This window comes from Xenia sp. Carnegie-2017, unplaced genomic scaffold, assembly GCF_021976095.1.
Source record: "Xenia sp. Carnegie-2017 unplaced genomic scaffold, XeniaSp_v1 HiC_scaffold_3, whole genome shotgun sequence".
Taxonomy (NCBI): Eukaryota; Metazoa; Cnidaria; class Anthozoa; order Malacalcyonacea; family Xeniidae; genus Xenia; species Xenia sp. Carnegie-2017.
The window spans coordinates 1,138,148-1,267,073 of record NW_025813493.1 but is presented as its reverse complement, the minus strand read 5'-3'; the positions used below and the strand labels follow the sequence as shown (position 1 = coordinate 1,267,073).

The 128,926-nt window shown below is 33.3% G+C and overlaps 7 protein-coding genes and 5 long non-coding RNA genes across 12 annotated transcripts in view; 7 read left to right on the top strand and 5 right to left on the bottom strand.

Moving 5' to 3' along the window:
- LOC124454069 (techylectin-5B-like) overlaps nucleotides 1–32,036 on the top strand; it is a 34,135-nt gene extending 2,099 nt beyond the window's left edge. The window contains exons 2-5 of the mRNA XM_047004873.1: nucleotides 19,717–20,105; nucleotides 20,997–21,116; nucleotides 22,763–23,140; nucleotides 31,408–32,036. Coding sequence (XP_046860829.1) covers nucleotides 19,717–20,105; nucleotides 20,997–21,116; nucleotides 22,763–23,140; nucleotides 31,408–31,616 — 1,096 coding nt within the window. The 3' untranslated portion in view covers nucleotides 31,617–32,036. The remainder of the gene's footprint in view (nucleotides 1–19,716; nucleotides 20,106–20,996; nucleotides 21,117–22,762; nucleotides 23,141–31,407) is intronic.
- On the bottom strand, nucleotides 15,767–18,153 carry LOC124454075. Its single transcript, XR_006951332.1, has 2 exons — nucleotides 18,076–18,153; nucleotides 15,767–16,049 (listed from the first exon to the last, which is right to left on the bottom strand). It is a non-coding gene; the product is annotated as an uncharacterized LOC124454075 (long non-coding RNA).
- Nucleotides 32,037–42,991: 10,955 nt separating the features above from the next.
- LOC124454074 lies at nucleotides 42,992–43,697 on the bottom strand. The gene is made up of 2 exons (XR_006951331.1): nucleotides 43,615–43,697; nucleotides 42,992–43,068 (listed from the first exon to the last, which is right to left on the bottom strand). It is a non-coding gene; the product is annotated as an uncharacterized LOC124454074 (long non-coding RNA).
- A 17,582-nt stretch (nucleotides 43,698–61,279) lies between these two features.
- Nucleotides 61,280–63,847, top strand: LOC124454796. The gene is made up of 8 exons (XM_047005547.1): nucleotides 61,280–61,903; nucleotides 61,990–62,135; nucleotides 62,215–62,265; nucleotides 62,350–62,458; nucleotides 62,548–62,878; nucleotides 62,953–63,213; nucleotides 63,289–63,502; nucleotides 63,582–63,847. The coding sequence occupies exons 1-8, from the start codon at nucleotides 61,866–61,868 to the stop codon at nucleotides 63,845–63,847; spliced, it is 1,416 nt and encodes a 471-aa protein (XP_046861503.1). The 5' UTR covers nucleotides 61,280–61,865.
- An 88-nt stretch (nucleotides 63,848–63,935) lies between these two features.
- LOC124454072 lies at nucleotides 63,936–64,814 on the top strand. Its single transcript, XM_047004877.1, has 3 exons — nucleotides 63,936–64,122; nucleotides 64,208–64,356; nucleotides 64,443–64,814. Exons 1-3 carry the CDS (start codon nucleotides 64,088–64,090, stop codon nucleotides 64,757–64,759), a joined length of 501 nt encoding a protein of 166 aa, XP_046860833.1. The 5' UTR covers nucleotides 63,936–64,087; the 3' UTR covers nucleotides 64,760–64,814.
- A 13-nt stretch (nucleotides 64,815–64,827) lies between these two features.
- On the bottom strand, nucleotides 64,828–65,951 carry LOC124454071. Its single transcript, XM_047004876.1, has 3 exons — nucleotides 65,429–65,951; nucleotides 65,079–65,333; nucleotides 64,828–64,999 (listed from the first exon to the last, which is right to left on the bottom strand). Exons 1-3 carry the CDS (start codon nucleotides 65,677–65,679, stop codon nucleotides 64,831–64,833), a joined length of 675 nt encoding a protein of 224 aa, XP_046860832.1. The 5' UTR covers nucleotides 65,680–65,951; the 3' UTR covers nucleotides 64,828–64,830.
- A 1,270-nt stretch (nucleotides 65,952–67,221) lies between these two features.
- LOC124454076 lies at nucleotides 67,222–67,579 on the top strand. Its single transcript, XR_006951333.1, has 2 exons — nucleotides 67,222–67,319; nucleotides 67,438–67,579. It is a non-coding gene; the product is annotated as an uncharacterized LOC124454076 (long non-coding RNA).
- A 12,181-nt stretch (nucleotides 67,580–79,760) lies between these two features.
- On the top strand, nucleotides 79,761–81,183 carry LOC124454077. Its single transcript, XR_006951334.1, has 2 exons — nucleotides 79,761–79,937; nucleotides 80,298–81,183. It is a non-coding gene; the product is annotated as an uncharacterized LOC124454077 (long non-coding RNA).
- Nucleotides 81,184–82,107: 924 nt separating this feature from the next.
- LOC124454070 (angiopoietin-related protein 7-like) lies at nucleotides 82,108–87,995 on the top strand. The gene is made up of 5 exons (XM_047004874.1): nucleotides 82,108–82,126; nucleotides 83,075–83,145; nucleotides 83,304–83,728; nucleotides 83,855–84,232; nucleotides 87,561–87,995. Exons 2-5 carry the CDS (start codon nucleotides 83,087–83,089, stop codon nucleotides 87,812–87,814), a joined length of 1,116 nt encoding a protein of 371 aa, XP_046860830.1. The 5' UTR covers nucleotides 82,108–82,126; nucleotides 83,075–83,086; the 3' UTR covers nucleotides 87,815–87,995.
- Nucleotides 87,996–88,245: 250 nt separating this feature from the next.
- LOC124454795 (choline kinase alpha-like) lies at nucleotides 88,246–107,680 on the bottom strand. The gene is made up of 9 exons (XM_047005546.1): nucleotides 107,429–107,680; nucleotides 106,967–107,131; nucleotides 106,659–106,766; nucleotides 105,512–105,570; nucleotides 105,351–105,435; nucleotides 104,675–104,783; nucleotides 103,871–103,962; nucleotides 103,419–103,500; nucleotides 88,246–88,641 (listed from the first exon to the last, which is right to left on the bottom strand). The coding sequence occupies exons 1-9, from the start codon at nucleotides 107,662–107,664 to the stop codon at nucleotides 88,531–88,533; spliced, it is 1,047 nt and encodes a 348-aa protein (XP_046861502.1). The 5' UTR covers nucleotides 107,665–107,680; the 3' UTR covers nucleotides 88,246–88,530.
- LOC124454073 lies at nucleotides 89,166–91,763 on the bottom strand. Its single transcript, XR_006951330.1, has 4 exons — nucleotides 91,570–91,763; nucleotides 90,472–90,563; nucleotides 89,981–90,062; nucleotides 89,166–89,191 (listed from the first exon to the last, which is right to left on the bottom strand). It is a non-coding gene; the product is annotated as an uncharacterized LOC124454073 (long non-coding RNA).
- A 9,138-nt stretch (nucleotides 107,681–116,818) lies between the features above and the next one.
- Nucleotides 116,819–120,832, top strand: LOC124454794. Its single transcript, XM_047005545.1, has 4 exons — nucleotides 116,819–117,081; nucleotides 117,331–117,736; nucleotides 120,639–120,728; nucleotides 120,772–120,832. The coding sequence occupies exons 1-4, from the start codon at nucleotides 116,829–116,831 to the stop codon at nucleotides 120,830–120,832; spliced, it is 810 nt and encodes a 269-aa protein (XP_046861501.1). The 5' UTR covers nucleotides 116,819–116,828.
- Nucleotides 120,833–128,926: the final 8,094 nt, after the last annotated feature.

The following is a 128,926-nucleotide window of genomic DNA, read 5'->3' as shown; positions in this document are numbered from 1 at the left end:
TATGAAGGTGGTGATGTATGGATGAAATAGTGATGTACATATGAAGATAGTGATGTACATATGAACAGAAAGTGATGTGTTGCATGTTGACTACTTTTAACGGTGTGACGAACTTAATTGACTTTGCATGGTATTGTAGTGATTCAAAATGAAAATACATGATCTTTATTATGTAAGATGCAGTACCATGTACATATAATGCTGATTGCTCTCACTCATTTAATCTAATTAAGATGATGATGCACGACACCTGCGATGCACGTGACACCTGCGATAAGAGTAAAAGCTAAAGTGAACAAGATTCATGACAATGATGTCGAAAGTGATTCCATGAAGAGAAAAATTGTGAACCTGGAATAATGACAAGAAAATGTCTGGTGGGAGTCATATGTTTCCGTAGGCTTTATTTCTGTATTTATAAAATTGTCATTGATTTCAAGTGTCCTATTTTGCATATAATGAAATAACCAAAATGCAGTTGGCATGATTATACAATCAAAATATCAAAACAGTTTGATACATACGTAATTGCATTTGCTCGCAGCTTCTCTTTCGTGTTATTCTTATTAGTTTTCTTCTGACGAGTGCTTATAATAACAAATTTTGATACACATTTGTTTTAAAAAGAGTCATCCGACTACAAAACCCCTGTTGATGGTACAAAGGAGAAAAAGTCATCACCTATAAATCTTCCAAAGAGAAATTTGACATTTGAAAATGAAGGGAAAATTCATACATTTTCTTGCGTTGGTACAAAGGGGAAAAAGTCATCACCTATAAATTCTTCTAAAGAGAGCGTTAAGCATATGAAAAATGAGGGGACAATCTCAACATTTTCTTCACCTAAACTGTTTTACAAACAAAACCAAAGGTTCTTTTTTTCTGGCGGTGTTAAAATTAAGAATCCAGGTCCGCCATTACGTGTAGGACTATCAAGAAACCATAAGGTAAACCACTTCACAATAACGTTACGCTTTCTCAATAACAACTTACTTACACCAAAATATTTTAATAAAATATGTGAAATGAGTTGTAGGTGATTTGTAAATATTTCAATGTATAATAAACATTGTAATTGTACACTAAAAAAAACCTCAAAACATGTCGTTATGGCCAATTGTTGGAGAGTGTAAAGTCAATCTATGAAAACCACCAACTAAATAGTATTTGGTAAGCCTTCCTCCAGCCATGCTATATACCTATGAAGGATTTTAGGCTGTCACGTGATAATTTCCCAAGCAATGTGGGTACTTCCCACCGTTCATTCTTGGGATTTTAGTTTTGGACCATAGTTTCCACAGTTCTTACTCTTACATAGTCACTGACATTTTTTAGCTAACCCACTTCACTAGCTAGTTCGCTTTTGGAGTAGCATTGATCTTTCGACCTACCAATACCATTCCACGACATTCAACATTGATTCGTGGCTTTGGACGTATAATTCAGTAATTTGTCTAGATTCTTCTTATCCACTAAATAATTTTTCTTTCACTAAGTGCTGTTGGAATGAAGTTCGACCATATGTCTTAAAGTGAATGGTTTGAACCTGAACTCTGAAGATGACTACCGCTAAGGTTGTCGAAACGTCAGTCAACATCAACACGAACAGTCCTTCTTAGGACTTTATTGTCATGGGTCATCTACAAACATATATATATACGTCAAATGTCATTTGTGACTGTTTAGACATCTAACCGTGGTTAAATATGATTAACAACAGAATGTAAATTTGTATTATAGGCTATAACGTCTTCCCAAATAAAATAAGAAAATTGAGCAGTTCTTTTTGACAGTTGAATGGTGAAATTATACGGTCTATTACAAATTGTAAGGGAGAGAAAGTCGTTTGAAACGTAGTTTTTGGCTTGCGCTTGTAGCCAACCATTGCATCATTTGCATATTATTTAAATTATTGGTCTCTTGCACATTAAGTATATAATTTTCACGTGCAAATGCCCTCAAGAGCGTTAACTGTACCTCATAAAAAGCTACCTTTTCAAACTTATTTGATTCATTTTAGATACAATACGTGCAATACACCATATGTCTTTCAATACTGGCTCCTTAAACTTATCCATACTAAATTCCATCACTATTGTCTATAAAATGATTTAAAAGTGGCAGGATTGCATGTCTATCCTACGACTTAAAACTTTTGCCATTAACCTTTAAATGATGCCCGAGTATTGACATGCAAAACTGGTATTTATATGTAGATTTCAATTGTCTCGGCTAGTTTGTTTTGACCAAACCCCCAGTGATCTCAAATATATATGTATGTTCTACTTTTACACCCTAACAACATTCATTTCAATTGAATTCATGATCCACGTTTAGATATACTAAAAGCATAGAAAACCTACATTGTCTTTGTATAAGCTTTGTAAGTTACAAGAAAAATATGCATGTGTATATGTTTTCAAAGTTCCTTTGTCGACGCATCCTTGTAAAAATCTCACTTTTGAAATATGTTTTTCCATATCTGTACATTATCATACATTAGGGCATTGTCAATCGCTTAAAAATGTTTTGGGATAAAGAAACAACAGTCTCAACCTCAAGGCCAAAATATGTCAAATGTCATTATACGAAGTTTGCATTCTGTACAGTTCTTGCTCTGGGTTAGATTGTCCATCTCCTAAATGTGTTTTCTCGGATATGACTCTAGCCAGTCACGTGCTGCTTTCATTGATGAATTCATTGGTCCCTGTCCGCCCACGTATGCGACTTTACCTTCTTGTAGAGTCTCTCAGGCAACGCCCATAGGCCACATTTGCATTGTCGTCCATTGTATCTACCATTATTTGACATGGAAGATTGAGTTCTTGTAGCTTTGCGCGGCTTTGCATCTTTCATATTGATTTCGATGCTTCGTACTTTGATAAAGTTATTCTAAATGAAGTGAAATTAGCTTCCTTCATGACTTTATCAAGAAATCTTAAGACATGTTTTCTCTACACAAAAGATTGTCAAACAATGAAACGGACGATTCTTTTCAAACAACATCTTTGTTTTGCCTAATGAAAGTATAGTTCAACAGAAGTTCACTATTTCTGCCTTTGAAAGGTCCTTTTTATCAGTAAGATAAAAAGCTATTATTATGTCAGCAGAACATATTGTCTGGCTATATAGCCTACTAAAATGTTATGAGTGTTTGCAAAGATTTTACCTGATGAAATTTATATGCTTCTGTTATTATTATTATGGTTATACAAAGAATGTTTTATAAATCACGAAATTGCTGTAGCCGTTTAATTTCTTTCATGTTATACTGAAAACTATTCTTCATAATGAATAACGTAGCTATAATATAACTCTACGATTTTCATCAATTCAAAATTATGTTGAAGAAATAAAAGAATTTATTTCTTTGAAAGACCATCCATCAATTGGATGAGCTTCTTCAATATATACAAGATTTCTAGCTTGAAGTAAATCAAGTAAACACACACATCTCTTTCCATCGGCAAGCCACCAAGGGAACATTTTTGCCTCCAGTCCGTTTCTGCATTTCCTTTGTAATATCGACAACTCTTGATTTCCAAACTGACTTAAACATACCCTAAACCTAGTTATTCATGAAAAATCATAAACATTAATCATGATCATTTTGACAGAAAAGAAGAGATGCCATATATTGGTGTGAGAGTTAGTGCACCATTATAAGGCTTTTTGTTGTGTGAAAGGACGTACTTGTTTATCAAGACAATATGTATGTGATTAGAAAAAGTTTTATGGTTGATTGGACAAGCAGCACAAAGCCCACATTTGAATTTAAGAACAGTCCAAATGCACACAAAATTTTATGTTGCCCAAAATACGTATGAACTAGCTGTCTAACATAAGATTGTATTACATTTATATCTATATACGAGTATCTAATGTATATGCCATTTTAAACTACGAATTCCGAAATTTTATGTGAACTTGTAAAAAGCAATTTGATCCACCGTTACTAGCTTGACCATTGTTCTAATGAGGTCTAAATTTTAGGCCCCTTTACAGAGCTTACAAGCTTTTTACTTGCTATCTGTATATTTAGTTTATAAATTTTACATCTGTAAGGTTTGTAAATTTTAGCTTGAGCTTATTTGCCTGTACATATAAAAACACCGAAGAAACGAATGATTGTTAGGTTAAGGCGTGACATATAAACAACGTAGGTTTCTCACCTGGAATATAATAAAATATGCTACAAATAGCAAAAATGACTGTTACTTCAACGGTAACCCAACATTTAACTGCGATCCTGTACATGCTTTCACCTTTCATGTCTGTCTTGCGAAGTCTATGTGACTGGAAAGATTTCAATTCATTCATTTAGTGTATTTGAAAGTTCTTAATTTGCATTTTTATTCTTTAAAAAGCGTAAAATCACTTATAATATTTCTGTTCTGTTTTCATGGGACATTTCAAATGCCAGGAATAACTGAATACACATGAATAACGGATCAACAACCAGAAATTTTCCTCACAAAAATTTCATGCCTAACTTTGAAAGAAGTAAAATGTATGCGAGACATGTTTTGAAAATTTCGTGCAAAGAAATCATGTCATAGCAAATAACATAATAAACTTTAATAAACTTGTGTTTGATAGTTTCATCCGTGCCAGCAAATGTTTGTAACGATGGAAAACATCAGGAAGAAAAATTCAGAACATTCTTTACTCTATATAGGCATAGACGTTTTAAAGCATTTTTAAATTCAATGAATGCAATCGAACTTACCGTAAAAAAAGACACCCTGAGACCATGACTGGTGTTCTGTTGTCGGAGGTGTCCGCTTATGAGATGTTTGTTAATTTTGCATAATTATAAAAATTTTAAATATGACTGTTTTTACAATGTTTTGAAAATATGATTATATGCTTGATAACGATGAAAAGTCCAACATCTGTACAGTGAAACGTTTGAGTCCATAGACTTTATCAAACAAAATTCACATGTATATTGTCATTGTAATATGACACAATGCTAAAAGTTCACATGACATGAAAAAATTTTTCTTTTGAGGAACATAAACGCAAACCTGGAAAAGAAACTATAGTGGTTCATGAAGAAAAATGAAGGAGACGAAGGAATTTACATGCATTAAAACGCACTATTTATATACTGTAATATGTCAATTAGTTGGGATAATTACTAATTTGACTGAAAATAGATCAGTGCAACCGCTTACAGTTTATAATGTTGTTTGTGAAAGTTGTTTTGTTATTCACCTCCGCTAACGAAAGGTCGTAAATGTGTCTTCATACAAGAGGTCTTGGCTTTGAGAAGTGTCTAAGTTTCTTGACTGTATACGATTTTTTTCATACTGTATCAACCCTAAATATGGTTTTCAATTATTATTTGGTATATTTATGAATATATAAAAAATTTTTATTCAAGTTGTGTGCTTTAGTCAAATTTTCGACAGATGAGAGTAGAAATATGACATTAAAGATCAGCCGGTATAAAGACGGTGGAGGTATTAGGAAAAGAAGCAACATTAGTGAACAGCATAAAGCTAGGACCATAGAGGTAGGAGAATAGAAGAAACATTAGTGATCGAACAGTATAAAGTTAGGACCATGGACGCTATTTCACCCTGTTCTCATTTCCTCTGTTTTTTCAAACAAATAGTTCATTTTCATTCAGTTAAATTCACTTTATCTCCTCGATAAAAGCAACTTTTAAATTATTATGTATAGTGATTATGAATATGTTAATTAAGGATTGTGCTTGACTCTCAATTAGAATAATATCAATAGGTAAATTGGAGACTTGTTAATAGTATTTTGTCTTTTTAAAATTAAATCCATATGTACGCTTTACGTACCTTTTTCCTTAATCTGCCCGTACTCGCACGGTCAGCGGCTAATCACTATGTGAAATGTGGTTGTATCTAAAATCTTTAGTAACATCGGCATCGCACATAAGGCCTGTTTCAAGCGTTGAATTTTGCATTTTCTCGAATATTTGGCGCTCGCGTTTTGCTCACAACAAAGTCTGGAACGCGATAAAGGAAAGGCGCCGTAGTATTATTGAAAAGAATAACAATCAACGTTGAATAAGGGTTGCTGCATTTTTTCAAAACAAAGTAGAAGTGCTTTACAACAGAGATTTTAAAATACGTTGCCTCAGACTAGTTAAAATATACAAAGCATGTCAATTTTATCTCTTTAGCTTGCGATATAACATGACAATGCAAGTCTGTAATTGTTTACCGTGTTTAAATTTGAGCTTTATGCCATATTAAAATATCTATTTTACCATAGATGTAGTAGTCATAGGTACGTACATATTATATGTGTGCGCGTTGGGCCATCATGATTATTCAATATGGCGGCGTCAACAGGGCAAAAGATATGATTGTATTACAAAAATGAGGTTTTTCGCAGTCTTTGCCATTGTATTGTATCGAAATTTATCCAATCAAAGTTTATTTGAAAAAGGAACATACGGCGATTATTTTAAGCATGTATTTGAGTGAATTCATTAAAAACTCGCGAACTTATCCACCGATTACAGTTTGTGTAAAATGGTCACTTGGTCAATTCTGCGTTTATTGCCGAATATTGTAACTTTGTTGACATTCAGATTTTCAACTTGAGTAGTGTATCATGCTCTTAAAACAGAACATTCAGACAATTTTATTGGTTCATTTGTCTGCATCGATTTAACATGAACCATTTGCTAATCAGTTCAGTAAAGTTACAATCAATAAATTGTGAATACTAGGAAACTGATTTTCATATGAAATTGGTCGTACAGCTGCCGTAAAATGCAATGGATAAAAGTCATATAACAAAGCGCAGTTTAAATAACAGATTGCCTTTAAAGTACTTTTCACTGACTTTTCCTTTGCATGCATATTTAATCAGTTTGTATCAGCTTCTTTCGATGAAATAACAGCAACACAGACCTCTCAATAACGTCCATAGATTGTTTTGTGATGTTTTTCTGACGATGTAATTGTTTGTCTAATAACGTTAAGGATGAATTAATTTCAGGCATCCAATGCAGTTTTCTTTGTCGCACCTCAAAAATAAGACACTGTGTCACACTCAGTTAATGGATGGAATAATAGCTGGCTTAAAGATCTATAAACTAGGAAAGCTATATGTGTATATGGGACATTTTTAAATTTTCTTTTCCGAGCCATAAATTATTCAAAGTTTTTAAATCGATAACATTCTCCAGTGAATCTATATTAAATACAAGATAAGATATTCCGTAGAATATCAACTTTATTTGTTACAAAACAACATCTATTTATATATCGTAATATGTCAATTAGTCGGGATAATTACTAATTTGACTGAAAATAGATCAAGTGCAACCGCTACAACAGCTTATAATGTTGTTTTGTGAAGGCTATATTCACTCGCTAAGGAAAGGTCGTAAATGTGTCTTCACACAAGAGGTCTTGGCTTTTGAGAAATGTCTAAGTTTCTTGACTGTATACGCCTTTTTCATACTGTATCAACCCTAAATATGGTTTCAATTATTATATGGTATATTTATGAATATATAAAAAATTTTTATTCAAGTTGCGTTTGTTAGTCAAATGATTTTCAACAGATGAGAGTAGAAATATACATTAAAGCATCAGCATATAAAGACGGTGGAGGTATTAGGACAATAGAAGTAAAACATTAGTGATCGAACAGTATAAAGCTAGGACCATAGAGGTAGGAGAATACAAGTAAAACATTAGTGATCGAACAGTATAAAGTTAGGACCATGGACGTTAGGCTCATCTTTGCCCTCATTTCTGTTTTACGATTATCGTAAATTTTCAAACTAATAGTTCATTTTCATTCAGTTAAATTCACTTTATTCCTCGATAAAAGCAACTTTTAAATTTATGTATAGTGATTATGAATATTTATTAAGGATTGTGCTTGACTCTCAATTAGAATAATATCAATAGGTAAATTGAAGACTTGTTAATAGTATTTGTCTTTTAAAATTAAATCCATATGTATGCCATACGTACCTTTTTCTTCATCTGCCCGTACTCGCACGGTCATGGCTAATCACTACGTGAAATGTGGTTGTATCTAACATCTTTTAGTAACATCGGGCATCGCATAATAAGGACTGTTTCAAACGCATTTTGCATGTATCGACTACAATTTGGCGCTCGCGTTTTGTCACAACAAAGTCTGGAACGCGATAGGGAAGTGTCGTGTAATATTATTGAAGAATAACAATCAACGTTGAATATGGTTGCTGCATTTTTTCAAAACAGTAGAAGTGCTTTTACAACAGAGACTTTTGAAATACGTTGCCCAGACCAGTTAAAATATACAAAGCATATTCACTTTATCTTCTTAGCTTGCGATATAAACATGACAATGCTCTGTAATTGTTTAATGTTTAAATTTGAGCTTTGCGCCAAATTAAAATATCTATTTTACCATAGATTTAGTAGTCATAGGTACGTACATATTATATGTGCGCGTTGGGCAATCATGATTATTCAATATGGCGGCGTCAACAGGCAAAAGATATCTAGATTGTATTACAAAATGAGGTTTTTCGCAGTTCTTGCCATTGTATTGTATCGAAATTTATCCAATCAAAAGTTTATTTGAAAGGAACATACAGCGATTATTTTAAGCATGTATTTGAGTGAAATCAATAAAACTCATGAAGTTATCCACCGATAACGGTTTGTAAATGGTCACTTACCAATTCCTGCGTTTATTGCCAGAAATATTGTACTTTGTTGACATCTAGCTTTTCAACTTGAGTAGTGTATCATGCTCTTAAAACAGAACATTCGGACAATTTTACAGGTTCATTTGTTTGTATCGATTTAGCATGAACTATTTGCTAATCAGTTCAGTAAAATTCCAATCAGTAAATTATGAATACGAGGCAACCGATTTTTCATACGAAATTGGTCGTACAGCTGTCGTAAAAATGCAATGGAAAAAAGTCATATTACAAAGCGCAGTTTAAATAAAGATTGCCTTTAAAGTACTTGCACTGACTTTTCCTTTTGCATACATATTTAATCAGTTTGTATCAATTTCCTTTTCTTTCGATGAAACAACAGCAACACACACCTCTCAATAACGTCCATAGATTGCTTTGTGATGTTTTCTTCTGACGATGTAATTGTTGTTCAATAGTCCGTTGAGGATGAATTAATTTCCAGACATCCACGTTTCTTTGTCGCACCCTCCAAAATAAGACACTGTGTCACACTCAGTTAATGGATGGAATAATAGCTGGCTTAAAGATCTTTTAAAGTTAGAAAGCTTATGTCCATACTGGGACATTTTTAAGTTTTCTTTCCGAGCCATAAATTATTCAAAGTTTTCAAAATCGATAACATTCCAGTGAATCTATATTGAATGTAAGATAAGATATTCCGTAGAATATCAACTTTATTTGTTGTCTCATTGCTCTGGGAAGTAGAAGAGTCGGGGGTAATTTATTCTTTAAATGTTCATAAAGGTATTGGCGGAAGCATTTTTTCCATAGCAGCACTATAAACCACCTTGTGACATGCAGTACAAAGTATATAATTAATCCATCTGTTTTAAATGACGTGTCATGCTCTATGATATTGTCGTGTTGAACAAGCACTTTGATTAGTCTGCTGTTGAATGTTCATAGCTGCTCGATAAAGATAGTTGCATAGGTTGGTTTTTGTAGTAAGTCACTCTTTTGAAGTATTCTACTTTGCTGGCAAAGTATGAACGCGAAACCAAAAACAGTCAATCTTTAACAAAGGAGTTTTGGCCTTATTTTCAAATAGAGTTCTTAGTGTGTTTGTTGTTCAGTTATTTTTCTACATCAGATCTGTGATTGCATGGTTTGAAGAGAAGTCAATAGATTGAGTGACATTTAAATGTCCACAGAAAAGGACATTAGCAACGAATTCTTTGTAACAAATAGTTTACATTGCTACATGACAGCATATTTTAGTAAAATGACCTCTGTCAACTAGTGAAAGTTTAACTCTGTAATATATCAAAACTATTCGGTTGAACAATAGCAAAATTATAATGAAATTTCTTACTTTGCAGAGATCCATACATTGTAAATATAGTCAATTGAAATTTACAAAACAGCTTTTCAGCCTAGAAGAAAAAACTAATTTATTCTCCCACACAAACAATTTTAAAATTTAAATATTAAAGCAGCAGGTGCGTTTCTATTATGCTGCGTAAATGCAAAAAAATATTATGAGGCATCATGCATAGAGAATTTTCTAAAGTATTTTGGATAAAGCATAAAAGATGAATAAATTGGGTTCATTGATACCTGACGAAGCAAAATTTATTAGAAACATGATGAATAAAGTACAATCTCTAAAAGGCGTGTTGAGCCACATCTACGTCCAATGACTTCTCTAACTGGCTTCTCAAACCTAAAAATTCACAACTCTTGTTGACGTTGTGTGACTCAAAGAAGAGAATGAACAACTTAACTGCAATATTATATGCGTGTCTTCGTGAGAATTTCAATGCAAATTTAAAGCACGCTAATAAAATTACGTCAATGGAATTAAGCTGTTGAATAATTTAAACATTAAAAAGAATTTTTTTAAGAGGTGTTTTTATTTTTTTGCAATCAGTATTAAATATTCCCTGTCACACAATCTGACTCAAAAGCAACGTAACAAAAGAGACATTTCTTTGCAGATTTTTTTCAGAAAGCGTTTTTTTTTTGTAGAAACAGAATAAATTTGAGAGAACGTTTTTGCATTCAATGACAATGTAATATTTTTAAAAACGAATTGTAGAAAAATTATTATTATTTTCAGAAAAATTGTTCAAAAGTATAATCTAATGATGTACATTTATACATATTGCACAAGTAATTGGCCCAAACAACTTAAACTTGACATTATGTTAATAATGTTGGACTATTGCAACTCACTCTACTATAGTCTCCCGAAATATCTTTTGAAAAGACTTCAGTGTATTCAGAACAGTGCGGCAAGATTAGTAGTGCAAGCGAGGAAATTTGATCATGTCACTCCAGTTTTGATAAAATTGCACTGGCTTCCCGTCCGTTTCCGAATTATGTTTAAGATATTGCTCATGGTGTACAAGTGCTTGCATGATATGGCTCCCATACTTAGCTAACGTCATAAAACCGAGAAAACGTCACGTTCCCTCAGATCTACAACCATGGAGTATCTAGAAGAACAAAGATCTTGTCTGTGACCTACTGACAGATCTTTCAGTGTTGTTGACCCAAACTGTGAATAATCTTCCACTCAAATTAGAAAAGTTCTTCAAATCAACTCTTTCAAGAAAGAACTGAAAAGCCATTTATTTAAAAACTTTGTTTCATTTGGTTTTACGATCTTTAATGAAAATGACATTTATTACTGCTTTTATATAAGTTTGATATTTATTTTATTTTATTGTGAAGCGTCATGAATTTTTGATATGAGCGCTATACAAGTTCAATTATTATTATTATAAGACACAAACATACGTAGTACGCCAAAATTTATGATAGAAAAATAAAAAAGTATGTGCAGAAACTTTGCTTTTATACATTCGGTGAAAACGAAAAAACACTTACCTGTATGAGGATTGCAACTTATGAAAATGTAAGTCCTAAATATTCTCTGAAGATGTTTAGGAGAGAGGTTGCAACCATTAATTTGTCGTTTTTTGTCCTTAATTTCCGAATCTTAAGAGAGGAAAGAGAAGTAATACGTTGAAATGAACTAAATTTGTTAATAACATTAGAAATTAAAATCATGTGAAATGTGATGTATAGAGATAATTACCTAAGAAACTAGCCTTGTTTGAATTTGATGTACTTTGGAAAGTTTTATGTTAGGTTAAGTAAAAAGTGGGGTAAATCATATTATAATGAGCTATAAAAATTAAACAAAAGTTGCTTATAGACAATACTCCTTTTTTGGCTTTATAGTATCTTATCTATGAGCGGAAACTAACATCTGCAGTGCACATTTTTCTTTTAGTTTATAGAGACACTTGAAATAGTTGACCAATTTGAATAACGTCAAAATAAACATATTTTTTCCCGGGGTGTTGTTATAAGGAATTAAAATAATTTGGTCTGTTATTTTCAATGTAAATGGCATTTCTTGGAATTGTTGAAACAATATTTTTGTTGCATATTTTTTCTTGCACTAAATTTCTGCAATTACGGCTCTCTATCCAAAATATAATTAAGAATCGTCAAAATTTGTGTCCCCGTCCACAGAAAAGTACTTGTCTTGTGTTGATATCAAAATTCAAAAAGCCAATATTACTAGCACTTTAGGACAAGACAGTTTCTACTTCAGTTACATTTTTTGTAAGCTGCTGTTTGAGAAGAATAGAAAACAACTCGTCAGAACTCAAAAGAGAAATTTCATTGATAGCCAAATTGCCTCTTCAATGGAGAGCAAAGAAAACATAAAGAAAACCTAAAATTCAGAGCCTATCACATAATGCAAAAATAATGGCTCTAATGGATTTAACTTCCTCATCAAGACCATACATTTCATTTATCATAGTCATGCTTATACGTAATTCAACAGATAATCTAACATAATCTTTATCGTATAAAATACTTAAAGCATTATGAAACATTTTTGTAAGTTTTTTTTAAACATTTTCTGTAGTTTAGAGTAGGGCAGCTAATCATCATATATACATAGCTACCATTTGGTAATTTGACTAGTCTAAAAATATTTAAAAATCTTTTATCGTTTCGCAAATCTTTTTATCATTTTATGTCTATCCTTATGATGGAAACAAAAAGCCAATTGATTGATCACAACTAAAGATAAAGTTCTACTTATTTATATTTATGAATGTCTGGAAATATATTATATCATATTTCCAATGATACGGTAGAGAAAATAGTAGCTACATCAAAAATATTTGAAGCAACCATCATTCGTATTTTTGTTCTGAATAGAGATAACAAAAAATGTGTTTAACTATCATAGACATTTAAGAATAATAAAATATTTGCAAACTGTGTTACGTTTTTACGTGAGAATGATAGTAAACTAAAACTTGAATGCATGTGTGATAAAGAATATTTGATTGACATTAAAACTAAGCTTTAGGATTGAGGGAAATGATAAAGAAAGAGAGGTACATAATTCAACAAATTGAAATGGGGCAAAATCATCAAACATCAATACAGAAGTCATTTTAAAAGCAAGGAATGCATGCAAAATAAATGATACATTTTTCGTCTCTTGTTTCTTCTGTTACAATTATTCAATATTGCAAGAATATTTTTGGCAGATGGTAAATGCCTTTAATTGTCTGAAACAAAATATTTGAAGAATTAAAACTTTTGATACTTCAAAGTTGAATTCCTCTATTTAGTTATTTAAAGTTTTTTTACTCTAGCAATTCTATCGAAATGCTCATAAATTTCATTGAATTCAAAACTTATATCATTATGAGAGTCCAACTTCTCTATACGGCTGACAGATGTTGTAAAAAGAATATCATGTATATCATGTAAAATGTAAGTCGAAAATTTTGCTCTGAAAATGTTTAGGGGGATGGGGTCAGCAACCATTAATGTGTCTTTTTTGTCCTTATTTTCTGCTTTTTTGAGAGGGAAAGAGAATGAATAAATTGAAATAAACTAAATTCATTAAAAACATGAGAAATTAAAATCACGTGAAATGGGATGTATAAAGATAATTACCTAAGAAACTAGCCTTGTTTGAATTTGATATACTTTAGAAAGTTTCATGTTAGGTTAAGTAAAAAAGGGTAAAAGATCTTATGATGAAAGATAAAAATTGAACAAAAGTTGCTTATAGACAATACTCCTTTTTTGGCTTTATAATATCTTATCTATGAGCGGAAACTAACATCTGCAGTGCACATTTTTCTTTTAGTTTATAGAGACACTTGAAATAGTTGACCAATTTGAATAACGTCAAAATAAACATATTTTTTCCCGGGGTGTTGTTATAAGGAATTAAAATAATTTGGTCTGTTATTTTCAATGTAAATGGCATTTCTTGGAATTGTTGAAACAATATTTTTGTTGCATATTTTTTCTTGCACTAAATTTCTGCAATTACGGCTCTCTATCCAAAATATAATTAAGAATCGTCAAAATTTGTGTCCCCGTCCACAGAAAAGTACTTGTCTTGTGTTGATATCAAAATTCAAAAAGCCAATATTACTAGCACTTTAGGAGAAGACAGTTTCTACTTCAGTTACATTTTTTCTAAGCTGCTGTTTGAGAAGAATAGAAAACAACTCGTCAGAATTCAAATGAGAAATTTCATTGATAGCCAAATTGCCTCTTCAATGGAGAGCAAAGAAAACATAAAGAAAACCTAAAATTCAGAGCCTATCACATAATGCAAAAATAATGGCTCTAATGGATTTAACTTCCTCATCAAGACCATACATTTCATTTATCATAGTCATGCTTATACGTAATTCAACAGATAATCTAACATAATCTTTATCGTATAAAATACTTAAAGCATTATGAAACATTTTTGTAAGTTTTTTTTAAACATTTTCTGTAGTTTAGAGTAGGGCAGCTAATCATCATATATACATAGCTACCATTTGGTAATTTGACTATTCTAAAATTATTTAAAAATCTTTTACCATTTTGCAAATCTTGTTATCATTTTATGTCTATCCTTATGATGGAAACAAAAACGAATTGAGTGATCACAACTAAAGATAAATTTCTACTTATTTATATTTATGAATGTCTGGAAATATATTATATCATATTTCCAATGATACGGTAGAGAAAATAGTAGCTACATCAAAAATATTTGAAGCAACCATCATTCGTATTTTTGTTCTGAATAGAGATAACAAAAAATGTGTTTAACTATCATAGACATTTAAGAATAATAAAATATTTGCAAACTGTGTTACGTTTTTACGTGAGAATGATAGTAAACTAAAACTTGAATGCATGTGTGATAAAGAATATTTGATTGGACATTAAAACTAAGCTTTAGGATTGAGGGAAATGATAAAGAAAGAGAGGTACATAATTCAACAAATTGAAATGGGGCAAATCATCATCAAACATCAATACAGAAGTCATTTTAAAAAGCAAGGAATGCATGCAAAATAAATGATACATTTTGAGTCTCTTGTTTCTTCTGTTACAATTATTCAATATTGCAAGAATATTTTTGACAGATAGTAAATGCCTTTTAATTGTTTGAAACAAAATATTTGAAGAATTTAAACTTTTTTAGCTTTTTAGATTTTCTTTATTTTAGCAGTTCTGTCAAAATACTCATAAATTTCATTCAATTCAGAATTTATATAATTATGAGAGTCGAACTTCTCTATACGACTGACAGATGTTGTAAAGCAGAATATCATGTATTGTTTAACGGCCTTCATTTCTGTAACTAGACGACATGTAGTTACAGAGAGGCCTGCTAGTCTGTTAAACACTGCGGAACAGATTATTTGGCATTTAATTTTGCTGGCTTAGTTAAGCAATACGTCTTTCCCATTCATCTGGTAAACTGAGTTAACATGAGCAAATTTGAAATCAACCCATTTTAAATTTTTTCTAAACCGCTCTTGGTGAATTTCATATATTGCGTCATTTCCTTATAGTGGACATTGAAATGTTTTATTTCTTTCTATGCTTTCGTTTGCTAGAAACCTTACATCTATTTATTCACAACACGTTCTAGGCGGATGAACTCTACTTATATGAATTGTTGTAAACATGACTTTGTAATGAACAATTTGTCTAATCTATTGCAACAATATCCAATCATCATAAATTATCTGAAAGCAAACGTGAACATACTTTTGGAGAAGGAAGTTAAAATGTTACATAATTATAGAAATCAATACTTGATTTATATACCAAAAAGTTTAAGAACAAATGATTATATGATTATATTGATGATAAGCCTTTCATAAATAAAGTAAATGTTTTACTACAAAAGCTTTAAAGAAATTAGTAATCGTCCACCTTCTAATAAATAGAAAATAAAGATGATATCAAGCTCAACAAAAGCGTTTCTTGGGACTCTCATAATCCTGTCTATTAGTGGCCAAATAGTAAATGGTAATGACGACATATCAATCTGCAAGAAAAGCTTAGAGACATTAAAAGACAACGTGAAAGAATGGATGGAAACTTGCGTTGATAAAAATGGCAATGACGATAACACAACTCCATGCAAGGAAGTAAAACAATACAACAAAGAAATGATGCAAATGCAAACAGAAATGTGTTTTTACAAAGGTATAATCTTTAGATTTGACAAATATTCATAGTTTCTTGTTCATAGCACCAAAAACAATATTCAACAAAAATAGGTAGAAGTTGTGCAGCCAATCTAATTTCAGTTATTAGTAATATTTCTACAGTTAATAATTCTTTCTAAAAATACTTATTCTGGTCTTTCACAAAATATTATGATCGTAAAGTCTATAAAAATTTGCATTTTTAAATCCACTTTCATCGTTGTTATTTATAGTTTTTTTATTATTTATTTAGATGTTTATCCAAAGCCATATTTGATTATTATGAGCTTTGATAAAATATACTCTGTTGATTCTATTACTGGAGATATTCATGTCAGCACTATTAATGGTTCCAGTAAGAATAAATCTGACCATGCATCAAGATATAATGACATAGAAATTGATGTAGTTGAGAACGTGCTTTACTACATTGATGACAAAGACATAAAACGGGGAAATCTAGACTTGACTAGAAACGAAATTTTTGCGGAAAATGTTTCTGTTCATGATATTACAGTTGACTGGATTGGTCGTCGTATCTTTTACATTGACTCCACGAACATTATCTACCAAATTTATTTGAAAAATAAAACTACAAGTGTTATGAGGCTTCAACCAGGCTTACAATTTTCCAGCATTGCATTTGATTCAAAACATGGGTAAGACGATATTGAAATTCTTTTTATTTACTTGTAAGCGTAAAATTAATAAACTATGTCAATATATTGGAGGGTTTTCTTACGTAAGGTAAGAGTTTTTGTTTTTAGAGACGGTGTTTTAATTTAATAGAAAAGTTGAATTTTATAAGTCCGTATTATGGTTTGTTATTTAAAGGTTTAATAATAGGAAAAAATATCGATTTTCCGGGGAAATCAAAACTCGCTTTTTCCCAAGGGAGCGAATGTTAAGTATTTTGTTGGCTATAAAGAAACAAACGTCATATAGTTCGACAGATTTTCATTAAAATCAACGTCTTTCGGAGAGATTTGGCCAGCAAAATTTTGTTGCGTGATTATAAGGCATTTCAAACCAACTGCAATAATGAACACGTTTCGTGTGATTATTCAGCACGCATGCAGTAGAAAATAAAATCCAGATCCTGAAATTTCAAAAATCGACAGCGATATTTAAGTTGAGCAACCAATGAGCTTTTAAAAAAAGGTAACAACGGAGGGATCAATGTTTATATATGATGAAGTCATTAAATGAAATAAAACAGAGCGTTAGAAACTGAAATAAAATATGAAATAATTACTTTGCACATAAAACTTTAGTCAAATACTCACAGAACCTTGGCTTTCCACAACCTACAAAAAAGTAGTACAACTTCACTGTGCAACTTAGTGTTGTACATTTAATTCCATTAATTGTTTAGGCTGGCCACCTAAGAGCGCTTTTCTATGACAGAAAATGCAATTTGCTTGACGCCTCCATGGTAATCATATGCTTAATAAGATATGCCCTACATAAGAATTTCAACAGATTGGGAGCATTGTTTGTTGCTATACTGTGCTCTTTTGTATACTTTTGAGGCAGTGTAAGGATGTGCAACAATCTCAATACGGAATGGCAATAAAGTTTTAAAATATTCACGAATGTGGTGAACGTAAAAACTTCAACTTTTCGTTTTGTAATGAAGATAAAAGAACTACACACATTCCAACGTAGTTACATGAAAAATATAAAATGGATTTTAGTTTTCAAAATGTGGCAATTTAGAAAAACATAAAATATATCAAGTTTATAGTTTTCAAGCCTTTTAACTTGCATTGAATGGCAGAGTATATTGAAAAGTCAAGAGCTGCAAATTAAGTGGCTGCACACTTCCTTTAATAAATTCAATCACACATCCAATCAAATCACCTGAATGGAAAATCATTTCACGACCTTTAGTTCATGCAGTGTTTCTTAGTGTAGCTTAGGCAAACGTTAGGTCTGTAGCTGCTCCACTGATGATGAATCTGAAGATAATAATCATGTGATTAAAAAGAAATTGGCTTAAAAGCCTTGTGGAGCGAGAACTTTCTGAATATGTTATAAATAATTTACGACTTAAAAATAATTTCCTCTTCTAACGATTCCTATGAACTCTCCATTCATGAGAGCCTTGTAATCAATAAATACAAGCCTTCACTCTTCAGGCAAGGAGGTTCCATTCCACTTAACCTCTCTTAACTTCACTAAATTTTACTTCCCAACTTCTTTATCATGTAATCCATTTAACACCGCCTCCTTTAGTCGTAATTCAACACCTTTTGTAAATACAATATCTTGTCTTAAAATCTCATTATAAATTATTACTTGCCTGAATATGTCTTGAATAAGAACGAAATGTCAGTATAAATTCAATTTTACACCTTTTGGTCTATTTCTATAGCTCTAATTAAAATTTTATGTTAGGCATTAATTGTTATCATATTACAAGAAAAAAAATTAGTTTCACGAACACAAAAAGCCAAAAGAACGGTAATATATACGAGAAAGTTTTTAAAGAGTTCGGGGCAAGTAGCAATGAACGACAAGAACACATGGACTTGTAAGAAATGTATTGGAGAATGCAAATATGCTGCGATGATAATCAAAACTACCAGTTGCATCAAACATTTTCGATAAAGTAAAGGCCATAGTGTTCAAGCAGTTTTTGCAGCTTGTCCAATCCAAAGATTATAAAAAACACGAACATGACATGGCGATAGAGTCATCATTTTTAAATGATAATATTATAGCAATCCAGTGTCAATCTTCTTCTGATTGACAATGAAAAAAAAATATTGGTAAAAAGAGAAGGTTAAGATAGTTATAAAAATCGTTTGTCCAAACAAACAGAAAAAAGTATCAACAAAAGACAATGTTTTTGAAGCTATAGCTCTTTAAAACATTTGTGGATGATGATCCATCCAAGGAGCTGCTAATTTTCATGCAAGATGAAACTGAAAAATTAAGAAAGCTTAAAATTGAAATGACAAAGCTTTAATTTTTATATCTACATGAAATGGTGCATATCATTTACCAACACCAAATTTTCAATTCGAACAAAAATTCCACGCATCAGCTAATTTTCAGCATCAATTACCACACCATTCAGCAGCCACTCCAAACTACAGCATTACTCATTCCGGCAATAATCTCAAACAATACCAATCATTATAGAAGTTATGTGAATAAAAATAACATATTACATTTATTATTATGCTCTGAATCACATGAAATGCTTAATTACTTCATATATTTTAGTTCGGTTTTTAAAAGAGAGATTTCAAATGATAAAGATGATCTTTTCCTGTTAGTTACAATAGCTTTATGTTGCTATCTTATCAAATTTTATGAATATATTCCATTAAACCGTCTATAGATGAAAGTAGTTCTGAATACTTTGACAACATCTTTGTCTAAACTAAAAAAGTATTCTATCTTTCCTTTCTTGCATATATTAGCCTGCCAATTGTTTATGTATTTCAGTACGTATAGAGAAAACTAATGTACAAAACAAATATTTTTATTAAGGTATCTATTCTTGGCAGAAAGTACAGAACTTTTCTTATGGTTATGGAGCGTGAGTGCAAATAAACATCATATTCTTTCAGTTTCACTTCAGTCAATAGCACATGATCTAACGCTTGACATGGCTAAAGAGATGATTTATTGGCGAAGTTCAAACGGAAATATTTTTTCCTATGTTTACAACTCCCAAAATGTTACTGATTTTGGAACATCACGAGGTCCCATGGCAGTATTTGGGGATTTCATTTATATCATAACTAGTGTTGGACGAAGTGTCGTTAGTGTCCATAACACAACAGATCTACGTACGAGACGTAAATATTTTCTTCCTGCAAACAACGCTTATCTTGATTTGGCTGTAGCAATACACAGTATCACTCCTGACTCAAACGGTAGGTATATATTTACTTATTTGACATAATAATCTAAGAATTGCAAAAACTCCCACGCTAATGTTCATAAAATAGAAAGACGTTAAAAAGTTCAAAGTTACATTGCCTTAGTAAACGGTTGTTCTTCCTTCCAAAATTATAAAAAATTTGATGAACATTAAGTTCAAAGTGCAAAGTGTCTAATTTGGACATTTTTGCCGTTTGTCTATTCTTATCAAACTTCTTGGGTATTAAATTTAAGTCTTTATAGTTTCTTACATCATTTAAACAATTACTTGGGCTGGAAATCAGTCTTAAATAACAAAAATCATAAAAATAGATTGAAAAACGTCCAAAGTGAGCATGTTTTGCAGTGAGCTTAATATTTATCAAATTTTTTAAAATTTCAGTATATTGCAAAACAGAGTTTAAATTTTACATCTTTGGATTAAACTAGATTTGAAACTTTTCATTTTCTTTGTGCATGTTTCAAATTGAGGCGATTACGAAGTACTCACATGGTTTTGAGATTAATTTTTTCATTCATTTTACTTTAAATAAACAAGGCAAAGCCATGCCAAAATATATGAGCTTTGAACACATTTTGTGAGAACTACTGATGAATTGATAATTTTCTGAACATTTTTCAATTATCTAACTTCTTTAGTATATCCCTTATAGTGTCCCAAACAGCCAGCAAATTTGTTCATACTCTGTAAATTTTCAACATTTATTTGATTGTTTTGTTTTTACGAAATGCGCGAACACCAAAATTACCAACATTGCATAACAAACTTGCTTGCTGGGTACGTCAACGTGGATACTGAGTGACAAATTGCGTTCTTTGAGGAAGAATATGTTTCGTTTAAAATCCATGGTTAATTTTATTTTTAATTTTATTGATCGATATAGCGACAAGCACTTTTCACTTTCCTTTGTGTGGACCCAACACACACTATCGTAAAATTAATGGAACATTGAACTGCACGTGTATGGAAGGATACTCAGGAGAATGTAACTCGTGCAGGAGAGGTATGGATTTATTACTGTCTTTATCAAGATTTTTTATCACCGATCATGAATAAAGAGCATCTCTGTGCAGTTTTAAAACTTTGTTCTTTGTTGAGAATCCTGAGCTGTTCTCTGTGCTGTTGCTTCTGTGCAAGGAGTTTGCTGCATCTACATTTTACATGTAACCACAAAAATAAGGCTCACAGCCACACATACAAGTTCATTATTACCAATACAATCAAGCAGGAAATCAGTAATAAATTTATGAAAAGCTTCAATACACTTAAAACTTCCTCAGCACACAACATTGAAAGTGTATGGTTCTCTAAATGACAATAGCATATGTTAGCATTAACACATTTTGATTTTCTCTATATTAAGGAGGGGGTAGGGTAGGGTTAGGGTAAGGGTTAAGGTTAAGTTTAACACTCCTCCTGAAGTTAGTAATCTAGCCATGGCCCTGCTAGTCTAGATACACCATATTAGACAGTCTTGAATTTATTATTAGTTGGCTTTCCTAAACTAAGAATTCTGTAAATACAAACTTTAAAAGCATTTTGACAGACATGCTCCAGTTCCAGACCTCCTAGAATGAGTGCACCTCAATAATATTACATCAAATGTCTTCAACCAATGGATTGTAGCTTTATGAACTTATTCCAAGAACAGACAAATATGGCCGTTGTCCGATTACTCAGTAGGCTATGTAGGCTGAAGCTTACATCCCAAGGTTTTAAAAGACCTGTTCTTTTAAACATAGTTTTACTCTTCCCATTCTAGATGAGATAAACGATCAAAATTTCAATAATATATCCTGTTAGAAACTGTACGATATACTATTATAATGCTCTATGTATAGAACTCATAAAGTAGTGAGTTTATCTCGTTCGAAATTTAAATTTATTCTATAATGTTTACACTATGAGTAACAAAACTGAAGCAAAGGCAATGGAGCATAAGAAACGGAAACGTCGTCAAAAGACTGAAATTTTTGGGAGAAAGTTATATCACTTAAAGTCCCATAAATTTTTCTAAGCTTACAGGCTGCGCAATTAGTCATACGCCGCTTAGTATGGATGGTATGCACTGATAATGTTCATTCATAAATACCTTGTTAACTTTCGATGTAAGAAAATTAGGTTTTACTATTAAGAATTCACTTCCTTTAAAAACCTAAATAAGCAATATTTTTAAGAGGTACAATAAATAAGGTCAAAAAATGTATAAAAATAATGTGTAATAACGTTTTTCAGTAGATGGCATTAAATTTGTACTGGGTTTAATAAAATTTCAAATGACTTTCTTACTATTCAATTTAACGCTATTAGAGTTAGACTGGAATTTTCTATTCAGACAGAAAAAAATTTCATGTAAGCACACATTACAATGAAATTGACTTTATATTCTGAAATTGAGTGCATTAAAAACAGCATCCCCACTTCAAATGTAATTCACAGTAGTCAATAATATCGATATCTTACATGCAATGCTTGTGTTCTGTAGGTTTCCAGCCTGTGAAACATGAAACAAGCAATTTTTTACAAATAATAATAATACCTAGTAATGATTTCATTTGCTTAAAAACACTTTTTCACAAAATTCAGTCGTTTATCCTATCATAACATAACCTTGAGAAACTGAATTTTTAACATTTTCAATTTAAATAGCCAAAGATTGCAGTGAGGTACAAAATAATGGCAATAACGAAAGTGGAGTTTATCAAATTAATCCTGATGGTCAGGGTTACTTTAAGGTTTTCTGTGATATGAAGTCATCTGGTGGAGGTTGGACTGTGTTTCAAAGATGCCTAGATCGAAGTGTTGATTTCTATCGTGGCTGGAATGACTATAAAGAAGGTTTTGGTAATCTTACTTCTGAATTTTGGCTTGGATTGGATAAAATATACCGACTAACATCTGCAAGGAGAAATAAACTTCGTGTAGACCTGGGAGACTGGTCAGGAAAGAAAGCATATGCTGAATATGATTATTTTGCTGTAAAGAATGAAAATAAAAAATATCAACTAAGTCTTGGTAAATATTCTGGTAAGTTAATACGTAAATATAAACGTTTGAGGAAAAAACATTTTGATATATACAATATTTTTGAATGATATGAATGATTGCAGTTTGCGATGGGGGATTCTCCAAGTTTTGATAAAAACGGATAGTAACGGTTGGTTTCGAACTAAAGCCTTGTTTGTCAATAAAAGTATAATTAATTTTGAACTTAAAAACTTACCGAAAAAATACAACAAACAAACATAAAAAGTCGTTCCAATTTGCGAACGATTCTGTTGCAACGATTGATTGCGACATGTAATGATTGTGATTAGCTTATCATCAACATTAAATGCAAATTCAACTGCAGCTTTGTAAATTAGGTAATGATAACCTAGCACATGAACAACATGTAGCAAATAAACACGATTAAATTATTTGGTACATAAGAGAGAATCTATACTGTGAATATCATTGTCTAATGATCATTGACTGAAATCTTTGTTACACAATGCAAGCATTCAAGTAAGCCCCTAGTAATTAATTGTAAATGCAAGTTTCAATGCCTAAATGATATTTACATTATAACTTGTTCTTACATTTAAATGTTTTTTATGAACTTATAACAGCAACCTAAAACATAACAGAAATTTATTTAAGTTTACATGGCCAATTCACATTTATAAGCATGAAACACAAAAATATATCAATTGAGCCTCGGAAAATACCCAGGTACGCCATCAAGTAAGGTCTGTTTCATACGTAAAACTTTACATACACCGAACAGAGCCCTCTATTTGTAAGAGTTGGGACATGTATTGTTCTCTGGTTTGCGAACGTTTACTGGACAATATCGATCACATGATTAATTTCCGCCATTTTTGTTCCTAATTTTAAAATTTCAACTAGTGTTTATATGGCGATTACTACAAGTTTGTTTGTGTTTTGAGAAAATATTTTGATTTTTTGGAGGTATGGCTACAATAATTGATTATTTGATAGCTAAAACATGTAACTGCATACCGCCATAATTATGGATCAAGAAAAAGAAAGAAATGGCTTACGATAGACTGGATTGTGTAGCATATTGTGTCTAACTGATCTTTATCTAAAGGTTTATTTACGAAGATTGTTTTCGAGTGAAAATCATTGGAAATATTTCTCTAATGCTAACGATTAAATAGTTTTCTTACATACAAAGCCTGTTCTTATAGAAAGATTATGACTTATCATTATGTTCGGAAATTACTCTAATTTACAAGTTCTTAACCATTTCAAGAGATAATTATTGCTAACCATATAAATAATATAACTTTCGAATATTGTATTTTGCATCTTTAGGAATCCTTTGAAAGTATAGTATCAGTAATCATAATAAAAATATTTACTGAAACAGCTGGGTAAAATACATTAATGGTAATGAAATACATTCTGACTGTATCAAACCAGAGCATGTTCAATTTATCAATGATTTGTTCTGGTCTTTACATAATTAATGATTTGGTGTGGTCTTTGGTCTTTATAATTTGGAAAACATGCAGAAGTGTTGTCATTACTGAACTTATTATTTTTTTAAGATAGATTAAAACTTGGATCAGATTCATATACAATGTGAAAGTCTGTACAAACAGTGACATTTGTAGCAAATAAGACTGTTCTTCAACAGCAGAATTGTTTTATAATACCCAAATGCTTCACCAAATAAAAGCCTATACCGTTCTGCATTGCAAGCAATAAAGAAATCAACAACTTCACATTAAATTAATAGAATATTAAAGAGCCACTGCATCTAACAAATATTTTAAATTCATAATTTTCCAGGAAAAAACCTTTGTAATTTGTCTGCATTAAATTTTTATACCTGGATCTCATTGCAATATATATACTACCTAAGCAAAGTTCCGTGACTACAGTTCTTCAAAACAAAACTTTGTCCAACTATGGATAAGACTAATTCAATGGTAGGCACAGTTTAAGTCAAAATAAATTAAAGCAGCTCTATTGTAAATTCAAAATACTTTTAATTTTAGAATAAGATTATTAGTAATGACTTTCTAAAGAATATATTTTTACCAGTTAAGTCGCCTCTACGGTTTCTAAATGTAAATATAACCACAAATGAGCAGCAGTGATTTATTTTGACATACCTTATACCTGCCAAAGCATTGATTCAGATCTGGATGTATGTGTAGTAACGTGTTTTCCCGGCCGAGAATATGCAACCAAAATGTCGAGTATTTTCTTTATCGCTGGTAAATTATAAGAAATGATAACAAATATCTTGGTGCTGTAGTTGAAAACTGCGAGAATATACGTTCACATACGTAAAAACGTCTAGCAGTGGGTCACGATTAGTTTCAAAGCACGAACTAGTCAATATCGAATATAGCTAAAATCTGCAAAATTGAGTTTGGTTTGCAGTAATTATTCACAATAACGCCAAAAGCTATATTGTGGTTTCCGATATATTTAAAATTTCCATTAAACAAGGCTGAATTGCTTTATTCTTATGCTCATTAACCAATTTCACACAGTTTTATTACAAGTTTAACTTGCAAGTAGTCACGAAAATGGCGGCTCCGCGCTCGCCCCAGACCCGTTGCCCTCAGAGCCCTCTATAAGAAAGAGTTGGGACATCTATTGTTACCATTGAGTTCTATAAGACTTGGAGGGGAAACGTCATCAAAATTAATATAAATTATCAGCGCGCGGCTGCGTGGTCAAAAACATGGCGGATTTTGGTTGTCAAAGTCAGCGGAAAGACGCGGGCTCATTAAATAAATTTTTTTTCGCCCACCCGGATTTGACAACCACAATTATGATTATATAAAATTTCAATGCAAAGCACAAAAACTTTTTAGAAATTTTATTTTTAAAACATGTTGCAAACTTGTTTGGTATACGGATGCTGAAGAAATGCCTGAAAAGGAAACATTTCACGACACCGGTAAGCAACGTAAGATTGTTTACTATTTAAAGTGTTCAGTGTTATGTTTTAAGTCAATACTTGAAGTGTGATGGAATATATTTTGTCAATGTTTTTACTCCTAAGTTGTAATTTAAGTTATGTTTATTCAGTCTTATTTGTTCTTTACTTAATCGCTTGCTAGAGGAGGCAAAGCAACCAATTCTTATCGAGATATTCGTATCTTAAAACCTCTTGTTTCAACTGAGTTTACCTCCAAGAAATGAAGGATTTTTTCATATTTTTCCGAAAATATGAAGCAAATATTAAGAACAGAGCTGTATTGAAATCAAATGCAGTGCAGGATTAATTAATTAACTCTTTGGTACATGTCGTACAATAAAAAATACCTGTACAATTTGACAGATTATGGACTATCATGATGATGGTGTGTAAAAGTTTGCTTTATGCTAACAGTTTTAAATGCCATCTGGTGTTTCTGTAAATGAATTGTTTGTTATAAAGTGTAGTAAACAGGTTAGTACATCAAAATCAAGATAAAAACTACTTTGTTCAATAATGTGCCAAATTATGCTCCTACCTTGAAATTTTGCTCAAGAAAAGCTTATAATGACACATGCATGGAACATTAAATATAGTATTGCATCATCTGACAAAATCCATACGTTTTTCAATTCCAGGTGATTAAAAATTCACATAAGATGCATTGGTTGTAATGAAGTTGAATGAGGAAGAAGCAAAAATTGATGGCAAAGAACTTTTTATGTCTTATGAAGAATTACGATATTATTTAAAAGAATAAGAATAGCAATCTAGTAAAAGAAGTGCCATTTGTCTTCAACATGAGACTTTTCCAATTATGTATAGTTTCTTTATACAAAATTTACTTCATTCTCTTAGAAAACTTGATTTTAAGTCATTCAATGGATATTTTTTACCTAAAAGACAAAAAGAAAAATTCAAGCATAATGTAAAAATTCAAAGTTTGTCAAGTTGTTTGAACCTAGAAAAATGAAAAGAGGCACTAATACCTAAGGACACAAGATAAAAAGTAGTGCAAAAAGGTTAACGCATTTTGAGTATTAATATGTTGTTCTTGACATACATTACACAAGGCCATAATATTATAAATAATGACTGTACCTAACAATTATACAACATAAATATCTTCACCTACATTATAATTATTTAAACAAGTTTGCCTTCATGCAGCAATAAGAAAAGTGCTATGTCAGAGAAACCAATGCACTTTAATTTAAGAAATCGTATTTTCAATGGGAATGAAGTTCTGTTCAGTAGTAGATCCATGGTTGTCAATGACAATCCAGTTTCTAATATCTTCGCTCAAACAGAACCAACAACATGATTATAGAATTTCTGAATTTCGTTCTTTTGCTCTTCTAGTTCAAGATATTTTCTTCATAAGTTCTCAATAGATTTATCAGAATATCATAATACCTTATAAGACACCCAGAATCAATCCTACCAAAAAAAATAAAAAAAGTGACATACCTACTTATAATATATTTCCAGTCGACTTAAGTCGTAAGGGTAAGCTAAATTTTTCTAACTCCTTTTTGGACGTTTTACCTAAGATTTACCCATCAAGAAAAGACAGTTGCACCAAGCTGTTAACAAACAGTCGAAAAACAGAAGCAATGCGCATGGGATTATGCATTAAAGCTTAACGACAGATTGACAGTGTAAAGAATGCCGTTAGATATTTATTTCTAATATAGCTAAAGCATTACTTGGCAAAATATACGTTATTTTACAGTAGATTTACCTTATTTAAATGTGTGCGTCTTTTTCACAAAAACCTGAAGCATTATTTTCAATATTTTATGCTTACGGTATCGGGGTTGTTTTCGCTGGTTGTCATTAATACAAGCAGGAATAAAGATCCGGATTCAGGAGGGAGCGAATGTTAAAAATTTTTCTCAAAGTGGAAGTTTTGACAACCAAAATCCGCCATTACCGCCATGTTTTTGACCACGGGGTCCAGGCCCCTTATCCCCTCCAGTAATTATAGAGCTCAATGATTGTTACCCGTTTAGCTTACGTTGATTGGGCAATATTGATCACCTGATCAATGTCCGCCATGTTGGTTCCTAGTTTGAAAATTTGAGCTAGTGTTTATATTGCAATTGCTGCTAGTAATACAGTATTTCGAGATAATATTGCGTTTTTTAATTGATAAGTACGTAATAACTGATTGTTGAAGGCTACTAAATGTCATTACATATAGCAAGAATGGAGGATTACGAAAAAAATGAAAGAAATGCCTTTACGTTGAACTTACGAAATTTGATTGCGTATGGTGATTGTTGTGCTGAACTGCTTTTGATATAAGGCTCAATTAACTTGACTCCAAGTAGAGGCTCATTTTTGGGCCAAATAACATTGCAAAGTTCGTGCTGATGCAGTTTCAATAGTTTTATTACTCCAAAGCTTGTTTTATAATCGAAGATGATTTCATTTATTCTGAAAGGTCAATTCCACAAACCTCCTCAATTCTCAGCCACTTCCACACTAAAACAACTACACCAAATCACAGAAACCTACGATTTTCTTTCCATGTTGTATTTTGTATTTTAGTTCATCATTTAAAACGAAGTATTATAATTAGGATATTCACTGAAACAGCTTATACAATATATTTTGGTAATGAATTGTACAAATGTACCCTACTTCTGTAGCTCAAAGTAGAACATTACTTCTCTTCTAGACTTTTCAATGATATTTTAATTGTACGTTTTGGTTTATAAGATCACAGAGGCATATCTCCATAATTTCAACGAAGAACATACCCGCCGCCATCAACAAACGTCTATCATCCCTATCATCCGACAAAGCATCATTTGACCAAATAACTGCACCATACCAAAAAGCACTCGACGAAAACGGATACCGATACACACTAAAATTCGACTCAGACGCTACTACCAAACGGAGAAACAGACTCCGACAAAATATACATTGTTACATTCCTCCATTTAGCAAAAACGTCTACAGGAACATTGGCCACAAATTCCTTTCATTAATCGACAAACACTTCCCATAGACCATAAACTCAGGAAAATATTCAACCGTAACACCATCAAACTCAGCTACAGCTGCATGAACAATATCGAACAAATAATCAACAATCATAACAAACATGTACTGAGAACATCACACAAAACTATTGACAATACCGTGAACAAAAAGACACATACAAAAACATGCAACTGCCGACAAAAACAAAACTGCTCACTTAACGGAAACTGCCTACAGTCATCCGTCGTCCACCAAGCTACTGTGAAACGCAAGGACAATAACACAACTGAGACGTACATTGGACTTACAGAAAACGAATTTAAGACTAGACATAGAAATCACACTGCCTCTTTCCGCCACAAAAAACTACGAAATTCGACCGAACTCAGTAAGCACATTTGGACACTTAAAGACAGCAACATTGACCACGACATCTCATGGAATATCATCACACCCAGCAAACCATACGACAGCACTAGTAAAAGATGCAACCTTTGCCTCAAAGAAAAATTCTTCATCTTCTACCAACCATCCAAATCATCCCTCAATAAAAGCAATGAACTTGTTTCCTCTTGTCGCCATAGATCCAAAACACTCCTATGTAATTTGTAACTATACACCTTAATTAATACGCTAACTTCCGTCATCCAACTTGTAACTATACACCTTGATTCATACACTAACTTCCATCATCTTGTATATATATTTTAAGCATTTAAGTATTTTATTCATTAAATCCCCTGAAGAGTGAGCAATCACGAAACAGGCTTGTCAGGATGAATCTGTAGTTTTGTACTTTTTCTCAACACCACTAAACATATAATATATTTATACATATATAAACGTAACTGAAATTCATTCAAACATAAATATAAATTAAGTCTCGGACAACACTACAGGTATATCATCAAGTCAATAAAGAATTTTAAAGGTCTAATATAATAAAAATTAAATACCATTCATTACTTAATATAGGAGTAAGAGCAATGATATAAGGCTAGATGTAGAAATAATGTTCTGGAAAATGAGAGTAGGGTCAAAGTAAAAGTCTTAACAAATTTTACCTTTGCAATTTATTTATTCCATTTTGAAACAGGATTTACAGCAAGTTGTTAAATAAGTCAGCTACAACAACTTTATGACAAACGGTAACAATATTATAATGTGATTGTGATTGGATCTCCCACATGCACTACAATATGTAAAATGAAAACTCAGTGTTGTATAATATATTTTAATACTTACATCAGTAATTCCTGTTGAATGTATGAGTCTAAACACAATTTAATTTTCCCACAAAATACAATATTTGTTGGCAGAAATTAAATACAACATTTCAGCTTGGCTAGCCCACCTCACATGAATGCGAATACAAATTGGCCCGGCAAACTAGCTAGTACGGCTTGAGCGGGCTGGCCAATCTCATATGAACAATTCCTAATGTTAAAGAAATGTATCGTCTGAAATGTCAACCGCAAGAAAGATAATTTACAATGCATTCGACTTTACATTCAGACAATATACAATGCATTAGCAAGATCATTTTGAAGAGCAGGATATTCAGTAACTTTAAAGACAATATTTATTCCTCAGAAAGATAATAATTATCTGAATATTATCTACAAGCATAGCTCGTATTTCTTTAGCCCGTCTAAAACGTTGCATTTTACATGGGTCGAACGCATTTAAAACAAAAGAGAATGCGACAAAATTAGTCATCTATGTTTGTTTTGAATGCATTCGGCTCATGTAAATGCGACATTTGAAACAGGCCTATGACTCGTTTGCCTTTGTTCGAGCTTTTTCCGCAGGTGCAATCCGGTGAAAGAGTATAGCGCAAAAGAGCAGATTTGTAAATTTAATGATATGAAGAGGTTTTCTGCAAAAAGCATGCAAAATGTAAGCCTTTAGCAAGAAATTTATAAAATAACAAATGTATAATGCGTAATTTTGAATGGTCAATGGGAGGCTTGAACTGGCAATATAAAGACGGAATTTTAAATTGCTGTGCGTTAATTTTAAACATGTCTGAGAATGAAGATGATTTATTGTTACTCATGACAACTTCTTTGAAGGTTGGATCGCCATATCTAAAGACTTGAATGTTCTTTGCAAAAAGGGTAAATAACTCATGTTTTAACTTTCTTTTTATTCCTGTGTGTTTGAATCACAAACACGAAAAAAAAATGATTAGTAAATACTCTAACATAATATAAATGCATCATTAAATGCATGGAATGCTGCGTATAAAGTTTATTGTGAATAATGACAGAATGATTCCAACAGCCTTGTAATCAGTTTTAAATACAAATCACCAGAAAACTGTAGAACTATTTCTACTTTTCAGGAACTGCTTGGGATGCATTATCCGGGCACAAGAACATGAAGTTTTCAACCAAAGATTCAGATAATGATATATATAGTGGAAATTGCGCTACTTCCAATAAAGGTGCTTGGTGGTATAATGATTGTTATTTCTCCAACCTAAATGGTGAATTTATGCAATGGAGTGGTTTTTATGACTTGAAAACCAGTGAAATGAAAATTAAACCATGAAGACTTTTCATAAATATTTATAATTTCATGACAATATTCAGTATATCTTTCAACACATCATGTAAATATATGTTTGTTTATGAGGAAATATGCAAAAAAATTGTGTTAATTTCATGAAGTAATAAAAAATATTGTTTCAATCAATGAAATGGAGAAAATGTGAGTTTATCTAAATGAAGCTGATGTCATAAAATCATACTCAAAATAACTGCAGTTTTTTTAGTTTTACCATGTTGTTAGCTGCCTTCTTTAAAGAGATATTTTGTAACTATTATACTTTATTCTTCATGGCATGATATGGTTTCTACATTTAATAGAACTTACACGTTTATATAGCACGTCGTGTTTTTTCAAAATAAACAAATTATAAAAACTAAGGATTGATATCTGCTTCCACTTAAATTAAAAATTTGCAAAGAGGATCGTCATGAATTAGTTGTATTTGCTTTATTAGCTTCTTTGTACTGTTAGATGCAAGACATAGTGAATAAAATTCGTATATCTTGCACAATAAACTTTATTCTTTATTTAGCATCCTTCCTTAGTTAAGTTCCTTTTCTTTACAAAACCTTTTTCCTTACTTAACCTTCTTCTCTTTACAAAATCTCCGGCCTTACTTAACCTTCTTTTTTTTGCTAAAGTTTCTACTTCACTAAACTTTATACTTTACAAAACCTATTTCTTTACTAAATATCAATTTTACTAAAATTCCGAGAATTATTGCTCTAATTGACCTTCAAATCTGACCATGAATTAAGCACCATGTAGTTTCACCTGATTGAAAGCTGTTCTAATTATCTAATTTTCACATATATTGCTTACCTATCTATCTTTAAGCCCAATGCAGCCAAGTTTCTTAATATCTGCAGACCTTTTAAAAAAAACTTGATGTTTCTTCAAGTACACCAAAGAAGCTGATAAATAAAACAAACTTGGTAGTAAGGCAAATAGTAAGAAAAATTCGCAATGATAGTTTCACCTTCCTAATTGAAAGCTGTTCTAATTATCTAATTTTCCAGAGATATTGGCTTACCTATATATCTTTAAGCCTAATGCAGTTCATGTTTTTTTAATATCTGCAGACCTGTTAAGAAAAAACTAGATGTTTCTACAAGTACACCAAAGAAGCTGATAACTAAAACATTAGACTCGGTAATATCATTATCATTGCTGATTTTTAAAGGCAAATAGTAAGTAAAATTCGCAATGATAGTATATGTAACGCATTTAAATGCCTGTAAAGAAAAATCCTTTAATTTGTTTTCGTCCTTAGATTTAATCAAAAAAGTAAACCGGACGACACAAAATTTAATGACTGTAATCTTTGGAAAATCTTTTCATTTCAATATCGTCAATTAAACAGAAACACATTGCGCGCTACCTAAATGATTTTCGTGATTTAAAATTAACACAAAACTTCATCCTTATGTTAGAGATATAAAAAACGCTTCTTTTCGCTCACATCACATCCAAAATTTTATTTCACGATTTTTCAATTTTTTTCCTTTATGGATAGTGGCGTAGCCATCCCTCGATTTATTCATGATACGTAATTTTTATCATCAGCATCATTCGTTTTATTAAAAATTCATAGTATTATGAACAACAAAATGTTTACATAGCAAGAAGAAACTTGCGGGTTTGCTACGTCACTGATCATGTGATAGTTTCATGTACGTATATCTTTCCTCAATTTCTTATGGGTCAAATTAAACACTATTCCTGTTAATCCTATCATGTAATTTAATGCAATGTAATTTTTTAATTAGATTTTTCATTTAGCTAGTTGTATCTAAGACTGTTGAAGATGTCTTATGTGTCTCGACAAAAAAACGTCTTCAATAAAAAAACCTTCATGCTACAAATTTATTTTAAAAATGCACGCTTTAAAATATATAATTATTGGGCTTACCTCTTAATGATGGTCCATTATATTTTTATAGAAGATAAAAGAATGGAATATGCCTTATTTTTCTTAGTATAACTTACAACTTAGCGAATGTAAGCTACCCATAAGAAACTGAGCATGACAATTAAGGCTTCCTTTGTGCAAAAGGGAAAACGTTTTTTCTTGTTGAGTCAACACAAAGACAAGTGTTTCTCAAAATACATGAAAAAGTCGATGCTTCTTTAAAGAACTACAAAAAACTTTCTTACTGTTATTAAAAACATCATGAAAAATAGCAAAAATATACCACCTAATGTGGAAAAGAATATTTAAAGGCATTTGACTTCACTGCAGCCTTTAATGTATAAAATATTGGAGCAAATTCGCTTATTTGACAATAAGCCAGCTAGGGTACAGATACAGTGCTTAGACCATCTATGACAAATAATCTATACTATAAATTACTGATTTAATACCATTTGATTTGGATATGGGTTAAGACGAAATATCTTAATTGCAACCTATATATAGCTACTCACTTCCAAGGTATAGAGATAAGTGGTCAATCAAGGTGAAGCTCAGATCACCTTTCAAAAAATGTTCATTTTACTTGAAAGGAGCTCCAGTTAACAAAAAAGTTACATTAAATATATAAAATTCATAAAATAATCTTTAATGTATAAAAAATGTTGTTTTTTTCTTATTTTGTGTAAAAATATTACGTTATTTACTAATCATAAACCTTTATTGATACTACTCTCATTCAGTTGTGCTATTTCAATCTTTAAGTTCAGGAACAAAACTACAGTGTTTATGAAATTATATATTTAACCATTGAAAGATTTAATTAATAAATGCAGAGGGATGTATAACAAATGCAAATCCCTTTTTACTCCTATCTCTTAAATATGTTAGATAATTTAAACTAGGCTCGTAAATTAGATTGGAATATGATTAACGGAACAATCAGAGGCGTAGCTAGAACGTTAATTCGGGGGATGAAATTCAAATTACTTTCAAAAGAAATCAGTAGGGCAAAACGGAATATATGAGTATGCACCACCCCACCACCCCACAATTAACGTTCTAGTTACGCCACTGGGAACAATACGATAAATATATTTTGTAGATATTAAAAGACTAACTTTATCAATTACTTTGAGCAGAATAGCAATGTTCAGAAAAGCAGTTTTTGTTCAAACCTCTTTTATTAGAAATGTTGAGTCTATAGTAAAATTTTATACTAGCAATTGTTGATGTATAACTGCCACTTATTAATTAAGATTTTTTTGACAATATTTTTTCCATTCATGCCCTGACTTGCTGTCTGCAAGTCTGTGAAAATTTGCACAACAGTTTTTTTCGAAATAACTACATTATAGGTGGTTTTTGTGTTACGTCATGGCCGCCATGTTGGTTGTCAAATACAAAAGAATATTTCATTCATACTGTTTTGGGCACCAGTCGTCGTGGGCAAGCTACGTTGTTTGATAATTCCCTAGAGGTTAGTTTATCCCTAACATTTTTAACTATATAGTCTATACAAAAAGCAAGGCTGCCATAGCGATGGTTTTTAGTATTCAACTTTATTAAAAATTCATATTTTTTGCTCGGTAATTTCATGGTAACTTGGATTTAGTTCAAGCTTACTGAGTTTTGCTCTGTTGTATGGTCGTCCAGATTTTACAGTGAAATGAAAGGCTAACAGAGAAAGATATAGATTGAAATGTGAGGCAATCTAAACTATTCACCGTAAGATGAGGAAGATAAACTCTAGAGTTTAAGTTTCTTGATATCATTTTCTGCATGTGCGGCGTTTCAAATACGTTGCTGTTTCTATGAGGCAAAAACTTGGCTTTTTGGAGTGATCGAGAGGGCAGAAGTCTATATGACATTAGTCAGTAGTCATGACGCTGAATGTAGCTAACGAGCAGCTTGACAAGATTGTGGAGCTTGTGAATTTTTTCTTGTCCTTGAACTCGGAATATGATTATACTTCTAACGTGAGTGATAAATGAGTGTTTACTAAATACAGGTTTTATGCGTGATCTCCAAGAAAAACAATCATTATGAGTCTACGTACGAGATGTATCCAAATACTTCCCATCAATACCAAGCGTATAGAGCTGTTTCTAAATAATTATAGCCAGCGAATTCTTGAAGTTATGCTAAACACATCTTGCAAACTACTAAAAGAACACCAACTCAGTCAGTAAATTTTCTTTGGCGAGCCATTTAAGAACATGTCTATTTGGGAAAATGTCTATTTGGTCATAACTAAAATATAAAGCATGTGTTGGAGCCTAACTCACTCATTAAATCGTGGTATGTTAGATAATCTTGTCTGGCTTGAATAAGTAAGATATAAAGCATGTGTTGGAGCCTAACTTACTCATTAAATCGTGATATGTTAGATAATCTTGTCTGGCTTAAGTAAGATATAAAGCATGTGTTGGAGCCTAACTTACTCATTAAATCGTGATATGTTAGTGTTAAGAATATTTAGGTAAAGAATGAAAACATCCATTGATTGATTTGGATATATTTATTATAGTTAACAACAACAGCGTGTGCGCAAAAAAAGCAGTACGAACAGAACAGAATATATAATCATCACATGACATACTTGATCATTATAGCATGACTTATATGAAGTTCTTCAACACTCCCACTTAATGATCATACTATAAAAAGTTTTTTTTTTTTTTTTGATTGATGTCTCTAACTTGGGAATTACTTAATTTTCTTGACTCCCAACATATCTCGAAAGTTCTCAAAAGTTTTTCTTGGTAGAGCTTTTGTCATAATATCTGCTAACATATTATCTGTCGAACAGTATACCACAGACATCACATCACGATTGACTTGTTCACGGACAAAATGAAAAGCTATGTCCACATGTTTGGTTCGATTATGGAATTTAGGATTTTTTGTAAGTTCTATTGCTCCCTGATTGTCTTCGAAAACTATAGATGGTTCATCTTGCTGTGTTCCAATGTTTGAAAGCAATCTTCTCAACCAAACAATTTCTTGGCTTGCTAAACTTAAGGCTATGTACTCGGCTTCAGTGGTTGATCTGGATACTGAGGTCTGTCTCTTAGTTCTCCAACTGACAGTATTATTTTGGATTTGAAACACATATCCGGAAGTTGATCGTCTGGTCTCAATATCACCTCCCCAGTCTGCATCAGAATATCCGGATAACACAGGATCTGAACTAGTAGCCGTGAATAACAAACCATAATCCAACGTTCCCTTTAAATACCGGAGGATTCTCTTTACACTTTGCCAATGTACTACGCTCGGTCGAGACATAAACTTCGACAAAATTCCGACTGCCGATGAAATATCGGCACGAGTAGCAGTAGCTGCATAGGTCAGACAACCAATTGCCATTTGATATCTTTGAGTCTCCACTGGTGTCTCATCTTTTGACAATGACTCAAATTTCATTCCAGTCTCCATCGGTGTTGTGACAGGTTTGCATTGGTCCATCCCAAATCTCTTAAGTATCCTTCCAGATATTTTGGCTGACTAATGGATAGTGTTCTTGTCTTGCGGTTTCGTTCAATCACCATTCCAAGAACATATTTCACTTCTCCTAAGTCGTCCACTTTAATATCTTTCAGCAATCATATCTTTTCCTTTTTAGCATCTCTGAATTATTTGAAACCATAGCATGTCGTCAACATAAATAGCCATTATCACGAAGTTAATCTTTTCCTTTTTTTGTTTTACTGACTTAACATAGACGCATGGATCTGCAGTTGATTTCTTGTATCCGTTTGATGTAAGATAGGTGTCAATAGAGGTATTCCAGCACCTAGCTGCCTGCTTGAGGCCATAAATACTTTCCTGCTTACATACGAACTCAGGTTTATCTTTGTCAACGTAACCATTAGGTTGTTTCATGTATATTTCATCTTGCAATTCTCCTTGCAAGAACGCTGTATGGACATCCATTTGATGAATCTCCCAATTATAGATATTAGCGACAGCCAACAGTGATCTTATAGTTGTGTTACGAACTACAGGTGAGAATACTTGGTAGTCTATCCCTTCGATTGAGAATATCCCTGAGCAACCAAACGAGCTTTAAATCTGTTGACAGTTCCATCAGAATTGTGCTTCACCTTGAACACCCAACGACTTCCCACAATATTCTTGTTGTTTGGTGGAGGAACGAGTTCCCATGTTCCATTATTGATTAAAGAGTCATACTCAGAATCAGTTGCCTTTTTCCACTGATTTGCATGTTCTCCTCTCCACGCTTCTTTTATGTTTAAAGGCTCATCAACATCTTCCGTGAGGTTATCAGCAATATAACACTCGTCGTCAAATTGTCGTGGAGGTCTGCGTATCCTTTTTGCATTCAAGTTTTCAGTCTCTCGCAAGAAACGTTCTTCATAACTTTCTCCCACTTGTTGACCAGGCACCGCATTTTCATTGACATTCATTTCATCAACAATTTGGTCACCTTCATCATTTTCAGGTTGTTTTTCTTGAATTTCGATTGATTTATCTTCTTCGGGATAGTAGAAAGATTTGGGTTGTGCAGAAGAATCCTTACTAAATTCGTAAAATTTCTTTTCAGCGAACATAACATCTCTTCCACGGATAAATCTTTTTGATAATGGATCATAGAGTTTATAACCTTTGGTTCCAGCAGGATAACCAACAAAAATAACTCGTCGGCTCTTTTCAAATTTTCTACGATTCTCGGTTGGAATATGGAGAAATGCTAAGCAGCCAAATACTTTCAAGTGCGACACATTAGGCTTCTGATTAAAAAGGACTTCATAAGGCGTGATTCCTTTAAGTGAGCTATTGGGACTTCGGTTTCGAAGATAGGCGGCAGTGCTGACAGATTCAGCCCAAAATTCTCTTGGTAGACTTGCATGATGCATCATACACGTGGCAGATTCCACAAGTGTCCTATTCATCCTTTCTGAGACACCGTTTTGTGCAGGACTATAAGGAGCTGTCAACTGATGACTAATTCCTTTTTGTTTCAAATATGATTCGAATTCCTTTGAACAATATTCACCGCCATTGTCGGTAAGAAGCACTTTAACTGGTTTGCCAGTGAGGTTGGTGACATGATTAACGAACTCTTGGAATTTTTCTAAAACTTCACTTTTTCTCTTGATAAAATAGACGTACGTGTAACGAGAAAAGTCATCAATGAAAGTTACGAAATACCGTGAGTCACCAAATGAGTTAACCAATATTGGTCCACAGACATCACTATGTACCAATTCCATGAGATTAGTTGCACGCTTTCCACCTCCTTTAGGATATTCAGTTCTATGTTGCTTTCCCATAATGCAACTTTCACAAATTGAACGTTCCTTACTTTTGTCTTCATTACTTATTCCATAAACCATTTCCCTTTCATCAATTCTTTATATTGTCAATACCTAAATGACCATATCGATAATGCCATAGTTCAAGGATAGAATGTTTTTGTGAAATGTATACATGATGATCTTCTTCTTTTGTTTGTAGCAAATAAAGTTTACTTAGAAGATTTCCAACAGCTAGCAACTTCCCATTTCTAGCAATTTCACATCTCTTGCCTTTGAATTCCACTGTTGCACCTAATTTGATCATTGCTCGAACAGAGAGTAAGTTTTTATCAAGATCAGGTAGATATAGAACATCATGTAGAGCTATTGCTTGATTACGATTTCCAGATCACACACAATATGATAAGTACCTTGACCAAATGCCAATATTGACCGATTATCTCCTAGATGAACAATACTTGGTTTGTCAAATGCTATGTATTCTGTTAAGCGATCCTTCTCACTGGTCATGTGTTGTGTTGCTCCCGGGTCAATATCCATACTGATTTATTCAGCAGATCAGTAGCTACCAATGCTTTCATTAGTCAAAGCATCTTCTTTCTGTGCATACCAAGCTGAATTCTTTTCCTTTTGATGGAAGGTGTTCCCACCATTTTTCATATTCCGCTTTGACAATCACGGGCGAAGTGCCCAACTTCTTTGCAATTATGACATTTTCCACGAAATACCATACCATTTTTCTCATTATTGTTGCTTTTGCCTTTATATATTTCTCCTGTACTGTATATGCATTCTCTTTAGCTTTTTGTATTCACACCCTTTCAACATCGTTCAATAACATATTTTTCACCTTATCATATGATAGATTCTCATCACCCACTGCATCTAGTGCCGTAATCAGGGGTTTAAACTCTTCCGGCAAGCTGGCAAGCAATGTCATGGCCAGTTCCTTATCATCGATCGACACATTCATTTCTTTCAGTTGATCGTGCAAAGATTTTAACTGACTTACATGTTCCATCATATCATTACCTGGATGAAAACGATGCGAGTAGTATTGTTGTCTTGAGCCTACTTTTTGCATCAATGATTCACGAGCAAACTGCCTTTTCAGGGCATCCCAAGCTTCCTTGGCTGTGTTTGTATCTCTAACATGAATCTGGTATTCGGGTTCTATGGCTAAACATATATATGTCCAGGCTTTCTTCGCACTTGAAACGAATTTTCGTCGCACTTCTGCATCAGCATCTTTCCGTTGGAGTTTCAGCCGTTCCATCTGTATGCTCAAACAAATCATGACTCTCCAAATATAAGCACATGTTGAAGGACCAAGAGCGGTAATTCGACCCATTCAGTTTCGCGAATTTCAACGTGTTTACATCAGCCATGTTTAACACAAAAATTTCATTAAATATATTTCATACACATTCATTCGGTTTACCTAATCGTACTTAGGCGTTCTGGGCCCATAACCTGTTAAGAATATTTAGGTAAAGAATGAAAATATCCATTGATTGATTTGGATATATTTATTATAGTTAACAACAACAGCGTGTGCGCAAAAAAAGCAGTACGAACAGAACAGAATATATAATCATCACATGACATAGTTGATCATTATAGCATGACTTATATGAAGTTCTTCAACAGTTAGATAATCTTGTTGGAGCCTAACTCACTCATTAAATCGTGATATGTTAGATAAACTTGTCTGGCTTGAATACGTAAGCCTGCCTTTCCCAATATGTTATTAAAGCTTCAACAAAATATGTAAATTTTCCTCGTGGATGTACACATTACATATTTGCAGGACCACGCATTTCCATGTCATTATGTTTGCTATTTCTGGCTGAATTCCAACTTGTGTAAACACAATTAAGGATGCTATTTTCCGTTTTTGATTTCGATACTATTGTCGGAACAAGTGTTCAAAAAGGTACGTTGAAAAATTCAAAATGAAATGATTTAGCAATGCCTTCTTCAATATTTTGTTTGTGTAATAGCACAAACATACAATTAAAACTTTAATTAATTTCAAGTGCTGTAGCAAGTTGATAAAATAATTATGAATAGTCAACATGAAATCAAATTTTATAACAAGTTGTTATTGAACCACAATTAACACAAATATATAAATAGAGCTTTGCTTTTTTCTACACACACGCTTCAAAGCTGTACAAGTGAGACTTATCACAAGATGGCGAACTTTACTTATGCGATGATTGTAATAGCTTGTCTTTTTGCTATTATTCATGGGTAAGTTGTAATCTTTTTAAAACTAAAACGTGCGAGGTGTGAAACCTTTTGTATTTTTGACACGAGCATAATTTAATAGGACAGTGCTTTATAGCGAAAAGGTTGAAAGCTGCTAAAACAGTAGCAATGGGCAGTTTTAGTATTTTGCATTAAATATGCCATTATTAAATGTTTTTATGTTATAAAATATGTCCTCTATGGATCAAAAAAGATGAATTGAATTTCATGGTTGTTTTATTGTTCGTACTCTGCTTCTTCGTAGCTATAATTTTAAAAATTGTCTCCTGCTATGTCGTAGCAATCTCTGTAACTGCATGAGAGGACACTTATTCATATCGTGTTCTAAGATCATTTGAAATCATGTTTTACGGATTATAGTATGCTTATATGAATATGAGCTCCCAAACTTTTGTACTACGCCACTTTTGAAAGTTGAAATTTACAAAAAGGTTTATTTTCGTACTATTTTGAGTCTTTTAGAATTTTGAAATTATGATTGACAATTTCTTAATCACCATAAGCATTTTCCAAACCAATTCAAATAGAATTTTTTTATTAACCGGAATTTAAAAGGTGGAAGATTATGAATCGGCACAATTTCTAAGAATTTGACCTCTTTGTTACGTTACGTATTATTATTAGAAATTGTTTAAAAATATTGAAACTTCTGGCTGTGTTTAAAGATCACAAGAATATCATTCTGGATAATGGTCAGTAAGCAAGTGGCACAGTGTAATTAGTGTTATCGTCAGTGGCGGATTACTAATTACGGAGCATGCCGGCTAATACAAATTTGTTGAACTTTAAGTCAGATATGTACTCCTCCCACTAAGTTCAATCTCATGATGACATTTGCGTTCCTTACGCTCCTATAGCCCTTACCCTTTGTATTTCCCAGCCTGTCTTTGCAACTCATAGTATCAACAATAATGAATGAATTTAAATTTCAAAGTGGGAAAACGTAATACTTCATGATTTCTGAGCATCGTGAATTTCAACAGTAGATTGTACGGTTTTCAACAGCATAAATGGTCTAAATTAGGAGCATTTAACTCTAGTCCGGAATAGCAGAAGCTAAAAACTATTTATGTCTAGAAACTATGGACCTCTCAAATGCCCGGGCCTGTAAACTTCAGCCTACAAAGCCTACCCTTACGAAAATTATCAATAGGAATTCCTATTAAAACTTTCTTCAGGATCCTATTGGAAATTGGCCAATGAGCCTATAGGAACAACGTGTAGCATGCTGTAGGAACCTATAGGAATTCATATAAGAATTCTTACAAGAATTCCTATACGAATTCTTACAAAGGAATCCTATTGGAATTCCTACAAGCATTCCTATACAAATTCCTACAACAACTGCAATAAGACATCCCTCAAGAATTCCTATAAGAATTCGTACCAGATCTCCGGCGAAAATTCCCACAAAACTCTTAAAAGAATTTGTAAAGAGGCTAAGCTATTGCTTAAAGATTACAACAGAATCTAATCGGATTTTTTATAAAATCTCACGTGAATTGCTACATAATCTAATTGTCATGGGGAGTTCTTAAAACATACATAGGGAATTCTACATGATTTTAAATGACATAGTTTTGCCCCACAAGTTTCTATTAGACTCTCTAAAAGACTATAAATTCTTACAGGATCATAGGATTGACAAGTCATAAAAAAAAACAGACACATTACTGTAGATGCCCGTTAAATATAATACAGAAAACTCAAATAATTTAATAGAACTTAAAAATTTTAAAACTTGCATACGTTAATAAAATTGCAAAAAGTACCAACAATACAAATAACGTATATGTATGTATAACTAGAAAAAAACATGAAAATTAACTATTAAAAATAAAATTATAAAAAAGAATCAGTTATCTGGTACGTTGTCACTTATTTTGAATTTTTTTACATCTTTCGCTGTTGTTTAGCTTTGCCTTTATGAATCCTTTCACCATTTTTTTGTCAGGTAATCGAAATTTTTTTACAACCACATCTAAAATAGACAGAAATCTGCTTTAAAAAATTAGAAATCATAGAGTATACCAGGTGGAATGTCAAATGAAAATTATAGCTACTGAGCGGGACCGTATAACACTGTTTTGAGCGCTCATGTGGTAGCTACTTGGTACCTGGGGATTTCTAAATGTAGTAACTACTTTAGTGACCTTTATTGAACTGTCAGCTCTGTAAGCAGACGCGTTCATCTTTCCGCCCCAAACTAAGTTTTTGTTGTTTTGAAACTGTCGGGTGATATCATGTACATAGTCTCTAGTTTTTTGACTACACTATAAAACAATTTAAAGTTTCATATAGTTTTTATTGGTTTTTTGGTATATGTCTTGAAACATGCTGCAATTCATCTCAAATTTACTTGTAACTACATCAAATATTCTATTAAATGTTGTAGTTTTCTAAAGGACCTATATTAATTTCCAATTTGCATAAAGCCATCCCACAAAAAATCCTCAAGGCTGATCGTATTAACAAACTGTATTATACATTTTAAAAAAACAGAATAATGGTTAAAAGCGTTACTTACAAAACAGTGCAGCAACTTTTGAAGCATCTAATGAAGGCTTTGGTGTTTTATCTTTGTGAGAATTGGACGTTTTTCCTGTTAGGGAGTGTGTTGCTAACACATCTCTGGACCACATCATGTCCATTAACGCATACGTGTAGTTCTTTGGATTTCCTTGTAAAGTCAAAAAATCCCTCTGCGAAGGAAAAATCTCAATACCAGGAGCCAGTGCTACCTAATAAAAAATTTAGAAGGCTTAAATTTCAAATGCATAGTGTTGAAAAAAGTTATATTACCCTTCAATTACGATTGCCATAAAGTGTTTTACTAAAACACGAAACAATTGACACTCCGTATAAAGTAAAGAATATTTATTCTAAACGTTTTGACAAGTGTTACATGTTACAAGGTATCATCATCAGTAGAAAATGCGGACATTTCGAAGATTACAAATTTAAAAAAATTAAATAGAAATGAATAACCTTTGGAATAAATATTGATTATTTTATAAGGAGTGTCATTTCTTTTTCCATTTAAATTTAATGCTTTTACCATTTGCTATAGCTATGATTTTTTCTTCACATGCACGAGTTACGTTTTAAGTTCCGAAAAAAAGAGAAAATTTAGCAAGAACAAGATAATGTCTACAACGTACTACGAGTCTATAATTCATCAGTTTTCAACATGATAACATGGTTTCCTGAAACGTATCAGGTCGAATTTTAAGCTGCAATGCCGCTAGCAAAAAGAAATTGAAAGACAGCAACCAAGTTGCTCGCCTAGTTGGCTTCTCCACCTGTTGATCCAAAATAAATTTGTGAGATCCAGTTGAAGTTAAGAAGCATCTTCTGGATTGTTTTGGAATGCCTATCTTAAACAAAAGGCACTTTAATTGTGCTGTTAGTTGGCGTCTCTGACTACGCAGAAAAATACCGATATGTTGAGTGCTATACCGGTGTAGCTACCAAAAAAACTGAACAGTTAGGAAATTGTCGCTTAAGTAATCATATCCGCAAGATCAAAAAAGCTTTGGTAACACAATTTTTATTCTAAAAAGTCTGTTATTTACCAAAACTTTACCTTCAGATATAAAGTCTTATTTACTATTTTAACCAAGTGCTTTTGCCAATTTTTCACACTTACAACTTTAGCAGCGTTTTCATAACTGTTCCGTTTCTTTATACACCCTGTAGCTATATTCATATTCTTAAATTTCCAATATTGCATATAATGATATTTGCTTGACATTATATATATATATATACACCTTTTTTTACGGAGCTGTGCTGAGGCATTGCGCATATAGACGAGTTTTATTTTAACTAAGAAGGGAACTATTCTTCCATCTCTTCCACTCCGTTGCCAGCATTATCATTTTCCTCAATCGTAGGTGCATCGCAAGAGCTTTTACGGCATAAAGGGGACAGGTGTTTTGGTAAATCAGTGTTCACAGGTGGCGAGACTGAATGAGTACTGCTTGACTGGAGTTCATTAATTATAGTTTCCAGGCTTTTGACAATAATGGGTAATTCTGAAAATGAAAGAACTTACATTTCAATTGTTGAAAACATTGCTATTTCTTGTCACTATTCCAACATTTACCTTTCACAGAATTCATCAACGCAGCTAAATTTATCGTCTGTATCTTTAAGTTTCTACATTCTTCGGAAAGTTCTTTTAAACGATTTTCGTTTTTTTTAGCTGTAAAAAGGATGTATGTCCTGTAAACAAAGAATAGTAGAAACAATAATTTAGGGCATTTATAATGACAATACCCTTTTACCAGGCAAATCTCGAATACGTTAAATAAGAAAGCAAAACTTACTCTATCTGGGCAACGTCAACTGCTAAGAACTGCAAAAAGTTTGTATACTTAAAGAACGATTCTCGTTTAAGTTGTCTTCTTCATTTTGCACTGTTTCAAACTTTTAAAAAATCAGTAAAACATTTGTATTAATCATAATGCTTAAGATTCCCGAGAAGATTGTCCTGCGCTGTGAAACTAGTAGCGACAACATATACTTTTGTTTAACTTATTTTATTTCAATGTTTAAATATATATTCTCACTCAGCGTATAAATTTATCCAAAAAAGTGCATTACGAGTACTCATACAATGCTCGCCTAACTAAAATAACATATTTGAACATGAGAAGAACGCACATTAGCTGTAATTAATTGACAAAAGCTTATGAAACACGAAAATATTTCAAAACTCATTACTTCTAACTATCGTTGGCTGTAAATAGACGTAAGAATCACATCCAAAAATGGCCATCCTCCATTATCGAGAAAGTACTTAATGGATAAAAAAAGGAAAAACAACTTTTTTGCCAGCTGGCTTCTCGTCTGTGATTGGTTGATTTGATTGAACACATTGTTAATTGATCTTTTTGGAGTCGCGCGCTTTTTAACTCAAGGTTAAATGTCTTAACTCAGAGTTAGTTATACCAGTGCTTGAACTCTACTTTAAAAAAAAAATTTTAACACAGGATTAGCTAACAATATGTTAACAAATCAAACCTTAGTTAGTTTTTAACATTAAACTATGTCCCTTTAAAAAACAACCCGTCAATGATCTTTTACTCCTCGGGCAAATTAATACTAATGAAGCATCAAGTAATTAATACAATATGAATACCTCTGTTTGTTTATATTTTTCTTTAACCATGGAATTTAAGGAGTTTTTCTTTGAACTATCTTTCTGGATTTTTCTTTTCTTTGAAGGAGGCTAAATAAAAACAATCATATAGACAGTAACGCCTTTTTAGTACAATATTTAGCAGTTTCTACAAAAGCTGGAATCCAAAAGTGATACCAAAAAGATTGTAATCTCCAATCACGATAAAAAGCATACTTTTTTACTTATATGTGAACCAAACTGGACTTCATAATCCTCCTTATGGGAGTCGGAATAGTAATTATAATTCTTTTGTGAGATTCTTTGACCTTTTCCTCTTTTAGGAGTTGAAGTTTTTCCACTTTTCAGATACATGTCTAAGCATGAATCCATGGAGTCAAAGTCATCTAATAATAAAATGTAGAATACTTTTATAGTTTTACGATTTTATAGTTTTTATAATCCGAAACTTGTAGAGAAAGTATAGATACTCATTCTCATGACAAAAAATGGTATATATCCAGCAATGCTTTTTTGAAAAAGTAAGTGTCCGCCATATTGTCACTTTCATTTTTTATAAATTTAGTTTATACAGAAACGATTATTCGAAATATTTATACGTTTTAAATTTATATTTTTGCAGTGGCATTTCAAAAATCAAAATCAAACGCCAACCTCCAAATTTTAAAATTCGTGCTGGATATCTTTCGCTTTCCGTTTTGATTGTATCTACATCAATTTTTTTCGCATTTTTCGTTTCGCTGCATTGAAGTCTATGGGCCACTTGACAATTATTTCGTGGGTAAAGAGCCAGGATTCGTTGTCAAATGTTGTAGAATTTCCATCTTGTATCCATGATGTTTGGCCAATATCAAAAGTATTGTCTCCAAAATCGAAAATTGCAAACTTCATTCTTAACTTTCACACTTGGTCACCTTTTCACAAAAGCGAGCTGCAAAACGCTGACAACAACTTGAACTTGATTACTTGAGTGGCAAGGAAAATAGCTTTGTCACCTTGGTGATGTGAGATCAGCATTGATGTTACTGTGGTAATGGCGGTAAGTATCAATTGTAGTAATTTCACCGCTGACTTGAACAAACGCTTGCTGCTTTCGTCGTGAGCAGTTTGTTATGAATATTCTTCAAAATTTGTCAAAATTTAGCGTTTTGATAAAACTTGTATTCGCGGTTTTGTAATTTAAGCTTTTCTTATGCGCTCAAGAGCGCAATACAAACGATATGCAGTTGATTCCACTGTTGATCTTCCAAGAAGAACAAAATATAGACGACGAAAGCAGTTGCGTGCTACGATGGAGATAGATCAAGCAACTTCATCTGATATGGTATGGAAAATTTCATTTAGATATTGAATTTCATTTAAATTCTCTTTCATTTAGATATCCCCCTGCGTCTGGATCATCACGTTGCCGTCGTGAAGGGGCTTAAGTACTTCACTGAAGGAAAACTAAGAATGATCCAAACCCGGTCTCCGAACTTCGATGTCGAACTCCAAGAACCACACCTCCAAACTCATGAATAGTCCAAATACAGAAAACCATACTGGCTCGGACGTCGCCCAGGATAAAAAGGTCCGCTCATTGAGCCAAGCTGGCTCCCATCTCAACATTGGCCCAACAGTGAACTTACTGTCTTTAAATGTCGAAGGATTGTCTATGGCCAAATGTGAATACTTATCAAAACTTCTTCATGATAACAAAGTTGATATTCTCTTTCTACAAGAGACCCATGTTGTAAAGAATAGTCCATCATCGAGATACACCATCACAAATTACTCGCTTGTTGACGCCATCTTCCATGAAAAATATGGCACAATGGTTTTTTAAAAACATCCCCAATTAACCTTAGTGATACAATCTACTCTAACTGAAAATAATGTCCATCGTACAATTGTCCACTATGGCGGAACTACTCTAATTAACATCTATAAACCACCGAATGAGAACTGGCCATCACCACCTCTACCACACATCAGTCACCCTACAGTTATCACAGGTGATTTCAACAGTCATCATTCAGACTGGGGTTACAGAACGAACAATACAGCTGGTGAAGACATCAGCACATGGACATCACAAAATAATATGCATCTATTGTTTGATCCGCGAGAAAAGGGCACTTTCTTCTCTGCAAGATGGCAAAGAGAATACTCTACTGACCTAACATTCGTATCCAAGGATAACAATGACATACCACTCTATTCCTCTCGTCAAGTCCTCGGTTCATTCCCCAAAAGCCAACACAGACCTTTTCTTATCACAATAGGTCTAAATATTCCCATCACACCATCTCTCCCTAAACCTAGATGGAATTTCCAAAAAGCAAATTGGAGTGATTTCACTAAGTCCATAGAGAGAACATGCCCAAGAATACAACCCGTATAGGAAAACATCCCCCGCTTCACCAAACTCATTCTACGTAGTGCCAGAAAATTTATTCCAAGAGGCCAGTGATCTACTTACATCCCTTGCTGGACAGGAGAAAGTCAAACTCTTCTTAAAAGATATGAAGAAACACAGGACCAAAGCATAGCTGAGGAACTGCTAAAATCTCTACAAAAAGGACGTTGCAAGAAATGGCAGGAAACAGTAGAAAACACGGACTTCTGCCACTCAAGCAGAAAGGCATGGAACCTCTTGAAAAAACTTGACCCAGATAAACGCCCGCAAACAACACGGGAGGCACCGATTAACGTTGAAGATATTGCAAAACAAATAAAACAGCGTAGCACCCATAAACCATTCCATGAATTCGAAAAAGAAATCTGACATGAATACCAACGCTTATACAAATCAAGCCCGGATGACAGCTTTTCTTCAATGCCAGTTAGTAAGCAAGAAGTTGACACTGCAATTAAAAAAATGAAAGCTGGCAAGGCAGCCGGAATAGATGGTATCTATCCAGACATGATCAAACATTTAGGCCACAAGGCGATCAACTGGCTTGCATTATCTCTCTCGGATGTTATTGACAAATCATAATACCCACAGACTTGGAGAGAAGCTAAAATACTTGCCATCCTCAAACCTGGAAAACCCTCAAACGATCCATCAAGTTATCGCCCAATTTCTCTGTTGTGTTGTTTTTTTAAACTTCTAGAGAGAATACTACTGACCAGAATAGCACCCCAACTCGACCCCTATATCCCAATAGAACAAGCAGGCTTTCGACCAGGTAGAGATGCCACTGAACAAGTTCTGGCCTTAATGACATACATCGAAATGGGATATGAAAGAAAACAGAAAACTGGAGCTGTATTTATTGATCTATCTGCGGCTTACGACAGGGTATGGCACAACGGTTTGATGTATAAGTTAGCCAAATGTATCCCTTGTAAGAAAACACTAAAGCTTTTGAATAAAATGTCTGGATCAAGAATTTATCATGTATGTTTGGGTGACAAAATAAGCAAAAAGAGAACTATAAAAAACGGTGTTCCCCAAGGTTCAGTCCTAGCACCAACTTTGTTCAACATCTATATCAGTGACTTACCACAGACCACCTCTCTCAAACTTGGCTACGCTGATGACTTCGCACTATCACACCAATCTAGCGATATTAAACAAATTCAAGAAACCTTCAGCCATGATACAACAAAACTACAAATCTTTTTCAACAAGTGGTACCTAAATATGAACACAACAAAAACTGTAAGCACCCTCTTCCACTTGGACAATCACAAGGCAAATCTACAACTTGCAATACGTGTAGGCAACTCCAAATTACCATATGACTCATCTCCAAAATACCTGGGTGTGACTTTAGATCGCTCGTTAACATACAAACAGCACATTGAAAACACTGCCACAAAACTGCGAAAACGAAATGGCATAATTAAAAAACTGGCAGGAACATCGTGGGGCGCCACTCCAACGGTACTTAGGACATCATCTCTTGCCCTATCATACAGTGTTGCAGAATATTGTGCTCCAGTTTGGTCTCGCTCTAAACACGTCAATAAGCTAGATGTATTGTTAAATGACACAATGCGAACAATTTCCGGGACATTAAAATCAACCCCAACCTCTTGGCTACCTGTAATGAGTGCTATAGCTCCACCTAACATACGCAGACAGGAAGCAACACAGAAACAACATAATCGGATTGAAAATACACTAATTGACACTCCACTAAAAACTATTATCCAGTCTGCCCCCAACTACTTCGAGACTTAAATCATGAAAACCTTTTTATAACTCCAAGATTGAATCGTTTGACCTCAACAATGCATGGAAGGAACAATGGTATGAAAATAAACCAAGGGGTGCTGATCTAATTAAAGAGCCCACAAATGTCCCTCTTCCTGGTTTCAAGAAGCTAACTCGTAAACAATGGAGCACTTGTAAACGAATAAGATCGAAACAGGGCAGAACAGCTAACAACCTATACCGATGGGGCTACAAAGACTCGCCAACTTGCCCATCATGTAGCGCCACCAACCAGAATATGGACCATATCATCCTGCAATGTCCGTTCACACGCATTGAAGGCGGCTACGCAACAGTGCACAAAGCAGATGATAACTTCGCAAGTTGGCTTGATGAGACACACATGGAGGTGTGACCATATGAAACTACTACTATTTAGATATTAGTTCTGGTAATATTGTTTTGTTAGTGCTTGATAATTTTATCCCATACTTTATCCACACTATACAATTAAATGTGTCTCCATTCCCATATGTTCAGACATTTGTGTAACATACCTCTTGCCTTTCCTAACATAATTGGCATTAATACATTGTAATTGAAGTATTAAATTTAATTGTATTTCATGATACACTTATATCTGTGCTTCAAAAAATAATAATGGAACTTTTGTCGGTAATTTTGCAGTAGACATTGTGCTTTGTAATTTTACTTTTGTGTAAACTTGTAGCAAGAAACAGGAGCTCCTTTAATGTCCAGTTATAATTATGTCTATTAATGAATTCATACAATCAAAAATGATGCGAAAGTACTTGTCAAATAAAATTTGCATGTTGAAATTGCATTTTTACACTTTTAGCAATCGAGTGCATTTAAAATGAAGTTTCCCTGCCAATTAACCAAAACCAAATTCAATCAAGCTAAAACTAAACAGAGGGTTTTCCATGTGTTGTATCATATGCTTGAGAATGATTGTATTCTATTTAATTCCCAGTGGTGAAAAATTTAATTTTAACATGAAGTTGTTATTTGAGAAGTTCATTAACTGGAAAGGTAAAGGGCCTTGCTATCTTGCTGTATTCAAATATAACCTTAAAACACAATGTGTCAAATACATGATTGTCTATAAAATTTTGATTTAAATTTTTTGATACTCATTGTATGTAATGGCGAGTCATGCTACTTTGTTTGTTGTACAGATTGTAATATTGAATTTGGATGAAAATAGATTTAAAATAAGTATACATAGATAACGATATTAGATTAGACATTTCTTTGTATTGACACTATTCATTTTGTTGAGCTTTCAACTTGGTGCTTCAAGTCGACTTGCATGTATTACAGTGTGCTCAATTCATGTAGATAAAAAAGATATTATTATTATTGCTATTGTCCAAGTCAGTCTATCAATGGTGTATAAGCCTATAAGTGCATGTGTTCTTACACATACATTATATCTTTCATTATATACATTATATCTGATAAATATACATTATCTCTTTCAACAATCTATGAGGTCACATAACATTACAGACAATGATCAAAGTGTTTATAAAGCATTGCAAACTGCATTTCATTGACCACTTAAAATGTCTTAATTTTCATGTTAGCTAGCTTGTGCCAGTGAATGGTATAAAAGATGTTTCTACCTTCCTTTTCTATGCAAATACCTATATCATCTTGTGACATTACATTGCATAGTCATATTTAGACTGCATCAGTTCTCAACACAATTAAAAGATTTATTGACTAGTACAAGAAAATAATCAATACATGGCAGATAGGAGTGTGAAAATTTGATGCACTTCAAAATATTTGCAAATCAAACGTTAGCTATGCAAAGTGTTTCATTACCAGAAAATTTACATAATGAAAAAATTTCAATATCAGCGTAACAAAGATAATTATAAAATAAACATAATGAAACGTGTCTGCTGATTGGTCCAGAGCTGCATTGCATTAGCCTTTGAAAAACAATCTGCGCTCAACCAATCAAATCAATCAATCAATCTAAAATAATTTGCAAGTCGATCATGAATACATGTTAAAAGAATATTAGAACGTTTTGTCTGTTTTGCATTATTGTTATTTTGTAAAAGAAATAAAAGATGTTTTTCATGTTTGCACTGGCTTATGCAAACCTCGGAGACGTTTGTGAGAACTTTCGAGCAGGTGCAACCCTCAACGTTCAGTCTCGGGCTTGCACTGATCTGCACCTGATTTCTCCCAAAGGTCTCCTTGATTGGATAAGACTATGCAAACACAGTAAACATCTTTTATTTCTTAACAAAAATAGTTTGTAAGATGCTAAATGAGCTTGAATAGTTATTGTAATGTATTTAGAAAATTGTCTGGCAAAATTTTGTTTCATTAACGCTTTAATCAATGGAACATATATTTTAAAAACTAGATTCAATTTCATTAACATGATCAAGAAACACAGGCACAGGCATGTCAGGAGAATGGAAAAATTGATGTTGATTTCCAACTTAATAATAATGGCCTTGGATATGAAGCACTGCAGGTGAATGTGAAACATCATACAGTACGTAGAACCAGGGTAGGCAGAAGATCAAGGATTGGGAAAGAGGGCTAATATTCACTTTTTTGTGTGTGTTCTATTTTATCAATTTCTTTTGAAATCCATTTTAATTATTGATTATAGTACATGAATATATGAACATTATCCCCCCCCCCCATAATAGCTACTACATTCCGATTTACACTCAGAATTTGTATTTAGGATTTAAACATCGAAAATGGTGATGAAGAAATATATCCTGGTGCTCTTATAACAAAGTCTCAAAGTGTTCTCCTGCTCGTCGCATTTTTATTAAATAACAATTTAACAGATGCAGATTTGACTGATCTACTCGACATTTTGAGTTTGATTTTGCCGAGCACGTTTCCATCCAGCAAGTATAAGTTCTACAAAGCAATTCAAGTGGAGGAATCTCAGGTAAAAAGAAAACTATCTTGACTTTTTTCTAATATGGTTTTCTTTATAACGACTTTCGACTGGAATACGTAGTTAGCTTCGTGCATTTAATATCTTAAAATTCAACTTTATTTTGTGCAATTTAAAGAAGAAAAGTGGTGAAACTATTCGAATTCTGCATATTTCGGGCTTGTATTCGTGATGAAAATGATCGAACTGGATTAGAACTAGCGGCAAATAACGTTACGGATTTACAGTTTATATCCCTCCCTAAAAAATTAATTGTTATACTTTGCAGGCTCATTTTTATTGCGAGTCATGTTTGTCGTACATTGGAACAAGCGCAGTAAGCACAAAGTGTGATGAATGTGAGACACCTTTCAATCGCGAAAACAGCATGAAGAACGGCACCTTTTTCTTTCATATTCCACTAAAAGAACAACTTAAGACGCTCCTGATCCCATTCTTTATGAATATTTAACCAACAGGAATTTAGAAGTTTTGACTGAATCAACTGTTATATCAGACGTAACTACGGGTAAACTATATAAGAGCCTGATAAAGGATAAAGCTATGGCGAAAAATGACATTTCTTTAACTTGGAATGCAGATGGCATGCCTGTTTTTAAGTCATCACAATACTCTATTTGGCCTATCCAATGTATGATAAACGAGTTACCTCCTCACCTTCGTTCCACGAATATTCTACTTACAGGTTTGTGGTTTGGTGCAACGAAACCACAGATGAACACTTTTCTTGAAGCATTTGTGAACGAATTCCATGATATGGAAAAAAAGGGATTTCTTTTACATGAAGAAATTATACCTCGCATTAGTATGTTCCAGCGACAGCCCAGCTCGTGCAATGTTGAGAAACTGCAAGCAGTTTAATGGTAAGTCCGGGTGCGATTGGTGTGAACATGAAGGTGTGTCTGTTCTCCGTAATAGAGGTCCCCCAATTCGATACTATCCACAGCTTGGTCATCAAAGCTCATGAACGTCACAGAATCAAGCAGAATATGCTTTCGAAGCTGAAATGAGAAAAGAAAAGGAAAGTTATACACGATCCCAAAGACACCATGATTATTATGTGCAAATCGACAGCTCAACTACCAAGTATGGTATCGTTGTTGGGCTTTACCGTGTACAGCCAGACTTTCGATGCAGCACTGCTGAATTACAGAGTGATTGAATTACAACAGAGATTTTTAAAATACGTTGCCTCAAACTAGTTAAAATATACAAAGCATGTTCAATTTTTTATCTTCTTTGCTTAGCTTGCGATATAACATGATAATGCAAGTCTGTAATTGTTTACCGTGTTTAAATTTGAGCTTTGCGCCATATTAAAATATCTATTTTTACCATAGATGTAGTAGTCATAGGTAAGTACATATTATATGTGTCCGAGTTTGGCCATCAAGATTATTCAACATGGCGGCGTCAACAGGGCAAAAGATATGTAGATTGTATTATAAAAATGAGGTTTTTCGCAGTTCTTGCCATTGTTATGTATCGAAATTTATCCAATCAAAGTTTATTTGAAAAAGGAACATACAGCGATTATTTTAAGCATGTATTTGAGTGAATTCAATAAAAACTCGCGAAGTTATCCACCGATAACAGTTTGTGTAAAATGGTCACTTGGTCAATTCCTGCGTTTATTGCCAGTAATATTGTACTTTGTTGACATCTAGCTTTTTCAACTTGAGTAGTGTATCATGCTCTTCAAACAGAACATTCAGACAATTTTACTGGTTCATTTGTCTGCATCGTTTGAACATGAACTATTTGCTAATCAGTTCAGTAAAGTTACAATCAATAAATTGTGAATACGAGGAAACTGATTTTTCATACGAAATTGGTCGTACAGCTGTCGTAAAAATGCAATGGATAAAAGTCATATAACAAAGCGCAGTTTAAGTACAGATTGCCTTTAAAGTACTTGCACTGACTTTTCCTTTGCATGCATATTTAATCAGTTTGTAACAGTTTCCTTTTCTTTCGATGAAATAACAGCAACACAGACCTCTCAATAACGTCCATAGATTGCTTTGTGATGTTTTTTCTGACGATGTAACTGTTTGGTTCAATAGTCCGTTAAGGAATAATTAATTTCCAGACATCCAATGCAGTTTTCTTTTGTCGCACCCTCCAAAATAAGACACAGTGTCACACTCAGTTAATGGATGGAATAATAGCTGGCTTAAAGATCTGTAAAAGCTAGGAAAGCTTGCTATGTCGTATACTGGGACATTTTTAAATTTTCTTTTCCGAGCCATAAATTATTCAAAGTTTTTAAAAATCGATAACATTCTCCAGTGAATCTATATTGAATACAAGATAAGATATTCCGTAGAATATCAACTTTATTTGTTGTCTCAAGCTGTTTCGGGAAGTAGAAGAGAAAGTAATATAATTTTTAAATGTTCATAAAGGTATTGGCGGAAGCATTTTATCGATAGCAGCACTATAAACCACCTTGTGACATGCAGTACAAAGTATATAATTAAATCCTTCTGCTTTGAAATGACGTGTCATGCTCTATGATATTGTCGTGTTGAACAAGCACTTTGATTAGTCTGCTTGTTGCCATGTTCATAGCTGCTCATTAAAGATAGTTGCATAGGTTGTTTTTTGTAGAAAGTCACTCTTTGAAGTATCTCTTGCTTTGTTAGCAAATTATGAACGCGAAACCAAAAAAACAGTCAATCTTTAACAAAGGAGTTTTGGCCTTATTTTTCAAATAGATTTCCTAATGTGTTTGTTGTTCAGTTATTTTTCTGCATCAGATCTGTGATTGCATGGTTTGAAGAGAAGTCAATAGATTGAGTGACATTTAAATGTCCACAAAAAAGGACATTAGCAACGAATTCTTTGTAACAAATAGTTTACATTGCTACATGACGACATATTTTATTAAATTGACCTCTGTCAACTAGTGAAAGATTAACTCTGTAATATATCAAAAACTATTCGGTTGAACAATAGCAAAATTATAATGAAATTTCTTACATTGCAGAGATCCATACATTGTAAATATAGTCAATAAGAAATTTACAAAACAGCTTTTCAGCTGCTAGAAGAAAAAACTAATTTTTAAAATTTGAATATTAAAGCAGCAGGTAAAGCGTTTCTATTATGCTGCGTAAATGCAAGAAAAATATTAAAAGGCATCATGCATAGAGAATTTTCTAAAGTATTTTTGGATGGATGTTAAAGCATAAAAGATGAATAAATTGGGTTTATTGCTACCTGACCAAGATATGTATTAGAAACATGATGAGTAAAGTACAATCTCTAAAAAGGCGTGTTAGAGCCACATCTACGTCCTATGACTTCTCTAACTGGCTTCTCAAACCTAAAAATTCACAACTCTTGTTGACGTTGCGTGACTCAAAGAAGAGAATGAACAACTTAACTGCAATATTATATGAGTGTCTTCATGAGAATTTCAATGCAAATTTAAAGCACGCTAATATAATGACGTCAATGGGATTAAGCTGTTGAATAATTTAAACATTAAAAAGAATTTTTTTAAGAGGTGTTTATATTTTTTGCAATCAGTATTAAATATTCCCTGTCACACAATCTGACTCAAAAGCAACGTAACAAAAGAGACATTTCTTTGCAGATTTTTTTTCAGAAAGCGTTTTTTATTGTAGAAACTGAATAAATTTGAGAGAATGTTTTTCATTCAATGACAATGTAATATTTTTAAAACTGAATTGTAGAAAATCATTATTATTTTCAGAAAAATTGTTCAAAACTATAATCTAATGATGTACATTTATACATATTGTATAAGTAATGGGCCCAAATAACTTAGATTTGACATTATGTTAACAAGACACAAACATACGTAGTACGCCAAAATTTATGATAGAAAAATAAAAAAGTATGTGCAGAAACTTTGCTTTTATACATTCGGTGAAAACGAAAAAGCACTTACCTGTATGAGGATTGTAACTTATGAAAATTGTAAGTCTTAATTTTTCTCTGAAAATGTTTAGGGGGGGAGGGAGTCGCAACCATTAATTTGTCTTTTTTTGTCCTTATTTTCCGCATCTTGAGAGAGGAAAGGGAAGTAATACGTTAAAATGAACTAAATTTGTTAAAAACATTAGAAATTAAAATCATGTGAAATGTGATGTATAGAGCTAATTACCTAAGAAACTAACGTTGTTTGAATATGATGTACTTTGGAAAGTTTATGTTAGGTTAAGTAAAAAGGGGGTAAATCATATTATAATGAGCTATAGAATTAAACAAAAGTTGCTTATAGACAATACTCCTTTTTTGCTTTATAGTATTTTATCTATGAACGGAAACTAACACCTGAGTGCACATTTTTCTTTTAGTTTATTGAGACACTTGAAATAGTTGACCAATTTGAATAACGTCAAAATAAACATATTTCTTCCCGGGGTGTTGTTATAAGGAATTAAAATAATTTGGTCTGTTATTTTCAATGTAAAAGGTATTTCTTCGAATTGTTGAAACAATATTTTTGTTGCATATTTTTTCTGACACTAAATTTCTGCAATTACGGCTCTTTATCCAAAGTATAATTGAAAATCATCAAAATTTGTGTCCCCGTCCACAGAAAAGTACTTGTCTTGTGTTGATATCAAAATTCAAAAAGCCAATATTACTAGCACTTTAGGACAAGACAGTTTCTGCTTCAGTTATATTTTTTCTAAGCTGCTGTTTGAGAAGAATAGAAAACGACTCGTTAGAATTCAAAAGAGAAATTTTATTGATAGCCAAATTGCCTCTTCAATGGTAAGTAATGAAAACATAAAGAAAACCTTAAATTCAGAGCTTATCACAAAATTTAAGAACAATAGCTCTTATTGATTAAACTTCCTTATGAAGACCATACATTTCATTTATCATAGTCATGCTTATACGTAATCCAACAGATAATCTAACACAATCTTTATCTTATAAACTATTTAAAGCATTATGAAACATTATTGTATGTTTTTTTAAACATTTTCTATAGTTAAGAATAGCGCAACCATGCATCATATATACGTAGCTGCCATTTGGTAGTTTGACTAACTTAAAATTCTTAAAAAAACTTTTAATGTTTTGCAAATCTTTTTATCATTTTATATTTATCCTTATGATGAAAACAAAAACGAATTGATTGATCAAAACCAATGATAAAGTTCTACTAATTGATATTTATGAATGTCTGGAAATGTATTATATAATATTACCATTAATACGACAGAGAAAATAGTAGCTACATCAAAAATATTTGAAGCAACCATCATTAAGTATTTTTGTTCTGAATACAGATAACAAAAAATGTTTTCCAACTATCATAGACATTTAAAAATTATAAAATATTTGCAAAGTGTTTTGCGTTTTTACATGAGAATGATTTTAAACTAAAGCTTGAATCCATGTGTGATAAATAATATTTGATTGGACATTAAAACTAAGACTTATGATTGAGGGAAATGATAATGAAAGAGAGGTACATAATTCAACAAATTGAAATGGGGCAAATCATCATCAAACATCAATACAGAAGTCATTTTAAAAGCAAGGAATGCATGCAAAACAAATGATACATTTTTCGTCTCTTGTTTCTTTTGCTACAATTATTCAATATTGCAAGAATATTTTCAACAGATGGAAAAAACCTTTTAATTGTCTGAAACAAAATATTTGAAGAATTAAACTTTTTGATACTTAAAGTTGAATTCCTCTATTTAGTTCTTTAGACTTTTTTTACATTAGCAATTCTGTCGAAATGCTCATAAATTTCATTCAATTCAGAACTTATATAATTATGAGAGTCGAACTTCTCTTTACGACTGACAGATGTTGTAAACAGAATATCATGTATATCATGTAAAGTGTAAGTCGAAAATTGTGCTCTGAAAATATAAATGACGGGGGGGTCTGCAACCACTAATGAGTCTTTTTTGTCCTTATTTTCTGCATTTTTGAGAGAGGAAAGAGAATGAATACATGAAAATAAACTAAATTTATTAAAAACATGAGAAATTAAAATCATGTGAAATGGGATGTATAAAGATAATCACCTAAGAAACTAGCCTTGTTTGAATTTGATATACTTTAGAAAGTTTCATGTTAGTTTAAGTAAAAAGTAGGTAAACCATGTTATAATGAGCTATCAAAATTGAACTAAAGTTGCTTATAGACAATACTCCATTTTGGCTTTATAGTATCTTATCTTTGAGCGGAAACTAACATCTGCAGTGCACATTTTTCTTTTAGTTTGTAGAGACACTTGAAATAGTTGACCAATTTGAATAACGTCATCATAAACATATTTTTTCCAGGGGTGTTGTTATAAGGAATTAAAATAATTTGGTCTGTTTTCAATGTAAATGGTATTTCTTGGAATTGTTGAAACAATATTTTTGTTGCATATTTGTTCTTACACTAAATTTCCGCAATTATGGCTCTTTATCCCAAAAATGATGAAAAATCATCAAAATTTGTGTCTCCGTCCACAGAAAAGTACTTGTCTTGTGTTAATGTCAAAATTCAAAATGCCAATAGTACTAGCACTTTAGGACAAGATAATTTCTGATTCAGTTGTATTTTTCTAAGCTGCTGTTTAAGAAGAATAGAAAACAAATTGTCAGAATTCAAAAGAGAAATTTTATTGATAGCCAAATTGCCTCTTCAATGGTAAGGAAAGAAAACATAAAGAAAACCTAGAATTTAGAGCCTATCACATAATGCAAAAACAATAGCTCTTATGGATTTAACTTCCTTATCAAGACCATACATTTCATTTATCATAGTCATGCTTATACGTAATCCAACAGATAATCTAACACAATCTTTATCCTATAAAATACTTAAAGCATTATGAAACATTTTTGCATGTTTTTTTAAACATTTTCTGTAGTTTAGAGTAGCGTAGCTAATCATCATATATACATAACTGCCATCTGTTAATTTGACTAGTCTAAAATTTTTTAAAAATCTTTTACCGTTTCGGAAATCTTTTTATCATTTTATGTTTATCCTTATGATGAAAACAAAAACAAATTGATTGATCACAACTAAATATAAAGTTCTACTTATTTATATTTATGAATGTCTGGAAATATATTATATCATATTTCCAATGATACGCCAGAGAAAATAGTAGCTACATCAAAAATATGGAAGCAACCATCATTAAGTATTTTTTTTTAAATAGAGATAACAAAAAAATGTTTTTTAACTATCATAGACATTTAAGAATAATAAAATATTTGCAAACTGTTTTACGTTTTTACATGAGAATGATAGTAAACTAAAACTTGAATGCATGTGTGATAAAGAATATTTGATTGGACATTAAAACTAAGCTTTAGGATTGAGGGAAATGATAAAGAAAGAGAGGTACATAATTGAACAAATTGAAATGGGGCAAATCATCATCACACATCAATACAGAAGTCATTTTAAAAAGCAAGGAATGCATGTAGAACAAATGATACATTTTTCGTCTCTTGTTTCTTCTGCTACAATTATTCAATATTGCAAGAATATTTTTGGCAAATGGCAAATGCCTTTTAATTGTCTAAAACAAAATATTTGAAGAAGTAAGAATTTTTTAGCTTTTTAGATTTTCTTAAAGTGGTACTAAAACGAAAATTTTGCCTACCGTTTTTTTTCATAGATTAATAGTGTATGTAAAAAAATCTCTTCTGGCGAAATTTTAGCGCAATGTATTTAATGCTGCTCGAGTTACGTAGCGATAAAACTTGTACTTTAAGAGCCGCCATTAAAATGCGCCATATTTGAATTTTCAAGAAGGAAGGTGCTTGTGACGTCATATTCTTAACACGCGGCTGTTTACAATATAACACTATATACAAATAGAGATATAAAAGGTTGTATAACTCAATTTTTTAACATGCCTTCAACACGCTGTGTCGTGCAAGATTGCAGTAATACGTCTGATAGAAGTACAGGCATTTCATTACATAAAAGCCCAAACGACGAGTCTTTAAGAAGAATTTGGGTTAAATTTGTTGAGACGAAGCGCGCAAACTTTAATCCGAGTTCGCGCGAAATTCGATTTATGATTTGTTCGAATCACTTCTCGGATGATTGTTTTGAGCGTTTTTTCCATTTGGGTGGTATGACTAGACGGCTCAAACCTGGTGCCGTACCTACTATTTGGAAGAAATCGCCAACACCAACAACTTCAAGAGAGCGGCGTCAGGTTAGCACAAGTTACAACTATTATATACTTACACATATTGCAGATGATAAATTTTCACAATTTGAGAGAACCAATAATACATCCAGGCAAACTTTCAATATATAATATACATTTATACTAAGGTTTTAAAGGAAATACAAAATGAAGTGTCTGTATCATGCATGAAGAAAGAAGATTCGTGCTATTTTCAAGAAGAAAAAAGGCACAACTGAAATTCCAGACCAATCTGAGAATGATGCATACGTAAAGCCAACAATTGCTCTTCACACATACGTGCACTTCGTAAAACAACTATTCCTCAATATTCTTACAGGACCAACAGATCACGCCCGATGCACCTAATTACACGGAAAACAAAGAAAATGAACCGGTTTGTATCTTTGAAATATATTTTTGTATAACTTTTGTAGACATTTTTTTAAACTTTCAGGATCATGCTACGGCGTCCTGTGAGAGTTGCAAGAAAAAAGATAGTGAATTAAAGATGTTGCATGGAGAACTTACAAAACTGCACACGAAATTAGCTATCAATCAAACGCAATGGATACGGACGACTAATTTAATATCAAGAGAAACTGTAACCGATGAGAGAACTGACCCCAGTATACATTATTTACGTTTAAAGTTTCAATTCACAAAAGGAGACTATAGTAATAAAAACAAATTTCAATGTTTTTTCAGATAAAAAGAATCCTACGACAGAACATGTTCATTTACAAGATGCAAACGAAGGCTAGTGTTAAAATATCAACGGCTCACACTTCAACAAAAACAGCATGTATAAAAAAAAACCACTACATCTTTGTCGTAATTTAGACCAGATTTCTGAAGAACTTATGGAGGATATGGACACATATATGTGTGATAGTGAAGAAACGAAACAGAAAGATCCATACAATACAGACCCTCTCTGGGAGCCTGAGCAGTTGAGGAGGGAATATGAGAACACTGCAGACGATGATGATAATTTAACTCGCAATCGGTAATTTAAAATAACGCTTTCTATGCGTGTATGTGTAACAAGTTTTGTGATAATTTCTGCATTTACAGTAATGTTTCTTTCATTATCAGAGTAAATGAAGGAACAAACAAAAGAGATGAGCCAAAGGGAATTGTTTTCCTTTCTCAGCTACTTTTGCTTTTTCAACACTGTCATCATTGCTTTCACCCCAACCCAAAAGTGAAAACAAGTTGTTGTGGCACTCTGTTGATTATTGAAAGTCAGTGCAGTAACTGTAAAGAAAGCTTTACCTGGAAAAGTCAACCATATCTTTTTGGAAAGTTTCCAGCTGGCAATATTTTGCTTAGTTTTGCTATTTTGTGTGCAGGTGCTTCAGTAAAAAAGGTGAGGAAGTATGTAGCAATGTATCATCTCAATCACAGATATTCAGTACTCCATAAACCAATGGCATTGTACAGGTACTTCAAGTGTTCAAGAACATGGGGTTGATCAGCTACAGTGAAGTCGCATATTATTATCACCAGAGACACTTTCTGTTTCCTTCCATTGTTTTATATTGGCGTAATTATCAAAAAAAGATATTGGAATCTCTAGAAGGAAAAGAAGTTGTATTGTCAGGAGATGGGCGGCATGACAGTATGGGTCATTCAGCAAAGTATGGCACATACACAATATTTTGCTGCACAATTGGATTAATCATTCATTTGGTTGTTGTACAGGTAGTTTTACTGGCTAACAATAAAATTAATTTGTTCCAAATACTTGAACATATGTCACTCACATTTTTGTCAAAGGCAAACCAAGCAGGGAGTAGTTCAGCTATGGAGGCTCTTGGTCACCAAAAGGCCATGTCATTTCTCCTTACAACTGGCCTAATAATAACAACATTCGTATCAGATCGACATGCCACCATAGCCAAATGGATGAGGGAAACATGTCCAAAACTGTGCAAAGAATTGGGGAAACCAGTCATCCAGCATTTCTATGACCTGTGGCACATTGGAAAAAGTATTAAGTTATATATATACCTACACCATGACATATCAGTGAAAATTGTTTACAACAGCATGTTATTCTTATCTTATAGAGATTCAGAAGATCATGATTACATTGGCAAAAGAAAAAGACTGCCAAATCCTAGGAAGATGGAGAAAAGCATGCGTACGACATTTCTATTGGGCTGCTACATCTACTTTATCTGGAATTGGAGAAGTTAAATGGGCCAAATTTGAATCTTTTTTCTATCAATTTTTGAATAAAAACGAAGACTTTCCAAATACGATTTACAGCAGATGCAGTCACAGTGATGTCCTAAAGCAAAGAGTGTGGTTAACAAAGGGTACAATATTTTGAGTTTAAAAGAATATCATTACATTTGTTGACTTCAATACGCTAACTCTAAGCAACATGATAAAAAACCCAAGTAAGTCAAATAGTTGGAATAATATTCATCTAGGATCTGTTGCTTATGAAAAGTTGAAAGATGCACTTACCAAAAAGAAACTTGTTAAAGCTATCAAACAAGCATCTTCTGTTGCCCAGACCAGCTGTTTGGAGGGATACCATTCAGTTGTTAATCATTTCGCACCAAAAATGATTCATTTCTCTTATTCTGGCATGTATTGCAGGTAAACTAAAAATCACAGTTTGATAAAATTCAAGACAAAGATTATGTGATAATGAAATAAAGTTAACTAATAATTTTCATTGTAGGTCCATCTTAGCAGCATTACATTTCAACTTTAATTTGCGGAGGGCTAGCAAGACTACACTTGATGGCGAAACCCGTCTTCGGTTCACATATCCAAAGTATAAGGAGGGAGAAGGAACTGTACGAAATGTTAGGGTGAAGCAAGACTTCTGTGAGTTTAATTGATGAGCATGAGAAATTAAATGCATGTGTTGTATTTACAAAACACTAATGGATTATTTACCAATTTTGTTGAAGCATATGTTGAAGAAATTTATGACACTTTGCTGAAGACTCCAAGGAAAAAGCTTGAAGAAGTTGAAAATGAATTGAGGAGACACACTCCAGAGCCAATGCACATGATGCTTTCTGAAAAGCAAGCAAAAGTTGATGCAATTACCTTGTTTCGTTCTCGAAAACGTAAACTTAACACTGACTGTCCCCCCACATGCACAGATGAAGAATTACAAGATTTGCTTGGTACAGGTCAAGAGCATACAGCTAAAAAAAGAAATCCATTGTGCAAGAAATGTGCAAAGCCTATGAAAGGTCACAAGAAGGGCAGTTGTCAATAATATAAATGTATATTTGTAAATTTTGTAAATATACCACCTATAATAGCTTTTTCCATCACCTTTTTACATTGCTATATGTCCTCATCCTCTTCGAATCCTTTGTAAGGAAGACACTTATTGTTCGGAAATGTCGTCCGTATTTTGTTGTAACAACAACAAGGCAGTGGCAAATGTCTGGAGCTGCCTGTAAAGTCCCATACAAGACGCACGAGTTGTCTGTACGATACTGCTCGAAAGAACCTATAAATTTCAAAAAGTAAACATAGACGCAGGCGCACAAAATAATATTTTTAGAATTTTCACAAAGAAAAAGGCTTACTCCTCTCTGGTCTTTTGACCATCTCGAAAAACGGTCGCATAACTGCGATGATCTTTGGTCTTTAAACCTAACGAAGCTGCTTGAAGAACAAATTCGTTCAGGCAAACTTCGTTAAAGCCAGGGTGATCCAAAATGCATTTTCTTTCATCGACTTCGAACTGATTCATTTTGCCACGGCATTGCTCTAATTCCATGCAGCATCGGCACTCTTGAGGGTTGACAACAAGATCCAACGAACAATGGCCACATTCACACCTTTAATATTGGCCAAATTGTATGTTTCCATAAAGTTATCATAGCTAACGGCAGACGATTCAGATCAAAGTAACACACTAAGAATGACATCTTACCATGAAGTAACATCAACACGGGCATCAAAACGATCTTGCAGCATGTCCTCAACCTGCCGTTCTTCTGCGACTGCAGCTTCGTACTCAGCAATTTCATCGGGCGAAGCAAGCGGTTCAATATTATCGGCAAATGGCAAAATTTCCGAATTAGATTCGTCCGAATTTGCCGTCATGAATTCCGATGAAGAAATTGATGCGTTTGTCTCGATCGAAGACTCAGAAAGCGAGCTAGATCTCGATGAATTTGACATTTTTGCTCTGTTTATATATTACTTTGTATACTTTCCAATGTGCGCTTCTTGCCGTGTTAAGAATATGACGTCACAGACCTTTGCTGATTGCAAATATTCAAAATGGCCGATTTTAATGGCGGACATGAAAATTAGACATTTCAAATGTTCATAACTCCCTCGTTATACTATTATTTTTGCTTAAATTTTACTAAAGCAATAATTGATATGTGTTTAAACTATTGAATGCTAAAATCGATGATTTTTTAACGTTCAGTTTTCGTTTTAGTACCACTTTAACTTTAGCAGTTCTGACAAAATACTCATAAATTTCATTCAATTCAGGATTTATATAATTATGAGAGTCGAACTTCTCTACACGACTGACAGATGTTGTAAAGCAGAATATCATGTATTGTTTAACGGCCTTCGTTTCTGTAACTAGACGACATGTAGTTACAGAGAGGCCTGCTAGTCTGTTAAACACTGGGCAACAGATTATTTGGCATTTAATTTTGCTGGCTTAGTTAAGCAATACGTCTTTCCCATTCAACTGGTAAACTGAGTTAACATGAGCAAATTTGAAATCAACCCATTTTAAATTTTTTCTAAACCGCTCTTGGTGAATTTCATATATTGCGTCATTTCCTTATAGTGGACATTGAAATGTTTTATTTCTTTCTATGCTTTCGTTTGCTAGAAACCCTGCGTCTATTTATTCCCAACACGTTCTAGGCGGATGAACTCTACTTACATGAATTGTTGTAAACATGAGTCTTTGTAATGAACAATTTGTCTAATCTATTGCAACAATATCCAATCATCATAAATTATCTGAAAGCAAACGTGAAAATACTTTTTAGAGAAGGAAGTTAAAATGTTACATAATTATAGAAATCAATACTTGATTTATATACCAAAAAAAGTTTAAGAACAAATGATTATATGATTATATTGATGATAAGCCTTTCATAAATAAAGTAAATGTTTTACTACAAAAGCTTTAAAGAAATTAGTAACCGTTCACCTTCTAATAAATAGAAAATAAAGATGATATCAAGCTCAACAAAAGCGTTTCTTGGGACTCTCATAATCCTGTCTATTAGTGGCCAAATAGTAAATGGTAATGACGACATATCAATCTGCAAGAAAAGATTAGAGACATTAAAAGACAACATGAAAGAATGGATGGAAACTTGCGTTGATAAAAATGGCAATGACGATAACACAACTGCATGCAAGGAAGTAAAACAATACAACAAAGAAATGATGCAAATGCAAACAGAAATGTGTTTTTACAAAGGTATAATCTTTAGATTTGACAAACTTCCATAGTTTCTTGTTCATAGCACCAAAAACAATATTCAACAAAAATAGGTAGAAGTTGTGCAGCCAGTCTAATTTCAGTTATTAGTAATATTTCTACAGTGAAAAATTCTTTCTGAAAATACTTATTCTGGTCTTTCACCAAATATTATGATCGGAAAGTCTATAAAAATTTGCATTTTTATAATCCACTCTCATCGTTGTTAATTATATTTTTTTTATTATTTTTTTAGATGTTTATCCAAAGCCATATTTGATTATTATGAGCTTTGATAAAATATACTCTGTTGATTCTATTACTGGAGATATTCATGTCAGCACTATTAATGGCTCCAGTAAGAATAAATCTGACCATGCATCAAGATATAATGACATAGAAATTGATGTAGTTGAGAATGTGCTTTACTACATTGATGACAAAGACATAAAACGGGGAAATCTTGACTCGACTAGAAACGAAATTTTTGCGAAAAATGTTTTTGCTCATGACATTACAGTTGACTGGATTGGTCGTCGTATCTTTTACATTGACTCCACGAACATTATCTACCAAATTTATTTGAAAAAGAAAATTACAAGTGTTATGAGGCTTCAACCAGGCTTACAATTTTCCAGCATTGCATTTGACTCAAAACATGGGTAAGGCGATATTGAAATTCTTTTTATTTACTTGTAAGCGTAAAATTAATAAACTATGTCACTCTATTGGAGGGTTTTCTTACGTAAGGTAAGAGTTTTTGTTTTTAGAGACTGTGTTTTAATTTAATAGAAAAGTTGAATTTTATAAGTCCGTATTATGGTTTGTTATTTAAAGGTTTAATAATAGAAAAAAATCTCGATTTTCCGGGGAAATCAAAACTCGCTTTTTCCCAAGGGAGCGAATATTAAGTATTTTGTTGGCTATAAAGAAACAAACGTCATATAGTTCGACAGATTTTTATTAAAATCAACGTCTTTCGGAGAGATTTGGCCAGCAAAATTTTATTGCGTGACTATAAGGAATTTCAAACCAACTGCAATAATGAACACGTTTCGTGTGATTATTCAGCACACATGCAGTAGAAAATACCATGCAGATCCTGAAATTTCAAAAATCGACAGCGATATTTATGTTGAGCAACCAAAGAGCTTTGAAAAAAAAGGTAACAAGGAGGGATCAATGTTTATATATGATGAAGTCATTGTAGTAGAAGTTTGAATACAAGTATACACAAAGAGCAACCTTTCAAAATAAGGCTTTACTCAACACTAAATAAAAAAACTACATAATGTCTCTTTATAAATAATTATCTCAAACTAGGCGCGGTTACTAAGGTGGGTGTGATAATCATGTAATGATTACTTCATGTAATAATCACTACAATCACCCTCTCCTATTTGAAATAACTATAGAATCCAAATTAAATAATCTAAATAAGACTGGTCCTGCCCGATTGTCCTTTTTTTTTTTTCATATCATGTATATGTTAGGCGGTCGGGTTGTTTCTTTTCTCTCTGCGAGCGGCGTAACGGTAGTGTCTGTTGTGAAGACGACTGATCAGGTAGAGCAGGATCCTCTAGTAGTGAGTTCCCTTCTCTTTCCTTCTTTGGCGAACTATTATTTTGTTTCCTAGCGTCTTTTGTGGCCAAAGGAGGTTGACGTGGGTCGTCTACAGTATTATCTTTATAAGGCGATAGTGGTAGCGGTTTCTCGCATAACTTCTCTTTTTCCTCGGCTTGTGGAGCGAGGAACTTAGTAGCTACGGTATCTTCTCTTCCATCAGGAAATTTTACATGCGCATACTGAGGATTTGCTTCGATTAGCTCTACTTCATCGACAGATGGGTCATACTTAGATTGTTTTACTTGACGCTTCAACAGTACCAGTCCAGGTTTGGATAGCCACGTTGGTATGGAAGTTCCACTCGTCGATCTTCGTTGGTGGATAAAGAGGCGTTCATGCGGTGTTACATTAGTAGCGGTGCACAACAGAGATCTGATGGAATGAAGAGCATCATGCAAAACTTTTTGCCAGCAGCTGGTCGGTAGTCCTCGCGTCTTCATCGCGAGGGAAATAGTCTTCCATAGAGTGCCGTTCAAACGTTCTACTTCGCCGTTCCCTTCTGGGTTATATGGTGTGGTTCGGCCTGACGAGATTCCTTTCTGGAGGAGAAAGTCTTTAACTTTTGCACTCATAAAGCCAGAACCTCTATCCGAATGTATGTAAGCAGGCATACCGAAAATCGAAAACAATTCGCAGAGACAACTTATAATTGACTCCGCGCTAACGTCTTTACAAGCGAAAGCAAAAGGAAATCTTGAATATTCATCTATTATAGTAAGAAGAAACTTATTATGATTAGTTGTCGGCAATGGTCCTTTGAAGTCCAAACTAAGTCTCTCGAAGGGTTGAGTCGCTTTTACTAAATGGAAATTTTCTGTTTTGTAATATTGAGGCTTACTTTCCCTGCATATCTTGCAGGACTGTGTCATGAGCTTAATTTCATCCATAGAGAACGGGAGATTACGGTTTTTTACAAAATGTGCCATCCGCGTTATTCCTGGGTGACACAAGGATTCATGAAGCTCTATCAGCTTATCGGAGGTCATGCTCATTGCTCTTATCCTAGAAAATGTATCCGCTGGTACATTCTCTTCTCCTGCTCTGTAGATTATATCAAAATCGTAAGTGGATAGTTCCATCCTCCATCTCATTATCTTATCGTTCTTAATTTTGCTCTTTTGCTTGGTGTCAAACATGTAAGCTACTGACTTCTGATCGGTAATTAACATAAAATGCTTACCCGTAAGGTAGTGTCTCCACTTCCTCACGGCTTCTACGATAGCGGCTGCTTCTTTCTCCACTGAAGCGTGCTTAAGTTCTGATCCGCTTAACATCCTCGAAAAGAACGCAACTGGGCGACCGTTTTGGTTGAGAGTGGCTGAAAGAGCAAACTCGGAAGCGTCTGTTTCCACCTGAAAGGGCTGTGCTTCGTCAACAGCTTGGACCACAGATTTTTCGACATCGGACTTAAGTAGATTAAACAAACCAGACACGCGAGATTACATCCAGACACGCGTGTGTAGTCAATCAATTTTCACTCGGCGAGAAAATCTCGAAACACTACACACGCGTATCTGGTGTAAGACTTGCCTTCAATTATTTTCTTAAGGTAGCGTTCCATCTATTTTTAGTTTAATGATCTTAGCTTTAACATAATAAGTTCCTGATCTCAGTTCTTTTTACTGGAATGTGCTAACATTCACGACATTATCAGGCAAGGAGCATGCATTTTTTAACATCCTTGTCAGACTATGACTAGTAGTAGTTGTAGTAGCTTAAACAGAGAAGGTCAACCTAATGCATAGGTATGTAGCTACATATAAAAATAAGCATTTATTTATCATGTAAGAAATAGAAAAAATTTTTCGTGTTCCTACACGCGAGAAAGTTTGAGAGAAACAAGAAGTTGCGTGGCAAGCACGAGCACGAATTGCGACGGCGAGTACTTCCGAGCAATTTGAGTTGCTCAAAAAGTTTCACAAGTACGTATTTCTATAACTCAATGGAAACAAGTAAATATGTTTTTAGTACATTCATAAAATAGCCTATTAAAGCAATATTAAAAAGGCAAAGTCATTGACATGTTGTTTGAAAAATTTTCTCATTAACAGTTTCCGCACAAACCATGCAATCTGCGATAATATTACGAGACTGTAATAGAGTTTCTGAAACACGGGCTTTTCGGGCATTCAACCAATCAGCGGCCGTGTCTTAAAAAAGTATTTTGTAAATTTATTTTCAAAATACCAGAAAATCAAGGATTAAGACAACTTTAAAAAGGGAAAACCCTCAGTATCATCTACTCTTCTAGCTAATCCTACATCGTACGTACGCTCAGTCAGTCACAATGTATGATCTCAATTATAATCACAAAATCATGTAAATACCCCACCTGTAGACACACAAGTTTCCCAAAAAGGCCTCCCCCCATGTGACTTTGCCATTTCTCCCCAATCCCCATGACCATTCTGTGTTTGAGTAACTGACGTTATTTATAAACTGAGTACTTATCATTATTGCATAGTGACATAAATAATAAAAACGACACGTTAATAATTGTACCCCAAAAGCTTTAATTTGCATTCACTTGACAATAAAATTATTTTTCGGGTATTATCGTAAATATTATGGCTTTAGATATCGTAATTAAAGAACCATTATGGAATTTTAGCAAATTTAATTTCAAACCACAAAACAAAACAGGACGTCTGTAGAAGCTACGTTTTTAGCTAGCAAATGTTTTAGCTAGCAAAGCAGGTGGACTTTATTAATTATTAACTATGATCTGTGTGAAAGGAAGACATATTCGTGTACTTAATGATTTATATATGAATTTTTAACTTAATGTGCTGTCTATCACATAGGATGTAATTAATGTGAACAATGTTTTATTATATTCTTCACCAATACACCAATCTGTCCATTATCATCAAGCAAGAAAATATTTCCACAAGCTTCTAGGATTTAAACAAAAATCGGCTTTTATGGCCTTGAAACATGCCCAAAATATGGGAAAAGTTCTTTTCTATGTAATTTAAGTAAATTAAACACAGCTGCATGTGCAAAAAATAATTTATTCTTCATGATGGTGGCTATATAAATGTTGTCAAAAACGTTTTTCAAACATAAAGTGTTTTTATTCTTTTGTGCAAGATGTTGATGCGCGTTTCTGTAGTTTTTCTTTTAGTTGCTTTCTGCAATGCATTGAATAATGCTTGTCAAAGTTCACAAAGTGTTTTTATAACGACAAAAAACAACGGTATGTTACAGTATAACAAAGATAATAATAACGTATATGAATTTGAGGGAATAAAAAACTCGTGTGTTTTAAAACGCTTATGTTTTAAAAACCATTCTTTTGTTTTATTAACTTAACGCGAAGGAAACATATTTTCGTTGAACCTTTAACAAAGCTTAGTGAGGTCTTCACCAAGATAAATCCGACCAAGGGCTTTTTAGCTTTATACAGAGCCCGTACGGCGAGGTTATCTACTCACAGACTAAAATCCAATATTTAACGGTAATGACCGAGCAGACAAGGTTGGTTGGCTTATTACATGACTTGAAACAAAGATTTCTATCTAGCTTTGTTGGTCTTTAGTTGGATTTGTCAGTAAAATAATTTTTTTGAAATTGTGTCATCAAATCTAAATAATAAAACTTACTTTTTTGTGTCTTTAATTTCTTCGACTCCTTTTCGTATATTGCTTGCGTTCAATGCCGAAACTTGTGTAAAAACTTTGGTAGGTAAAAGCTTGTAAAGGTAAATCATCCGATAGATATATAGTTATACAGCTTATTAATTTTTGTTGATCAGAAATTTAATACGCCACCACTGACGGCATCAAAATGATGCAGTTTTGCAAGCATAACTTTACACTTTTGCTGGGACAATTAATTGGAAATACTATATGCCTAAAAGCTTGCGCTCATTTCAATGCGTCTTTATGTAGTGCAGCGCAATAATTTTTTTTGTTAACTGCAGGTGGAAAACGTATATTATTCTTAAATTCTCATCTTTATGTTTGTGTTACGGAATCTATCTCCCGGCTAAGGTTGATATTGAATTTCTACATCTAACAATGCATACATGAATTCATCAATCATTACAAGTAAAAACAACTAACTATTCGTTGATACAAACTTGAGCCTAATTCACACGACATTAGCTAATCTGGGCTCAAACCAGGTTCAAATGTACCCTGTATGTCATTTTTGCGTGTGAACACTATTAACACAGAATTGACCTGGATTTATATCATTCCACTTCTTAATATGGGTTGAGTCAATCCATAGTTAAACCTGGGTTTTAGTGGTCAGCATACCCAAAAATACAGCCCCTGTGAATTTGAATTTTGGTTGAACTTAGGTTTGTTTATGTCATGTAAATTGAACTTAGGATAAAATAAATTGTACACGGATAAAAACACGGACAAATTGACATGCACAAAATTGTGAATGCAACTATACAAATATACGATCAAAGAATTTAATGTTGCAAACTAACGATAAATTGATACTATTCAGCTGCTTCCCTCAATAAAATTATATGGAATTTCCTCATAACACGTTGACACGTCATGCATTTGCCAAATAACTTGTCGTGCTTTATCTTAAAATTTTTAATAGTTTGTAATCAGAATTTATATGCACGAGTACAAAACCCTGCCAGTTGTACTCTTTAAAACAATGGAACTGTTAAATTATGAACATTTTCCCAACAAATTCCTGAAACTTGCCTGACTAGTCCAAAGATTGTGAAGAGTGGGGAGTTGTGTCACTTACCCTCCCTCATACCCTCCTAGACGTTTCAGCCATATTCGAGTTCTACGTTTTGTGCAACATTTGATATTTGCTTAGCAAAATTCGTTTACATTTATAGCTAAAATTATACGTATAATAGACAGACATAATGGGAAAGTAATTGATCAGTAAAAATTTTTCTGCGCCAATCAAAGCACGCTAACATGATACAATATGAGAAAATATTGCATTCAATTTACATGAGATGTCCGTGTTATTTAAATTCTAAAACTTAAGACGCTAGATATTAAAAACATATTCATATCTCATTTATGAATTAACGCAACAAAAGTCTTAATATTTTTGCCGTGTGGATTGCATGCTATGAACAAAATAAGTTCCTTTTCATGTTTATATGATTGTTGTCTACATCTACTGATGACGAATCATACGCAAAATACAATTTGGCAAATTTAGGGAAATATCGTAGCTACCATTGTATCACCCCGTCTATGTAATATATGTACAGAAATTTTTGCGTTTACGTTTGAACATAAATGATGATTGGTTACTTAAATTGGCTATAAATGTACAAAGATGATGAGGGGTGAAGGGAGGGGGGGGCGGTAAATTTCAAAAATTGTTCCATGTATTTCAAAAAAGGCAAATGGGGCTTAGGTTACAGTACCACGGCTATTATTGCGTATTACAAATTTGAAAAGTCATTGCAAGATAAATGCCAAGGTGATAATGCCTTAAGTTATGTTAAATCCAAAGATGTTTTGCAATCGTCCAGTGGAATCGTTTGTAGAGCTGCTAAATTCAATCCACGTTCTTCCGAGCTACATGTACCAACTCTAAATGGATATGAGTGGGCTTCAAGTTTAACAATCAGTATTTGGTTCAAAAACTCAGGTGGTATATCAAGTAATATTATCAGCAACTTCATCAATAATCAAAGTGATTCTACTGGAAGTTGGGGAATCCTTGTTTCCAATAACGGTGGGACAATGGACACCATAAGAGCTACTTTAGTCACGTCACAATCCAGGAAATCTTGGGACAACATCACAATGCCATTCATTGATCACTGACATCATTTTGTGATGACGTATGACGGGTACACTGTCTCATTTTACCACAACAATCGTCTCGCTCTTATCGATAGCCTATGTTGTCGTGGTAACATCGTCAGCAGCAATTCCGATGTGGTTATTGGTGGCAGAATTTATGGGCAAGATCTTCATGCAGGATATATTGACGAAGTTAAGATTTTGAAGAGGTCGGTTGACCGTTATGAGGTTACAAAACTTTACCAACTCAAAACATTGTAAAATGCTGGGTCAATGAAAAATATATGAACAAACCGTGTAATTTTACTGTTAATGTGTTGTGGTAAATGCTAAATATGGCTAAATATGGTAAATATGTTAACAATTAAACAAAGGTTTTGAATAAATAATGACTTGCAAAAAAATTTAAATGCGACAAAAAAGCTACAACTTCATCAGACAAAAATCCCATCATAACTAGTTTAAACACTAGAAAATTCACAATCGAAAATAAATTGCTCATAAACTTGGTGCTCGTATCATAAAATGTTGTTCCGCCATGCTTGAAATCTTCTCGTTTTTAATTTTTTGCTTCATCAATCATAAGTAAGTGTAACTTTGGCTATTCAGATTGTTTCTTTCTTTTTCACAATTTCTGCTATTTGTCCAAGGAATATGTACATAAATGAGTACATCACTTCTATACACACATCAACAAATATCACTGATATTAGTCAACCTTTAGAGGTTCGCTAGACACAGTTCATTTACATCAACTTTATAAACTGCAAAACAGTTGAAATTATGTCAAGCCCTGTAGACTGTAGTATTTTGTTTTCACAACGTTCGGAGATCATACAAAACATAGAGTATTGAACCTCCCATTGTCTTTATAGCCGAATCTCCAGTATCTGTTATGTCCTTAATTCATCAAAAATTTAGGCTCTAAAGCGATCTATACACTAGTAGCTAACTATTGAGCAACTCTATTTGTATTGGAGTAATTTGGCCGAACGTAAATACATATATAATAAAAGAGACATAAACATTATATTCATTGAGCATTGGAGTTTCCATAATTGACATTTCTCAACTCAACACATCAATTATCTGTTAAGTAAAATCAATATACTCTCTTGAGAGTTATTTTTCGAAGTAAAATATACTTATTATTGATATTGGAAGACTTACAGCTGCAGATCGTGGATATAATTGTGAAAATCTTTAGTCCAAACTCTACAATTTAGAGGGTCTCAAGCACCCTACCAGTGTGTTTCCTACGACAAAATAATCACCATCCTTGCATGAAGTCTCAAGCACCCTACCAGTGTGTTTCCTACGACAAAACAATCACCATCCTTGCATGAAGTCTCAAGCACCCTACCAGTGTGTTTCCTACGACAAAATAATCACCATCCTTGCATGAAGTCTCAAGCACCCTACCAGTGTGCTTCCTACGACAAAACAATCACCATCCTTGCATGAAGTCTCAAGCACCCTACCAGTGTGTTTCCTACGACAAAACAATCACCATCCTTGCATGAAGTCTCAAGCACCCTACCAGTGTGTTTCCTACGACAAAATAATCACCATCCTTGCATGAAGTCTCAAGCACCCTACCAGTGTGTTTCCTACGACAAAACAATCACCATCCTTGCATGAAGTCTCAAGCACCCTACCAGTGTGTTTCCTACGACAAAATAATCACCATCCTTGCATGAAGTCTCAAGCACCCTACCAGTGTGTTTCCTACGACAAAACTATCACCATCCTTGCATGAAGTCTCAAGCACCCTACCAGTGTGTTTCCTACGACAAAATAATCACCATCCTTGCATGAAGTCTCAAGCACCCTACCAGTGTGTTTCCTACGACAATATAATCACCATCCTTGCATGAAGTCTCAAGCACCCTACCAGTGTGTTTCCTACGACAATATAATCACCATCCTTGCATGAAGTCTCAAGCACCCTACCAGTGTGTTTCCTACGACAAAATAATCACCATCCTTGCATGAAGTCTCAAGCACCCTACCAGTGTGTTTCCTACGACAATATAATCACCATCCTTGCATGAAGTCTCAAGCACCCTACCAGTGTGTTTCCTACGACAAAATAATCACCATCCTTGCATGAAGTCTCAAGCACCCTACCAGTGTGTTTCCTACGACAAAATAATCACCATCCTTGCATGAAGTCTCAAGCACCCTACCAGTGTGTTTCCTACGACAATATAATCACCATCCTTGCATGAAGTCTCAAGCACCCTACCAGTGTGTTTCCTACGACAAAATAATCACCATCCTTGCATGAAGTCTCAAGCACCCTACCAGTGTGCTTCCTACGACAAAATAATCACCATCCTTGCATGAAGTCTCAAGCACCCTACCAGTGTGTTTCCTACGACAAAATAATCACCATCCTTGCATGAAGTCTCAAGCACCCTACCAGTGTGTTTCCTACGACAATATAATCACCATCCTTGCATGAAGTCTCAAGCACCCTACCAGTGTGTTTCCTACGACAAAATAATCACCATCCTTGCATGAAGTCTCAAGCACCCTACCAGTGTGTTTCCTACGACAAAATAATCACCATCCTTGCATGAAGTCTCAAGCACCCTACCAGTGTGTTTCCTACGACAAAATAATCACCATCCTTGCATGAAGTCGTCTAAAGTCACTTAGGTTAACTGCTGTGAACTGTCCATCAATAGATAATCATCTTGGACAAAAATGAAAATATATTCTCTTACATCGAAGCACACACACATTGAAGTAAGAGACAAATCTTTAGAGTCCGTTACATCTTTGTATTCTCTCTATGTGTGAAATGGTAGTAATGACATATACAGGGTACTTCAAAAACAACGAAATCGTTCATCGAAACACGTTTATACATACATATTGATTGAATTAGTTATTTTGCTGCATAAATTAAACAGCATTGACAGGTCTTATTTCATTCCTTTAAGAAGTAATGGCTTTGTCAATGCATGAAACTGATATGAATTTCATAGAATACTGTTAAATTTATGCAGCAAACTAATTCAATATGTATGTATCAATCAGTGTTCTCCAGTTTTTTAAACACTGTATATAGCTGTGGTTCAAGCAGAGGCATAACGTTCATTGGAGAGTATTGATGGTTAGGTCGGTAGTTGTATATTCATATATTCATTTTAGGCCTACTTATTACATTTGAAATAAAATTCACTTACAAAAGATATCAGTATAGAATATAAGTTAATAGTTAAATACACATCACCACATTTAACGTTTTATTTACGAATTTTTGGTAGTGGGCATATAAATGCATAGATTGGTATTTACAATCTTAAACAATCTTACTTGGTGTAGGCACGATCCTTATGGAGCCTCCCATCCACTAACGTTGGCTAGAGTGAACTATTCATAAAACCAGAAAAAATGAATTTCCACACAAGTTTTAAAACAAATACGTTTTTTGGCTCTCATCGACACAGTTGACTATATTAATTTTCTGCACAGAATCTCTGCAACAAGTTGGTGTAATTAACTGTGTAGAAGCCTCGAAGGGAACACTCAAATTCCTTCATACACGAAATGTAGCATGCCGTTTGTGTTCTTTTTATAGTTTGACTAATCTTTGTATTGATGAACCACACGGCATCACTGAATCTTGCATGCTAATAATAATTTTCCCTTCCCAAAGTCGCTGCAGATGGCTTCGGGTACCATGAATTTAGTCTCTCAGTCCTGAGAGTCAAGATCCTTCAAACTAATTTAACCAAGCCTTAGATAGTCGCAACGGAAAAGCATGATATTAGATAATATTAATCTATTATGTATTATCTCTAAGAATTAAAAGATGTTTACTGTGCTTGCACAGGCTTATGCAAATCGAGGAGACCTTTGAGAGAACTCGAGAGCAGATCAGTGCAAGCTTGAGACCAAAGGTCGAGGGTTGCTTCTGCTCTCGAATTTTCACAAACGTCTCTGAGGTTTGCATAAGCCAGTGCAAACACGAAAAACATCTTTTATTTCGTTTGTAAAATAATAATAATGTAAAAAAGACAAACATTTTAATTTTTCCTCTAAAATGTATTCATGATCGATTTGCAAATTCTCTTTGACTGATTGATTGTTATGATTGAATTGATTAGTTGAGCTCAGATGTGATTTGCACAGGCTTATGCAAATAAAGATATAGACCAATCGCCGCACGTGTTTTATTGTGTTTATTTTATAAAAGGTGTTGATGGCACAAATAATGAGACAGAGAAGACCATGATTTAAGTTTGATGAATATTGTGATCAATGAAAGAAAGAATTATGCTGAGCCCAGGCAAGCTCAAACTTAGAATAGAGAATATAGCGTTCACAGGCCACACGTCTTGATCAGAAACGGAATCAAGATCAGCCTAGAGAAAATGAGGGGGAACATGCAAATGCCTACCCGACATTGTTAGAAGAAGTACAACAGTTTCATGAATTATTTCATCAAATTTCTCTCCTTAAATTTAACCACCATGGAACCCATTCTTAAACTTTGTTAAAAGTAATAAAAAGGCCTTTATACAAACCATTAAAAATTAGAAGCAGGAATTTGCTGTGGTTTTTAACAATGCTCCTTAAATAAATTTTGTGTATATAAATCCAAACATAAATAAATGTAATGTAAACAGCTCTTTTGTCGTTACGCGATTTTGTTTCTGGTCATTACTTAATGCTTTTTAACGCATTGAAGAAATACAACCGTACAGTCTTATCAAAACATGTTTAACAAACTTCTCTTTGCTTGGCTCCTTGTATTTGTGCCACTTGTTTTTCACAATCTTTAAAACTACAGATTATACAGAACAAGACATAATTTAAGTTAAGCTTTTACTAAATTCCATATAGAACATAAATACTTTAAGTGAAGAAAGTGTTAGATTTTGTAAACCACAGCCAAGTGACTTGATTTGTCATGCTTGATTATTATATATTTGAAAATAATTAAATTCAATCCATACATAAATTCCAACAAGCCTTAACTACTCTATTTTCAATTTATACTTCGAAAGAGCCAAATATTTTTATTAGTTATTGTGCTGCTATTTTGATTCGTATTGAGACGTTTCAAGACATCAAAATGCAAGCTTTATTTGACATATGCCATGGCATAGACTTCTCAGGAATTCGTGGTGGATTGTATATGTATACAGGTTTACAAGATTCATTTAGGAACTGCAAAATATTTGCTTGATAATTGTGTGTTTGATAATTGTAATGAAATTTATTTCAACATTGTATTGACGTCAATTGGACGACAATTTCCCTACTTGGTTCAAAATATTTTAAGTTGTGTGCTTAATGCTCGCGTGTTGTTTGTTTTTTGACTGAATACATGACAAAAACGACATGCCTTGTTTTCTTCTAAAATTGTTACTGAGTCAGTATCTCTTGAGTCAAAACAATGAACAGATCGAATAATTCCAAGGTCTTTTTTCTATAAGTTACTAAACAAACATATGCATGCACATTTATGATTAAATAATTTGCAAAAATGAGACTTTGCTCTATAGATACGTTGATTGACGAACGCCAAAAAGCTGAGAGACAGAAAGACGCATTTTAGACTGAACAGTGGACAGGTAGATTTTATAAACTTACAAATTTTGATTGCTTATTAGTTTCAGTATGGCTTCTCTTGTAATGCAAACAGTTCCGTTGTGGTATTTGACTCTGTAAGCGAATTCAATAACGTCTGAATATTACATTATTTTTCATTTTGAGATTTGCTTTTTGCCAACTTTCAAGATGGAGTGACACGGTAGTTAGACATCTAGAGGATTGGGTTCTAAATCATTGACATAAACCAGAAATAATTCGTGATATAGTCTGAAAATTTCATTATCTAAAAATTATTTCAGCATTATATTAGTAATGTATAAGTGTAAAGACATTATATAGAAACACTCTATTAATGCTGTTGTATTGCTGGAATTTTTCAGTTGCATTCTTTGAACAAACAATTACAGATTCAAGTGCGAGCAAGTAGCGTTCAGAAAGATCTTCAAGAATGAACAAGGTTAATAGTTTATGTTGATGTTGGTTCAGAGATACGTGCTTTGAAAGAATTACGAAAGAAACAAGAAAAATGAGCGTTAATTTGCAATAAAATATTTTTAATGTTATGACTGTTCTCCAATGGCGTCAAAGTACTTCAAATCATTTACATTCAACTATTGTTCATTTCAGTATTTTTTATTTTTAAGAAGATAAAAGGTTTTAGCTTCTCTGTTTTTTCTCACTCTATTTTAGTAACACAACTTAACACAACTTGTAACCGTACGTGTGAAATTTTTGGTATACCTTTGGAAAATTCTTCTCCAGACGTTATTTAACATACCTGTTTTATTTCTGAATCTACCAGAATGCAAACACTTCACTTATTATGCATTCTTCATACTGAATATCAAACCAGTAATTTCTGTCGAGCAGGCTAGTTGTACAAATATCTTTCCAACTCGTTTTTTCGTTTAAATTTTATTTTTGCATTTAATATTACGTTAACACATTAACGTATTTCGTAATTCTTAAAAATAATAAATGCTGGATAGATCGATGTACAAATTTTTTTTCACGAAGTTGCTGCTGTCACCATGACAACAACGTGTTTATCAATAAGTTCAATATCAAAATTTTTGTGGAGATGTATTTGTAGCTTATATGTTAACTTTACTACTCTTTGGTTTATACACTACGGCCATTCAAAATGTATGTATGAGTTGTATTATCTGTATACAAGAACAAAACGTTTATGTAATATACTTTTGTAATTTAAAATACTTGATTCATGATAGCCAAAAGCAATTATACCAGTGTATTTACAAGAAATCCTCTTTAAATCCTTTTATCAGTTTATATGTAATGCCAATGCGATTGCTAATTGAGCAGTGTTTTCATGGAGAAATGAAAAATGCAGAAGCAACAGTTTCTTTACAATACTAACGTTCAGCAATAGGCAATCTGTACAACAAATATATATGAAGCACAGAAGCAAGAAAAAATCTGAAATGAGATAATTGAAATAATAAAGTCTATAAAATTGTTTTTTTTAATTGAGTTTATACACCTTTGATTTAGAAAATTAAATATTCAGGTATGAATGGTGCTAAAGGAAGTTGTCGTCAGTATAAAGTTATAGAAATGTTAATGAAAGTTAAAAACATACATGCTTAAACGAAAGTGCTGCAAAACAGCCTTCAAAATTGCGATAAATTCATTTTGTTTTTTAAGGATAACCAAAAATAATTAATTCATTTTTCAATCAGAATTGTGACCAGGGATATACCGGGCGGAAAGCGAACTTTAAATATAAATATCAAAGCCCAGCAAAGTGCTTTTAAAAAAGCCATTTAATGCATGAAAAAGAAATATTTATTTAAAAGTGTAACGTTTCGTCTTGACTCTCAAGACATCATCAGACAATCTATACTTGTAATTCAATACTGTCTGATGATAACTTGAGAGTCAAGACAAAACGTTACACTTTTAAATAAATATTCCTTGTTCAATGTTTAATTTTTATTTGATGGAGTATTAGAATAAAATTGCAAACTTTGATGCCATTTGAAGGTACCCTAGTGTAAAAAGTAGTGATATATCAACAAAAATGTATTCTCAAAACTTAATATACCTGCTTTATTGTTTAACATACCAGAAAGTTAACACTTGACTTATAATAAATAATTAATGATGTGAAGGTATTATTGTGCCTTTTATAAATAACAGAACGATCGCCTAAAGAACAGTTATCTTGATTGAAGATTTGCTTCAGGTACATTTTCCATTCTGTTTTGATTTTCAGCTCTTCTTTTATGTTGATTCATAAGCATATTAGAAAGTTCTAGCGAATACTATAAAACCTTCTTGCTCTTATCTCCATGACGATAACATTTTATTATTAGCGACTGCACAATTTCGTTGGACGGTATAGAATTCTGCACTTAAGTTGACAAATGCATAACAACAAAGAACTTTTCTGATCTTTTTGTTTTTGAGTTTCTAAATGCACGACTGTCTTTATCTGATTACAAAAGCGAATTGTGTTTTGAATAAATTTTCGAAGAAACATACATACATAAGTGTACACACTTGGATAATGAAAGGCAGAACCCAATAAAACAGTCCAGAATATTACAATTCAGTAGTAGGACGAATTGTAATTCAAAAAACGATTTTTATTGAATTTGAGCATAAAAAACCAGCTATATTATTAATTTAAGTAAAAATTACTCTTAATCAAGTATTTCATAGTTTAACAGCATTTTTGGTCAATATTACGTGACAAAAAAATTGTATGATTTTTATTTAGAGCCTTGAAGGTTTTAACTTTTGCTGTTCGCATATTTTATGAATCACAAAGAGATGTTCTGGTATTCTGCATTTCCTAAATAAAATCTATTCGAAGTTATCCAGTAATGTTGGCGAGAAATTGTCAAAAAGTTTTGTAAAAAACATAGTTCTCTAGTGAATATAAATTCAATCTGCTGCAAAAGTTCAGTTTACTTCATGCTCATAGTCAAAAATGAAGTGGCTATCACAATTTAAGAATAAATTATTCGTAATACTTCAAGATTTGCTGAAACAATTTAATTAATCAAAGATACTTAGCAGGAAAAACATGTTATCGTCATCAAGTTGTTAAGAATTTTACATTTTTCAAAACACATAAATAGAGCTTCCCCTATCTTGTCTGCACGCAGAGTTTTTGCTTTGGCTTTAGATATTTTACAAGATGGCAAACTTTACTTGTGCACTGTTGGTAATTGGTTGCATTGGTGCTCTCATGCAAGAGTAAGTTTTAAATTTGTTTTAAATTTACTGAATGTAAATTTTTGTAATAAACATATTTTAGGTTTTAAAGGCGGTGAAATAATACATATTTGTAATATATGTCGTATAAAAGATGATTTTATTGTAATTTGTATTACTTTGTTTCTATTTCTGTATAGAGCGAGAGCAAACAATGTAAAAGATCATTCAAAAAAGGATTTCTTATCAATAAGCTTCGACATAAAACGCACTTTGAAATCTGGACACAGAAATGTAACATTTAAGACACAAATTGCATTTATAAAAGCACAAATAGCTGCACTTCAAGCATATCACAAAAAACTTGGCACACAAAACAAAGACCTTGAAACATTTAAGATAGAGCTTCAATCCAAAATTAACCAAACACATACACAAAGGGGTAAGCTTCTGAAGTTACAGAAACAAATAAAGAAGTTTGAAATTAAAATGATTAAGCTATCATTACAAATGAAAACACTTGAAGCAAAAATAGCAACTGCCCAAACGGAGCTAAAACGTCTTGAAAAACAATTTAAAAAGCTTTTCAAGAATAATAAAAATCTCATGCAAACCCAAATAAAAGGTAAGAATTATTTCAAGAAGACAAGGGAAAGAATATAACTGTATATTGTCATACGTTTATAAGTTATAAGCTCTGTAAGAAAAGAAGGGCTCGAATTTGAATTCCCTCTTTATCATTGATCTGAAGGAAAAGACTGTGCAGATCTTTACGAAAAAGGTGAAAAAAAGAACGGAGTGTATCAAATTGATCCAGATGGCCGAGGTTGTTTCGATGTTTTCTGTGATATGAAGACATCTGGTGGAGGTTGGACTGTGTTTCAAAGACGTCAAGATGGAAGTGTAAGCTTCTATCGAGGTTGGAAGGACTATAAACAAGGATTTGGTAATCTTAGTTCAGAGTTCTGGCTTGGATTGGATAAAATATACCGTTTAACATCTTCAAGGAGAAATAAACTTCGTGTTGACCTAGGAGACTGGTCAGGAAACAAAGCTTATGCTGAATATGATTATTTTGCTGTAAAGAACGAAACACACAAATATCAGTTGAGTATTGGTGCATATTCTGGTGAGTCAATAAGTAAATATAAACATTTAATGGACAAATTTCTAAGCAATATTTTGATATAAGCATTATACGTTGGAATGATTCGAGTGATTCCAGTTTGCGTGGACAGGTCTGCAATTTTGGGATAAACATAGGTATTTTAACGGTTGACTTTGAGCGGAAGTCTTATTAGATCTTAAAAAATATAATCAATTTGATCTTACAAACTTACAACAAAATACATTGAACAACCATAAAAAACCATTTTGTTGTTTGAACCCTTAGGTTGCACCCTACGACAACATTTTTTGACTTACAATAAGAGATCATTCAAGGGTTGTGGTTACCGTATCATTAAGATCAAATAAAAATTCAATTGATGCTTTGTAAACAAGTAATGTGCATGCGCCTAAACATCGTGGATTAAAACATTGCTAAATTATGTGGACTTAAATGAACATTAAAACCTTTTACATAGAATGCATGCAGGCCTGTAGTATATGATTGTAAATTCAGACCTCCATTCCCAGATTACTTTTATATGTATAAATAAAAAAAATGATAGCATAATGCTCTATCCAACAACTACAAACAATAACGACCTTATCTAACAACTTTGAAAAATTAACCTTCCACTCCTCTTCCTTGTCAACAAAACAAGTCTACTCAAAAGCAGAGAGCATTACGTTACAAGTCCCAGAGTTATACTCTGCTATACCGGTCACAAGTCTGGGACTTGTAACGCAAGGCTCTCTGCTTTTGAGTAGACTTGTCTTGTTTACAAGAAAGAGGAGTGGAAGGTCAATTTTTCAAATGTTGTTAGATAAGGTTATTTTTTGTAGTTGTTGGATAGAGCATTATGCTATCATTTTTTTTCTTTAATAACATTCCAACTATTTAACCATATAAATATGTACAAATATATGTAATATATTTATACATATATAAACGTTACTGAAATTCATTCAGGTTTACTTGGATAAAGTTACATAATAAAGAATGAAAAACATAAATATAAATTAAGTCTCGGACAACACTACAGGTATATCATCAAGTCAATAAAGAATGTTAAAGGTCTATTATAATAAAAATTAAATACCATTTATTACTCAACATAGGAGTGAGAACAATGATATAAGGCTGGATGTAGAAATAATGTTCTGGGAAATGAGAGTAGGATCAAAGTCAAAGTCTTGACAAATTTTACCTTTGCAATTTATTTATTCCATTTTGAAACAGGATTTACAGCAAGTTGTTAAATAAGTTAGCTATAACAACTTTATGACAAACGGTAACAATATTATAATGTGATTGTGGTTGGATCTCCCACATGCACCAGAATATGTGAAATGAAAACTCAGTGTTATATAACATATTTTAACACTTACATCAGTCCTTCCTCTTTTACTACATAAAATAAAAAAAACTGATTGGCAAATCTCACAAAAGCCCCCAAAAAACCGCTATAAAAACCTTGCACCAATGACATAAAACCCTTTTTGGGGGAGTTTCTGCAAGTTCAAAAGAATTCTATAACTTCATTAAATGCGATTTTTGAAATGTATTACTTTTCTTAAGAAATGCTGGAAATTCATTATCACCAAAAATTGGATCTGACTCATATACAATGTCAAAGTCTGTACAAACAGTGACATTTGTAGCAAACAAGACTGTTCTTCAACAGCAGAATTGTTTTATAATACACAAACATAATTTCCTTTTCAACAAATGCTTCACCAAATAGAAGCCTATACAGTTCTGCATTAGAGTTAAACTTTAACTATAATCACAGTTTCACAAGCAATAAAGAATTCAACATTAGATTAATACAATATAAGAGCTACTGCATCTAACAAATATTTTAAATTTTCCAGCAAAAACCTTTGTAATCTGTCTGCATTAAATTTTTATGCCAGGATCACATTGCAAAATATGTACTACCTAAGCAAAATTTCATGATTACAGTGCTTCAAAACAAAACTTGGATAAAACTGATTTAATGACAGGCACAGTTTAAGTCAAAATAAATTATAGCAGTTCAATTGTAAATTTTAGTTTTAGAGTAAGATTATTAGTAATGACTTTCTAAAGAATATATTTTTACCAGTTAAGTCGCCTCTACGTTTTCTAAATGTAAATATAACCAAAAATGAGCTGCAGTGATTTATTTTTACATACCTTATACCTGTCAAAGTATTGATTTAAATCTGGAAATATGTGTAGTAACGTGTTTTCCCGACCAAGAATATGCAACCGAAATGTCGAGTATTTTCTTTATCGCTGGTAAATTATAAGCAATGAAAACAAACATCTTGGTGCTGTTGGTGGAAACTGCGAGAATATACGTTCACATACGTAAAAATGCCTTGCAGTGGGTCACAATTAGTTTCAAAGCACGAACTAGTCAACTGCGAATGTAGCTCAAATCCACGAAATTGAGTTTGGTTTGCAGTAATTATTCACAAAAACGCCAAAAGCTTTATTGTGGTTTCCGATATATTTAAAACTTCCATTAAACAACACAGAATTTCTTTATTCTTTTGCTCATTTAGCTAATTTCACACAGTTTTATTAAAAGTTTAACTGTCAAGTAGTCACGAAAATGGCGGCTCCGCGCTCGCCCCAGACCCGTTGTCCTACCTCAGGCACCGAACGCATTAAAGACAAAAGAAAATGACATAAAATTCCACATTATCTTTTGTTTTAAATGCATTCGGCTTATGTAAAACGCGACGTATGAAACAGGCCAAAGCAAACAAATTTTGAAAATCTATAATACAATAAGAATCAGGCCAGGTACCAATTGAGATCAATGTGAATAGACTGGATAGAGAAAAAATTTCAGGGCAATGAAGGTGGGATGAAGAAACTTAAAAAGCCTTCATGACATGTAGCTAATTCGTAGAAAACTTTTACTTTTGCAATTTATTTGATTTGGAGAAGGATAAATGGTTTAATAAATTAGTAACAACAACTATAATACCAGCGAGTACATTGTGCATGATTGTGGTTGGAACTTCCGCTAACATTAACCAGTAAAATTCGATTTTAGATTTGTATAAATCTAAATAATGAGTATGCGACTGAATATTATCTAATGAAAATTCAGGATTGTAATATGTTTTGGTATTTATGCCACTTCTTTTTTATTCTCTAAATTAAATGAAAAAACTAATTGACAAATCTCATAAAAGCCTGCTAAACAAATGACCATTGAAAAACATCTTAAAATCGTCTATAAACGACATAAAACACGTGTTGGGGATTTTCTGCTAGTTCTTAAGGAGAATTTTATGATAACATTAGTTAAATGACGTAAAATTTTTCTGAGCAAAATTACTTTTCTTAGGAAATGCTAGGGATTCATTATCTTATCATAATGGCATGGCATTTTCAACCAAAGATTCAGATAATGATAAAATTAGTGGAAACTGCGCCATTCGCGACAAAGGTGCTTGGTGGTATAATGGTTGTCATCAATCTAACCTGAATGGACACTACTATAGTGGAGCATACAACAGTTGGAGTAGTGTGAGTTGGTATAATTGGAAATATAACTATAAATCCTTAAAGTTTACTGAGATGAAAATGAAAACCACATAGAATTTTTAAATATTGTGTTTCTTAACTTTCATGAATATATCTTATGAAACTTCGCATAATATTGACATTTGATAACTATTCTTTCAATAGAACATTTACAATCATCATTCATTTAAAGGAGCGTAGAAAAAATTGTTGAAAAATGTTGTGGTAAAATAATAAATTTATATTTTTCCACAAATGATGGCAGATTTAATGCTATAGTTTTGCAGTGACGACTTTTCTAACATTTCTTTGACGTTTGCGGTGAAAGTTAATTGCAAAAAATTTTGATGTTTTTTGCCTCGCTCTCACGCCATCTTGGATTTATCATGCATGTTATGCGACTATCTGATATATCATCTGGTTTGTCATGAAGCAATCTTGTTCCCTCCGAAGAGAATGGTTGCACATAACCTAGAGACAACACAGTGTGTCTAAATGCTTGTTGCTTAGATAGAGTTAAACCGCTAGATTATTCATTTGAAAATTTGATTAGAAATTCACACACAAGTGAACGCAGTCATACACACCTTACATTTAAGCCATTACTGTTAGTAATTAGAAAATCAAAAAGAAAGCCCGTTATTCAAGAAGACTTTGAATGCAGACGTAAACAAACAATTGTGTTGGTGGAGATAATTTACATACATGCTACATCTGAATGATATTCTTTCTAATCACCAAAAAATGAATTTCTCGATCATCAGCAACTTGTGACGGGCTCAAAATTCACCCTAAACATCACAATGGATTTTACCATTATCATGACGCAACTTGTCTCCAGGTTTCTCCTCGGAAAAATGCCTGAAATGATTTAAGCATTCCATTCGAAAAAGGGCGTATTCCTGAAAGAAAAAGAGAAGTAATCAAGCAGATGAAGACATATTAACTACACATCAACTTTAGCCTTAAGGAGGTCCATAACATCATCCCATTATAATAAAAAGGCAATTTTATCAAAACAAAATTTACAAAGGAGTAATTAAGAAAATATTTACTGCAAAAATGTAAACAAGTTTGTGTACATGTTAGTGGAGAAATTCAATGTTCTACATGGACGCCGAAAAGTCAAAAATAGGGGGGGGGGGAATTCATACATGTGTGTTTTAGCTGATTACTTTCTTTTGAAATCAACTGTTTTTTAGGAGATGTGACTACGAATATATGAATATTCTCCCCCCTTCAATTATCGACGTTCCGAAGTCCCTGACGTTCTACAATACACGAATTAAATTGCACGCAAATAACTTTGTTTGTCTGTTTGAGTTTTAATAAAATTTCCTATGAACATATTTTACTGAAAAAAAGAGAGAAATGTTTCTTATCCATCATTTATAAAACAACAACAATATAAAACGTGTACGTAGCTTGGTGTACAGCTGGGTTTTCTTTAGCCTGTGCAAATGTGTAAGTCGACCTGAGCCACTGAGCTAAAATACATGGAACGCTACCAGTAATAGAAAAGCCTAATAATTTCTTGAAGCCAAATTTTAAACCCAGACACGCGTGTGTAGTCAATCAATTTTCACTCCGCGATCGAATCTCGAAACACTACACACGCGTATCTGGTGTAAAATCTCGCGTGTCTGGGTCTAAGATTTGGCTTTAATTATTTTCTTAAGGTAGCGTTCCATGTATTTTTAGTTTAAGAATCTGAGCTTAATTAGTTAAATCAATTAAAGAGAATTTAGAAATTAATCATCAATACATGTAAAAAGAAAATTAAAAAATTTTCTTTTAAACTCATTTGTTTCGATTATAGTTGTTTTATAGAAGAAACAAAACGTTTTTTGCAAAACAACTTTTAATTCAAATAATACTGGGCATGTGTGATAAAAGGCTTGTAACTCACAGTTCTTTTTAAGAACTGTTTGAACTACCATCATGCAGTAAGTGTAGTATTTGCGTAACATTTCTTATATAGGTGGAGGTTTGCACGTAAGTATTTCTCCAGATATTTTCTGACTCTTCTTAATACCTTATATGACAGATTAATAAAACACACTCAAAATCCCTAGCATGGTTACTACTGAGGATGGGGTTTACTTTATAGTGATTTGATTCTATAAATTCAAACACAAAATTCTTCTTGTAAACTTATAAGAAATCTTCGCAAAGTGTTACGTTGCTTTTACGTTTGTTCACAATGCAACAATACAACAAAGAAAAAGGCAATTCAGTAACGTGATAACCAAAATTGATCGAGGATTTATAACTTTGAAGAATTGAAAACATCGCCCAAAAGAAATGAGAAAGAAGAGACAATCTTTAGAAGAAAAGGAAAACAAAGCTGAATGATGTTATTTCAGAAATTATTTAAAACATACGTAAAATTAAAACATTTATTCGCAGAAAGACAAAACCGACACCAATATGGAAGAACTTGCGAACAATGGCTAAAAGAGTACTTGAATAGGCGATGTAATAAAAAAGAGAATTGCTTTCAAAAGTTATGTATTAATTGCATCAGTTATAACTTGACAAGCCCTAGGTATACTTAAAACTGACCTAAATGGTGTCAGTAAACTCTAAACTGACTGAACTGAACCTTAAATAAACGAGAACTACGTCAGTCAATCAGTCAAGACATACGTACCCATAGAAACCTAAAAAAGAATTTTAAAAATTTATCTTACGCTGTATTATTATAAGAGGACGATTGTTATAAAATTTACCTGTCAGCTTCGTCAATAACTTTTTCAATCTCGTCTAACGTGATTTCATTCGTTTCATTATAAGCTTGTAAATACGTACGGACGAAAAGTGCCTGAAATATCGAAGAGTTTAGGTGATATAAAAACAGCAGACCTTTGGGGCGGATAAAAAAGCAGCTTTTGTGCAAATTTTTATAAGATTGTTAAAAACACAAATATTTGCGTGATTTTCGACCTGGAATACATAATACCTCCAGCAGCTAAACACCGAGGGAAAAAGCTATACGGCAAAACACCGAGGGAAAAAGCTATACGACAAAACACCGAGGGAAAAAGCTATACGGCAAAACACCGAGGGAAAAAGCTTTACGACAAAACACCGAGAGAAAAACATATATACGGCAAAACACCGAGGGAAAAAGCTATACGGCAAAACACCGAGGGAAAAAGTTTTACGACAAACACCGAGAGAAAACATATATACGGCAAAACACCGAGGGAAAAAGCTATACGGTAAAACACCGAGGAAAAACATATACGGCAAAACACCGAGGGAAAAATATATACGTCAAAACACCGAGGGAAAAAGCTATATACGGTAAAACACCGAGGGAAAAATATATATACGTCAAAACACCGAGGGAAAAACATATATACCACAAACACCGAGGAAAAAGCTATACGGCAAACGCTGTATAAACGCTAGATTTTTGCACTCAAACGCTGTTAGGAAATCCTGTACATCTTCATCCTCAACTGCAAGAGAATGAGAAAGTACATTTTCAACCACACTAGACTCAGTGGTCGAAATATACATCATAAAGGAACTCAGGTACATATCTTCTGAGACATAATCTTCGCCAAAAAGACAGGAGCACAAGAAAACGCTAGAAATTTTGATTCGAAAATAGCGCTCTTGAGTGTAACCTTTCACAAAAATTCTAGCTATGGCTTGCCACTTCTCTGGGACTCGTTCATCCTCGCCTAACATGAAATTATTATATATTTCATTCCAAAACAGAGAAAATGCATCCCTGACAACGCTGACTCCTTCGACCTTTTCCTCAAAACCTCTAGAATCTATCATCTTGTCATCCACACACTTCTTTAAAATATCACCTTTTTCAAAATAGTGCAGCAAGTCAGCTTTCACATTACAACGATGAATAAGCAACACTTCTCGCTCCATAACCTCATTTGCCATACTTTCTGGGACAAAAGTAGCCCTTTCAGAACTTTCACTTGCAATGTACAACACTTAATATAGTAAAGATGGGTGAAAAGCCACAACATTTCTGACTGTTCTATTTTCAAATTCGACTCATCCACTTTCTTTGAATGAATTCCCAATTGTATTTTACACCATCATCACAATACCCACTCATCATTTCATGAAATATTACTTGAACATCAAATTAGTGGATACTTTTCTTCTACACTATGTAACTAGAACATCTTTTTCGTAAAAAGACTAACAAGTACAAGTAGACTATATAGTACTCACAAACCTTGGAAAGTATTCATCTCAAAAGCATCACAATTTTGGAGGTTCTCTAGTGCATGTGGTGTTAAAGTTGCATCATCAATAGATGACAGTCCAACCAAAGTTGTGGAATGTGATTCTTCTCCAAGCTGTGGTTCTGTGCACAATGATTTATTTTGAGTCTTTGTTAGTCTCATATCTTCCAAATCTAATTGTTCTTCCACAACCTCATCAACTATTTCATTAGCAACTACAAAACAAATATTTGTATTTTTATCAAATATGTAATTAATTTAAATAAAGATTGTTGCATAACACACTTTTGCTGATTTCCTTATGCACTCATATTGGAATTCTCAAGTATAACATCTAAATGAATGTTGCCTTTTACAGTATTAATGTGTAATATTTAATATTAGCTCCTTATAAAGTAAGTGTTTAATTTTATTTGTATCATGATAGTTTCATAAAATTAACCAAATGGTGCAAAAATCATTATATACTTGACCTTACAGAATTACTTTGATTACTAAATGCTTATAATTAGGCACTAGTCAACATTAATAAATTGCCTACGCATTAACAAAGTGTTTTTAATAATTAATAGAAAACCTCTTACTTTCCTAATCCCAAGTCTTGCTAACATGCAAATTGACATGACTGCATGGCCTGCCAAGGGACTCCTTGTACTTTTCTACAGAAAATGATTCTGTTGTTCCTGGTAAATAGAGAACTAACTCCATATCTAGGTACAACAAAACCCATTCGGAACTTTTATCATGGAGTTGCTTATTGTGAGCCAGTTGCTTTTCCACCCTAGAGTTTTTATGACAACATGCGAATCACAATTTTTTACATCAATAGGAAAAAGTGAGCCTTGCTTAATTGTCAAATGATCCCCATCCAGCTCAATAATTCCAATGTTTATCTGGGGTGGAAAAAATATCCAGTTACAAGGTGTTCATGACCTGCCATCACAAAATGTTTGATAAAGAATGAAAAAATAATTAGACATTTTAATGGAAAATACTATTCCATCCTTCTCCATAAAAACTTGAGGCCTGATTTTTAAAGCATGCAACAAAAGTATTATTGCGTTAATACGAATGACTGCAAAAAAAACAAATTTCGTATAGCAGCATTTTATATTTCAGCTTAAATAGGTGGGAATTACATAAGTAATATTTACATAAAAACAAGCATTAAATATAATTATTCACTACCATCACCCATCCTTCAAATAATTATTGACATGACCTATTTGCAGAGGTAGTAATAATCACAAACCTTGACAGTCTCATTCTTCTTCCTCTTTTTCGTGGAGACAAAACGATCTTTACGCTTCCTTGTCTCAACAGTGGCAAATGAAATATCTGCCAAATACTCTTTAAAAGTCAAAGTTTGGTGACACGAGGATCAGTAGAAGGCCCAGCTGATGTTGATGGATCACTGTTCTGCAAGGTCTTTGGTTCGTCAGACTTTCGAAGATCCATCCCACAGTTAGCACAAAAATTACCACTTGTATATAGTGAACTCCCGCATACTGTACAAAACATCGTGTTCAAGTTCACATTACCAACAGCCGGGAAAGAAAATACGAACATATACATGAACGCTAGATGTAATAAATACCTCACTAATGTTTTGTATTTATCTTACTTTCTCGAAATAAAACGAAAATATAAGAATATGACAATATTCTGCACTTCGGCAACTTTGTAAACTCAGAACACATTTGGCTGGCAAATTAACCGGATATGAATTTTGCATATTATAATTTGTGTTTGTGTATTTGAATTCGTGTTTTTGTATTTGAATTTGTGTTTGCATATTTGAATTTGTGTTTATGTATTGCACCTCTGGGCCGCCGTAAATTACTTCTAGTAATACAGTATTTTGAGATAATAATGCGTAAAATGAAAGAAATGCCCTTTACGTCGAACTTACGAAATTTGATTGCGTATGGTAATTGTTGTGCTGAACTGCTTTTGATATAAGATTCAATCAACTGACTCAAGTAGAGAACTATTTTTGGGCCAAATAACATTGCAAAGTTCGTGCTAATGCAGTTTCAATAGTTTTCTTACTCCAAAGCTTGTTTTCCAATCGAAGATGATTTCTCATTATGTTCTGAAATCGGTCAATTTACAAACTTCTCAATTCTTAGCCACTTCTACACTAAAACAAACAACTACACCAAATCACAGAAACTCTTACGATTTTCCATGTTGTATTTTGTATTTTTAGTTCATCATTTAAAAATAAAGCAATTATAATTACGATATTCACTGAAACAGCTAACATATTCATTTCAAAGAAAAGAGTTTTTTTTGACTGAGGGGTTCAATGTGTCGGTGTCTTGTCGTGCCTGATTGGTTTCTATACTGACATTTGTGGAGGTGTCTTGCGTAGAGAACTTGGCTGCACCGGTTGCTCATTTGGGTCTTGGGACTCAGATTATTCATTTTCTTTCTCAGTACGCTCTTTATCAATCTTTCCCTTCCTTTAGTGGACGCCAGATGTCTTCTGTTGCGTCTGCATATTTAGCCTTTCGAAATAACTTGGTACGACGTGGGTGCAAACTTCTGGTTACACACTCCTTTCCTTCATGTCCTGCACGTCTGGTCTGGTCGTATAAGTACTGTATCTCCCAGGTTGAGATCTATTAACGGCTTGCAGCCACGGTTGTAATATTTGGCTTGTTTTTCCTTTTGTTTGTCAACAATTTCCTGACTCGAAGGGTTAATTTTGGCTTCAATAGTTTCGTTGCCGTAGGGAGAAGCGTTTTTGTTCACATAGCCTACTATATATGTACGTGGATAAATAGTCCAGTTTAGTTTACATATCAGTGGCTTAATTATCCTCTACCAATAGCAAAATAAATAAAACAACATTACAACACCGAATCGGAATTATAAATGGTAAGGAAAGGTAATCACGTTGCTGAAACAGTTTATCGTTCTCTTAGTGAATTAAAGTCATCTCCGAATCGTTAGGAATGAAATGAGTATTTTAGAGCAAAAATCTTCAGCGTCGTTCTCGTTGACAAAGCGCGCTAAAAAGAAAAGCAATAATGCGCATGCGTATTAATTTTATATTGCAGTACCCAGCCATTGTACATAGCATGCTCGCTCTGCGATCTTCAGATGTACCGTTGTGAATATCAGTGGGACTAGTGTAGAAGATTCTGCCAGAACGTAACATCATGCAGCAAAGGAAAATATCTCAGTTTTAAAAAGGAATGATTTTTCAATCACTTTAAAAATACAAGTTCTTATTAAACGTCTTGTAAAATTGTCGTGTTGCCTACAAAGGCCAAGAGAATCGATAGAATACTTGCATATTCAACTAATTCAAGTTAGATCATCGATGTCAGGTTCTCTAAATGATCATGTTATAAATAAGGCATGAGCGTACATACACAAAGAAAAACACATGTTGTAGACTAGTGAGAAATTAATCATTTTGAGAAATATACAATAAATGAAATTACTTAATCTAATATCATTATAACGTATATATTTATAAAAGCCACGTTTGTGTTATTATGGTTCCTTTGAAAATAAAGCATGAATTAATTATCAATTTCAATAGCTTGCTGAAACCAAAAATAAGCACATCAACACAAGCTACTTTTAGAAATGAAAAATTTCGGTCAATTTAAGAGGTAGAAGTTTATAGCTACATACCTTGATGGTAGCTATGTTTCAAGTGATGTTTAGTTTTTTAGTCCTCAAGTTTTAGTCCAGATTTTCAACATCCTTATTCATGTCTATATAAGTTCATTGTTTTTGCCGTGAGTATAAACACAGAGAGATTGACAGCAGGATTACATGAGCATGCTGGCGATACGAACTTTAAATAAAACATTTTTCTCATTTTGAACAACGTTCAAAAAAAAATGTCCTGTACATTCATTGTTTTAAAGAAGAAGTTTCAAAAATTCATGTTTATAACGTTAATATGTACGTAATTGCATGTGTTCGTTATGAAACAACAACTTCCTTCAATGGACGTGCAAAGTTGATATTAACAATAAAATTGCTGTTCGAGATAATAGAGTTGTAATTACATAAAAGATAAAAGTTTCTCCGGATTTTAAATAATTTTTATTGAGCTTTCGACTCGTTGCTTCGAGCCTTCATCAGAATGAGGATATTTATTTACACGTGCTTTTAGCTTGGAGACGTTTAGAGCGTCTAATTGGATTAGTGGGTGGATTAATGTGATTGGATGGGGAAAAATGCGTTGCCATGGGTTTTGATGTATTGTTAATGTGATTGGTGTTAATAATATTAGAGTGTAGTGTTTTAGTTTTGGTGTTGTTTGTAGTTTTTTTGTCCTTTTTCTTTAGTTGTGAGTATATGATGGGTATGTCGATATGTCTGTTTATTGTGTCGTTGTCTTCACTGTACCAAGCTTCTATAAATTCGCGTGCGTGTTTAGTCTGTGCGCGTCCGAGTAGTTTAGTTTCTGTCCAGTCGAATGTGTGGTTGTTTCCGTGGGTATGTTCTGCCGGTAGTGAGTTCGGATCTCGTCGTTTTATGGCGTTTTTGTGTTCTGTGAGTCTTGTTTCAATTTTCTTAGATGTTTGTCCTATGTATTGCTTTGAACAGTCTTTGGTCAACGGCGAAATACAGCTTGTAATCCATTTTACTGCATCAAAGTATGTACACAAAATATAGTTATATTTGAAAATTATCTGTACCGAGTGCCACGTTATAAAGGTTTCTTTGTAAGTCGTGCATACAAATAAATTATTAATTACTTAATTCAATTGAGTGCTGAGAGCCTGAGACAGAATATCATAAGAAGGATACATATCACTTGTAGACAGGAATACAGTTGGGTTGAGTTTTAGGCATAAAAATTTATATAATTTGTAAATTTGCTATGCTTTATATGACAAAATATAAAATAAGTAAACAACAGGATGTGTAATGAACTACAAATTCCATATATATGATGCAATATTTTTAGTTGTAGACAAACTGTAGACAAACTATTGTGTCTGTTGTTCCTTATAATTAGTAAAATTGCTTTTCATACTAAAGACAACAGAAATTTTTTCGTGCAAGTTGATTTACATCAAGGTTTGACTATATACAATAAAATGGTGGCGCAAAATTCGTCTTTTAAACATTGCATGAACATAAAATGGCTACTGTCTAAATCTCAAATAACTAAACTCTTTTATTATCAGCTGAAACCATCCTATTCTTCATGAATACTTAACATGAAATTACGTGCATGCATCATCGATAGTTGGCAACAAATTATTAAAATACAGTTGACCCAAATACATAAATAGAGCTTTCATGATCTTGTCCTCACTCCAAGCTTATAGATGTCAATCACATATCACAAAATGGCGAAATATACTTTTGCGTTGGTCGTAATTTTTTGTATTGGCGTTATTATTGAAGGGTAAGTCATCATATTTTAAGTTTAATTTTGGATTTTTCCCTAACTTTGTTGAACGCTATCAATGTTTCTATGATGTTTTACGGCGTATCTTAACGCGTAAATAAACATCAAGCCATTTTCAGTTAGCTGCACTATGTTAAGTCATCAAACTTTTTACAAGTTTCTTTTAAAACAATTTCATTTTTTGGCTATATTAAATCAATGATTAGAGGAATATTATGTCGTAATGGATAGAGTAATAAAGAAAGTAAGTATTACATGTTTGTAAATGTCGATCGTCCAGGTTGGTATAGTCCTGAGAAGGACTGTTTTTGTTGTTGTTGACTGACGTTTCGACAACCTTAGCGGTAGTCATCTTCATAGTCAAGTGAGGAGTAAACGTCAGGTTAGCCGTATTTGTCATCTGGTTCTTACGTATTGTGTTGTTCTTACGTATTGTATTGTGTAGAAGAAATGTGTGTTGTCATTGTGAATTAGTGTGAAGTGAAAAATTTTTATTTTTAGTTGTGATGTGTGATTTAGGTGTGTTGTTTTTAGTTGTAATGTGTGGGTGTTAATTGTGTATTGTCATTGTGAATTAATGTGAAGTGTAATGTTTTTAGTTGATCGTTTGTTTGTCTTGTGAATACGTCGTTTGTAAGGTGCCGGTAATTGCTGTGATCTGTTGAGGAGAGTTTGTGTATTGATCTCATTTCGGTCATTACTTCATAGAGCAAAGTTAACAAGTGAAAAAGAAATTAATTTCGAAAATAATTTCTCGTCGCTCAACTTTGACATGAAACACACTTTGAAAGTTGTTCAAAGAAATGTAACATTAAAGACACAAATTGCATTAATAATAGGGCAAATAAAGACACTGAAAAAATATCACAAAAATCTACAAACACAAAAAAAGCACCTTGATACATTTAAAATAGCGCTTCATTCCAAAATCAATAAGACACATGTACAAACGTACAAATTAGTAAAATTGCAAAAGCAAATTAAGAAAATTGAGCTTAAAATGATTAAGCTGTCATTAAAAATGAAAAAACTGGATGTGCAAATAGCAACAATTCAAACAAAGCTAAAAAAACTTGAAAAACAACTGAAAACTCTTTACAAAGAAAATACAAAACTCACAGGAAAATCACTAAACGGTAAGAATGATTTTAAGATATCAAGAGTGACATTTAACAACATATTATTTCATGGCAGATCTCTTTGTTTACATTACCAGGGAAAAATTGTGCAGATCTTTACAAAAAAGGTGAAAAAAAGAACGGAGTTTATCAAATTAATCCTGATGGTCAGGATTATTTTAAGGTTTTCTGTGATATGAAGTCATCTGGTGGAGGTTGGACTGTGTTTCAACGACGTCAAGATGGAAGTGTAAATTTCTCTCGAGGTTGGAAAGACTATAAACAAGGTTTTGGTGATCTGAAAGGCGAATTCTGGCTTGGATTGGATAAAGTATACCGACTAACATCTTCAAGGAGAAATAAACTTCGTGTAGACCTGGGAGATTGGTCAGGAAACAAAAGATATGCTGAATATGATTATTTTGCAGTAAAGAATGAAAACAAAAAATATCAATTAAGCCTTGGTAAATATTCTGGTAAGTCAATAGGCAAATAAAAACAATCAAAGCACAAAGTTCAAAGGGTAAATAGGAAAAAAATTATATTAGCATTAAATTAAAACGATTTGGATATGTTCGATTCCTCGTCTACAAAAACGAATAACCATTGACTATTCATCTAGACCTATAATGCGTTTGAGCCCGTCTTTACACTGAAGACGCATAACCAGACGAAGAAAACTTCTTGCCCAAGCTCGTTCAGACGCATTATGCGTGTCTAGTATAAAAACGGCCAATGATAAGCTCGCGCCTGAACATCATGTAGCTAATAAAACACGACTAAATTTTTTGGTACATAAGAAAGAATATTTACTGTGAATACCATTGTCAAATGAAGATTGACTGAAGTCCTTTTTACATGTAAGACCCTGGTAATCAATTGTGAATGCAAGTGTCAATACCTAAATGATATATACATTAAACTTGTCTTGTGTTAATGCAAGTTCAAAAGAATTCTATGACTGTATTAAATGCAATTTTTGAAAGGTATTACTTTTCTTAGGAACTGCTGGAGATTCATTATCTTATCATAAAGGCATGGCGTTTTCAACAAAAGATTCAGATAATGATAAGACTCGTGAATTAAACTGTGCCACACGCTTCAAAGGTGCTTGGTGGTATAAAAGTTGTTATTATTCTAACCTGAATGGCGACTACTAGTGGCAACCAAAGTAGTGACAAAGGTGATTTGGAGTCATTGAAAGGTCATAAATCCTTAAAGTTCACTGAGATGAAAATAAAACCATAAAGAATTTCCAAAGGCTGTGATGTTATAAATTTAATCATTATTTCTAATGAAACTTTCATCATATAATAAAAACATTTTAGCTTTTATGTCTTTCAAAGAACCTTTATAATCATTATCATTTAAAAAAGCGTTGAAAAAATTGTTAAAAATGCTGTGGTGAAATAATAATTTTTTTAATGTTTTCCCTAAAAATTAGAGCTGATTTAGGTAATTATATGATTCTAATGTTACGTTAATAATGTTGTATTGCCTATGTTCAGAAGCTGCGCATTATTTCTTCGACTAAATGCGCTTTTAGATAATCACAAAATGCCTTAATGGTAATATTTTGGCCTTGTGTGATATGCTTTTGCCTAGGAAACACTAAATTTAAGAATAATTCGGGATAACAAATTATATGTGTTGGAATGGTTTTGTAGTTTTTGCTTTGATGAATGCTGTTGTGAAAAAACAAATTCCTATTTTTCAATATGAACATAATAGCCCAACATAATACTTTTTAAAAAACCATCACAATAATAAAATAGAGAAGGATTTATTAATTACGTTTCGTCTTTAACTTAAGACATCTTCAGATTAATGAGTTAATATATATACACGAGGTTTTAAATACAAGCATATAATATGGGGTGTTAAATTACATGTGAGAGGAGTAGGAAGTTTAGATGACGGAATTAAGTGAGAATGGCGGTATATTAAAGAAGGTGAAGGAGGATTGAGTTGCCTTGGGTGTTAAGAGAGGGTTTAAGTTTGGATATAAGAAGGCTTTCATGAATCATAAGGTCATAATTGTCGAAGGAGGAAGAGAGAATTGAGAAATCATTAAAATCGGCAGGGTGAGGTGTATTTCTTATATGAGAAAGAACTGCAGATGGTGGTGGACATAAGGAACGCTTCCCTGTTAAGGGAGAGATTCCCAAGTGTTCTGATATTCTGGTGTAAATGACGCGTGGTTTGACTCCACATACGATGCAGAGCAGCATCGACACTTAAATGAGTATACAACACCAGATCTCAGGAGCTTGGGAACCCTATCCTTAAAAGGAAAGAAAGAGGAGAGACGCCTGGAAGAACGAAAAACAAAGCGAACGTTGATATGAAAAAAGGCAGCATTGCAGAGTCGAGTGATTTGAGTGCGAATCTGAAGACAGTGTAGGCCAGTGAAAGGGAGACAGAAGTACATGATTTTCTTAGGAGCAGTGTGAATAAGATCTTTGGGTTCAAATGTATTGTTGAGGAAGCGGTGAACATGATTGTCAAATATGTATGAAGGGAAGTTGTTTAAGGTGAAAAATTTTCTAACGACTTCTATTTCGGTATGAAACTGTTCATAGCTGGAGCAGAGGTTGAAAATTCTGTGAAGTAAAGAGGAGATCAAAGAGCGTTTGTATTGAATGGGAATGAAACTATGGAAATTGGTGAAGATATATACATTAAACTTGTGTTAATGGAAGTTCAAAAGAATACTATAACTGCATTTAATGCGATTTTTGAAAGCTATTACTTTTCTTAGGAACTGCTGGAGATTCATTATCTTATCATAAAGGAATGGCGTTTTCAACCAAGGATTCAGATAATGATGAACAGAGTGGAAACTGTGCCATTGACCTGAGAGGTGCTTGGTGGTATAGGTTTTGTCATTATTCCAACCTGAATGGACAGTACGATAGTACAGTATACGGCAGTTTGAGTCGTGTGGTTTGGTATTATTGGAAAATGGACACTGAATCATTAAAGTTTACTGAGATGAAGATAACACCATAAAAAACTTCCGAAAACTGTGATGTTATAAATTTGATCATTATTTCTAATGAAACTTTCAACATTTAATTATAGCGTTTTAGCTTTTATGTCTTTTAAAACAACCTTGATGAAATTGTTAAAAATGTGTTGGTGAAACAATACTTTTCTAATATTTTCCCTAAAAATTAGAGCTGATTTAGGTAATTATATGATTCTAATGTTACGTCAATTCACTCATTTTTTTAATGAGATGTTGCTCTTTAAAGCCCGGTTTCCATATGATCGTTCCTGTCGTAAGGATCGTCTTTGTCGCTTGCAATTTGTAGAAGCGACAGAAACGATCATATGGAGACGCTCAACTGAAACGACAAAAGCGATCCTTACGTTAGAAACGATCCTTACGTATCGATCGTTTGAGATAGACTAGAGTTCTATCCTTGCGACAGAAACGACCGGAAACACCTTTTACGCACTTGCATTTTTTTAATGGAAACCGGTGCAAAACAATCGTTACGAAGCAGCTAATTCTATCTTTTCGCCACGTTTCACGCAATCTTGATGTATCATGCATTTCATGCAATTATCTTACATCATTATTCACTATGTAAACAATGTCACTTTTGATTGGTCAACTACCTGCAAATAAATCTACATATCAGTAGGTAAGACGTCTATTTACAAATAACAGTTTGTCATGAAAAGCCGATTTTGAAAAAAATTCAAATCATTACCCATGTCGCATGTTCTTAATCGTCTGAAGCAAGAGTTCTTGAATGGAGAACGTCGCATGTATGTGTTGTAGGAGATCCTCAAAGCGTTCTTGTTGACGCCATATTTAATTTATATATGCACCAATTTATATATCATCAACACACGACATGCACACGACACACTGTACCATATCTAGATGGCGGCAACTGGAATACAGTATGAAGTATTATTGACTTGCAAAAAGCTATCTTGAAGTCTTATTACGATCAGGGAATGAATACAACGGCAAAGGAGAAACAAGAAACAATACAAAAGGCAGCTGATGAGGCAGGGACTACATTCGAAAAAGTTAAAGTGAGTTACTATTTCTACCTACTTTTTACATGGAAGTGCAGGCTACTGCAGTACTCTCAGAATTGTGCGCACTAAAATGTCGTATCCAAATCTTTGACCTTAACCTATTTCTAGTTTGAAGTATTAGCATACATATATTTTTGTTAAAGGTATTGTTGCCAATGAAGTGCAAGGCGGGAAGCGGATTCTCAATATAAATATTAGAGCCCAACAAATAATTTTAAAAATCGTCATAAACAATTTGGTTTTATGAAAGGTACTGAAATTTGTCATCATGCAGTTAATGTAGTATTTGCGTAACATTTCCTATATAGGTGGAGGTTTGCACGTAAGTATTTCTCCATATATTTTCTGGCGCTTCTTAATACCTTATATGACAGATTAATAAAACACACTCAAGATCCTTTGCATGGTTACTACTGAGGATGGGATTTACTTCATAGTGATTTGATTCTATAAAATTTAAACACAAAATCCTTCTTGTAAACTTATAAGAAATCCTCGCAAAGTGTTACGCTCCTTTTACGTTTGTTCACAATGAAAGCGCTTATCATGTACACACGCATAACATATTATTGCTGATTAACATCTGTTCTAAACAAATCCACATGGAAAGAACTTAGTGCAAAAGACCATGCATTTACACAAATGTTTGTAAAGAAATAACGCACTCTACATGCAAAAGTTGATGAAGTGGTGGTGCACATTTCTAACATTGTTCGATGTAGAATGTTCCTTATAAGATATGGTATTTTAAAAATAGCAAATGGTGTTTAGGATACAATACCACGGTACGACAATACAACAACGAAAAAGGCAAATTCAGTCACGTGGTGTAAATCTAACGGTAAACAACACTACTTAACTGTTCATCTACATACGAGATAACCAAAATTGATCGAGGATTTATAACTCTGAAGAATTGAAAACATCGCCCAAAAGAAATGAGAAAGAAGAGACAATCTATAGAAAAAAAGGAAAACAAAGCTGATGTTATTTCATAAATATTTTTAAAACATACGTAAAATTAAAACATTTATTCGCAGAAAAACAAAACCGACGCCAATATGTAAGCACATGCGTGCAATATGTAAAAAGTTACTTGAATAGGCTGTGTAATAAAAGCCTATGAAGGTATACATAAAACCGACCTAAATTAAATGGCGTCATTAAACCCTAAACTGACGTATTCCAAAAACTGAACCTTAAATAAACGAGAACTAAGACAGTGAAAATAAATCTGTCAAGACATACGTTCTCATAGAAATCTAAGAATTTCCAAAATTTATCTCGCGCTATATTAATATAAGAGGACGATTGTTAAAATATATACCTATCAGCTTCTTCGATAACTTTTTCAATCTCGTCTAACGTGACTTCAGTCATTTCATTGTAAGCTTGTAAATACGCACGGACGAAAAATACCTGCAATTTCGAAGAGTTTAGAATAAGAATTTTTCACAAAATTTTTATTTCATGAGCCCGCGCCTTTCCGCTGACTTTGACAACCAAAATCCGCCATGTTTTTGACCACGGGCCGCGCGCTAATAATTTATAGTAATTTTGCAAACGTGTTCCCTCCAGGTCTCATAGAACTCAATGGAAATACCTCTACGGCAAAACACCGAGGGAAAACCTCTACGGCAAAATACCGGGGGGAAACCTCTACGGCATAGCACCGAGGGAAATACCTCTACGGCAAAACACCGACGACAAAAACCTCTACGGCAAAACACCGGGGGAAAACCTCTACGGCAAAACACCGAGGGAAATACCTCTACGGCAAAACACCGACGACAAAAAACTTCTACGGCAAAACACCGAGGGAAATACCTCTACGGCAAAACACCGAGAGGAGAAAGCAAAATAAGCAAAGCAATCAAAAGCAAAAAAAAAAACACGAGAAAAACAGAAATAAAGTATTGAGAATAGATAGTTATACCGCAAGGAAAAGCACAATCATCACATCATTAACACATGGTAGCTATAAATGTTGTAACTCAAATGAAGCAATAATAGATAGCCACATTGTAAACAGCAGATCATCCTTTTCATATGAACTATAGTTCGGGGGTTATTTTTAACCATAAAATTGTTTTTATCTTTTCTGAAATTATTACATATTTTAGTGAATTACCTGTTGATCATAAGAAGGATATTTGGTGACGTCTCCGGTAAAAAAGGGATAATGTGGATGATTATAATCAAATATCCATTCACTGAAATGATTACCAATATCGTATCCTCTGAATCAAAAAATAACAAATATTATAAAAAAGTTTGACAAGGTAAACGATGTTTAAAATAAGAAAAATTGAACAGTTTTGATGAAATAAATAATTTAAAATGTTCAAGAAGAAAGATAAGCAGCCGGTTGAAAAGCATTATGGGTGCAATATGGTTGTTTTGTTGCCAGCTCTCCCCTTGCTCAATTGATGACTGCTTTAAAGCCCGCCGCACACTGGTGACTTGCCGCGCGTACTCGTTATTCGTGACAAGTGTGATCGACAAAATTTCCTAGTGTGCGCGGAAGTTTTGAACAACATTTGTCATTCGTGACAGATGAGTCAAATATCAAACGCGCGTTTGTTTAATTTTGTCGATCACACTTGTCAAGAATAACAAGTACGCGCGGCAAGTTTACCAGTGTGCGGCGGGCTTAAGTGAACAAACAAAACCCTTGCTATCATAATATTTGACAACTCTACGCAGCGCAAAGATCAAATAATCTTCTAGATATAGAACAAATGTCTCCTTTCTTCCTTCTTCATTTGCGGTTTAAACGAAAATTATCCTTCTCTCTTTTTTTTCACCTGTAGTTATAACAAGAATATTCGAAATCAATCACACGAATTTTCGCCTCATCGAGATCTTCATTTGCCTTCACCAACAAGTTTCCTGTAGGTATTTAAATTATATTTAACCTTTATTAAAAACCCATAATATTCAAAATAAAATAGTTGGAAATCATTACTTGGTTGTACGTCATTATGGCAGAAGAAAACTGGTGATTGGCTGTTTTCAACCACGTGCCTAACACATCAACAACAAAATAACAATAATGTAAGCAACACTTAAATTCATTGATCCTAAAACATCTTTTTGGCACATAAGTATTTTCAGTTTAATTAACTTTGTATATGGTTTGTGCATAGCATTTCAGCAGTTAATGTCTCATATTATATAATTCAATAAATTAATGATTTGTGATTATGTGAATTTAAAAGTACTCAAAAATCTATTGTTTTTATTCATTTAGTACTGTGGTTGATTGACTGTGTGTCCAAATAAGTAAGTACGTCATACAATTGCTTCCATATAATGTTCTTCTTTGTAAAAATTCTTAAGGCTACGTAGTCCAAAGGGAGCATAATAAAAAAACCGCAGAAAAATAAGAAACATTATTATTTTATCATGACGTCGATATTTGATCTTCATTTGCCATGAAGCATACATTTTTTAACATCACTGTCAGACTACTGACTAGCAGTAGTAGTAGCTTAAACAGACAAGGACAACCTAATGCATATGTATAAAAATAAGCATTCATTTATCACGTAAGCAATAAAAAAGTTTTCTGTGTTTCTAAAGTTTGGAGGAAAAAATAAATTGCGTGCCAAGCACGAGCACGAATTGAGTACTTTCAATGAATTTCGAGTTGCTCCAAAACTTTCACAAGTATGTATTTCATTCATAAATTAAAACCAACATTAAAAAGACAAATTTAACGACATATTGTTTAAATTTTCCGTGTCCACGCAAACCACGCAATCTGCGATAGTTTTGCGAGACTGAAAAAGAGTTTCTGAAAAACGGGGTTTGGGAGCATTCAACCAATCAGCGCCAATTATAAATTTATTTTCAAAATACCAGAAAATCAAAAACTAAGACAACTTTAAACAGGGAAAACCGTTAGTATCATCTACTTTACTAGCTAATCCTACATCGTACGTACGCTCAGTCAGTCACAAGATATGATCTCAATTATAATCACAAAATCATGTAAATACCTCACCTGTAGACACACTAGTTTCCCAACAAGCTCCTCCCCCCCCACACGTGACCTGTCTCCCTAGTCCCCATGACCGTTCTGTTTTTGAGTAGCTGACTATTTTCAATAACTGATATATTTGAGAATTTCATCAATGTCAAATTTATGAAAAATTTCATCCAAGATCTTTAATTTATCAACATTGGAAAATTTAAGACCTTTAATTTCCTTCACAAATCTATCAAAAAAAAATATAGTTTATGTACAATCAACGTATTATATACTGTACACTGTGATAAAATAATAATATAAGGAGATGGTGAGGTCATTTCAAACAATATGAAGTCTTGAATATATTTTAAAAAAGTTGTAACAGAAAGTGGGTTTACTTCAAAACTAATTCAGATTGGTGCAAAAGATTCAAAAAGTCAAACTCACATTTGAAGTGAATCCAAAAACCAAGTTCCTTCCTTTGAGAGAGGAAGTTTTAGCTTATGAAACGCAGCAACATGCTCAGCTATTTGTTGTGATAAACGAGGATACTGGACTTCCTGACTAGTCAATGCTCGAACGTTTAACAAATTACAACACAAGTAAATTAAACTTTGGTAAACAATGCAGAAATTAATGTTGCAAAAATTTTAACTATTTAACAGTTTAATTCAAAAATTATAAATTCTTTCCAACACAAATGAGAATGAATTTACAATTTTTCTATACAGACTGTATAATGAGTATGAAATATCAATACTGATTATATCACTATCAGTGGAATACAAACTCAGCTGTGCTAGAACAGATTTAAATTGATATTAAAGCTGGAAAGCTAGGGCACGTTCTTTCCATACAAGCAGGTAATATACTCACTATAAAAAGATAAACTTTCCTTACATTAATCACCGATTTTCTTTACTACTTACATTAGGAATAAACTGTTCAAGTCTTCCTTCAGGAAATATACCATACAACTCTGGGGCCATCTTTTTTTCAGCTAAAAGTCCACAAATGATGCATTCCTCCATCATGCGAACATTGTTGTCAGACAAATCTGCATAGAATGCACCATATAGCCGAAGCAGTGCTTTGTTCACACCATCAGGATTTGAATTTGCATTTTCATGTGGCAGAGAGCACATAAACAAATGATTTGTTAATCCACCACTGTAATTGGTAAAGGCGTATTGGTTAAAACAATCACTCAAACTATGATTTCATCTCCTCTGAATGGTGAGTTTATCAACAAAAGAGCAAAGATAGACAAGCATAGAGGCAAGATTAGAGCATTGGTTAAATAAATATACAAAATAAGCCCATTCTTAGATTAATCATATCTTACAAGATTTTTTCTTATGGAAATTAATTTCTAAATCAAAGGTACTATTATGAAGATTATTTTGCATATAAAAGAAGGATGCTTATTTTACTTCACGTATGTATTCTGCCTACACCCCTGAACAAAACTAAAACAACTTTGAACAAGAAAATATCAGACATAAAAAATATGAGAAATGGAAGTGGGAAATTACAAAAAAATTAGCTGCACTTGAGAAATTTTACCACTTTCATGGACAGATACCAGAGAATTCTGCAATTGCAGAATTCAGTATTTATTTGGCTGGCATAATTGCTGGAGAAATTTCTGCATATTAAGATGAAACTGGACTTCAGATGTGGCCTTTTACACACCCAAGATATCTTTTTGAAATCCATCACATTTTGCAATCTGCAACCTTGCTAAACTGCAGAAAATCTTTCATATTGCATCGAAACATATAAATCTTGAGAAGAAATTTAGTGTGGCAGCAAGTACAAACAGCCCAGTACTCTTTAAAATGTTGGCAATAGACATATAGAGAATATTTTCACCTTGAATATCATTGAGAACATTTTACCATCAAATAAATGTCACCCCATCTAAACAATATAGTCCTTACAGTTGCGTATTTGAAAATTGTACTTACTGAATTCGTTCAATTTCAAAATGTTGTGGACTGATTTTCTTCCATTTCCCACCGAGATATTTTCGACATAAATTATAGCCGAAATCTTTGATCTTAGCGTCAACCATTTTTCCAGAAAGAAAATAATTTTTCAAACTACGCAGAGCTTTGTAGCGAAGCATGGTCGAAACCAGCCAAGCAACAACGCAGTCATTTTAGTGATGGCTTGAGAAATGTGTCGATTTACTCAGGAAATGACAACAATCACTGATTCCACGGTCGTTGAAAGTGCTACTGAAGTGAAATTTTCATATTTCGTTTTTCGATACAAACGTTTTCTCTGTATTTTACAATCATTTTGAGCTATCGCCCAGTGAATTTAGTCGATGGGAACGCATCGAACTTTGCGTTCAAACCAGTGTTGCCACTCACTATTTTACAAATTCCCAAGATTTTGAGGAAAAAGTCCCAAGATCCTTTAAATATCCCAAGATAACCCACAGTCGTTTCTGGGGGACCCCTTTGTCATGGGTACACGATTAGCCGCGCTAATGAACGCATAATGTAAAGACTTGAATGAATTGATTTTTGTTTTAATTTTAATTTCAAAAAAATCGATAGTTGTGTATATAAGTGTTGAAATGATCAAATATAGTTCGTGAAACGCAACAGTACATAAAAAAGTCGAACATGGTGATGGTAACATCGTTGAAACAGCCAAATCGACAACATGCTAAGTGCTAACCAGACCCTATCTCAACAGTCTCTTCGTTTACAATGTCATAAACATCAGTCCCATTTTCTTCCTGTTCCTGACGCTGACAATGTTTCCCTCTGACAATGACCAAATTGTACGTCTTTTACAAGTTTCGTAGACGGCTCCCACGTGGTGCAATGCGCACCTTGTTGAGCAATAGCTTGTCTTGCAATTAATCTGTTCCTCAAAGTTGAACAATGTAGGCGGTTGGTTTGAGGAGTCTTTATCATGTTAACTTGGGAAAAAATTCTCTCGACACAGGCAGATGAGTGAGGCAAAACAAGCAGATTGCAGATAAAATTTCCCAAAAGTTCAAACTTTTTATTGCCGTTACCATCTTTAATAGCTCTGATCTCATCCCAAAACTGTGTTGGGGAATTAGTCATGCCTTTAAGAGAGTCCGTGGCATATAACAATTGCCTCCACTGATCATCAAGTTCATCCAATTGATCTTCAGACACTAAAGACGGAAAATGGTGTGCTAATACCGCTATCGAGTTTAATGACCGCCTGCTGGATAATGCCTCTGAAGGGTTGACTGCTGATAGCAAAGCTAGAACTCCATCACTTTTGAAAGAAAACCTCTTCTTTATTTGGTCACATAACTCAACGAGAAAGTTACGGCAATCGTTTCTGAAACGTTGTTCTTGGCTACCCAAAGACTGTTGGGTGCACAGGACTGTACATCTTCCTCCAAGATGAATATCGTTGAGAGGCTTGTATAGCTTTACGTCATTTGGATCAATCTCGTCCAACGGTGTTTCTCATACGACTTTATCGTGTATAAACATGGCCAAAATGCTTCTATACTCATCCGATATAGAACTGTACAGTGTGTGCAGCTTGAAATCTTGAGCCTGAAATTCAGCAGTTAATCTGTCCACTTTTGACAATATGTAATTTAGGAATGCCATAATATGCTTGGTTCCATTCGTCGTCATGGTTTCATAGATCTTGACTGCCCGTCTACACGATCACATGTAGACTCAGATTGAAAGAAAAGTTTTAATGCATCCCATTGCTCTAAAATTCTGGCAACAAATTGGCCTCGGGAGAGCCACCTCGTCTGTGAAAGCTTGAGAACTTTATGACGAGGCGCTTCAACAATATCTTGTATGAGGCGGAACTGGTGTTGTCGCTGACTGCTACGGGGAAAATAACAGCAGACATCTTTCACAAATGCTTCCAACCATGAAGGTAGGCGACAACTTGCATAGTGTGCGCAGTGAGCAAAAGAGTGACAAATGCAACCAAAGACAAATACACCAGGTACATCTTTTTTTAAAAGAGCCTGAAAACCTCCATTTTTGCCCATCATTGTTGAACAATTGTCGCCAGCAAAACCAACAACATTACTTAGTGGTATGGCTCGTTCTTGAAAAAAGTTTTTAACAGCCGCATACAATCCATCAGCAGTGCCGTTTTCTACTTCAAGGGCAGTCAATAAAGCATCAATCACTTTCCTTTCATGGCAAAATCTGACGACAACAGCAAGAATTTGGGAGACTGAAATATCTGTGGATTCGTCTACGATCAGAGAAAACTCGTTTTTCTGACAGATTGCCGATATTGACTCCACTTCCTCTCGTGCAATTCCTTCTTGAACAACATATGATGCCTTTGTTCTTTTTAACTGCATTTTTTGAGCAATTTTGCTGCCAGGAAACATTTTTTTCATTAACTCGCTGAGATGATCAGCCTGAAGAAAAGGCGTTCGGTGCTCAGCTAGAAAACCAGATAACAAAACTTCAGCTTTTGCTGTCATTTCATCAACATCTGGCCCTGTTTGCTTTTGAAAAAACTTGCTCACTTGCAAAGTATTTTGCTTGGCTTTATATGCATCAGTACGTTTCTTTGTTGCTTTATGTTTCATCAAAGCCGACTTGTTGGGACCGTTGAATGTATGTTCACACACTTTGCATCTCACTGTGAATTCCAGGATCTTTTGAAATCCAATCTGCTAATTCTTGATCTTTTAACCAAGCATAGTTGAACGATTGCTTGTACCATTTTTTATCTTCAGGTTTTGCTTTTTTTTCTCGCTGGACGATGATCATTCTTATCACTTGAGTTGCTTTTTTCGTCATGCATTTTGCTTCTGAAATGTGTATGCACTGTAGTGCTTTGAGCTCCCCACCCAAATGAAGCAAAACAAGTCAAGTTTACCTCAGACTTGAATCCTCAGAAAAAGGCCGCCCTTTTGTTTTTACAAAACCATACAGGAAAAAGTTGAGTTGAACATTGAGTTGAACAAGAACTGGAGGGAACAAGGAGCCTGGACCCGGTTGTCAAAAACATAGCGGTGATGGCAGATTTTGGTTGTCAAACTTCCACTTTAAAAATTATTTTAAATATTCACTCCCTCCTGATTTCTACTGTTCAATAGTAAAGACAACCAAGAAATGCAATACCAATTAATAATATTTTCGAAAGAAATGCTCAGCGTTTTATGGAATACACGTACATTAACTTAAAGAATATCCACGGTAAAAGAACTTATATTATGTTCAAATAAACTTCAGATTTAGACGGCACCTTCAGTGGGAGGGTGTGAAGATTGTCAAGCTTATTTATAAACACGTGTCACACTTATTTATAAATTCATAATACGAGATAATATTACCTATAAAATATTTAAACAAAATATCCCAAGATTTTATAATATTTCGAAAAACTCCCAAGATCCCAAGCTTGAGCAGAAATTCCCAAGATCTTGGGAGAAATCCCAAGGCGTGGCAACACTGGTTCAAACATGGCATATTTGCTTGTTTTGATGCGAATTTGACTTTGAGTGCGTGACGTCATTTAAAGGACGGAAGTTCAATTTTAAAGCTCTTAGCATATAAAAATTATATACGAACAAGCATATTTCCAACTGGAATTTTACATATTTTATAACTTCTCTTCGCAAAAATTGCGTATATTTAGTGACAAATGAGCAACACGCATAGGTAAGCAACATTTACAATCGATTAGAGTTTTATAAACTTCTTGAATTAACTTATATTTCTCAATAAACTGGGTGCCGCATCCTTGACGAAGTCTGCGGTCTTAACACACACGCAATGTTATCAGAAACTAACTGTAACGCGCTTACTTCCAATCATCCAATGTATACTACTTTTATAAACTTCTGGATTAGACTTATCATTCTTATCATATGGGTGTCGCATCCTTGACGTAGTCTGTGGTTTTAAAACCCATGCAATATTATCAGAACGCACATAATATAAGGAGAATAATTTTTTATTAAGTTAGTCAAACGTAACGATACACCGCAAGTTAAAATATGGCGAGTAGACAAAATTCTGCAAAAAATCGTCGAGGAGGACAATATTGTGTTGCTGGTTGGCCCAACGGAAAAGTTGTACAAACAGTCAACACACAGAGGGTGTCTCAGTACATCGTTTCCCATGAATGACAAGGAGAGGCTGAGTAAATGGACAAAATTTGTTAGGAGACATAGGCCAAAATTCGTTCCTCAGCAGTACTTTGTGCTATGTTCAATGCATTTCGCAGATTCTGCATTCACCGTGAACGCAACAGTTGCAAAATCGCTAAACATGAGACGACAATTGCGCTCTGATGCTGTTCCAACCATAGACTCTGTAAAAGGCATTTCAACCAAGGTGATAAGAGCAATCGCGACCGCAGAGTTGTAAGTACAAATTATACAAGTTAAATTACACAAGTTTGTATGCACAACCTGGAAATGCATGTAAATGTGTCTTATTATCTTCAACAGGTGTTGCGTGAAGTAACACGAAGTGTAAAAGATGTTGAACCCGCTGTTAAACATACTGATGATGAAGGGAATTCTGACGAGTGTAACACGACAGAAAGCGTTGATAGTGAACCAGTTAGAGAGGATTCACCAGAACCGCTGCCAAAACAAGAGCAAGTTGAAATGTGCAGTAGATACGACATACTTGCCAAAAAAGTTACAAAACTACAAAAGAAACTCATTTGAAATGGGGCAAATCATCATCAAACATCAATACAGAAGTCATTTTAAAAAGCAAGGAATGCATGCAAAATAAATGATACATTTTTCGTCTCTTGTTTCTTCTGTTACAATTATTCAATATTGCAAGAATATTTTTGACAGATGGCAAATGCCTTTTAATTGTCTGAAACAAAATATTTGAAGAATTAAAACTTTTTCATACTTCAAAGTTGAATTCCTCTATTTAGTTATTTAAAGTTTTTTTTACTTTAGCAATTCTGTCGAAATGCTCATAAATTTCATTGAATTCAAAGCTTATATCATTATGAGAGTCGAACTTCTCTATACGGCTGACAGATGTTGTAAACAGAATATCATGTATATCATGTAAAAAGTAAGTCGAAAATTTTGCTCTGAAAATGTTTAGGGGGGTGGGGGTCTGCAACCATTAATGTGTATTTTTTGTCCTTATTTTCTGCTTTTTTGAGAGAGGAAAGAGAATGAATACATTGAAATAAACCAAATTCATTAAAAACATGAGAAATTAAAATCATGTGAAATGGGATGTATAATAATAATCACCTAAGAAACTAGCCTTGTTTGAATTTGATATACTTTAGAAAGTTTCATGTTAGGTTAAGTATAAAAGGGTAAAACATATTATAATGAACTATAAAAATTGAACAAAAGTTGCTTATAGACAATACTCCTTTTTTGGCTTTATTATATCTTATCTATGAGCGGAAACTAACATCTGCAGTGCACATATTTCTTTTAGTTTGTAGAGACACTTGAAATAGTTGACCAATTTGAATAACGTCATCATAAACATATTTTTTCCCGGGGTTGTTGTTATAAGGAATTAAAATAATTTGGTCTGTTATTTTCAATGTAAATGGTATTTCTTGGAATTGTTGAAACAATATTTTTGTTGCATATTTTTTCTGACACTAAATTTCTGCAATTACGGCTTTTATCAAAATATAATTAAAATCATCAAAGTTTGTGTCCCGTCCACAGAAAGTACTTGTCTTGTGTTGATATCAAAATTCAAAAAGCCAATATTACTAGCACTTTAGGACAAGACAGTTTCTACTTCAGTTACATTTTTTCTAAGCTGCTGTTTGAGAAGAATAGAAAACAACTCGTCAGAACTCAAAAGAGAAATTTCATTGATAGCCAAATTGCCTCTTCAATGGTAAGCAAAGAAAACATAAAGAAAACCTAAAATTCAGAGCCTATCACATAATGCAAAAATAATGGCTCTAATGGATTTAACTTCCTCATCAAGACCATATATTTCATTTATCATAGTCATGCTTATACGTAAATCAACAGATAATCAAACATAATCTTTATCTTATAAAATACTTAAAGCATTATGAAACATTTTTGTATGTTTTTTTTAAACATTTTCTGTAGTTTAGAGTAGTGCAGCTAATCATCATATATACATAGCTACCATTTGGTAATTTGACTAGTCTAAAATTATTTAAAAATCTTTTACCGTTTCGCAAATCTTTTTATCATTTTATGTCTATCCTTATGATGGAAACGAAAACGAATTGATTGATCACAACTAAAGATAAAGTTCTACTTATTTATATTTATGAATGTCTGGAAATATATTATATCATATTTCCAATGGGGTGTAGATAAAATGCGGGCGCGGACGACGGACGCGGACGGCAGACGCAGATGTAAGACGAACGTCTGTTTGTACGAACGTCTGTTTGTTGTGGGCGGGAATTTCAAATGATTTATTGTAGGAGTTTGACAGTAATTTAAACAAGCTTTATCTTTCAGGATATATTTTATGACCTCATTATTTAAAGCAATTAAACATGCGTATTTCAATTTCAGTCAGTCATATAGAGTGTAACGCAATGAAACCTCATTGTATTTTTTTCGTGTTTTGTCAATGGCATTTCACTCATGTTGGCCTTACGTGGGTGAGCCTGTTCATATTTACTGCACTATAATGATTTCCGTCAACTTGTCATTTGGCAAGCAGTACGTATATTGCAGTTTTCAACATGAACTTCCTTTTGAAAGCTGAGGTTAGAAGCAGTTGCAAGTTAGTCAGTGCGTCAGTTACATCTTGAAAGTATACTTTAAGTGAAATGCCAATGACAAAACACGAAAAAAATACTATGAGGTTTCATTGCGTTACACTCTATATGACTGACTGAAATTGAAATATGCATGTTTAATTGCTTTAAATAATGAGGTCAAAAAATATATCCTGAAAGATAAAGCTCGTTTAAATTACTGTCAAACTCCTACGATAAATCATTTGCAATTACCGCCCACAACAAACAGACGTTCGTACAAACAGACGTTCGTCTTACATCTGCGTCTGCCGTCCAAGTCCGTCGTCCGCATCCGCTTTTTATCTACACCCTTTCTAATGATACGCCAGAGAAAATAGTAGCTACATCAAAAATATTTGAAGCAACCATCATTAAGTATTTTTTTCTAAATAGAGATAACAAAAAAATATTTTTTAAATATCATAGACATTTAAAAATTATAAAATATTTGCAAACTGTTTTACGTTTTTACATGAGAATGATAATAAACTAAAACTTGAATGCATGTGTGATAAAGAATATTTGATTGGACATTAAAACTAAGCTTTAGGATTGAGGGAAATGATAAAGAAAGAGAGGTACATAATTCAACAAATTGAAATGGGGCAAATCATCATCAAACAGCAATACAGAAGTCATTTTAAAAAGCAAGGAATGCATGCAAAATAAATGATACATTTTTCGTCTCTTGTTTCTTCTGTTACAATTATTCAATATTGCAAGAATATTTTTGACAGATAGTAAATGCCTTTTAATTGTCTGAAACAAAATATTTCAAGAATTAAAACTTTTTTAGCTTTTTAGATTTTCTTTACTTTAGCAGTTCTGTCAAAATACTCATAAATTTCATTCAATACAGAATTTATATAATGATGAGAGTCGAACTTCTCTATACGACTGATAGATGTTGTAAAGCAGAATATCATGTATTGTTTAACGGCCTTCATTTTTGTAACTAGACGACATGTAGTTACAGAGAGGCCTGCTAGTCTGTTAAACACTGCGCAACAGATTATTTGGCATTTAATTTTGCTGGCTTAGTTAAGCAATACGTCTTTCCCATTCATCTGGTAAACTGAGTTAACATGAGCAAATTTGAAATCAACCCATTTTAAATTTTTTCTAAACCGCTCTTGGTGAATTTCATATATTGCGTCATTTCCTTATAGTGGACATTGAAATGTTTTATTTGTTTCTATGCTTTCGTTTGCTAGAAACCCTACATCTATTTATTGAAAACACGTTCTAGTCGGATGAACTCTACTTATATGAATTATTGTAAACATGAGTCTTTGTAATAAACAATTTATCTAATCTATTGCAACAATATCCAATCATCATAAATTATCTGAAAGCAAACGTGAACATACTTTTTGGAGAAGGAAGTTAAAATGTTACATAATTATAGAAATCAATACTTGATTTATATACCAAAAAAAGTTTAAGAAGAAATGATTATATGATTATATTGATGATAAGCCTTTCATAAATAAAGTAAATGTTTTACTACAAAAGCTTTAAAGAAATTAGTAACCGTCCACCTTCTAATAAATAGAAAATAAAGATGATATCAAGCTCAACAAAAGCGTTTCTTGGGACTCTCATAATCCTGTCTATTAGTGGCCAAATAGTAAATGGTAATGACGACATATCAATCTGCAAGAAAAGCTTAGAGACATTAAAAGACAACGTGAAAGAATGGATGGAAACTTGCGTTGATAAAAATGGCAATGACGATAACACAACTGCATGCAAGGAAGTAAAACAATACAACAAAGAAATGATGCAAATGCAAACAGAAATGTGTTTTTACAAAGGTATAATCTTTAGATTTGACAAATTTTCATAGTTTCTTGTTCATAGCACCAAAAACAATATTCAACAAAAATAGGTAGAAGTTGTGAAGCCAATCTAATTTCAGTTAATAGTAATATTTCTACAGTTAATAATTCTTTCTAAAAATAGTTATTCTGGTCTTTCACAAAATATTATGATCGTAAAGTCGATAAAAATTTGCATTTTTCAAATCCACTTTCATATTTATAGTTTTTTTATTATTTATTTAGATGTTTATCCAAAGCCATATTTGATTATTATGAGCTTTGATAAAATATACTCTGTTGATTCTATTACTGGAGATATTCATGTCAGCACTATTAATGGTTCCAGTAAGAATAAATCTGACCATGCATCAAGATATAATGACATAGAAATTGATGTAGTTGAGAATGTGCTTTACTACATCGATGACAAAGACATCAAACGGGGAAATCTTGACTTGACTAGAAACGAAATTTTTGCGGAAAATGTTTCTGTTCATGATATTACAGTTGACTGGATTGGTCGTCGTATCTTTTACATTGACTCCACGAACATTATCTATCAAATTTATTTGAAAAATAAAACTACAAGTGTTATGAGGCTTCAACCAGGACTACAATTTTCCAGCATTGCATTTGACTCAAAACATGGGTAAGGCTATATTGAAATTCTTTTTATTTACTTGTAAGCGTAAAATTAATAAACTATGTCACTCTATTGGAGGGTTTTCTTAAGTAAGGTAAGAGTTTTTGTTTTTAAAGACGGTGTTTTAATTTAATACAAAAGTTGAATTTTATAAGTCCGTATTATGGTTTGTTATTTAAAGGTTTAATAATAGAAAAAGAAAATCGATTTTCCGGGGAAATCAAAACTCACTTTTCCCGAGGGAGCGAATATTAAGTATTTTGTTGGCTATAAAGAAACAAACGTCATATAGTTCGACAGATATTTATTAAAATCAACGTCTTTTGGAGAGATTTGGCCAGCAAAATTTTATTGCGTGACTATAAGGCATTTTAAACCGACTGCAATAATGAACACGTTTCGTGTGATTATTCAGCAGGAATGCATTAGAAAATAACATGCAGATCCTGAAATTTCAAAAATCGACAGCGATATTTAGGTTGAGCAACCAAAGAGCTTTGAAAAAAAAGGTAACAACGGAGGGATCAATGTTTATATATGATGAAGTCATTAAATGAAATAAAACAGAGCGTTAGAAACTGAAATAAAATATGAAATAATTACTTTGCACATAAAAATTTTAGTCAAATACTCACAGAACCTTGGCTTTCCACAACCTACAAAAAAGTAGTACACTTAACTGTGCAACTTAGTGTTGTACATTTAATTCCATTAATTGTTTAGGCTGGCCACCTAAGAGTACTTTTCTTTGACAGAAAATGCAATTTGATTGACGCCTCCATGGTAATCATATGCTTAATAAGATATGCCCTACACATAGGAATATCAACAGATTGGGAGCATTGTTTGTTGCTATACTGTGCTCTTTTGTATATTTTTTTGAGGCAGTGTAAGGGATGTGCAACAATCTCAATACGGAATGGCAATAAAGTTTTAAAATATTCACGAATGTGGTGAACGTAAAAAACTTCAACTTTTCGTTTTGTAATGAAGATAAAAAGAACTACACACATTCCCACGTAGTTACATGAAAAATATAAAAATGGATTTTAGTTTTCAAAAATGTGGCAATTTAGAAAAACATAAAATATATCAAGTTTATAGTTTTTCAAGCCTTCTTTTAACTTGCATTGAATGGCAGAGTATATTGAAAAGTCAAGAGCTGCAAATTAAGTGGCTGCACACTTCCCTTTAATAAATCCAATCACACATCCAATCAAATCACCTGAATGGAAAATCATTTCACGACCTTTAGTTCATGCAGTGTTTCTTAGTGTAGCTTAGGCAAACGTTAGGTCTGTAGTTGCTCCACTGATGATGAATCTGAAGATAATAATCATGTGATTAAAAAGAAATTGGCTTAAAAGCCTTGCGGAGCGAGAACTTTCAGAATATGTTATAAATAATTTACGACTTAAAAATAATTTCCTCTTCTAACGATTCCTATGAACTCTCCATTCATGAGAGCCTTCTAATCAATAAATACAAGCCTTCACTCTTCGTGCAGGGAGGTTCCATTCCACTTAACCTCTCTTAACTTCACTAAATTTTACTTCCCAACTTCTTTATCATGTAATCCATTTAACACCGCCTCCTTTAGTCGTAATTCAACACCTTTTGTAAATACAATATCTTGTCTTAAAATCTCATTATAAATTATTACTTGCCTGAATATGTCTTGAGTAAGGACGAAACGTCAGTATAAATTCAATTTTACAGCTTTTGGTCTACTTCTATGGCTCTAATTAAAACTTTATGTTAGGCATTAATTGTTATCATATTACAAGAAAAAATTAGTTTTCACGAACACAAAAAGCCAAAAGAAGGGTAATATATACGAGAAAGTTTTTAAAGAGTTCGGGCAAGGTGCAATGAACGACAAGAAGACATGGACATTGCTGTTACTCAAAGGCGTAATACATTTAAGAAATGTATATGAGAATGCAAATATGCTGCGATGATAATCAAAACTGCCAGTTGCATCAAACATTTTCGATAAAGTAAAGGCCATAGTGTTCAAGCAGTTTTTGCAGCTTGTCCAATCCAAAGATTCTAAAAACACGAACATGACATGGCGATAGAATCATCATTTTAAATGATACCAATAGCGTTAGCTCCAGTGTCAATCTTCTGATTTTCAGAAAAACAATGAAAAAATTTGACAATTAAAAAGAGAAGGTTAAGATAGTTATAAAAAATCGTTTGTCCAAACAAACAGAAAAAAGTATCAACAAAAGACAATGTTTTTGAAGCTATAGCTCTTTTAAAAACATTTGTGGATGATGATCCATCCAAGGAGCTGCTAATTTTCATGCATAATGAAACTGAAAAATTAAGAAAGCTTAAAATTGAAATGACAAAGCTTTCTTAATTTTATATCTACATGAAATGGTGCATAACATTTACCAACACCAAATTTTCAATTCGAACAAAAATTCCACGCATCAGCTAATTTTCAGCATTATCAATTACCAACACAATTCTTTCAGCAGCCACTCCAAACTACAGCATTACTCATTCCGACAATAATCGCAAACAATACCAATCATTATAGAAGTTATGTGAATAAAAATAGCATATTACATTTATTATTATGTTCTGAACCTCATGCAATGTTTAATTACTTCATATATTTTAGTTTGGTTTTTAAAAGAGAGATTTCAAATGGTAAAGGTGATCTTTTCCTGTTAGTTACAATAGCTTTATGTTGCTATATTATCAAATTTTATGAATATGTTGCATTAAACCGTCTGTATATGAAAGTAGTTCCGAATACTTTGACAACATCTTTGTCTAAACTAAAAGGATATTCTATTTTTTCTTTCTTGCATCTATTAGCTTGCCAATTGTTTATGTATTTCAGTACGTATAGAGAAAACTAATGTACAAAACAAAAATATTTATTAAGGTATCTATTCTTGGCAGAAAGTACAGAACTTTTCTTATGGTTATGGAACATGACTGCAAATAAACATCATATTCTTTCAGTTTCACTTCAGTCAATAGCATATGATCTAACGCTTCACTTGGCTAAAAAGAAGATTTATTGGCGAGTTTCAAACGGAAATATTTTTTCTTATGTTTACTACTCCCAAAATGTAATTGATTTTGGAACTTCACGAGGTCCCATGGCAGTATTTGGGGATTTCATTTATATCATGACTAGTGTTGGACGAAGTGTCGTTAGTGTCCATAACACAACAGATCAACGTAGGAGACGTAAATATTTTCTTCCTGTAAACAACGCTTATCTTAATTTGGCTGTAGCAATACACAGTATCACTCCTGACTCAAACGGTAGTTAAATATTTACTTATTTGACATAATAATCTAAGACTTGCAAAAACTCCCACGCTAATGTTCATAAAATAGAAAGACGTTAAAAAGTTCAAAGTTACATTGCCTTAGTAAACGGTTGTTCTTCCTTCCAAAATTATAAAAAATTTGATGAACATTAAGTTCAAAGTGCAAAGTGTCTAATTTGGACATTTTTGCCGTTTGTCTATTCTTATCAAACTTCTTGGGTGTTAAATTTAAGTCTTTATTGTTTCTTACATCATTTAAACAATTACTTGGGCTTGAAATCAGTCTTAAATAGAAAAATCATGAAAATAGATTGAAAAACGTCCAAATTGAGTATGTTCTGCAGTGAGCTTAATGTTTATCAAATTTCTTAAAATTCAGTATATTGCAAACAGAGTTTAAACTTTTACATCTTTGGATTAAACTAGATTTGAAACTTTTCATTTTCTTTGTGCATGCTGTTCAAATTGAGGCGATTACGAAGTACTCACATGGTTTTTGAGATTAGTTTTTTCATTCATTTTACTTTAAATAAACAAGGCAAAGCCATGCCAAAATATATGAGCTTTGACACATTTTGTGAGAACTACTGATGAATTGATAATTTTCTGAATATTTTTCAATTATCTAAGTTCTTTAGTATATCCCTTATAGTGTCCCAAACAGCCAGAAAATTTGTTCATATTCTGTAAATTTTCAACAATTATTTAATTGTTTTCTTTTTACAAAATACGCGAACACCAAAATTACCAACATTGCATAACAAACTTGCTTGCTGAGTACGTCAACGTGGATACTGAGTGACAAATTGCGTCCTTTGAGGAAGAATATGTTTCGTTTAAAATCCCTGGTTAATTTTTTTTTTAATTTTATTGATCGATATAGCGACAAGCACTTTTCACTTTCTTCTGTGTGGACCCAACACATACTATCGTAAAATTAATGGAACATTGAACTGCACGTGTATGGAAGGATACTTTGGAGAATGTAACTCGTGCCAACGTATGGATTTATTACTGTCTTTATAAAGATTTTTTATCACCGATCATGAATAAAGAGCATCTCTGTGCAGTTTTAAAACTTTGTTCTTTGTTGAAAATCCTGAGCTGTTCTCTATGCTGTTGCTTCTGTGCAAGGAATTTGCTGCATCTACATTTTACATGTAACCACAAAAATAAGGCTCACAGCCACACATACAAGTTCATTATTATCAATACAGTCAAGCAGGAAATCAGTAATAAATTTATGAAAAGCTTCAATACACTTAAAACTTCCCTCAGCACACAACATTGAAAGTGTATGGTTCTCTAAATGACAATAGCATATGTTAACATTAACACATTTTTAGTTTCTCTACATTAAGGAGGGGGTAGGGTTAGGGTTAGGGTAAGGGTTAAGGTTAAGTTTAACACTCCTCCTGAAGTTAGTAATCTAGCCATGGCCCAGCTAACCTAGATACACCATATTAGACGAACTTGAGTTTATTATTGGTTGGGTTTCCTTAACTAAGAATTCTGTAAATACAAACTTTAAAAAGCATTTTGACAGACATGCTTCAAGACAGGGGCTCTCGGAAGTATCTCAAAAGTTGGGGGGGGCACTGACCGAAAAGGGCATGTGAGTTTGCAGCCTACTGTTTTAGTATATTACAGATATGCATTGCTTCATGAATCATGATTAAGTTTCAAAGTCTGCAAAATATTGGTAGACATTCTTAGAATGCTATGCGTATTCTCTACTGCTCGGCGTGCGTGCTAACAAATTGAACTAAGATGACTACATGAACAGTTTTATTAAGTAATGCGATCTCATTAAAATTTCCCAAAAAAATCTAACCCTACGTTCGTTTTTCAGAACAAAGTTCTTAGCTAATAAACGTAAGTCCAGTTCGTCAGTTCTAGCCTTGTTTACATGCATAACAATAAGATTATTGTAGCCTGCTGCCGTCATTGTGCTCCTGAGATGTGTCTTGACAAGCCACTGGCATGAAAAAGATCTTTCTAAAGAGTCTGCACTCATTGGAGCAAGAAGGTAAATCTGCAAGTGTCGAACAACATTAGACATTGCCATGACAATCTGCGATGAGTTATTTTCTTCGGTTGAGAATATTGATGTTATGGTGTCAATTGATGTCACCTTCTTTACTTCTGGAAGTCGCTGCGAGATAACTCCTTCAAGAAGCTTTAACTCCGCCTTCAGCTGGTCAAAGTCGAGGTCATTTTCGTAAAGGTGTTCAACTTCATCATTCAACTCAAACTTACGCCCGTTTGCTGCATTAATGAGCACGGTTTCGATGTTCATCAATACAGAATATGTTTTTTGATCGAAGCGCTCCTGTAGTGAAGCCAAGCACGCACCAATTACTTAGTTGTTTTAGCAACATTCTTCTTCAAGTTTCCTGGGTTTTCTTCAATTCCCCGACCACTATCGCTCCAACATCTCTTCTCGAATCATCAGATAATAAAACTTTCTCAGTCGCCTCTGCGTGAAATTTAGACTGAGAGTGTTTTTTAAGTTTTTCTCCGCACTTCCTCCAGTAAATGAATTCTCCTAGAAGAAAAGCCTTTTCACCATTAGGTCTTGACGCATCGCTCTTTTACAGAAGTAACAGGCAATGGTGCCTTTTGTCATGCAGTATGTGACCCATTTATATTTCAAAAATATAGAAGACGGCCAAGTTCGTACATTCGACGATCCTCCTGTACTGGTTCTTTCTAGACGTGTGCTTTATTTCTTCTAGGGTAGGATGGTAAGGATGTCGGCCAGTACAGCACAAACGCTTACAATCGAGTCCTAGCAAACATTCCGTTGACTCAATCTGCATAGGTCCTACCAATAGGGCGGTAGTCGTGGAACTTGGCAAAGACGCATACGTTAGGTTTTGACAAGGTGCGTGAACTGGCTCGGTCGGTGGCGCGACTAGTATCTCTGAAGACGACGTAGAGTCAGATACGCCGAATTTTGGTTTGGAATGAGAATGAGGAGAGAAACACGTTGATGGAGTTTCTGTAGCTCACGGCAGTGTCAAATAAGATCTAAAGTCGATGTTTTGGTTACCAGCCTCTCGTCACCTCTAGGCATGATGATTTTGATTAGAAGTGATTTAAACCTCAAAATTTTCAATTATTATGGTTATGAATTGTCAACAGTTTTGTAGGACCAATGGCCTGAAAGACAATACGACGGGAGCAATGCGTTGCTGTAGAATTTATAGTCACATGTGGATCATAAATTGCGACTTCTCATTGGTTAATTGTTACTGGGCGGACGTCTGCGAAGACAACCCCAATCGACAAACGCGATTTTTGATCTATCTGGGTAATCAAGATCAAAACTAAGCTATAGCTGATTTCGCATGATGCCGACAGACTATGTTCTACTCTCGGGCTACTTGTATCTAAGAAAAACTTCTTCTGTCCAATTTTGCCTAAAACAAGGGCATTTCTATACCATGAAAAGGGCACTTTCATTCCAGAAAAGGCACATTTTTCCCTGTTTGAAAAGTGCGGTGGCACTTGTCCCCAATGCCCCCTGTTCCGCGGCCTTGCTTCCAGACCTCCTAGAATGAGTGCACTCAATAATATTACATCAAATGTCTTCAACCAATGGATTGTAGCTTTATGAACTTATTCCAAGAACAGACAAATATGGCCGTTGTCCGATTACTCAGTAGGCTATATAGACTGAAGCTTACATTCCCGCGTTTTTAAAAGTCCTGTTCTCTTTAAACATAGTTTTTACTCTTTGCCATTCTAGATGAGATAAATGATCTAAACTTCAATAATATATCCTGTTAGAAACTGTACGATATACTATTATAATGCTCTATGTATAGAACTCATAAAGTAGTGAGTTTATCTCGTTCAAAATTTAAATTTATTCTATAATGTTTACACTATGAGTAACAAAACTGAAGCAAAGGCAATGGAGCATAAGAAACGGAAACGTCGTCAAAAGACTGAAATTTTTGGGAGAAAGTTATATCACTTAAAATCTCACAAATTTTTCTAAGCTTACAGGCTGCGCAATTAGTCATCCGCCGCTTAGTATGGATGGTATGCACTGATAATGTTCATTCATAAATATCTTGTTAACTTTCGATGTAAGAAAATTAGGTTTTACTATTAAGAATCACTTCCTTAAAAACCTAAATAAGCAATATTTTTAAGAGGTACAATAAATAAGGTCAAAAATGTATGTAAATAATGGGTAATAACGTTTTCAGTAGATGGCATTAAATTTCTACTGGGTTTAATAAAATTTCAAATGACTTTCTTACTATTCAATTTAACGCTATTAGAGTTAGACTGGAATTTTCTATTCAGACATAAAAAATGTAAGCACACATTACAATGAAATTGACTTTATATTCTGAAATTGAGTGTATTGCAAAACAGCATACCCACTTCAAATGTAATTCACAGTAGTCAATAATATCCATATCTTATATGCAATGCTTGTGTTCTGTAGGTTTCCAGCCTGTGAAATATGAAACAAGCAATTTTTAACAAATAATAATAATACCTAGTAATGATTTCATTCGCTTAAAAACACTTTTTCACAAAATTCAGTCGTTTATCCTATCATAACAGAACCTTGAGAAACTGAATTTTTAACATTTTCAATTTAAGTAGCCAAAGATTGCACTGAGGTACAAAATAATGGCAAGAACGAAAGTGGAATTTATCAAATTGATCCTGATGGTAAAGGATACTTTGAGGTCTTCTGTGACATGACGTCATCGGGTGGTGGTTGGACTGTAATTCAAAAAAATAAAGAAAATGGAAATACAGACTTTCATCTGCGTTGGGCGGAGTATAAACGTGGCTTTGGTAATCTTAAATCCGAATTCTGGCTTGGATTGGACAAGATACATCGACTAACATCTGCAAAGAAAAATAAACTTCGAATTGATCTAGTACTCACGACAGGCACTAAAAAATATGCTGAATATGAAGATTTTGTCGTAAAGGATGAAAATTCTAAGTATCAATTAAGTATTGGAAAATACACAGGTAAGAAAATATTGAAGAAAATGAGTGTTTGTGATAGCAAATTGCGTTGACAGATTGTACCTTAGGACCAGTTCATATGAGACGGGCCAGTCCGCTTATGGCAGGCTAGGTAGCTTTGCCGAGATCTCGCCTCGTATATTAGTTTACAATTTTTTTGAAATTGCGTTCATATGAAGAGCGGGCCAGACCGGCTTGGAGAAATCCGCTTAAAGGAAGCGAGATCTCGCTTCTAATGGGCTCATATAACTGCATCAATCGGGCCAACCCGGCTGAACTGGGCTGGAAGCGATGAGACTGCGCATGCTCTTGTCTTATTTGGTTACTTAAAGATGGCAAAAACTTCATAACAACAACGTGCAATTGAAAATAAGTTCGAAAATTTTATGTTATACCATTACAATAGTCGGTGAAACTCACTGGTAGCAACCAGATTGTTGAATGTCTGAGTCTAAATACAATTTAATTTTCCTAAAAAAATACAATATTTGTTGGCAGAAATTAAATACAACATTTCAGCCTGGCCAGCCCGCCTCTTGAATGCGAATACAAATTGGCCCGGCAAACTAGCTAGCACGGCTTAAGCGGCCTGGCCAATCTCATATGAACAATTTCTAAGGTCAAAGAAATGTATCGTCTGAAATGTCAACCGCGAGAAAGACAATATACCATGCATGGGACTTTACATTATGCAATATACAATGCATTAGCAAGATCATTTTGAAGAGCAGGATATTCAGTAACTTTAAAAACAATTTCTATTCCTCAGAAAGATAATAATTATCTGAATATTATCTATAAGCACAGCTCGTATTTCTTTAGCCCGTCTAAAAAGTTACATTTTACATGTGTCAAACGCATTTAAAACAAACGAAAATGCGATAAAATTAATCCACTACGTTTGTTTTGAATGCATTCGGCTCATGTAAATGCAACATCTGAAACAGGCCTGAGCACTTTTGCTTGTCTTTGCTCTTGTTTCTCCTATGTGTAATCCGGAAAAAGTATAGCGCAAAAAAGAGCGGTTTATTTGTAATTTTTAATGATATGAAAAGATGTTTTCTTGCAAAGCATGCAAAAATGTAAGCCTGCAGCAAGAAATTTATAAAATAACAAATGTATAATTCGTCCTCTGATTGGCCGATGCGTGTGCTTGAATCAGGCAATATAAAGACTGAAATTTAAATTGCTGTGCGTTAATTTTAAACATGTCTGAGAATGAAGATGATTTATAATTATTCATATGACAACTTCTTTTGAAGTGTTGGATCGCCATATCTAAAGACTTAGCAAAGTTCTCTGTTAAAAAAAGCGGTGTAAATACTCACAATGATTTTCTTAACTCTCTTTTCATTCCTGTGTGTTTAAATCAAGCCAACAACGAAAAAAAATGTTTAGTAAATACTCTTAATATAATATGTATGCATCATTAAATGCATGGAATGTTGCGTATAAAGTTTATTGTAAATAATGACAGAATGATAGCAACAGTTTCTTTTACGTTTTTAAAATACAAATCACCAGAAAACTATAGAACTATTTCTACTTTTCAGGAACTGCTGGGGATGGATTATCCCATAACAATAACATGAAGTTTTCAACCAAAGATTCAGATAATGATAAAACTAGTTTGGGAAGTTGCGCTACTGCTTGGGAAGGTGCTTGGTGGTATGGAGGTTGTGGTTACTCTGATCTAAATGGTAAATATATGGATTGGGATGATTTTAATAACGTGAAAACCAGTGAAATGAAAATTAAACCATGAAGACTTTTCATAAATATTTATAATTTCATGACAATGATCAATATATCTATCAATACGTCATGTAAATATATGTTTGTTTATGAGCAAATATGCAAAAAATTGTGTTAATTTCATGAAGTAATAAAAAATATTGTTTCAATCAATGAAATGGAGGAAATGTGAGTTTTTAACATGTTTATCTAAATGAAGCTGATGTCGTCAAATCATACTCAAAATAATTACAGTTTTTTGAGTTTTACCATGTTGTTAGCTGCCTTCTTTAAGAAGATATTTTGTAATTATTATACTTTATTCTTTATGGCATGATATGTTTCATGTTTAGATCGTCTGGTATAGTCCTGAGAAGAACTGTTTTGTTGTTGTTTACTGACGTTTCGACAACCTAAGTCTATTTGACTCTGAAGATGACTACCGCTAAGTCGTCGAAACGTCAGTCAACAACAATAAAAACAGTCCTTCTGACTATACCAACCTGACGATCTATTTACAAACATGTAACGATATTCCTGCGCCATTTACTTTATAATGTGGTTTCTCACATTCAATAAGACTTGCACGTTTGTATAGCACGAGCTGCTTTTTCAAAATAAACAAATTGTAAAAACAAAGGTTTGATACCTGCTTCCACTTAAATTAAAAATTTGCAAAGAGGATCGTCATGAAATGAATTGTATTTGCTTTATTGGCTTCTTTGTAACGTTAAATGCAAGTCATAATGAATAATAATCGTATATCTTGCAATATAAACTTTATTCTTTATTTAGCATCCTTCCTTAGTTAAGCTCCTTTTCTTTACAAAACCTCTTTCCTTATTCAACCTCCTTCTCTTTACAAAATCTCCTGCCTTAACTTTTTTTTGCTAAACTTTCTACTCCAGTAATTTTTATGCTTTACAAAACCTCCTTCTTTACCAAATATAAATTTTACTAAATTTCCGGGATTTGTTGCTCTGTTTGACCTTTAAATCTGACCATGTAGTTATTACCATGTAGTTTCCCCTTCTTGATTGAAAGCTGTTCTAATTATCTAACTTTCAGGAAATTACGGCTTACCTATCTATCTTTAACCCCAATGCAGCCAAGTTTCTTAATATCTGTAGACCTGTTAAAAAAAAAC

Bases quoted from the DNA above. Each gene is read 5' to 3' on its own strand.
- LOC124454072 (XM_047004877.1), top strand. From the start codon at position 64,088: ATGATTCATTTCTCTTATTCTGGCATGTATTGCAG. The intron at 64,123-64,207 runs GTAAACTAAAAA...TTTTCATTGTAG, and splicing joins TATTCTGGCATGTATTGCAG to GTCCATCTTAGCAGCATTAC. The intron at 64,357-64,442 runs GTGAGTTTAATT...ATTTTGTTGAAG, and splicing joins TAGGGTGAAGCAAGACTTCT to CATATGTTGAAGAAATTTAT.
- LOC124454795 (XM_047005546.1), bottom strand. From the start codon at position 107,664: ATGTGCTCTCTGCCACATGAAAATGCAAATTCAAATCCTGATGGTGTG. The intron at 105,571-106,658 runs TTATTGAAAATA...TTGATGTGTTAG, and splicing joins GAAATTCTCAAATATATCAG to GCACGTGGTTGAAAACAGCC. The intron at 88,642-103,418 runs GTATGTAGATGA...TTTTTCTTTCAG, and splicing joins CGATCAATTTTGGTTATCTC to GAATACGCCCTTTTTCGAAT.
- LOC124454796 (XM_047005547.1), top strand. From the start codon at position 61,866: ATGCACCTAATTACACGGAAAACAAAGAAAATGAACCG. The intron at 61,904-61,989 runs GTTTGTATCTTT...GTCCTGTGAGAG, and splicing joins AAAACAAAGAAAATGAACCG to TTGCAAGAAAAAAGATAGTG. The intron at 62,459-62,547 runs GTTGAGGAGGGA...CTATGCGTGTAT, and splicing joins CCTCTCTGGGAGCCTGAGCA to GTGTAACAAGTTTTGTGATA.
- LOC124454794 (XM_047005545.1), top strand. From the start codon at position 116,829: ATGATATCAAGCTCAACAAAAGCGTTTCTTGGGACTCTCATAATCCTG. The intron at 117,082-117,330 runs GTATAATCTTTA...TTATTTATTTAG, and splicing joins AGAAATGTGTTTTTACAAAG to ATGTTTATCCAAAGCCATAT. The intron at 120,729-120,771 runs GTCAATAGCATA...GCTAAAAAGAAG, and splicing joins ATTCTTTCAGTTTCACTTCA to ATTTATTGGCGAGTTTCAAA.
- LOC124454070 (XM_047004874.1), top strand. From the start codon at position 83,087: ATGGCAAACTTTACTTGTGCACTGTTGGTAATTGGTTGCATTGGTGCT. The intron at 83,146-83,303 runs GTAAGTTTTAAA...ATTTCTGTATAG, and splicing joins ATTGGTGCTCTCATGCAAGA to AGCGAGAGCAAACAATGTAA. The intron at 83,729-83,854 runs GTAAGAATTATT...ATTGATCTGAAG, and splicing joins CATGCAAACCCAAATAAAAG to GAAAAGACTGTGCAGATCTT.
- LOC124454071 (XM_047004876.1), bottom strand. From the start codon at position 65,679: ATGTCAAATTCATCGAGATCTAGCTCGCTTTCTGAGTCTTCGATCGAG. The intron at 65,334-65,428 runs GTAAGATGTCAT...CCAATATTAAAG, and splicing joins CGTGTTGATGTTACTTCATG to GTGTGAATGTGGCCATTGTT. The intron at 65,000-65,078 runs GTAAGCCTTTTT...TGAAATTTATAG, and splicing joins GGTCAAAAGACCAGAGAGGA to GTTCTTTCGAGCAGTATCGT.